Source organism: Macrobrachium nipponense, chromosome 7 (assembly GCF_015104395.2).
Source record: "Macrobrachium nipponense isolate FS-2020 chromosome 7, ASM1510439v2, whole genome shotgun sequence".
NCBI classification, from domain to species: domain Eukaryota; kingdom Metazoa; phylum Arthropoda; class Malacostraca; order Decapoda; family Palaemonidae; genus Macrobrachium; species Macrobrachium nipponense.
In genome coordinates, this window is record NC_061109.1 from 38,662,871 (window position 1) to 38,807,049 (window position 144,179).

Here is a 144,179-nt window from a genome sequence, read left to right on the forward strand (position 1 = left end):
AGGCTTACTACCTTAGAAGGACCATACGTTTTGCTTTGAGGGCCATAGAAGCTAACAAGGAGTTGACACTGAAGCAATTCTGGAAGGGCTACACATTGCTGATGCAGTGAAAAATATTGCAAGTGCTTGGGACGAGGTGAAGACGACCACTTTAAATGGGGCCTGGAAAGAAACTGTGTCCACAGTTTGTGCACAGTTTTGAAGGCTTTGACCAGGCAGAAGACGTCGAGACTGTGACGAGGAAGATCGTAGGGCTAAGCAAGAGGCTGAAACTAGATCTTGAACCTGATGATGTAAACAGAGCTGCTGGCTTCCCATGGAGAGGAATTGTCTGCAGAGGACTTACTTGAACTTGAACAACAAATGATTGAGGAAGAGGAGGCGGCACCAGAGCCAAAACCCAGGTCATTAACTGTGAAAGGCTTGTCAGAGGGTTTTACTCATCTGGAGAGAGCCTTGGCTTCTTTTGAGGCAGAGAACCCTAACGTTGCTAGGTTTGACAAAATCAAGAGAGGAATCATGGATTTGGTGACTTTCTACAAGGAGACCCTGAAGGAGAAGCAGACGAAGAGAAGTGTGCAGTCCAGGCTTGACACTTTCTTTCACAAGTCTCCAGTACCACCACCTCCCACTCCTAGTCCTGGTAAGGAATTCTGAACTGTTTTACTAATTTATGTGTTTTACATAGTGTACATATTAAAATGTGTTAATTTTTAATGTAACAACTAAATGTAAGAGTAAATTGTAACTTCATATTTTTATCATTTGTAATTTTATGCAGAAGTGGTGACAGTTCCAGATCCCCCTGTACTAACCGTGACAGTTCCAGATCTCCCTGTACTACCTGTGACAGTTCCAGATCTCCCTGTACTACCTGTGACAGTTCCATGATCCCCCCTGTACCTGGACCCTCTGTAGCAGCCCGCCCACCTGTACGTGTACAATCAGGTAAGCAATTTCATTTTCTCATTTTCATGTTGGAAATTGTTTACACCCTACATACATACGTACACTAACTTACATAGTGGTACAATGTGTTTGATGTGCATAACCTTATTATTTTTTTTTTTTCATTTCAGACCCCTTTGATAGTGACAGTGACCCAGATGACCCTGAGCCTTTCCATGGTTTTGATGCCTCGCCCTATTCATCAGGTAAGGAATCCTTAACAAATTTGTATAAAATGTTTTATAATGCTAATAGAAATTTTATTAAAAGTGTACAATATGCGACAATTACATCCACCTTATATTTATTTTTATTGTACCCTATCATTCTTTCCAGATCTAGATGTTCCCTCATCAGTTGATACGAGTAGTATCACCTCTCCAGAGCCCAAATCAGTTGATACGAGTAGTATCACCTCTCCCATTCCTTCAGGTAAAAGAATTCTTCATTTTTTATAGTTGTACATACGTATTACACACTACATATGTCAAACAGTAATAACACGTGCAGTAGTTACAGTAGTAACTCTATCATTTTATATATTTTTTATCATTCCAGACTCCCAAGCACCTGCCCATCCTACTCCATAGCCCAGCCACCCACTCATCTACCATATGCCCATCCCAGTAAGCAAGCCAACCACTAGAATTTGGTAAGGACATTTTTTTTATTAATGTTTTAATATTACATATGTAATAACCATGTTATGTATGTAACATACATACTATAATCATATGTATTACATTATCATTCCAGACTGGCATGCACCTGTGACTTACATAAACCAGACCTCTACATAGCCTACATGTCTTCATTTTGCTGAAGGTAAGGAATTCTCAGTTGTGTTTAATGTTTGCATACGAACAATAAATTTTGTACACCTAAGTGGTTACATACTGTCCTTTAATATTAATTCTTCATTCCAGACTGCCCATCATCCTAGCCTGTTATCTGTGATAAAGCACACTGAAGTTAGGTTTGGAATGCATCCTTATCATGAATGCTCTACACCTCCACTCCATCTCCCACAACCTAGGTAACAGCTTTGAGACTCACTAAAAGTTGGTAAGTTATGTAAGGAATTTCTAAATTAAGTTTTATACTAACGTACATGTTATATGTGATATTAAACCACTGTATGGTGCATATTACTGTAGTTAACTTACTCTGCATAGAGGACTTACTGACAAAATTATTTTTTGTACATTCCAGAGTCCCCTGAATGATGTAGGCTATGGGGCCACATAAGACTTTGTCCATCCAGGGTTACATTGAACGACAACTTTAAACTAAAAGTAAGGAATTAATTAACATACATTAACTCTTTTAGTACTCTTGATATATCTACAGTAATTAACATATTGCATTCACAACTTTCTGTAGTGTATATTTTGTACACTAATTTTGTTACTTTTTCCTTCCAGAACCAACATTTTTCACACAACTCCAGGTTGTTACTAACAAATTACTACAAGTGTCATCAAGGATAACTACAAGTAGAAGCACCATTTTTGGATGGAAAAAAAACCTTCAGGAAAGTATACGTTATCACATGTAACATGTAGTGTAACAAAGTATGAACAGTAAGGTTTTTACATACAGTAGTATTACATACGTACATAACTTTTTTTTACAGGAATTTCCAACCAAGTTTGATTATGTACATAAACATGTTATAAACCAACTGTACGTATGGTTACTGTATGTAACTTTTTTTTTACTAAACATACATGCATGACTTAACTTTGATACTTTTTTGGTACATTCCAGAAAACCAGGACCCCCCACCCCCTCCATGATGCAGGCTATGGGGCCACATAAAACTTTGTCCAGGGTTACTACATAACATAGCACGACAACTGTAAACTTATGTACTACGTACTAAAGGTAAGGAATTATACATATAGTAAACATACTTAAGTAAGTTTTATACGTACATACTAAAAAAAGTGACCAAGATCTCTCACATGGGAATAAGTGATCAAGGTCCCTCATGGAATTACATACTGTACACTCCCTGCTGAACAGGGGGTGTAGACCAATCATTTACAATATGCATACCAGTTGATATTAAACCACTGTATGGTGCATATTACTGTATGTAAACTTACTATGCATAGAGTACGTTACTGACAAAATTATTTTTTGTACATTCCAGAACCCCCTGAATGATGTAGGCTATGGGGCCACATAAGACTTTGTGCATCCAGGGGTTTACATAGCACGACAACTTTAAACTAAAGGTAAGGAATTAATTAACATACATTAACTAAGTTTTATACATGTTATATATGTGATATTAAACCACTGTATGGTGCATATTACTGTATGTAACTTACTATGCATAGAGTACTTACTGACATACTAATTATTTTTTGTACATTCCAGAACCCCCCTGAATGAGTAGGCTATGGGGCCACATAAGACTTTGTGCATCCAGGGTTACATAGCATGACAACTTTAAACTAAAAGTAAGGAATTAATTCACATACATTAACTTTTTTACTCTTGATATAACTCAAAGTAAGGAATTACTAAAAGTTAAGGAATTAAGGTTAACATACATTAACTCTTTTACTCTTGATATCTATAATTTACATATTGCATTCAGGACTTTGTGTAGTATTTTGTACTAATTGTGTTATACTTTTACCTTCCAGAGCTACCAGACTGGGATTTTAGTGTACTCCAGGATCTACCAAAGGATTACATACTACGTAGTGTACAGTGCATAATAGTGTTTAGTGTATAATCTAACCTAAGGATTAAGTGTAGTACATTGTGCTTTATAGTGTCACAAGAGTTTAATAAAGAATTATACCTTCAAGAACCATCCTTTGCCATTGAAATAACCACACTACACATCATGCAATACTTGCATGTCACACAGGTAAGGTCTCTCTAACTTTTTCTTAGTTTAAGGCATATTTCCAAGTGTCGTTCCGGCTTACGACGATTTTCGGCTTACGACGCGCCTCAAGAACGGAACCCCCGTCGTAACCCGGGGACTGCCTGTATTAGGCTAGTTAGGACTAGGTGCACAAGGTTAGGTAGAGATAAGTTTCAATATTTCACTTTAATGACTTATGGTGCTCTGCATCAAGCTAGGTGGGGGTGTCCTGAATGGGACCCATAGTTAGATTAGGTTTGGATGCACCCCGAATTTTATTCTGCCACTATTAGTTTTTTGCCACTATTAGTTTTAAGGGGCCCTACGTCACCTTAGGTGGGGGATCCAGGGTTGGTGATTTATGAAGCCCCCAGCAGGTAAGGACCTGGTCAGTTAAATTAGGTATGCCAGGGAAATATTAAGTTAGATTACAAGCATCCCTGTCACTATTGAAGCTATATGTTATTCAATGCCTCAAATTTTTTTGGTGGTTGTTACTAAGCTAGTGGTATGCATGAATTACTAGGGTAAACAACCGCAGACGATCCATCGTCATCACGTTGGCCAGGCCTTATTTACTCGATATTTAACTGGTGAAACAAGAATATACAATTACAACTTTAATCATACCATTCAAAAGATTGAAGTTTTGTCAACATACTAATGTGATACTATATGAAAGCCCCATACAAACTAAAATAAGCATGTGAGCTCTTTGTAAAATATGTTTTCAAGGCAGTTTTGAAATCCAATATGGCGGCAATCGCGTGGCTGGCCGTTCTAACCACAAACAATCCACCATCTTTCCCAGCCTTCCCAGCACTCATTTGAACAATGTTAGCGTATATATGTAACATTTATTGATCTTACTCAAGATTGCAGTTGTAATCAGCACAATAAAACAACATTTTGTTGCCTATAATAGTGAAAGTATGAAACTTTTTATTCCCAGGATCATGGTTTGAACTGAATTCATTTTTACCTTATAATCGGTGGTTTTATCCTTACTGCCACCACAACTTTAACTCCACAGTGCTTATTTGATTGTAATTATACACATTTTGGTCTTAATTCAATCCAAATTGCACTTGAACCAAGTTGCTGTTCCTGGTTCCTAAGCACTCACTCCAAAAACACAGTTACGAGCAGCAGACGACTACACTGTTTATGAGGTGCAAAGATTTGTTCCCTTAATTGTTTACTTTACTCATTACTTAGTTTAACTTTACTTCAAAATGTTTATTTAATTCATGTCTATTATCCCTTTTTTGCAACCAAATTAACCTAAAAAAATTACAGATATTTCTGAAGTGCGAGCAGACAACGACAAAAAGACTCATCCTTGCCAATCTAGAGGAGCTTCACACATACGCCGAGGCATTTACAAACTGTTTCCATGAATTCTAGTTGTCAAAGTAATGCAGTAATGATAAAATTGCTGTAATATGTATATATACAACAAATAGATATGCTAATTTCACTTATTTCCCCAGTTTTGTGTAAGTTTTATACCCAGTTTGGAGGGTAACCACATACCAATTGACAACACTGATAAACAATTGAAGAGCGCAAAATGCCGCAAAGAATGCCATAGTTCCCTTAGATAAGTACTGGTTAGAGGTCGGGTTTACGATCGTTGTGATAAAAGTGCCCCAGCGTCTATGGGTACAAGTGGTGTGCGGATTTATCACAGGAAATAGGAAGTTTGTTGACACAAGCGACTCCGCAAACAATGAGATGGCGTCAATCTTCTAAACTTTTATAATCGTAAGTAAAAATTTTTAAAGCGATTTGGGGTAGTGTGCACTGCGTTGGCCACACTTTTCATTACCCTCTGTCTAAATCTTAAAATATGGCCTTAATTTCTAACTTTGGAGAAAATACTTACTTTGAAAGGAGAGTAGAGGTGTTGAGGTCCTGTTATCACCACCAACAACTCATGACTGATGACCATCTCCGGTGTCAGGACATGTTAAAGTACTTTTTTGGAGGGTGGCCACAACCATGGTAGTCGGCAACTCACCGACTACTGTGGTTATGGCCACCCTCCGAAAAAGTACTTTAACACGTCCTGACACCGGAGATGGTCATCAGTCATGAGTTGTTGGTGGTAATATTAGGAGCTCAAGATCTCTACTCTCCTTTCGAAGCAAGTATTTCCTCCAAAGTTAAAAATCAAGGCCATATTTTAAGATTTAAACAGAGGGTAATGAAAAGTGTGGCTAACACAGAGCACACTACCCCAAATCGCTTTTGAAGTTTTTACTTACAACTCCAAATATTTCGAAGACTGACGCCATCTCGATGTTTGCGAAGTCACTTGTGTCAACAAACTTCCCATTTCCTGTGCTAAATCCGCACACCACTTGTACCCATAGATGCTGAAGCACTTTCATCAAAACAATCGTAAACCCTACCTCTACCCAGTACTTATCAAAGGGAACTACAGCATTCTTTGCGGCGTTTTGCGCTCTTCTATTGTTTATTAGTGTTGTCAATTGGTATGTGTTTACCCACCAAACTGGCTATAAGACTTACACAAAACTGGGGAAATAAGTGAAATTAGTGTATCTATTTGTAGTATATATATACACATTACAGCAATTTTATCATTACTGCATTACTATGACAACTAGAATTCATGGAAACAGTTTGTACATGCATCGGCGAATGTGTGAAGCTCCACTAGATTGGCAACGATGATTCTTTTTGCCGTTGTCTGCTCCTACTTCAGAAATATCTGTAATTTTTGGGGGTTAATTTAGTTGCAAAAAAGGGATAATAAACATGAATTAAATAAACATTTTGAAGTAAAGTTAAGGGTTGTCACCGCCTTTGAAGCCTGATAATTGTAAAAAAAAGTTGCCAAAAATGATCTAATCAAGACAGGCTCATGAAATTTTCAGACATTATTACTACTATAATGACACATATTCTCTGTGATTTCTATGATTCTACAGTGAAAATATATGATTTTATAAAGAAAAACGTGAAATTCAGCACCCCGAGGAATGAAGAATCTTAGGTTCAGGCAAAAAAACTATTGTTCTTAAGAGAGAATTCCGTCCATAAATGTTTTTGTATATCCACCTGAAACATGCATACAAAAAATTATCAAAATCGAACAGTAAATAAGTACGTAACCTGAAAACAACGAGCAACAACTTTTGCAGAAACTCCAAGGACAGATCGATGATTAGGAAGAAAGAAAAATTTGCCTAAATTTGATCCTTCTGTTTGGAGAAAAATCCTTCTGACATTTTGTGGATATTATGTCACTTGAAAGCCTCAAAAATCATATTATATAAGGCATAAAAGCTAAACGTGCAAATAAATGACACCCATTTTGCAAAAAAAAAAACAAAAGCGGAGAAATAGGAAGTTTTCTCTGAAGAACTAAAAAAAGAAAAATTTTATATCATAGTACCCCCAAAACCCATTCTTCCTTATGAGAGTATCATAGAAAATGACTTTGACTTATTTTTGCGAGGTAGACCATGGAAATTAGACTTTAGACGTAGAAATTATATTGGATATATAAATAATGAGAGGGTGGTGGTTGACGCCCCACGGGGGGAACGCTACAGAGGCGGCAGATGAATTCCACATGTATTATAATTTACTAAGAGATATTATTACTATTATGAGTTAGTAACATGTACCACAGCATTCTGCTAGGCCAAAGGAAGACTTTTAGCAAAAAAAAAAAAAAAAAAAAAAATCACTTCTCAAAGGAAGTGCCTACCCTTAAACTAAATAATGAGTAAAGTAAACAATTAAGGGAATAAAGCTTTGCACCTCATAAACATGTAGTCATCTGCTGCTTGAAACTGTGTTTGCAGAGTGAGTGCTTAGGAACCAGGAACAGCAACATGGTTCAAGTGCAATTTGGAGTGAATTAAGACCAAAATGTATATACGTAATTACAATAAAATAAGTTGTGATGGCAGTGAGGATAAAACCACCGATTACAAGGTAAAAATGAATTCAGTTCAAAACCATGACCCCGGGAATAAAAAGTTTCATACTTTCACTAATAGGGTAAACAATCACGGACGATCCCCATCATCACGCTGGCCGGGTCTTATTCACTCGATATTTAATTGGTGAAACAAGAATACAATTACAACTTTAAGCATACCATTCAAAAGATTGAAGTTTCGTCAACATAACGTGATAGTATATGAAAGCCCCATAAAACTAAAATAAGCATGTGACACTCTTCGTAAAATAAGTTTTCAAGGCAGTTTTGAAATCCAATATGGCGGCGATCATGTGGCTGGCCGGTCTAGTCACAGACTGTCCACCATCTTTCCCAGCCTTCCCAGCACTCATTTGAACAATGTTAGCGTATATATGTAACGTTTATTGATCTTACTAAAGATTGCAGTTGTAATCAGCACAATAAAACAACATTTTGTTGCCTATATTAGTGAAAGTATGAAACTTGTTATTCCCGGGGTCATGGTTTGAACTCAATTCATTTTTACCTTGTAATCGGTGGTTTTATCCTTACTGCCATCACAACTGAAACTCCACAGTGCTAATTTGATTGTTATTATACACATTTTGGTCTTAATTCACTCCACATAGCACTTGAACCACGTAGCTGTTCCTGGTTCCTAAGTGCTCACTCCACAAACACAGTTACGAGCAGCAGACGACGACACTGCAAAGTTTTATTCCCTTAATTGTTTACTTTACTCATTATTTAGTTCAACTTTACTTTGTTATTTCAAAATGTTTATTTAATTCATGTCTATTATCCCTTTTTTGCAACCAAATTCATCGCGGAGCAAACGACGGATAACTGGATTATAATGTTTTTTTTGTTTTTTTGTTTTTTGCTAGTACTTTTCATTGATTTATGTCTATACTTATTAGTATTTTGATTTTTTTTAATAACTATGCCAGAAATAAATGTAACCTTTAATGTTTGCATGCTAAGAATGGCAAATTCATTGTTGCCACATTAGTGGAGCTTTACACATACGCCGATGCATTAATATAAACTGTTTCCATGAATTCTAGTTGTCATAGTAATGCAATAATGATATAATTGCTTTAATATTTATGTATATATACTTTCAATACATAGGCTAATTTCACCAATTTCCACATTTTGTGTAAGTCTTATGCCCAGTTTGGAGGGTGAACACATACCAATTGGTAACACAGAGAGAGAGAAAGGAAGGTGAAGGAAGGAAGTAGGACAGGGGTGGCGGTGGAGGTGGGGGAGAGGGTAGGTGGAGCTTCTTATGCGTGTTCGTATCCATTTCTGGATAATGGAGTTTTTGTCTCTTGGTACAAGGACAAGTGTCGTTATTCTTTACAAGTGTTCTGATACGAGTGTTCGTTACAGAAATATTGCCAAAAAACATGCTTGCACTGTCTCTGAACCCATAGTAGGTATGCTGCTTAGTTGTCAATCAAGTTTTTTGCAATCAAGTATTTTTTACAAGCTAGCTATTGTATAAATTTGTATTTTTCTCAATCAAAACATATGCCCCTCAATGCTAACTTTCCTCTTTTAACAATTTCTGGTCATTGCAAATTCGGCCCCATTAATTTCTTATGGTGCTAAAACAGACAGAGGCCCAGGGACCGAAAGCGAATGCATCACACTACGGCGGTAATTACGGCACTGGGTGTAATACACTATAGCAAAATCTTGTTCTGATACGAGTGTTCGTTACAGAAATATTGCCAAAAATCATGCTTGCACTGTCTCTGAACCCATAGTAGGTATGCTGCTTAGTTGTCAATCAAGTTTTTTGCAATCAAGTATTTTTTACACGCTAGCTATTGTATAAATTTGTATTTTTCTCAATTAAAACATATGCCCCTCAATGCTAACTTTCCTCTTTTAACAAATTTCTGGTCACTGCAAATTCGGCCCCATTAATTTCTTATGGTGCTAAAACAGACAGAGGCCCAGGGACCGAAAGCGAATGTGTCGCACTACGGCGGTAATCTGGCAGCAAACATCTTCATATATCCAAAAAGTAAATAATAAAGATATGTATGCGCATTACGATTATAACAATTACATGAATAGCTGATAACAATCTGCATGAATAACTGGTAAACTGTTCTGCAAGAAAGTTGAGTATAGCAATTCATTTACAATAGGTACGAAAGTCAAGATGTCGTGACGTCATCATACAGGACTTAAAAGAAAGTTCTAATTCCGAAAAATAATTACTTAAATTTGAGTCAGAATCGAGTTACTTTTCAATAACGAATATTTTCAAATTAATCATCATAAATATGTAAAATATTGATGTTTTACTATTTATTTAAATAATTATCTAGCGAACGCTTCGTCGTCTTCTTCTACCAAAACAGTAGTTTCCTTAAAAATGTTGTGGCCAGTGACCGTGTTCCGATTGTTGGGATGAAAGTGTCCCAGCGTCTATGGGTACAAGTGGTGTGCGGATTTATCACAGGAAATGGGAAGTTTGTTGACACAAGCGACTCCACAAACATCGAGATGGCATCAATCTTCTAAGATATTTAAGCGTAAGTAAAAGTTTTGAAAGCGTTTTGGTGAAATCTGCACTGCGTTGGCCACCCTTTTCACTACCCTCTGTATAAAGCTTTAAATTTGACCTTAATTACTAACTTTGGAGAAAATACTTACTTCAAAAGGAGAGTAGAGGTCTTTAGCTCCGTCTCTCACCAATAACAAGTAGCGAATGATGCCCATCTCCGGTGTCAGGATGCGCTATAAGTACTTTTTCAGAGGGTGGCATGCCATGACTGTCGGTGTGTTGGGCCAGTCCATGCGGTTGTTTACCCTATAGGCGACAAAATGTAGTTTTATTGTGCTGATTACAACTGCAATCTTGAGTAAGATCAACAAACGTTACATAGTATATACTACGCTAACATTGTTCAAATGAGTGCTGGGAAGGCTGGGAAAGATGGTGGATTGTCTCTGGTTAGAACGGCTAGCCACGCGATTGCCGCCATATTGGATTTCAAAACTGCCTTGAAAACATATTTTACGAAGAGTTCACATGCTTATTTTAGTTCGTATGGGGCTTTCATATATTACATTATGTTGACGAAACTTCAATCTTTTGAATGGTATGCTTAAAGTTGTAATTGTATTCTTGTTTCAGCAATTAAATATCGAGTGAATAAGGCCTGGCCAGCGCAATGACGATGGATCATCTGCGGTTGTTTACCCTAGTAGGTCTCCTAGGCTAGTGCTTTACATTTGTTTTGATTGTCTCCCAATTTCCCGACTGGTGTCCTGCATAACTTCGACATGAGGGGAGAGGAACAAACAATATGTACCAAAAATATTGGTAAAGCTACAGATACAGAATTTAACATGAACGATAGCCTTGACGAACCAGTAAGAAAAATACGAATCAAAGAATTGAAGTCAGTTTTAACTACCAAATCAAAGTTATGGTTACTACTATACTCTGTTTTTTTTCATCTGTCCATCCGGCTGTGGGGTTTTTGTATGGTAACACTGCGTCTCGGGCTTTAAATAGTCACGCTACGTGTAAGTTTTTAGGTATATCAAAAGGCTATTCTGGGGTGTACATTTGCAACTGAAAAGTGTTTTAATAATTTACTGTATGCGAATTACACCATTAACTATTCGAAATAGGTTATTGTTATTATTGTTGAATGTAAGCTCCCTTTTCGGGGTGGCGAATGGAACAGCCAGGACCGCTAAGTGGCTGGGAAAATTTTAATTGCTTCTTCTCGCTGTTCGTACGGCAAGGATGTCAACGTATTACTTCATTATACGTAAGTATATCAGTATGTACTGTTAATTTTTATAAAGTGCGTTTCAGCCAGATACGATATGACGTAACTTGGTTTAGCATCTGTTTGATGGAATTTGCGTCTGGCTGTTCCATTCGCCACCCCGGAAAGGCAGCTTACATTCGACAATAATAACAATATCCTATTTCGAATATTAACGGTGTAATTCGCATACAGTAATTATTAAAACACTTTTCAGTTGCAAATGTACAACCAGATATCCTTTTATATACCTAAAACTTACACGTAGCGTGACTATTTAAAGCCCGAGACGCAGTGTTACCATACAAAAACACCACTGGCGGATGGACAGATGAAAAAAAACAGAGTATACCTAGTACCTAGCTAGCCGCTAGACTTGAGTAGCTAGGTATTGAGCTACCTAGGTATAATAACGTAAACAGTAGTAGCTACTAGCTCGAGCCTAGTAAATCTGACATATACCTATAGCTATATTATATAGCTAAGTACTCTAGTTACGTACCAGACTACTACCTAGTACCTACTTTAGCCTAACCCTCCTAGCCCTAAGTCGAAAGGCCAAATAAAAGTTAGCACCTTCTATTCTACAGATTTATCATAGTTTACTATTAGGTAGAGCCATATTAACAAGGCACGGGCCTCTTATTTCAAAACAAAAGAGCCCTGTAAAATATGGTTGTTTTAATTAAATTAATGATAGGTAAAAGCTAAAGTAGCTAAACGTAACATGGGATAGCCCTACGTTTAAGCGCAAGGCGGATTTGGCGGGTACAACCTTCCTAAGTTTACAGGCTGCCTTACTTAATACTACACATTACTTTCACAAAATTTTCAATTACACTCACAACTTCACTTATGGAAGTTATCATTCATGTGTAAGTTTACTTCTGAGAAGCTTTAGATGACTCTCCGATGAGGAAGTTTCATTTTTTCCTCTTCCAAACACGTAGTAATTCACAATGTAAACAAACCAATGCGAGTACCAAAGAACTGTTTATTTTATTTATAAACATTTATTTCAGTATTTCAAAATATTAATTTATAAAAAAACTTCCATGATAATACATAGAATTAAATATAAGAGTCTTAATATTTTAATGTTAAACAGTTCATCACACAAATACATGACACTCTACTATTTACAATACTTGAATTATGAATATCTATTGAGAAGAGTCCATAGCATCCAGCCAAAAGAAAGGTAAGCAAATACGTATGCGCTCTTTTGACAGTTTACGTATTTCATTTTCTGAAGCTCGTATTATCAAAGTGCACGGTGACAGTATTTACTAACGAAGTAAAGTAGAATTCTGTTTAAATTCCGTTGACGATGGAATAAGACAATCTAAACATGTTTTTGGTACTTCCGCATATGGATAGATGACAGCAAAAAAAAAATCAAATAAATATTTTTTAATAGTCTAAATATGAAACATTACTTACATGAACTCTTGCATCAAACCCTGGTTGGACTCATAGTCATCTGTGAAAATGCTAAATCAGCATATAGCAGACAGTAATTGTTTAGCGTTCAACTTTGTTACCACATAATGATTATGTTACTAATACCCAAGTTCCTACTAAACACCACGATACCTTACTGAGGTCTGAGGCCTAGCTTGAAGGCAAGCATGTGAACCTACAAAGAATTCTTGACAAAAAATAGTTTACATAGCGGCAGTTTGTATATGGGAGTTGTTCGAGGAACATGTAGCATATATTTATATGGCCAGCCAGTGAAAACAGTGGGTTATAAGAAAATTTTGTAATGAAATAAAGCTTGTGCAAGAATATGAAGATTGAAAAGCTTCGCTGGTGATACACTATATGGTGTAAAATATGTGATTATATGTCAGCTTTATTTTGTTGTTAAAACTGCTTGATAGCATAATTTTGCTGTTTAATAAGATATGCATTTGCATTTTATTGTTGTGCATTCATGTAAAAAAAGTTTCAGACAAAATTCTACAGTAAGTATTAGCTTTTTTATTTATTTATTTTGCATTCACGAATAGTGCAAATTCAAATCTTTCATATTATCTTCGACTCTGCAAAAAAGTAGCTTTTATGATGTGGAATGTACTATATGTACTACATGGCACAATCTTGGGGTGACTGTTGCAGAACGTTCCAGTGCGTGAGCTGTGTGGTATTATGGGGAAGAGCCGCCGAGCTGTTCGTCATAGTTGATAATTAACCACACTGCTCTAGCCAGTTCGCCCAGGGAACCGTCTAGAAAATACCGTTAACAGATGTACAAAGGTGCCCTAGTTAGACCGTTAAGTAAGATCATTTGTAAACTGTGTTATCTATGAGGTATCTGGAGCCATCTGCTTTTATATTTTGGGATTGGCAGCCAGCTGGCTATTGCTATAAAAATATATTCTGATTTCTTGGCAATATAGGTCTAAACAAGGCAACATATTACGTTGAAGATCTAATGAGCTTCTCTTTTGGAGATGTTTGTAAAAACATAAATCTGCAGATCGATTATTCAACCCAAGAGCAGTTTCATTAAGTGAACAAGTGGACTATTCCAGAAAAGATTATTTTTACAATAACAGCAAGAAAATACGAGAATACATCAAACCACAAAACGATTTGATTTATCCATTTAACAACGATATCAGCTCTTAATCAGAATTAGCATATACTGTTATACATTTCTCTGCAAAGTCGTCATTTGGTGTCAGCAAGATACTATGTCAGTTTACAAAGGAGAGAGTTTCCTTGTTCACTTTGGATCTCATTTAGCTAAGCATAGAATTCTAATAAAAATATTAAATAAGGAAAATACAAACACAGTGTAAGTCAATATTTACTAAAGTAACATAACATATATTTAAATTCTTTCTAATTAGACTCGCGGTTTTTTAGTTAACCACTAATATGGGCTAATACATAATCCAAGTATGTTTATTTTCGAAATGGATAAAAACAACGGAAGCTATGCGGCAGTGATTTCCGTAAATAACAAATCTATCGTGACATTTACATAAATTAAGCTGCTAAAAACCCTCCATCTACGGGCAGCAGATGTCCATTCACCATATCACTTTCGTCGGACAGAAGATATATGATGGCATTCACCACGTCGTCCACTTCTGCAAATCTTCCCTGAGGAATCCTGGCCAACATGGGACCAGCCTTCGCGGGATCTGACCATCCTATGCGTCCCATATCCGTCATGACTACCGTTGGCGACACCGCGTTGACACGCACTCCTTTCGGGGCTAATTCTAGAGCCATTACCTTCGTCATCATGTCTACAGCTCCCTTGGTAGAGCAATAAACGGTGTGGTCCCGAAGGGCGCGTTGCCCGGCTTGAGAGGAGACATTGACAATCGACCCACGCTGTTCGCGCACGATCAAATCTCCCGCCACTACTTGCGACACGTTCATCATGGCCTTCACGTTGATGTTAAACAGTTTGTCGAAGCTTTCCGGAGTTGCCGTGAGGAAAGGGTCCAGCACAGCAGCCGCAGCATTATTGATAAGTAGGTGGATTGGTGTTAGTTTCTTTACAGTTTCTCGTGTAGCAGTCCAGTCAGATAAATCCACACAAACGGTTGTCAAAGCAGGGCATTCTGCTTTCAAGCTCTCCAGATTGGCAGCCGTCTTGCTCAAAGCAAAAACTTCTGCTCCCATTTCCACTAACTTGATGGCAAGCGCTCGGCCGATGCCTGCTCCAGCCCCGGTCACTAAGGCCCTTTTTCCTGTGAATTTTCCCATTGTATATACAAGCAATGAAATTCTCGAAAACACGGCCAAAACAAGAGTCACACCGCCCGACGACTGACGGAGAAGGAAGCTCCCAACTCCTCAATCCGCATTGGTAACAGCTGATAGCATTCGAGCACGAACAAGTTAACGATTTTAGCGAGAGTTTTAATTTGGCGACTGGCTAGACTTTTCTAATGAACTCTTGCGACGTTTATTGAAGAAAAGTACTTTTGCCCAATTCTCTGCCAATTAATTTTTCACCATGAAAATGTTTCTCTTGTCCACCAAGGTAATTCATCTAGCAATACCATATTAATAAGCTAAACGACCTTGATGGAAACGAGTTAGAAACAGACTGACGTGAACTTGGGATAGCTAGGTACTACAGGCCCTCTCCTTGGATACAAGTCACATTCTTCGCCATATCCGCCGTAGTCAGCAGGTGCCTTTTACACTGTCCTCAAAAGGATATTTAGTATCTTAAAGTCGTCCGACTACAATTTTACAGTTTATTTACACAGTGAATCAATCCCTTGGTGTTATAGTAACGAGGTTAGGTTTCCAGAGACCTCTCGTGTGATCTCGGGCTGCCCCGTGATGCTGCATATTTTGCTTATCAACAACAGCCAAGAGTATTTTATAAGCCTTCATCTTAAATTCCACTAAAACACTGGCTTACCAAGTAAGTATAGTTCTGAGATGTAGCCACAACTAAACGAATATTTGCGTTAGGCACTATAGAAAACTTAGTTTTTTCGAGCATTATAACACCCCAAACACACGGCTTTCTCACATTTTTTTTTTTTCCTTATACTGGCACGAGGGATAATTTCTTGATAAGGTTCTACTGAATCCCCCTTTAGCTCATGTTATCGGGATTTGAAAATAGAATAATATATTAATATATATAATATATATATATATATAGATATATATATATATATATATAATATTGGAGGGGGGTTGTTAGGGAAGGGCAAATTTACATCTTTCTCTTAAGGGCACATACTGAATGGACACATTGCTGTTATCGAGAATTAGTATGGTAATAGTATGTTTTTCATAAAAAAAACAGACCTCTGGCTACCTACGGTTTTGTTTACGGCATTACTGAATAGAACGCAGTTAGTCTGGCGTCTCTCAGTTCTTGAATGAATATATTATATATGTGTGTGTGCGCGTAAGCCTTTCTGTGTGCGTGTTGTAACCTAACTGAATAGTTGTTAAAATTAAAAAAAAATATATATATTTTCTTGCAAATAAATGGTAGGTAAGACATAATAACGTCACAAGCAGAAAATGTCGCAAATTTTCCTCTGGACAGAGAGGTTCCTAAAGTGTTGTGATCGTTAATGATTAATTTTGTCATCATATGACGAAAGTTTGTTTTTATAAATCAATTTTTGGGTTGAATTTTAGAATGAACTTACGCCGGGTGTCACATGTCACATTTGCACTCCGTTGAATTTGGACTCCACAGTCATTATTATACGTATAAAAGTAACTCCCCATTCATTGCTAAACTATGATTTTCACTCCCCCAGTCCATATTATACGTGCAATAAACACTCCCTCTGTATAATAAGCACTCCCCTAGTTTCTATGTGAATTGTAAGTATACTAATGTCATTAGCTGTTGTTGCGTGTTGTTCATGCCTTTAATATTCACTCCAACGCCCAGTAGGTAGTACTCACCATGTCTCTTGAGCAAGTCAGGAGTTTCTACATCTCGAAAAAGCTTTGTTTTTGCTAGTTACTAAGGAAACTTTTTTCATCGAAAATCGGAAGAGTTTGTTAACGCGCGCGCGCGCGTATGCCATTGAACGCTGTTAAAAGAATGCATAAAGCGGGGTTAGCCTGAAAGGAGAAAGCAGACGAACAGAGGGAGAGTGGAAGAGACGCTGCAAGCTTGAAAAAATGTATGATTGCGACTTGGAAGGTATTGGTCAAATGGATTTTCTTACTTTATATTGTTCCCCGTTAGATAAGGAATAGTAAAATACATATACACTTACATCTTCGACGGTCTTTTTCGTCGATAACCATAAGTAACTACATGCATTTAAGCAGGATATAAAAAATAACAATACATAAAAAAGGATGATAAGGAGAATATATAAACAAGTATACAATTATGTCTAAACCCTACGTATGAAAGCAACTATAGAATGCAGAGTACATAATAGTGTATGAATTAACGGGTGGGAGGGGAGTGGGAATTATATGTATAGTAATGACTGGAGTGCAAATAATTCAAGGGGAGTCCATATTTTACATACAATAATGAATGGGGAGTGCATATCAAACGCTACATCGGCAGGGCTCTTGCTCAGTGAGTCGTTTTACTTTCGGAGATGTATTGATGGTGCTTTACTCAAAATTATTTCTGGCTATGAATGATGATTTCAGATGTTATAATTAATATATATATATATATATATATATATATATACATATACATATATACAAATATACATATATGTACACACACACACACACACTTATATATATATATATATATATATATATATATATATATATATATATATACATATATCAGTCAATCAATGTTTTAAAAAAAATACTTGAAATCCGCATGTGACTCTAGGAACAGTGAATCGTTTATCTAGTTTTTCCATTTTCTTCTTTTGTGTGTGTGTGGCCTAAATGATAGAGGTGTTTTATATATGTAAATATGTTTTTTTATTATTTTCTTGGACATACCAATAGAATTCCTGCGCAACTGATTATCTGTCTCAGAGTTTGAGCGAATTTATTTGGTAGTAATTTTCAACATAAATGATACAAAAAAAATTTTTTTTTTTCCATAGGAAAGGAAGAATGAAGCTGAGCATCTTCACAGTTGATGCCTTTGCACAGAAGCCTTTCACTGGGAATCCTGCTGCGGTGGTTCCTCTCTCCCAGGTCTGTCTCTCCCTCTCTTTTCTTCTTTTTCTTTTCACCAGCCATTTTGCCTCATTGCCTTTATCACTCAGTTTGAAGAGGACAAAGTGCATTTTTGCTGTGACAGTAAGCAGAGGAACGAGAAACTAACTTTATGGAATGTTTTCCTGAAGATGATCTGCCTATAATTTAGTCCTACGTTTTGATAATGTTTTGCTTTAACTTGGAGCTTATGGAAGTGTAGACCTACATGATATTTTTCCTCTTCTTTATGAAGAATGCTCATAGTTTAGCTTCTATGTTACACGTTTTTTCTTTTTTCTTTTCGAGAAGTAGCTAGAAGGAGGTTCTTTTTCCACATGGATAATACCACTCCATTTCCTAAGTTTGGGAGTAGTCCGTTGATAACCACCAGTTTCCTTTAAAGCGTTCGGGCATTTGAAGACCTATGCTGAAAATGATAATCTGTTCCATTGTTTATTAACAGTTTTGTTTTTTCGAAGGCATGGGTGTTTCTGATGCACTTTTTTTCATTTCCAGTGTTTTATAGAAATTCATAGACAGACTCGTAAGTCTTGAAGTTTCGTGTAACTGGCCTTGAATTTAATACTACTTTTGACCGTGTTAGTTACGAGATCTTTGTTTTCAAACTTAGATGGGAAGTTTGGGAATTTTGATCAACAGATTTCAAAGATTTAAGATATATTGAAGGGTTAATTTTATTCAACTTATTTACCCAAGACTACTATGAGATTCAGGGCCTCTGTAACACGGTTTTTTGGACTTTGCTCCTTATCAAAGCATCGGATGTAGCTGAAAGTTGACATATGTATATTTTACAACCACACACAAATTTTGTCAGCATTTTCAATAACCTAAACCCGATAGTTTTAATTTTTATAGAGTAAAAATGCTCTAGCCGACGCCATGGCCAATGATTACGAGCCAAGAGTCGAAAAACATTCATTACGTAAGCAAGGTAAACACCCTTTTACGAAATGTTGCCCCGCCCATCCACCAGACAGAAATTCATTCACCTTGTTCCATCGGTTCTGAAACCCATAGCATTCAAGAATGGCTAACAGGATTTGGAATTGTCCCTGTGGTTGCAAAACTGCATTTGTCTTAAGATTTGCAACTTTATACAGTCAAGAGAAAGCCCGTGGACATACATACTACAGCCTGAATAGGTAATTGTTCAGTTTCTAGTTTAATTCCGATGTTTATGGTCTGATTTGTATTTATCATAACGTGATTTTAATACTTGTAATGTCATTCAGGATTTGGAACATTTCCATTAACTATTCAATATGCCACCAAGAGAGAGAGAAAGAGAGAGATTGTATGTAAACAGTCTTTATATAACTATTTTTGTTAAAATAAGATTTTTATCCAAAGTAAATACAAGCTTATATTTGCTAAAATCTCCAGCAGACCAACGGATCATCCGATACAATTTTTTTTCTTCTTCTTTAGGCCATGTTGGATATAAAGACTTTATGAATGGCGGAACGATACATAGAAGTGGGTGGGGTATCTGTGCTAGCGTAGTAATACTACTGTAACAGTAGTGCAGCAACAGTAGTAATAGCAGTAACATACATGAATTAAACGTTTAGGCCAACTGCTGGGATCCTTGAGGATCATTTAGCACTTCTTACAACTACTCGAGAAATGAGTTTTCATAGCCAGAAGTTAAATTTTCTAATCCAACAATGCCCATGATAGCCTCCAGTGTTATCCAGAATTATAACGAGGCCAAATTGGGTGGAGCCTCATGAAGTCATCATTCTGACGATAATTATTGGTGAAGGTTTAAAGCCAAAATACGGTACCGGCTATTTTTTCAGTAAATAGGTAGATAGCTAATAAATACAAATTGCTTGACATTGGATATAGCAATTATCAAATCATGCTTGTCTACTAGTATGTTTTTGAAAATTACCAACTATTCCCTACATCTTGTCAATCTGATTGTGACCTATAAAGTAGACTGTAATTCTTTAAGACACTTATTTTGGGAGTTAGACTATTTATCGAAGTGTTTTTGTATTTATTAACATATTTTGTTGGTTTGTTCATTATGACAATTATCAGTGGAGAGGTTTCAGAGTTCATAAAGGTGCACTGCTTTGCTTGTATTTAAATTTTTATGTCATTGTTGCCAGAGGTCTAGCCTTCGTTACGTATAGCCAATCATCAATCGAGAAAGAAGAAAGAAATGCTGTCATAAGTTACGTAACGAGTGCGTTCGGAACCTTTTCTTTGAGTAAGTTGGCCCGTCTTCAAAAAAGTAACTTTTACATTATAAGTACCAAATTTATTCAACCTACGTAATGCAGAATGTGGTCAAAATTTATGTGTACATATAATGTGTATTCTGAATAAGGGTTATATTTATGAAATGCATAGATAAAAAGTTATTGCGAAAAAACCGTGTTCCAGAGGCCCTGAATCTCATAGTAAGTGGTACTAGAGTTATCGTACATAGATCCTTAGTATTGAAAATGACAAATTCACGATGGTGAATGAAAGTTTATTTTTAACGACTTGTATATTGTTTGTTAAGTCCACTCTCACTGCAATGTTCAAAATCCTTAACTCGCTTTAGTTACACATTTGTTAGATAAGTACAACAGTCTTTATATTTTGAGCTATAGCCTAATGGTTTATCTCCTTTTGTGTTTTTTGTGATTTGTAATAAAAGCTATCCCGATGTGTACCAGGAGTTCCATTCTCATAACAGTCTTATCATCTACGATTTAGTTTTAAATTGTTTACAACAAATGCTGCCATTAATTAGAAACGAAAATATGGACATCATTGATGAACCTTATTACTCCTATAACGCATCTGTCATAAAATATTAATGTTCATTTTTTTTTACCTATAACTTCTTCGGCAATAAGATATAGACAGGCACACAGGTTAATTATGGAATTTATTTTAGTTTACGTTAAAGAAAGTTGGTAATTCGGCCTTTTTAGAAAGTTCACCATGCTCAGCTACAACCGTAGATCCAAACTTCATAATTTATTTCACCTAACATTGATTACTCTTTGACCACAAGCCAAATAAAAATGAATGATTTTTCTTATATCCAATGACGGCGTGTCAAAGTTTCGTTATTATTATTTGAATGTTTGAAGTGCTTTATCTTTTGGATTCTGTTGGGAATTCCCTTATATTGTTTGTTTCCACATCAGGCTGTCCTTATGTCAGCATATAGGTTCTTGCTGAAATGCCCAACCAATAAACCCTTCTTTGATCGACAGACTCTTCAAGACTCGGTTCTCCAGAACATAGCCGGGGAACTGAACTTGTCCGAGACAGCTTACGTGATTCCTGTGAATGGATCTGCGAAAACAGATGAGAATCTGCGCTGGGCTGAAAACAGTCGATTCTCTCTGAGATGGTTCACTCCTACGAATGAAGTGCCTCTGTGTGGTCACGCCACCCTGGCCACAGCCCATGTGCTCTTCCGCCATCTTGGTAGGTGTAGACTCTCTCTCTCTCTCTCTCTCTCTCTCTCTCTCTCTCTCTCTCTCTCTCTCCAAATATTCGCATCGTGAACTAAATAAAAAGGCTAATTATTTTCGAATGGAATTAGGTAACTGAAAGAAGCTCATATTTTCAGGAAATTCTAATTCTTTGTTTCTGGACTTCGACTCTTACTTTCTGGTTTGAGTTTCTCTCTCTCTCTCTCTCTCTCTCTCTCTCTCTCTCTCTCTCTCTCTCTCTCTCTCTCTCTCTCTCTCTCTCTCTCTCTCTCTCTCTCTCTCTCTCTCTCATAAATGGCAATACCGTTTCACCATACCGCTCTTCATTTTAATGGGATACTGAGATACAGTTTTTTTCAATAATGAGTTCATTTTTGTCTATTGGATATGATATACAAACCTCGGTATTAATAAGTGAATTGCGAAAACAACATCCACAGGCAACACCAACAAGCAAATCGAATTCGAAACAAAAAGCGGAGTTCTGCTAGCAAGAAGGTCCGGAGAAAAGATCGTACTAGATTTCCCAAAAAATCCTCCATGCGAACTCCATCCTACTCTCAAGGCTGACTTGGCCGGGCTGGTGAAGGCCATAGCGAATGATAATTTGCCCTTGAAGGAACTCAAGATTTCACACGAAACGAAGAAGCTGCTGATTCGTTTGGCTGACTCTTGTACGAGGTAAGAAATGATGCTGAGCATAGATATAGAGGGGAGAGATTGGTACAACCACCAAGTATATCTTGAAGAAAATGACATTTCCCGCATCATGAGAAACTTCTCTCCTCAGGAAGGACCTAGAGAGCCTATGCCCCGACACTGGTCTCTTGATGAGCCTCCATGACGGTACCGTGATCAAGGGAGTCGTGGTGACTCTCAGAGGACGACTACCTTTGGAAGAAGAAGAAGAGAAAGCGACAACTAACGAAGAACAAGCTAACAAGGAATACCATGTTCTATCTCGCTACTTCGCTCCTTGGAATGGTATACCAGAGGATCCGGTGACAGGTAATAGTTCTTTAAACTTTGTTACATGCGACAGACTGTTATTTACAATGGACTTATATGATAACGTCTCTTGTCCCTAAGATTGTATCAGGTAAACTTGTTTGACTAAAATGCTGCAAGTTGTCAACATCATTGACGCTAATTATTATTATTATTATATATATATTAGTATTATTTGTCTAGACCAACCAACTATCGACGATAAAAACATATTGACTGCATCCAAACTTAGCTCAAAGACCACCAACCGTTAAAACTGACAAATAAACGTAAACCGTAGTCGTAACCCCTTGAAAAAATATATTTTAAGCTACAGGACTATACGTTAGTGGGTATAGTCCTATAACCATGACTTTAATTCCTCTCTTTCAGGAGGTGCTCACACTGTCTTGGCTCCCTACTGGTCTGAGGAACTTGGAATAACTACGCTTAAATGTGAGTGAATTGAACTTGATGGTAAAAATGAATAATTGAATGAAAAAAGTCTGGTAAATTCATTAAGAGGTTAGCTGTAGCAGCAATGAGAGACTTTTACATGCATCAAATGATGGTTCAGTTAGCAAAATTTCCTGGGTTTTTTCTCCTTTTCTGTAAGTAACGGAAATTAACGTAAAGAATAAATTAGCACCTAAGTTCAGAACAGATTATCTGTACTTTCCTATTCCCTTGTAGGTCGGCAGTGTTCCCCCAGAGGCGGAGACTTGGAAGTTACGACTCGGAGTGACGGTCGAGTCGACCTGGCGGGAAGAGCCACTACCGTCATTCAAGGATCCATAAATATCTGAAAGACTTCTGAAAGATACTAATGGAGGACTTTCTGCGAGTCGTTTGAAGGATGCTGACTCAGAGGTTGAAGGCACGTTTACTGGAATGGCGTTTTAAGTAAAATATCGCGTTGCTAAGCTTGTTTCAGTTGTGTTTACTTTGATAAACAATCTATGATGTAAAAATTGTCGTCACACAACTACTATGAGATTCAGGGCTTCTGTAACACGGTTTTTTGGCAATAACTTTTTATTTATGCATTCCATAGATATAACGCTTATTCAGAATACACATTATATCTACACATAAATTTTGACTGTATTCTGCATTACGTAGGTTGAATAAATTTGGTACTTATAATGTAAAAGTGACTTTTTTTTTAAGACGGGCCAACTTACTCAGAGGTAAGGTTTCGAACGTACTCGTTACGTAACTTATGACAGCATTTCTTCCCTCTCTCTCGATGGATGATTGGCTATACGTAACGAAGGCTATACCTCTGGCAACAATGACAAAAATTTAAATACAAGCAAAGCAGTACACCTTTATGAACTCTGAATCCTCTCTACTGATAATTGTCATAATGGCCAAACCAACAAAATATGTTAATAAATACAAAAACACTTTGATTATCAGCCTAACTCCCAAAATAAGTGTCCTAAGAAATTATAATCTACTTTATAGGTCACAATCAGATTGACAAGATGTAGGGAATAGTTGGTAATTTTCAAAGACATAGTAGACAAGCTTGATTTGATAACTGCTAAATCCAATGTCAAGCAATTTTTATTTATCGGCTATCTACCTATTTACTAAAAAAAGAAAAAAAATAGACGGTACCGTATTTTGGCTTTAAACCTTCACCAATAATTATCGTCAGAATGATGACTTCATGAGGCTCCACCCACTTTGGCCTCTTTATAATTCAGGATAACACTGAAGGCTATCATGGACATTGTTGTATTAGAAAATCTAACTTCTGGCTATAAAAACTTATTTCTCGAGTAGTTGTAAGAAGTGCTAAACGTTTAATTCATGTAATTGCTACTATTACTAATTTTGCGGCACTAATGCTACAGTAGTATTACTACGCTAGCACAGATACCCCACCCACATCTATGTATCGTTCCGCCATTCATAAGTCTTTATATCCAACATGGTCGTACAGACTAAAGAAGAAGAAGAAAAAATTATATCGGATGATCCGTTGGTCTGCTGGAGATTTTAGCACATATAAGCTTGTTTTTACTTTGGATAAAAATCTTATTTTAACAAAAATAGTTATATAAATACTGTTTACATACAATCTCTCTCTCTCTCTCTCTCTCTCTCTCTCTCTCTCTCTCTCTCTCTCTCTCTCTCTCTCTCTCTTGGTGGCATAGTGAATAGTTAATGGAAATGTTCAAAATCCTGAATGAGATTACAAGTATTATAATCACATTACGCTAAATACAAATCAGACCATAAACATTGGATTTAAACTAGAAACTGACTAATTACCTATTCAGGCTATAGTAAGTATGGCCACGGGCTTTTTCTTGACTGTATAAAGTTGCAAGTCGTAAGACAAATGCAGTTTTGCAACCACGGGGACAATTCCAAATCCTTTTAGCCATTCTTGATTACTATGGGTTTCAGAGCCGATGGAATAAGGTGAATGGGTTTCTGTCTGGTGGATGGGTGGGGCAACATTTCGTAAAACGATGTTTACCTTGCTTACGTAATGAATGTTTTTCGACTCTTGGCTCGCAATCATTGGCCATGGCGTCGGCTAGATCATTTTTACTTTATAAAAATTAAAACTATCGGGTTTAGGTTATTGATAATGCTGACAAAATTTGCGTGTAGTTGTAAATTAAACATATGTCAACTTTCAGCTACATCCGATGCTTTGATAAGGAGTAAAATCCAAAAAACCGTGTTACAGAGGCCCTGAATCTCATAGTAAGTATATATACTTAGACGCGCACACATTATAAATATATATATATATATATATATATATATATATATATATATATATATATATATATATATATATATATATATATACTAGGATGTATGCGATACGTTCATCAGCAGGCCATTGTAATATGTAACGGTTTGTATTTTGTGTATTAACTGTTAATATATGAAATCTCATATCTGGTTTCTATTATAATGAGAATAATTAAACTAATTTTTTGTGTTCAGTATTCATCAAAGACTATATAACAGCTTCTGTTGTCATTTAACCTGTATTTGTAAGATTATGCGTAAAAGTAAGACCAAAACTCTTACCAAAAAGCCTTAGCACAGCTTTATGGATTAAGAAATAAAAATTCTTCCCGGTTGAAATTTTCTAAGCACTATATCAACAGCCTTGCTTGTATCCTTTTATTTATGTTTTTGCGTTCCTCCCCCTGATGCTGGCACTCAACATGGGCATGGTAGTTACCGAACCAAAGGGACGCGGTTGTAGTATTTAGTTTTACCAGAGGAGATAGAGGTTTAACCATGTGCCTTCTTAGTCAAGTCTGTTTACTTTGGTTTTTAGAATTTATTTGTTCATAATTTTCCCCCTAAAAGATGAAGATGTAGACTAGTACTATATGGCTTCCATGTCAAGGCTGGTTTATACTATACTCTGTTTTTTTCCATCTGTCCATCCGGCTGTGGTGTTTGCGGATGGTAACACTGCGTCCCGGGCTTTAAATGATATCTTATTTCGAATATTAACGGTGTAATTCGCATACAGTAAATTATTAAAACACTTTTCAGTTGCAAATGTACACCCAGATATCCTTTTATTTACCTAAAACTTACACATAGCGTAACTATTTGAGGCATTGCTTTTGGGAAATGCCATTGCTTTTGGGAAATGCCAGTGGATGTGACCATCGCTCTTGAAAAGGTGCGACAGAATTTCCTCAAAACGAGTCCTTTTAATATTGTCATTTCCTTGGCAAGAGTGTTAGGCCTAAGCCTAATGGTGATTCCACCGATACGGTAGAGCCGAGTGACCACCCAGAAGCGACTTGAACGCTATTTTTGTTAGAACAAGGCAAGCAAACTCTCAACAAAGGATTTCGCTCTGTCCTAAAAAAAAAAAAAAAAAAAAAAAAAATACTTATAAATTATGTAGAGATGTTAGGTCTTTGTATCAGTGTTTTGCTGACGTCATTTCTTCTTGCACTGATTACTTCCTTCGGAGGAGGAACTGACATCATTACTATACTTTGTTTTTTTCCATCTGTCCATCCGCCTGTTGCGGTCGCGCATGGTAACACTGCGTCCCGGGCTTTAAATAGGTACGCTATGTCTAAGTTTTAGGTAAATGAAAGGATATCTGGGTGTACATTTGCAACTGAAAAGTGTTTTAATAATTTACTGTATGCGAATTACACCGTTAATATTCGAAATAGGATGTTATTTAAAGCCCGGGACGCAGTGTTACTGCGCAAACACCACAGGCGGATGGACAGAAGGAAAAAAACAGAGTATAGGCAATTCGGAAAAGCCAGGTTTGAGTATGCATATATAGCACTTACAGGCAGTGCCGTCCCTGCTCCTCACGTTTCTTTGCAGCGTCCCTCCGGCTCCTAGTTGCAATGCCGTTCATTCCCTTTACTGCACTTCCGTTCATATTCTCTTTCTTCAATCTGACTTTCCACCATTTCTTAACAGTGCACCTCTCGCGACACTAAGTAGGTCATACGAGTATATACCTAAAATAACATTAAAATAAGCGCATGTTACACAATAAGATATAATTACAAAATATGTATCACATTTTAAATTGAGGAAATATATAGCAAAATATTCGTTTGAATGAAAAGCAAAACTCAGCGGAGATAAAAACTTTATAAATCCATGTTTTAATATTCAGGACACGCATTTTAACCAAGTTTTTAAACTATGATTTCACCATTCGGCCTTCAGTGCTTTCCACGAATTCAGTATGAGATAGCATTTTTATTTGTTTATTCTTTCTGTCATTCGCATTTTCATTGACTCACGGCTTTATTCTTCTCATTATCATTCTTTCGCTTTTTCCATCTCTTTCGTCTGTGTTCGTAATCAACACAGGACAGATAAAAGAGAGCGTAAGACATAATGATTATACAAAGCCGCTCTTAATATTTCAGTCGTCAGCCTCCACTTTTTAGCGTGAGATAAGACACCTGTTCTGATAGTCTCTCTCGTCTCTTCTTCTTCTTCTTCTTCTTCTTCTTCTTCTTCTTCTTCTCGAATCTTCTTGGATGTTTGAAGACGACGTCTCCGGCTGGCTCTGACTTAGGCCTAATTGACGTTCCATTAATTTTGCCTTCTGTTAGTAGTCCTCTCGAATATTTAATTGCTCTGAGCAGAAGACTGACGTTGCTTTAAAAATGGTATAACAGTCATTCTGTTTTGTAATTAGGAAACAGAATATATAACACCTGCATATATATACTATTTACACATTTATAAGCGAATACCACAGGAAAATGACAGGCAAAGTGGTATTCACTTAAATACTAAAGTCGCGTGCGTCTACTGTGATTTTTTCAAGCACAAATATATATATATATTATATATATCTATATATATATATATATATATATATATATATGTGTGTGTGTGTGTGTGTGTGTGTAGACAGGATAATACCTCAATGGCGTTCACATTGATTCACCCCAACTTACATAACTCCATTACCAGAACTATTAACAAAACGTATACAATGTTTATTTTCCTGTCACTGTTGGAGAAACGCGGATTTCACAAGAGCCTAATTTCTCTCTCTCTCTCTCTCTCTCTCTCTCTCTCTCTCTCTCTCTCTCTCTCAATGTTTCATGACGGCCATGTACAAAGTTTATTCATACGGACATCCTTTTGCGCCTTTTCGTCGATTATATGCCTGATTTATTAAGGAACATGGGACCTTGAAGGGCAACATCGTAATCCGGTGAACGAAGGAAAAACACTAGCTGGCAACTTAGCTGTGCCGGAGCTTGATAAATGCCAGACATGGCAGATTCTACAATTGCTGTTTAATATAAAATTCAATAATTAAAGTAACACTTCATATTTCCTACCTGCATGACACTTCTATGTGACTAATAATATTGTTTTTAAAATTAGGTATGGATGCTATCTGCTCATATTTGATTTTTGGACGAAAAATGATAATGGAAATATGGATTCGATATTGCCAGCTTTGGGATCAGGCAATAATTATTTTAATACATCCATTGCACCTACTTCTCTTAATGAGGTGTGCTTATATATTTTTTCCTTTTTGTTTACACTATTGACATTTTTCCAAAAAGAAAACTAGAACTTTTCTTAATAGAACAGTGTAAGATTACGAAGAAATCCACTCAAAATGTTGTTAATGTTTTATTTATCATTATTGTTTTCTTAATTCGATACTTTACCGGTTCTATATCCCTTTGTTACTGAGGTCATTCGCGAATCTATTAACATCTAATGTTTATTTCCATTCGCACGATGTATCGGATTACGCAATCTTCACCTCGACCACAAAAAGAATGGAAATGATAATTCGTCATCAATGTAGTCTCTCAGGCAATATCATTTTCCTTTCTCTGTTAATCACTTTCAGCGAAAGTATATTTGGTGTTACAAGGCTCAATTTATGTTTATCCTGTTAGGGAGCAGTGCCGTCAGTGCATCTCACGCGGTGCACTGTAGGTGTTACGTTTTTTTTTTTTTTGAGGCGTCCCTTTTATTCTCATTGCTGTACCTCCATTCCTATTCTCGTTCTTCTATCTTCCTTTCCAACCTCTCCTAACAATATTGTTTCATAGCGTAACTGCAAGATTTTCCTCTTGTTACACCTTTTAAACCTTTGGCCTAAATCTTATATTCCATTCCAGTCCATTTTTGTTTACTCAAAAACATTGCTTAAAGACTCTAGCTGTGGTGGAATAGGATTTTGATTCGTATGGTTTTATACGAATCAAAATCTCATTCCATCACAGCTAGCGTATCAGTCTTTCCTTCAAACTTAGCCCAAGGCAATCTAGATTTGGGATAAAACCTGATTTGGTCCTGAGATAAAAGAATGCATTTCAGAAAAAAAAAAAGTTTCCCAAACTATTTTTATACACAGTGCACCAGTGGACCACTAGTTCCTACACCTAGACCAGTGGTCCACGGTGACATTTCAAGTGGTCACTATATTTGGCAAAAAACTGGAAAATGGTACATAAATTTTCAAATTTACCGAAATGCAGTAAGAAAATTTTTCATTATTCTTGTAAAAACTTACAATGACAGGGTGTAATTCTCGCATAAGAAGTATATTTAAATACAAAATATTTATTGTCTATGCTTTATTTATCTCAAAAAAGAAATGGTCCACGATAGTTTTTTTGGGGGGAGTGGGGCTAGTGGTCCATGAGCTTTAAGCTACCATTCTAGACTCAGTATGATACAGTCTATACGCAAGATGACATTCAGTGCCAAAATCAGGATTAAGGATTCAAAATATTATATACTTCTTTGCCTGTCAGGGCTTTAGTTCAAGTTCTTCATAGAAAGAATATTTGCTGGTCAAGAATTTTTCCCATATGGACGAAAACACTGATATTTTCAAGACAATCTTCCCTCTGAAACGCATAGTAGAAAACTTTCTGAAGAGATTTAAGGTAATATTTAGATTGTATTAACCGATAAGTTAATACACATCTGGTTTGGCCCAATTCCTACTGAAATATTTTCCGTAGGGGGTCAGTGCATCTCACGTGGTGCACTGTAGACATAACTGAAGGGGTTGTGCAGAGTCCCTTCGGCCCCTAGCTGCACCCACTTTTATTATTATTATTATTATTATTATTATTATTATTATCATTTATTATCAAAATAGTTTAACCAGACCACTGAGCTGACTATCAGCTCTAGGCCAGAGGCCCAGGCACTGGGACCAATTAGGTCATTCGGTGCGTTGATGAATGAACGAAAATGAAAATAAAAACTGCACAAGATTTTTTTTAGCCTTTTACTTTACCTCCGTGCCTGTTTCCTTTAGTCATCTTTACTGTCCGACCTCATTAACTCCCTTTTTTTCACCATCTCAAATTCTCAATGGTTGAAAGTGGCCAGTAGCTTGGCATGAAAGCTTGAATTTGACAAATCAATCAATCATTCACAGCTGCTGAAGTACTGGTGAAAAGAGAAAGTGGTTATTGGCCTCTCAATAGTAAGCTATAAGGTGAACACTTTCTTTCAGATGATCTCCAATTCAATGTACTCGCGTTGGGACTAAGAGTGAAAGTCAATTAATTATAATCGGCAAACGGTCACGTGACAATAGATGACGCTCATCGCAACTTTCGAAGCAGAAAGCGAATCTTGTCACTACATTTTTCTGTTGCTCAAAACGCCTGCTTTCTGAGACCCACAGAGAATAATTATAAATGTTGCTAGATTCCTATCTATTTGTGCCACCATTATTAACATTATTCATTATATACTGGGGAAAAGCTGTATTCATCATAATCATCATTGCTATCATGGTCAACTTCATAATTATCGGTTCCATTCAATATTTATTGTGAATCAGCTTCATCTACCAATATGGCCACCATCACTACTGGCATCGTCATTCAGTACTGACCAAGTATAAGCTAAGGAACCGTGTAAGGATACGCACCCCAACCACTCGAGAATGTCCTGTGAATAGTTATCACGACGAACATCCTTTGCACATTCGAAGCCACCTTTATGACTTCTCTATATTGAGAAACACTTGTTAGGAGAGGGTGCAAAGTAACATGGACGAAAGAGAATTTGAACAGAGATATAGTAAGAGGAATGAAAAGGCCAGTACACCTCATGCAGTGCATTGTAGGCAATGCTTAACGTTTTTTTACAGCGTCCCTCCGGCCCTTAAAGGCGCTGTCACACTAGCGAAATTTCCGTCGACTTTTTCTGAGTTTGTCGTAGACTTTCCAAAGAAGTCGACGTCATTCCGTACTCTGGTTGTCACACACGTTCTTCTTCATACCGTGGTTGTCGTCGTCAAAACGTAAACAAACCATCTGAGCTGTGTCTTCCCGGAATGATAAAACAACTATGCTTTGTAACACAAAGCAAGCAGTGGGTTGTGCTTGCATGTGTTTAATGATGCTGCATAGAATTAAAAAAGAAAAAAGTCTTTGGGTTCGGTCCTGGTTAAAAAGACGTCAAAAGTTTTATTTAAAAAAATAAGCTAGGCCTAACCTAGATAGGCTATTCGTAACCTTGTTTACACAACCACAGTCAGACTGTATTACAAATTGAGCTAGAGAAACACTGCCAAAATTTTAAAGATTTTTATTTATATTATTTGCTAATGCAAACAAACAAAAAAATTAGAGCAGACCTAGGCTATATAACAATCTGATATTCACGATATAGCATGCTTATCTGTATAAAGATCAGCAAGTTCAGGAAAGTTTTCCCTGAGTCGCATGGTGATCTCTTGGTAATTTTTTCATTTAAGACCCTTTTTCATAAAACTATCATGCTTACGGTCCCATAAGCATCGTCTCTCCCCCATAATCTTCGACCAAAAACTGTTCTGGCAGTCTTGTCCACTGTATCAAGAACTTCATCCTGCATCTGATGACTTGAAATGCGCGCTCTCCGAGATATAAACAAACAATAAAGTCGACGGTAGCGATGGGTTGAATTCGATCGGTACCATTTTCAAAATTCGTGACGACGACACCAGAAAGTCGTCGTCAAAACATGAAAAGTCTGCGTCAAATTCAAAAGTCAACGGAAATTTCGCTAGTGTGACAGCGCCTTAGTGGCAACCTTTTTCATTTTTTTTACTGTACCTCCGTTCAAATCCTCTTTTCCTCCTGCTACACCTTTCCAACCTCTTTGCTCTCTTTTGGTCTTTCAGCACTGAATGACTTCATAGGTTCCAGTGCAAACGGCTATTTGGGAAATTTCTACCCTCAGATGTGGCTTTTAGACATGCCTTCCCGACATGGCATTCAGACGTGGATTTAAGACTACGTGTTCAGACTTCAGACGTGGCATTGAAACATTCCTTTCAGATGTGGTTTTCAAACATGGTTTTCAGACGTGGTGATCAAACATGGCTTTCGGACGTGGCTTTCAGACATGGCTTTCAGATGTGGCTTTGAAACATGGTCTTCAGACATGACTTTAAGATGTGGCTTTCAGACATGGCTTTCAGACATTGCTTTCAGACAAGGCATTCAAACATTGTTTTCAGATGTGGCTTTCAGACATGGCATTGAAACATGGCTTTCAGATGCAGCTTTCAGACATTGCTTTCACATGCGGCTTTCAGACCTGTACATTCAAACATGGGTTTCAGATGTGGCATTCAAATATGGCTTTCAGATGTGGTTTTCAGACGTGGTATTCAAACATGGCTTTCAGACGTGGTTTACATATGTTTGGCTTTCAAACATGGCTTCTGTATGTGGCTTTCAGACATAGCTTTCAGATGTGGCTTTCAAACATGCTTCCATATGTGGCTTTCAGATGTGGCTTTCAAACATGACTTTCAGATGTGGCTTTAAGACATGGCTTTCAAACTTTATGCTTTCATGTGGCTTTAAGACTGGCTTTCAGAATGCTTTAAGATTTAAACTGGCTTTCAGACATGGCTTTTCATATGTGTTTCAGCTTTCACATGGCTTTCACATGGCTTTTAAAAAATGCTTTCGACATGGCTTTTCGATGTAGCTGTCAGCATGTGACATTTAAACATGGCTTTCAGACTTGGCTTTCATATGTGGCTTTCAGACATGGCTTTCACACATGGCTTTCAGATGTGGCATTCAAACATGGCTTTCAGATGTGTGGCTTTCAAAAAATGGCTATCAAACATAGCTTTCATATATGGCTTTCAGATGTGGCTTTCATATATGGTTTTCTGATGTGGCTTTCAAATGTGGCATTTAAACATGTGGTATTCAAACATGGTTTCAGACACAGCTTTCAGACGTGGCATTTAAACATGGCTTTCAGATGTTGCTTTCAGATTTGGCATTCATACATGGCTTTCAGATATGTGGCTTTCAAGCATGGCTTCCAGATGCAGCTTTCAGACATGGCTTTCAGATGTGGCTTTCAAGCATGGCTTCCAGACATAGGTTTCAAACATGGATTTCAAAAATGGCTTTTAGATGTGGCTTTCAAACATACTTTCAAACGAGGCATTCTGACATGGCTTTCAGACATGACTTTCTAACACGGTTTTCAGTTGTGGCTTTCAGACTTTGCATTCAGACGTGGCTTTCAGACTTAACTTTTTAAAGTTGCTTTTACACTTCAAATTCAGATGTGGCTTTCACACGAGGCTTTCAGACATAACTTGTAGACGTGGCATTTAAACATGGCTTTCAGATGTGGCTTTCTGACTTGGCATTCAGACAAGGTTTTCATATGTGTCTTTCAGACAAGGCTTTCAGACGTGGCCTTCAGATTTCCCCTCCAGACGTGGCATTCAGGAGTGGCTTTCAGACATGCCTTTCAAACATGGCTTTCAGATGTGGCACACAGATCTAGCTTTCTGATTTTGCATTCAGACGTGGTTTCCAGACATGGCTTTCAGATGTGGCATTAAAACGTAGCTTTCAAACTTGGCTTTCAGATGTGGGTTTCAGACAGGGCTTTCAGATAATATGTCATTCATACGTGGCTTTCACTTTGCTTGTTAGTCCTGAGCTAGTTTTAAACTTCTTTCTGCTCTTTTAGGATAAAGGGAACTCTGTATGAATTGTTTAGATTATTTGATCGAATTTTATATGTATATATATATATATATATATATATATATATATATATATATATATATATATATATACACACACATAAGTGTGTGTGTATGTATAGAGAGAGAGAGAGAGAGAGAGAGAGAGAGAGAGAAGTGAAAGCTCCAGATAGAAAAGGGTACGTACCCACCAGGTCAGAGTGATGCCCACAAACAGGTGCAGCACTACCAAAAATGCCTCCAGATGCTTCCTTTCGTAACGGAATGCAGTACTAATGAAATCAAAGTCCTGTGACCACCATCTTGATTGACTAAATGAACCCTATCAATAATCAAGCAGTAGTTTGAGGCAGACCATTTATGTATGGTAAGTGGTCCTAATCACCGTGGAGGTTACTACTTCTATCGAATGAACAACACAATGAAAATAATAACAACTGAGACTAAAAAAGTTCAAAGGTGCAACAGATGGAAAGCTTCGCAGGTGCACTGAACCAATTGTGATGTGAGGGTGGAAAGTAAGATGGAAGAAAGAGACTATGAACGGAGGTACAGCAAAATAAATGAATATCAATGCCAAACAAACAAACAGCTGAAGAATTTTTAGTGATGAATATCACCGCACGCATAGAAAATCCAAACAGCAGCACATAACAGTACAGTTGTTTGTCGTCAAAAAAAAAAAAATACTGCTCTGAATCACTAATACAATCAAAACAAGAAGATGATGATGAAGAAAGCCATAGCGGAATCAGACGTCACATGCCTGCTTAAAATCCATGATGCCATTTATAAGAAGCAAAACAAGACTAGGTCTAGACCAAGTGCTTGAAAACTCTACAGTACAGGACAGCAAGGAACAAACTTAAAGTCGACTGGTGACCACATGTGATGACAGAAAAAATTCTTTGTCATAAAGGAAGAAAAAACATTAAGAACTGTTTCCACATATAGAGAATGACGGTTATCATTTTGAATTCTTTTGTCCAGACAATTGATTGCTGAATAATGTTATACAATAAGATTACCATTAATATTATTACTATTATTATGACTGTAAACTCGCATTCTTAGGAAAGAAGCCTGAAAGGTAAACAACCTTGCATGTTAAGAAAAATATTAACGCTCAGAAAGTATAAAAACTAAATACTCAGAACTAACAAGGAATAAATAATAAAAAAAATAATTAATCAATATTTTCAGCCTCCAAAATTCGCTAACATGACAAGCATTGGTAAACAACGAAATCTCCACAACATAACGACTGATAGCAGGGTTTGAATCTACTTTGATTCAGAACCCTTGCATGACCTTGCTACTTAGTGGCTACCCAGAAGGATTCAATGCTTCATTAGGCTTAGCCACCGTCCTTGAATGGAGAGACCGGCTGATTTACGTATTATGTATTCACTGTATAATTGTATTCACTGGACTGGATAAAAATACCAGGCTTGTCAAAGGCGCCATTTCTTTAGATCTAGCTTGTAGTTTATGTACTATATGCCTAGATGTGAGTGTGTATATTAGTATAAGTATACATAATGTAGAATTTACTACGTATATATATTTACATAAAGGGAGAGAGAGAGAGAGAGCTATGGGCTAGGCAAATGGAGAATGAAATCCGAGGATAATTCATACCAATCTGGTTCATTCTCGCCTCAACCAGCGAGCAAAGATGTAGGCTCCCCCTGACAGCAATATTCCTGCTTCGCTTACTAATAGGTGGTCCACAGATTTCAACACAGTTCTACGTTCTCCATCCACTTTGTACACCCACGATTTTCCACCTGCATGAACGGAGTGGGTCTATTGAAATTAGGATTAAGTTTACGTCGAATTGCACAGGTTCATGATTAATTTGGTGGTGATTGGTATTCACTTGGTATACGCAAGGTGAAATGGCATTTCTCGTTATGAGGGAGGTGGGGAAATCCCTCACAATTCCGCCAATGATTCATGTGGCCTTTTCTCATTCCGTATGGTGTCTCTATTCATGATGGTTTCTACATTATAGGTCTAGTGAGTCTTGAGCAATTTAGTGATTTCCAAAGAACACACGACGATCTGTTGTTTCAGTCTCCGATGGGTTTCCTTTTACATCAGTCTTTTACCCGACTGCTGTTATTATCTCTCTCTTTTATGTGCGTGTGGTGTATCTTTCTCCTATCCTAACCAGGGTCCTGATTCTAACGACAACGCATACGTCTCCAGTCTCAACCGACTTACTTTGCGCTTCGTTCTGCTTTCTTGTTTTATTCCTTCGTAAAACCAGTAACTAAGTCCTGCGTCAAGTACGAACGGAATACCAATTGGCTGTGTCTGTAATGCTAATGGCAATTCGCAATTGTCCCCTCATCTAAATAAGTCAATAAGGAAACAGTATTCCATCTTATTATCGCTCTATAAGATGTTTTTGTTTCGGTAACCTGTATTTGATTATGTTACAAGAGTCTTCTTATTGTTTGTTTAGGGAAACTGTTTAAATTATATAAGGCAACTCTACGGTGGGATTCTATAAGACTGTCTTTTTTTTTTAAGTTAAGTTTTATTTGATACTGAGCACGACTGACTGACTAACCTGGCTTATCTAGCTAGATAACGAAAGAAGGACGGAAGATATCAACACAATGAGACGGCTCTTTAAAAAACAGCGACCCCGACTTGTTATCATGCTGAGGAAGAAGACCAAGAAGAATAAGACGTACTACAACGAAGGATCTTTTGTTTATTAGATGTTTACTGAACTTAAGTATATTCCAAAGTGTAACGCCAGTTTTAACGACCATAAATCAGTCAAGCACAGGAATTTGTGGTTTTTTGATGATTTGTATTCAATGTCTTTCCTTCTCATCCGTTGATAATGCATGAAATAATTCTCCTCCAATTGTTAACTGAATGTGTAGCACACCATCTAACGAATAACGTCAAGTGTGCCATATAAAGATAAATAAATAAAACTCTTCAGTAGAGCGAGTCTCATATTAATAATGATGATGGATAATTACGATGATAATGAATGATTGCATTGTCATTGGCAATTTGCTTAGTCATGGTAATTCGCCACGGTCACGTTTAGTTCGTTTATTCTCCACAAGGAGAAGTAAATAGTATTTATGGTATTCCGCTGACGAGCACAACGCAGAGACGGTTCAGAATTACGAATGACTTCGCCCTCTCTCACAAGCACCTAAGCGCTGATGCGCATGCGCACTCACACAGTATCCACACACGCTCACAATATATATATATATATTATATATATATATATATATATATATATATAATATATATCATATATATATATATTATATATAATATATATATATATATATTCTAACACACACACACAACACACCACACACACACCCATATTATATAAATATATATATATATATATATATATATATATATTAACACACAAACACACACACACACAACACACACACACACACACACAACATATATATATATAAATATATATATACTATCTATATATATATATATATATATTATATCCAGACTGACGATTATTGAGATACACGTCTTTAGTATTCATCACAGCTTCACTGAGTCAGGAGCATCAAAGTGCACCTAGATTCAGTGTACAAAGAACGGTTGCCCTCCTTTCCACTGGCATCAAAACTTAGACAATGTGACTCATTTCAGTTGGATTTGGGTATTTTCTGAGTATTTTGTTATTAACAGGTATTTGGAAATAGACATTTGAAAGACGAAAGAGAGCTCTGCACTCGTTTGGATGAATACTTAACTTGTAAGACATAGGCCTATATATATGACGGGTATTGATAAAATGAAGAATTTGCGTTTTCATTATGATACTTCCTGGAGAGCCTCAGCGCTCATTCTGACGGAAGTACTAGATCAGAAGCGCAGTCATTCCGCCGCTAGTCCTGAGAAATAACAAAATAACGGACGTCCCAGAGGCCACAGTGAACAAAACGTGTACCTGCATCCGAAGAAGCATTAGCCACTGACGCTGCCTGACATGACAAAGGCAGCTCGCTGCTGGTGACGTGCCTTGAATAAATGACTCAGATACAAGAGTATGCAATTGCAGTGGGCCCTCTCTTTCCTTCTCAAGCACTGAAAGTCTTTTCCTTCTCAAGCACTGAAAGTCTTTTCCTTCTCAAGCACTGAAAGTCTCTTTCCTTCTCAAGCACTGAAAGTCTGCAGAGGAGAGACCAGAGGGTGCTACTTTGGATTGTTATCCAAGCGTCACCTACTCCGAGGTGTTAGTTTTAAACATGGCGAAAGCTCCTTGGGTCTTGGGACGCCGTCTTTAGTACTAGCCCCTCGAGGATCAAAGTATGACATACACCCATTTCTATATTGTGTGGTCGATGAATTATATTGATAAACGATATCTTCGCGCGGCCGTCTATTTTACACTCAACATACGGTGTTTAGTACTAGCACCTTGGAGTAGGTAACGCGTAGATAACAAGTCAAGAGTGGCACCGACCAGACCCCTTATAAGCGTTTAGTTTGGCAGTTGGTATTACAGCTAATTTTAAGTTAAGATGCTGGGATTTGTTGAGACAGAATAACTGAATTTGTATTCTGTGATGCAGAGGTTTGATTTCTCAAGTTTTTTGCTGTCAGGCCAAGCACTGTGACTAGGCCAATTTTGGCTGTTCAGCGCTTGAGACAGAGAAAAGAGGGCGACGGAATGGTTGAACAACAAGATAAAGAGAACCTGAAAAGACAGATGATGTGCAAAGACTTTATTATTATTATCATTATTATTACTGTGTGATAAAAGTCCTCAATTATACAGTAATGAGGATCGGAAGTCTTTACTTTGTCTCTTAAATAGCATTACAGCTTACTATATAATTGTGGGTTTTTATTACACAAACTGTTTTTCACAATTGTGATTTTCTTAACCATTATTATTATTATTATTATTATTATTATTATTATTATTATTATTATTATTATTATTATTATTATTATTATTATTATTATTTCTTTAGAAGATGAAACCTATTCATATGGAACAAGCTCACAGAGTCCATTGACGTGAAATTCAAGCTTCCAAAGAATATCAAGGTGCTCATTTGAATGAAGTAACAGAAGTTAATAAATACCGGGAGGACATATCAGTTATCAGGAAAGAAAAAATAAACTTACAAATTTATCAATAAACAGATAAACTTGTAAGTAACACGAAAGGTTGCATGAGTAATACTTAGAAAGGTTGAAAAACAAGACTGACGAAGAAAGGAAGAGGGGGATTGGAGATAGGTTAAAAAAAAAGTCCATGAAATCCAGCGTTCTTTTCAAGGAAAAAATGAATCTAGAAAGTGATAAATGAAGCGAAGTTCACGCATTTACTGCAACAAGCATCGAGTCAACGCACTCCACTGGCCTTTTCAAGGAAAGAATGAGACTAGAGAGTGACTGCGCCTTTGTCATAAAACCAGGAATCCCTGGGGAATCGAGACGCAAGAATCTCTTAGTCCTAATTCGTCATACCATTATGACAAGCGATCCTCGATGAATCACCTCGAAACAGGTTTATTGAGTGAACTGGTATCTCCTTCTTCCCAACCAATAAAAGGTGACTAATGATCATTTTCTTTCTCTAAACTCTTTATCCTCCATTCATCTGTGATAAATGCCACTCGTTTCGTGGGACACGGCGCCTTGTCCATTTCGTTCTCTTTAAAAAAGAAATGAAAGGCCTAAATGTCTGACAAACTAGACTATAAAATCCTCGAGAAGATGAATTTCGTTGATTTTGGTTCATTTTGATAAGCAGATGATTAATCAAGTATTTTTATTAAGGAAACGAAAACGCGCGAATGAAACATTCCGATAATCTGGTAAGAAGAGGAAAAAAAAGGAATATTTCTGTTTTTCATAATTATGTGTTCTGCTCTAGGAAGCTTCTTTGTAAGTAGGGCTCTTCACTTGTTCTTTTAGTCAATCGTAACACTATCATTATTAATAATTAGCAGCAGCAGCAGCAGCAATACCAGTAGCAGAAGTTGAAAAAACAGAATGCTACAAACCCAAGCACCATTACAATGAAAGCAGTCCGATACGGAAAAAGAATAATTTTTTTTAATACTAAAAAAAATAAATAAAACAAAGCTAATAAGACAAATGACGAAGAAAAGCAACTCAACCAAGATAAAAACAACAACCAGTGGAACAAGCTCCATGTGAACATCTCAAAAAAAAAAAAAAAAAAAAAAAAAAATAAAAAGTAGAAGAAGACGCACCCACACAGAGTTGAACTTCCGAAGTTCCCACGAACCAATTGCGCCACCGGGGAGATCATTCCACAATTCGCTCGCAAGCAGGAAAACGGTGATTATTAAACATCACAAAAGGGAAGATTTGGTGGAATTAACGGAATTAACTGCGTTTTATAGTCTGGGAAGACTTTTATTGAAGAGTAATAGGATGACGGCGACAGAGAGAATCACGATTACATCCGGGATAAGAAATTTCCTAGAATTCAATAGAATTCGATTTGTAAAGCAAGTCAGCTGCTGAAGACAAAACCGGAGAACAGTCATGAAAACAAGGAAGAATTTTTTAATGAAAATATTCCCGGATCTCCACACCACACGCCCGTACACACACACACACACACACACACACACACACACACACACACGTGCAATCAGGGGCGATTCATTTCGTAATTTCAAAACACTTCCGCGTTTCTTTTAACCATAGCATATATTATCTATTCACTCTTAATGTTTTAGGCATAGATATATTTTAGTTCGTCAACTACTTTATTTTAGTGATACTCAGTCGTAAACAATATACTACTATATATATGTATAGATATATATATATATATATATATATATATATATATATATATATATATATATATAAAGATAAATGCCATTTATCTTTATTTATGGATTTATCACGTTCCTAACTTTCGTGATTCAGTTATACATACACACACACACACACACACACACACACACACATATATATATATATATATATATGATATATATATATATATATATAAACTTGCCACAATAGCTGCTTTATACACCTACGAAGAAGGCTCATTCTCATTAGCAGTTCGTCAAATGCCAATACATATTCTGCGCCCTTCAATTCTATCATGCACTCATTACCTGGATGTTAGGCCTTTATATTTCCAATACCCATCTATCTTATCTATCTATCACATATTTAAGTCTTTCTCTCTTTCTGCCTCCGAGCACTCTTGAATTATACTTGCTTCTCAGAAGCCAATCATCTTCATTTTCTCCACATGACCAAACCATCTAAAATCACTGATTCGTCTATTCACATTTGCACTAATACTTTTACCACTTACCTCTGTATCTCCAAAATTCTCACCCCTTTTTGTAATTCGTTTTTAGCCACACATACTAGATGAACAGTTGATCACAGATGCACTAACCTTTTTTCATTTAATCTGCATTCAACATTTTCACTTCACTTCCATAAAGGAGCGTTGTTTAAACAATCCTCTCATACATTCCATCCTTTGATTCAAAGTCCGAGACTTCAAGTCTCTTCCCAGTCTTTTGCAACACCCCCTGTTGCCTTCCATCCTTCTTTCCTTCACATGCTCTAGGACTTATCTTGTTCCTCAGCCTACCATTACTCATTATATTTATTCCCAGATCTGGTTAACGCTTACCATCATAACCTCAATCTTGCCCAAATTTCAGCTTCATCCTCTTTTAGGCATCTTCAGACTCTTTCCCTGGTTTCTGCAGATTTTCTTTATTCTCAACAATTAGCAATGTCGCAGCTGGCAACGTCAGTCTTCATACGACCGGTTTTCTTATCCACACATCTGCACTTACATAAGCTGTCTTCTTTTTGACTTTGCGTATCAGTAAATCCACAGCAATACAAACAGAAAGTTAAGCTACCTAACAACCAGTCGGTTTATATCTATATTTCTGGCACACGGTTCTCCTCGTCATACAAACCTTCATTTGCTCTCAACGATTTATCTTCCCTACCATATAATCATCAGCACCATTTATATACTATTTGCCCCTCCGTCAGTTATCGTCAGCTCTTCCTAGACCTATAAAAGTAATTTACAACATATTCCATTTACTTTTGAACTGTTACATAACATACACTTAGAATCTACTGGTCACTTTTTACCAGATTACGTATCAAGTATTTATTGAACACAATGCTACGTTGACTACTCGATTTCTTCATATTTTGCAAATGCTTGTCACTAGTGACTAAGCCTAGATCAAAATGAAGTTGTCAAGAAGAAAGGTATCAGCCTATTCTTGCCCATTCGTACTGATATCTGTCGAATTCAGATATATTTACTAGAGCTGGAATAGATCCAATTTCACCATCATAGCCGAATATTTAATCGTGTATTGCTTTTCAGGCTGAATCACATATTTATAATTTACTGGTAACTTTTTAGGCAGATACGTATGTAGTATTTGTTAACCACATTGTCCATAAAAAACACTTATCTACCTCTGTCTAAGCTAAGATTATTCTGAACATGTATCTTTCCATGGATTCTCGAAATCACCTCAGTGACCTTCCCTCTCGTGTAGAGAAACATTCATTCTTCTTCTGCAGTAACTTTGACCGGAACCTTTCCCTGGCGAAGACGTACTTTACATGCAATGAGTAGTTATGTCAACACATCTCTCCACCACATCGCAGCATTGCATTTGCAATCCCATCAACTCTCACTGTCTGACTTTCCATTCTTCGAATGTTCGGTTCCACTATCTACATCTTTAATGTCTCGTCCGGAGCAAATTCTACCCCCATTTATAATTAGCATTCCTTGGGAATGCTCTTTTTTTTGTCTTAGTCTCAATTTATATTATTCAGTCTGAGACGATATGTTTCTTCTCTATATTAAAATTTCTCTTTTCGTTTGCTTTCTTCCAGAACTTCTCCTCCTCTGAATTCTTGTCCACAGGAGCCGTGAACGTGATAATTGTCATTATTTCTCTGACTTTTTTTATCCTCTGAAAGGTTGGCAATTTTAGACGATATTTCTGTTGTCACTGTCATTGTTATTAATCAAAGCAAGCGTTCATAATAACTGGACAAACTAATGAACCCTGAACTTGTGTAGTACACTATATATATATATATATATATATATAGATATTATTTATTATAATAATATATTTTATATAATATATATATATATTATATGTGCATAGTACTAATGCACACAAGTTTACGAACACAAATACCGTACCTTTTCATCATACGAAAATCTGAGTCACGGCGATTGTTATTTGACTTGCACGGAACCCATAACCACGAGCAACAACGAGAATAACGTACAAGTTAACAAACTCATCGTACTACGAAAAAAAAAAAGAAATACAGTTATTTTGGCAGCTTAGGAATATTAAGTGATCAACAAAAAAGAAAAAGTACACCAAGATGTTCAGAAAGTACATATCGAGAAAGCCAGTGAATGACTACAAATCTCCATCCTGGTGTTTTTCGAAGTGCCTGACTCATTAGTAGTCTCCGGAAGTTTCTCTGCGACGTAACGTCCGGAAGGTGGTCCTTCCATTTGCCCCTCCCCCTACTCCTACCACCCTAAGGGGCACCACGTAACCTCCCCCTACACTCCCGGCAAAACCGAAACTTGTTATGACCGGTACCTGGCACGAGATTCGAGCCACGGAGATGAAGGCGATACAGACGTATATATATAAGGTCCTGCAGGACGCGGCAGGTGCTGCAGTCCTCCGGAGACAAGCGCAAAGGTAACCACGGTCAGTGAGGTCAAGTGAAATATAAAAAACGAAAGAGAGAGGAGAGGAAAGCCAAAATGGCGTCGGTACTTCTTCAGTGGTTGGTGTCGTCGATTTTAGTTGCTTTTGCTACGGCTGCACCTCAGTTGGTTAGTAGGCCTATTGTTTTTATCTTTAAGTGTTTTTGTTCTATTCAAGTTGCAGACACTCGAGTTCGATACCTGAATTCGACACTTGAGCTCACAAGAAGATGGTTTTCATTTCCTTTGCGAGTTCAATGTTATACGCAGTATCATAATGCTTTTTGGGAGCTCTCCATATCCTGAATAAATCTGAATGCGCAGGAGTGCTTGGAATCGGCATATATATTATATATATATAATATCTATATATATCTATTTTATATATTTGAAATTTTGTAATAGCCACAATGCCCTCTTAACTTCTCCAATTCTTTGCTCTTTTTTGGATACGCTTGTCACTACAAAGCCTTGTGCTCCATCTTCAAGGATTTTTTTTTTTTTAAGAAATAAAGATTGTCTGGTAGCGGGAAACCGGAAAATCATGATTCCTTTAAAAAAAAAGAAAGAAAAAAAAAATCTTTGAAGATGGAGCACAAGACTTTGTAGTGACAAGCGTAACCAAAAAAGAGCAAAGAATTTGAGAAGTTAAGAGGGCATTGTGGCTATTACAATTCAAATTATATATATATATATATATATATATATATATATATATATATATATATATATATATATATATATATATATATATACTGTATATGAAACCATTTTAACAGTTTTTCCTTACTGCAGTCTACAAGAACACTTGTTGCAGATCTCCGTCAGATTTGGATATTATCCTAAACACCACTTACCTCTGGCGCCGAGGGTTACGGAGTCCCAGTACTTGATATTTCAGCAGCCAGTGACGACGACAAACGAATTTCTAGTTCTGTATCCTCATGGAATTCTATAAGTTCGAGCAGTGTCTGTATTCAGATGCTCATTTCAGAAGTGTTTATGAAGCGCGAACTTGAGAAATGAAAAAGAAAAGATACCTCTTTTGCTGGATGACTGATTAACGGAAAAAAAATAATTTCTGTGCACAGTTATAAAGCCTCTTCGTATCTTTTACGGAATTTCGAGGAATGCACCTGTCTACAAATAAAAGTTACTTAAAAAAGGCTAAATTTTCATTTAATCTAAAGCAGCTTCGAGAATTGCAATTAGTTACGAATGCAACACAAACACACACACACACATATACCTTTATAATAAGCCTATATATATATATATATAGGCTTATTATAAAGGTATTGTAAAAATCACCTCAGAGTTTCGTACATAAAATACTCGTATACCGTACTATGTAACTACATCCCAGAAGTACTTTCCGGCAATGCGAAATAATCCCTTGAAACGAAATTTCTATTTCTTTCTTTCTGAAGCACAGCTTCCAAAACACGTCTGAAATATGGCTAAATGGAGTCGGTCACGGATCAAACACGAAGAATTCCGTTGAGTACAAACGGCGCATTTGAGGTACTCTTAGAAAGTCTCCTGTTGCACTTGTTAGATTGGATCCGGAAGTTATTTCTTTAAACCTGCAGACGGTGTTCTTGTAGACGACAGTGGCAAAACACTGCTAAATTTTATTTTTTCTCCAAAACATGTATCCCTCAAGTGTTGTTTCGCACACCCCAAAAAATAGGTAGTTTCATTAATGCATGGAATATTGGGGTAGGGAGGGAATTCCACATTCTGTAATGAATGAGTTTGTGACTTCCATTTAGTAGTTTGTCTGCAGATTTGCTTTTTTTTTTAATCTTTCCTAGATAGTGACCCCCAAGGGTTTTTGGAGGTCGTTGTCTAGGACTAATATTTCCTGAGGGTCATTATGTTTTTACGGTCATCCCCAAAGGCCTTGTACTAAACACGCCGCCAAGGTGGATCCATACCGGGTTGAAATCCTCAGGGGTCACTATCTACAGAAGATCCAATTTTTTTTCAAGACTACTATGACTTTTTTTTTTTTCTGCTACTGTTGGTTATCTTTAAGACATTATTCCACTAACTGAATTGGTGATTCATGATTGATTTTTTTGTTTGCATTGAACACTCGTCTCATAATTCAAAGTCCTCAGCCAGTCTGGGTTGATCCTCCAGAGGCAGATATGACCAGAGACGCTCATTTGGGGTCTCAGCTCAGGTGAGGTAGAATAAGTGAATTTAACAACAATATAGAATAATTATATCTAGCATTCTAAAAGCAAACATTAATTTCATTCCATCCCACACTCAGCTCGACTTCTTCAGCGACCCTACCTTCGGTACATTAAGCACCAGCAGCACCAACCCCCCTTTCCCCTCCGTCAGCACCGTCGGCAGTAGCAACCCGCCCTTCGGCACATTCAGCACCAACCGGCCCTTCGGCGGCTTCAACGCCGCCAGCAGCAGCAACCCGCCCTTCGGTACCTTCAGCACTGCCAGTAGCAACACCCCTCCCTTTGGGGCCTTCAGCACCACTAGCAACACCCCGCCCTTCGGAGGCTTCAGCACCGTCGGTGGCAACCCTCCCTTCGGCGGCGCCTTCAGCACCGTCAGCAGCAACCCTCGAACCGGCACGTTCGGCTTGACCGATCCTATCCCTACGGACACGACCTTCCCGTTTGAGTTTTCCACCCTGTCTCCTACCTTCGCGCCCACGGACTTCAGTGACGTCGGTTTCAACACGCCCTTCGGCACCTTCAGAAATTCCTCCTTCAGGAGTGCTTGCAGGATTCATTTCGTCACCGACGACGTGGTCCAGTGGTCCTCGCCTAACTTCGGAAGGGGGGAGTACCCAAACAACGCCCGCTGCAAGCTATCTCTGTCCTCCGTAAGTATTCGCGCCCTTCTATGTGGTCACAGGTTGTGAACAATTGAAACATAGGCCTACTCTAAATGAAACTATAGCCTTAGTATAACTCACCAAACCAAAGTAATAATCTTACATTTCTATCAAGATTTATATTTCATTTCTTCGGAGTCTCATAATCTCGATCAATGTCTTCTCAGAGAGCACCAGGATACGCTACGTTCGAATTCAGTAATCAAGGCTATGACATCAAGTCCGGCGACTTCATTGACTTCAATCAGCCTATTCGCATGGCCAAGCTTGGCAAAGTGTAAGTGAACTTTATAAGTAATTGAACATGAGTACATTTGCCTGTATGTGTGTAAGCAAGAGTGTTTGTAAATCACTACGAAGCAAATAAGATATTTAAACTTACTTTTAGCAAATTTCTTAGCGAGATTTAAAATGTATATACTTTTACGAGGTCTGCACAGATAATTTGCCAAATCATACGGTTATATCCATAGGAAAACCAATTTTGTTCAGATTTCGATTGCACATCAAGATCGAGAGATAAAGATTATTGAATAACTGGATCTTTTATGAAACTATCAAGGAGAGAATAATATTTCCTCTGCAGATAGTCAGGCTTTGGATATAGGATTTATTGTTCAATATAAAAAGCGTTTTTCTTTTGTTTTCAATAACTTCTCTAAGGATAGGCATTAATTTCGTAAAGCTGCTCTCACGTGAAACCAACATTCTTCCCAGGAACAAATGGGACACTTGAATAACTAAAAATTAATATTATTTTATGAGAAATTTTAGGAAATGATGTTTATTCATTTAATTTTTTAAGTCCTCTCAAGAACCGTTCTTTGAAAATATAGGAACCAGGATTTAGTATTATCTCCTATCTGCATATTAAAGAAAAGTTACAACTTTACATAAAAGCGTGACAGGATAAAAGGAAATAATACATTGATAAGGGAGCAGTTTAACATAAAGTTCTGCCAAGGTTTTGCCTGTTCAGAGTCATATTTCCTAGGTTAGTTACACCTCACTATGAAAATAATGTAAAGAATTTTGCAAGTTAAATACTTGTAATGGCGTCATGTATTCCTGAGTTACAATGACCCTTCGGTAATCAACGCTCTTGGCCTAAAATAACGGTGGACAAAGGAAGGAGATAACTGCAAAGCAAATATGAAATTAATTTTGTGGCGTTCCTTTGCCTAGTAGCTAGGCCCTAGCTGGTCTTATATTGCTTCATCGTACCCTAACGTTCAGTTATCGTTTACAGAAGAAAATTTATCTGTGTGCTTTCTTTAAGTCGTGTTCTTACTGCTTCATCGTACCATCACGCACACTATTATCGTTTACAGCTGGGATGGATTTGCCGCGCCCAACACCATCGTCCGTGGGGATCTGCCAACCTTCAACTTTGACGTCGAATTCAGGAGTGACAGCACAGCTACTGGTGCTGGGTTCAATGTCACCATTAGCAGAAAGACTACTGACTGCCATCTGGTAAGAACTCTCTCTCTCTCACTTGCATATGATGCAAGCATATTTAATTTTTTTATTTTTCTGTTTGCTTCGTTCCATTTCCTTAGCCCATTTTCGATCTAGCGCTGGACTAATTCGGTATTGGAGGTGGGGTGGGGGGCGGGGACTATTGTTCAAGAGAAGTATTATTAGAAAATACGATTGATGTTACTTAATCTTGAAAATTCTAACTTCGGCAAGTCTGTTTTATTAGGTCTATGTTGTCGAGTTCGAAAGACAAATTTTCGTAATTGATTTAGTCAAAATGACAGTAGAGCCATCGCAATAATGACCTCAAACATTAGCATCAGCCGCGATATGAAATAGTAGCACAATTTCAGTAGTACTAGTAGTAGCAGTAATTAAGACCTAATTCTCCAAAGGAATTATTTCATTATTCCCCTCAATAAATTCTTCCAGATCGTCAACAGAGACGGGGCCCAAACAGTCGGCACTCTGGAGGCGCCCCAAGAACCAAACTATGGCACCGGTGTCCCAAATAAGCGGTCCTGCGAATGGTGGATTAGGGTGAGTCCTATTCATGATTTCTCCATCTCTTATTCAATGGGAACATGGATTTATCCACGATATATCAGTATTGTATTACTAAATATAATATGTTTTTAGCGAAGTGGATGGCTATGATGTCTTTTATCGTGATACCTGCTTCCGTTTTTAGGCTCCCGAGGGAAAACGCATCAAGCTTGAGATCCTGAACATGAGAATCACGTCATCGGTCAACAGCGAGTACGAGGAGAATGGAGTCGTCATCGTCGACAGACTGGGTGACAAGTACTATCCCGAGTTGACCAGCATGGACTTCGTCGGCTCAACCCTCCCACAACCAGTCAGATCCATTGGGAATCGCATGAACGTCATCTTTTACTCCGGTACACTGACCGATGCGTTCAGAGCTCGTTGGTCCGTAATCGATGCGTAAATAACCCTTTCAAATGTTCATGTACCGAGGTTTCTAACCTCATTCCTGACCGTGAGAGGATGAGAGTAAACGTTCTAGCTCAAGGAATTATTGTAAGGAATAAATAGTACTACCTTTCAGGACATTTATCGAGGGCAAAAGGAGATTTACTCCTAAGAAGCAGGGAGCTTCTTCTGTACAAGGTAATTTCTCTGAACAGGTGTGTGGAGACTAATCACCTTCGTTCTGAATTTCTTGGTAGCTACGTGTCTTACTGTCTGTAATCCTAATAGTCAGAATTCTTCAAAGTCAGTCAAAAGCTTTGCAATAGAATCTCAATTCATTCTTAACGGAGGTAGTAAGCAATCAGTGTCTAGATTATTTTCAACATCTTAGGGCTTATTTTCCATGAAAATCGTCACCAAAGAATGCAGATTTCAATTCAACAAGCAACAACATCTACCAAGATAAATTTACTGATCAGACATAACTGACAATTTTCTGTTTGTCATTCTGTCTTCCATGAACAATTTTTTTTTTTCACAATTTAGAACACGTTATTGTTTAACGTTGTATTTTGATACTAATGTTTAGTAATTTAATTAAACAACTAACCTATTTTCTCAAATTAATTAGTTTCTGTTTCCTTTCTGTATTGAATATTCTATTGCCTCTCAAACTCGAGTTTATTTTTAAAAACCGCAGTTGTTTTTCCTACCTAGCAGAAGACATATGACCACATAAATATGTGGTATTTGAAAAATAAAATCAGAAATAGACAGTGTTCCTCACCCTTAGTTTGGTCAAAGCTATTAACAGTATTTAGATCTCTGATATGAAATTTCTGTAAATGAGTCTTTCTTGTTATTATTTTTGTTTACTTTGCTCAATAAAGTGTCATATTTCAACACTTGTTTAAAGGCGAGTAAGCCTTCTTGATCTCGTAGCTCGAATTTTTCATGCAGACTAGGTGGACAGTGAAAGTGTAATAAAAAAAATCCATATCTTATGAGAACGAAGGATATTTACTTATTTATAAATCACTGGAGGAAGAAAAGAGCACGCACATAGTATAACATTTCGGGTTACCATTTCACCAAACCACAGATTGACATATAATCCCATGAGGTGAGAAATAATGGCGAAAAGTAATTGGCACAAACTGACCATAAATTCTAATTGCAACTTTTCACTGAGCCGACTTCTCTAAGTATTCAACTCAAGAACTAAGTGTTTACCGAACTCAACCTGTATTGTCCCAGAAAGTGAGGTTTAAAAACCCATCAGGAGGACTGAATAAAATACTGGCTTGACAAAACGAGTAGGCTATATACAACTGAAGCTCAGATCTGGTGAGCTGAGTTCTTGAAGTTGAGGGCATTGCAAAGGATCCCATCTGTCCTGCGTCCTTTTCTGTTTGCTATAAATAGTAGCGCCCTAGACAACCTTGACGATAACGCATGGGTCAAGAATTGCTAAAATTGACTTGAGCTCTGACTGATTTGGTTAATCAGAGGGTGTTATAAATAAACTTTATAATTTAAGTATCAGAATCCATTTGCATGTGTCTTAAGCCTAGCAAGTAGAGAGCTGCGCCAGCAAGAGGGTTACTTCCAGTGGCATGAGGCTGAACTACAGAAAAATAACCACAACCCTATTGATCCCAGTCATGAGTCACTCTTCATGGGGAAGCCTTACGCGATGATTCTGAATCTTTAAGCATCGCTTGATGTTGCCATAGATTCTTAGCTTTCTTTGATGCAGTGATAAAAAAACATACCAGGTAATGTACCAGAAAACTAGACATCAGAGGCGTAAATAGGGTTACTGGCGCCCAGGGCAAGCACAGAAAATGGCGCCCTTTGTCATGGAATAAATCTTAAGGATTCTGGATCTGTACCACAATGATTCAGTTGATGATATGAAGAACAAGCTATCATTATTTACTGCCAGAAGGTATATTGAGTTTACTAGTACAAGTTAACATTATTTATTACAAGAAGTTATAAACATGAAGTTTAGTGGTACCAACATTATTCAGGGAGATACAACACTATTCTGAAAAAAAATTATGTATTTGAAAAAAGAAAAAAAAAAACAATCAAAATGCAATACAAAATCTGAACTGAAAAACTTAAAATTCGCATTGATAAAAACAGTTTTAGATCAAATTTTTATATGCACTCAATCTTCACAGTGATGCAAACTCCTTAGTTAAAGTTTTGGAGTTTAGTAATACCAACATTATTGAGAGAGATACAAATATTTTAACAACACTATTCTGCACAAAAATAGATAAATGAAATAAGGATTTATTATTTATAAAAAATGAAAAGCAATACTCAAGTTCTGAACTAAAAAGTTGTGTAAATTAGCATTGATAAAAACAGTTTTAACGAGAATTTTTAAATGCACTCAAGCTTTACAGTGTTACAAACTTGTTAGTTAGAGTAATGACTTGAGTGCTCATTCTCTAATAGCCTCTACCAGTCAAAGAACTTTCATTAAAACTGAATAGAAAAAATGAAAACTAATTTGTCAGCTTCTGTAACTGCTAAGATTTATCATTTAAAATGCAACATTGATTGTAAAGAGATTAGAAAAAATAAAAGTTGATGGCAATTATATTTGGACTCGGGGAGACTTTGCTGAAGCAAAATTATCAATAACATCATCAAAGTTAATGAGTTTTACCTCTTCACGCCCAATACTAAGAAATGACAGGCGTTAATTAAGTCTATCCTGTCCCATCGAGGCTCTGAGATAAGCCATAATCAATTTCAGTTGACTGAACGAACGTTCACAGCTTGCAATTGAAAGTGCTACTTTGAGCAAAAGTTGGATTTCTACTCTTAAGTTGGGTAAAAAATTTTCATCGCCATATTGTATAACGAATTGGATGAGTTTCTCTGGAGTGGAAGTCTGAACATCCGTTCTACTTGCCAAGAGCATTCATTCTGCAGTCTAAGATTTCCTCATAAAGTTCATTACCATCCAAATCACTACTGTAGAATTCGCCAACATGTAAACAGTTTTCCTTCATTCTCTCGTCATCCAGTAATCCTGAACTTTTACCTTTTTTTAAGAATTTGTCCTACATCTAGCAAAAGCCCAAACTAGTTGTCTAGATCTTCAAGTCTTGTGCTACGTTGTTTAATTCCAGTTCGCAGTCTATCTATTGTACCTTTCATTAGACGCACAATCTCTTGTTTTGTACTGAGGCCTACATCAGTAGCTGTTTCTCCTGGCATCATTTTCTTTATTCTGCTCTCCTTTTATTTGGCATACACTCGAAAGCTGTTCACATGGTATAGCATATGAACGTTAAATTTAGAGGAGAAACTAGAGTTACTAAGAAGACGACCCGACTGTAATCACTCTACCAAGAAAATGAGTTTGATTCGGCGGGTCAACCCGGCACACCCATCCTTCAAAATTCAAATTCCACATTACGTCGATTTAAGAACCATCACTCTCTCTCTCATTTCAGTTATTTCAATATACTAATGTTTCCTATTTTAGCACAGTATATCACGCTTATATATATATATATATATATATATATATATATATATATATATATATATATATATATATATATATATATATATATATATATATATATATATATATATATATATATATATACACACACACACACACACACAAATGTTTGTTTGTGTGTGTGTGTGTGTGAGGACTACAAGTACTAGCAACTCTTTATGATATATATATATATATATATATATATATATATATATATATATATATATATATATCTATATATATCTATATATATCCAATAAGAGGTCGAGGCTAGTCCCCATCATGTAGTAGGTGAAAAGGCAAAACAGCTCAATATTGAGCTGTTTTGCCTTGTCATCCTACCTATCTATCTATCTATCTATCTATCTGAGATATATATATATATTATATATATATCTATATATATAATATATTATATATATATATATATGATAGTGATACAAAATAATTTTTTGTCTCTCACAGCTCCCAGTAAGCCACATAAATTGTCCCCCAGGTTCATTTTGGCCCCCCCTAAGGTCGGCTCCCAGTGGACGTGGCCCCCATTCCCCCCCCCCCCACCTCCAACCCCTAGTGACGCCTCTGCTAGACATTGCTTATAGCGATTCTCATATCTACCAGAAATGCTATAAATGCCACTTGTAGATCTTATGTTCCTTTTACTGGAGTACCTACTGTTCACCTGTTTGGAAACCATCACTTCCATGAAATCTTTATCTCTAATGCAAGATTCTGGAAAAGAAGTGATTTGCCATTTTCACAAAAGGGGTAATTTGACCATCATCAGGAGATACCCTGTGGATCTTTTTTATTCTGTTTTAATAAGGAAATTTATCATTATCATCGCCATCCTAATGCACATTGCAAGTATAAAAGGTCTTTCAATTCCTTGACTCTGAAACTGCAACAGCAACAAAACCTCCTCAGTGATGTTAAAACAGAGCTTTCGTTCCGCCTTCTATCCTTATATATTGAATTAACTTGAGAAATCCCTCCATGATTGACATATTACAATATTTTCTGCCGATGTCTAGTTGTCGCACATTTTTACTTCCTATTGTTATTTTGAGGGGAGGCATTACGTAATTTAAAAAATTACTCACTGATTTGATCGGTTTGAGTAACTTTCACATCACAAGGAAATAATTCGACTGAAGATTACTTTCTGCCGACGGCGGTCAAGCAAGTTATTTTACAGTTTACAGTGTTTATTTCAAGACAACTGTTCAAGAATTCACAGTGTTGGAAATCTTTGTTAGTCCTCTTCGCTACGATTATTTCAATCAATGTACCTCAATAATATTCCAGTTTCCTAAAACGGTATGGCTAGTCATGACACTTCTAAATATATTTGTGTTATAGTATCACTATCATTTTCTTTTATTAAAAAGTTATTTTCTTTTATTTTATTATGGCATACTAAAGTATTTCTTGGCGTTAACATTGTTCCTTATTTCAATGCGTTCTTCAGTCCCGTATCAGCATTTGACTTAATTTACTTACTCGAGTACATTTAAAAACAAGGTAATATGGTAGCATGCAGAGCAATGGGTCAAGAATTACTTAGGGGATTGGTGGGGGAACCTCCAGGTCAGGTTTGGGCACGGCACTCGAAATTATATGAGTATACCTACCAAATAAAGGTAGGTATGGTTAGGTCATATTCCCTTCTTGAAATGCCTGCCATAGAAATGCTAACTAAGCCTACAATAGCCGTTACTCCTCTCTCTGCATTCACTCCATATTAATAGGCCATATTAATTTTCGCTCGCATAGTAGGCCCTGCTGGACTGTTCAGCAATACTAGCAAAAGAAAAGTCTAAACTAGTTGCATATTGTAAAATATTAGACGCTGACGGAGTGTCAGCATAGGTACGCAATATCATCAATTAATGAAGAAATCGCCATTCTTTGGAATTATCTAAGACTGAAAAAAGCATAAGCAGTAGATGTCTCATTAACCCTTTATGCAAGAAACAGTCGACATCAAGAGTTGTTGAAACCATAAAGGTAAAAACCTTAGGTTCTCCTACAGAGAAGAGAAAGGAAGCAGTCATAGAGGCGATGTCAGAGGAAACAATAATGTTCAAACTAAATGCTTTTACACCAGTTAAAGGGACAACAAATAAACATTTTGAACCTAGGCAAGTTATAAAGAAAAGCCTTTTAGACGGTTTTACAGGTATATGGAGAACGTACACGTTAGAACGCTGTATAAGAAAATATGTGCTAAAATGAAACTAATACTTGTCCAAGGTATATGCGAAGCTTTTAAGTAGTGGCGTGGATCTAACAGAAACAAATTTCCTAAATGCGGACACAGAGATCCTGTTAAAAATCATATCTTTTTGACCTGGTTACAGAAGTACTGTTGCCTCCATTGTACTATACAGCACCAGTGGAAAAAAAATGATAAGAAATTAGGAAAGTAGAAAAATGCTGTGGTGGAAGAATGTACGGAGTAAGGTAACGCTTTTGTATATAATGTTAGAATCGAAATAACAACTCAAATGGCCTTTTCTGCATACTTTAAAAACCTCAAAATGCTAATTTGGAGAGGAGGGGGGCGGGTGAATTACAAGCATCTAAACTCTCTGATTTGGTGAATGAACTACTTTCATTAATCAGTTCTGGATTGCGAAGTGATTTGAAGCCATCTAGCAAGAAAGCTATGGGGAAAAGGACCAATCTCATATTTTTCAACAAAATAAATCTGCAAATATTTGACCAAAAGTATAAATTGTAAATGATAACTTACAGAATATCTTCAACTTTAAAAACCTTGAATTGTGTTTGATGTTGATAAACGCTTATTAAAATCAATATTGATTCATTTATGAGCGAAATAGAGAATAGACTCAATCCAGACTTCTTACAGTCCAGTTGATTACCTTAACACAACACCTTATCATATCGCTTTTTAAAATCAATACTTACATCAAGTTTTCCTCTCTAGATTTCCAGTAACTTGAGTATTAAAAATTCTAAGTCTGAATGTGGCTTCTTTGTCGTAATCATCGATATGAGTGTTATGAATTGATTTACATATAACATTTTAAGATAGGCCTATTCGGACAATGCACAAAGACTCTCTATAAAATTCCAAATTTAATAGTGTTTTAATTGTACAATGAAAGCTTGGCGATATTCGTGAAAAAGCTCTTATATACAAGTGACATAGGCTATAATATTTGCAATGTTCTAAATTTAGCCCATCATTAAACTTCAAAGCTCGAGTTTCAGTTTTAAATAAACAGGCATATATGAAATCAGTTAAGAGGGGTAACATTACAGAGTATTAGAAATAAAAAGCTCTTAATCTTTAAGGGATTTTCACTTGTAAGAAATAAAAGCAAAAACTGATATAATACTTTAAAAGAGACTAAGAAATGTTGTGCAACGTTTGGTGGCCATGGTACCAAAGAAAACGAATCTTTATTCTATAATAGAAAACAATAAGCAGTAACTACGTTATTTTGACAAGACAGGTCATTGCGCGTAGTTTTCAGGCCAAGCGATTACCTTCAGCAAGGAAGATTTATAATGTAAATGTATTAATATCTTTAATGATGATATTCTTATCATTATTCATGTGTTTACTATACTGCATATGTAAACAGTACTGATGTGTCAATTGCCCTGACTTAAACATTCGGAGGCTACCATACTAAATTTTAGGACAATTACCTAACTCGGACAAGCCTATACATAACAATTCAAACCATAGGCTAATATAAAGGTACCTCATAGGCCTAGGCTACTATACTTCTTGGCCTATCCTTAGTTGGAACAGGTACTTGACGTCGGAGACGGTCGAATCTTCATTATACATATCGATAAGAATTAATCAAAATCAATCAAAAGTATATCAATGATCACTGAGAATGGATAAATTACCATTAACGTTTAGCCCAACTATACCAAATGCATTTGATATTGAAATGTCATGCTTCCGTCTGAGCAGTTACAGTGTTAGAAAACTAGAAAACTAGAAAACTAGAAAAACCGATAGGCCTATTATGGAAGATCAATTTATCTGCTATGGTACACCTCGAGTGGATATAATATTAAGCCCTTAAGTCAGCAAAATCACTGGAGAGACAGGGAACTCAGGAATTCAATTTGAAAAGTTCCTTCCAGCATAAGCAAAGTTATTACCAACACAAGAATGCAATATAAATACAATGTGTGTGTGTATGTGTGTGTGAGTGTGTGTGTGTTTTAGCATTCCAATGTGCCTGATCACTCTTTTTTTAAGGTTTATGAAAAGCCCTGATTTCATGAATAGTATTACCATTGTAACTATTTCATCAGGAAAAAGGGCAAATAACGTAAGCTATCATAACATAGGCTACGGCCTTGAATGGTTAAATGTAGCAGAAGGCACCAGGATATATATTATATATATAATATATATACAATATATCACTATATAAGACTACATGTTAGGATCTATATATATATATATTAATACACACACACTATAATGCCTGACACATTTGACGAAGTGTTTTTATTAGTTGTACAGTTCTGTATGATACGCAGAGCAAATGAAAGTATGAACAGTCACAATGACAAAATGAACTTGCATATAAGTAGATAATGACAAAAATTTGAACGATTTCAGATATCATCCGTTTTTCCATTTTACAAAAGATTCAACAAAGTTTGCATTATATCAGGTCGCTTCTTACTTTACCAATTTACTTCTTACCATGTGACTCTTTCCAAATTCAAGGAATGTCAGGCCCGTACCCTGAGTTTTTTTATGGGGTGTAGTCGTTTTTCGCAAAACTGGACCATTTCTTCTATAAATGTCATTGCATATATTGGTATATACAAGATGAAATATTTAATATGTTATTTTAGTTATATTAAGAAGAAAAATTGGGTATGTGGTCTATGCACTTCTACCCGATTAGATGTTATTCAAAGTACTGACTTTGGTTAACAGAAAATATGAGCTTCCAGAAATTGGGGGGAGAGGGGGGAGGGTCGTTCGACCCCCCGACCGACCCCTCCCCCCTCGGTACAGGCCTGGAATGTACAGAAACTCACTCAAATGTTCACTGAAGAACTCTGTAACCGAACCACTGTCAGCCATGATGAATCATATAAGGGCGAAATTGTATTCCTTTTATCTCTGTCATCAGCTGAGTTTTCCTCCAGATCAAGATGACGGCAGGAGGTGGTAAAAACGTAGATGGCCATCGGGGGGGACATTGGGAAACTTGTATGAAATAATAATCCCAGGCTGAATGACAGTCTCTTTTTGAACGTTTAGTGCGACTGAGGCGGAATTGCAAAACACGGACATATTACACCGCGAGAGCTTTTGGAAGGAACCTCTACATAAGTATATCTTGTGAATTCTATACCTGCTCCCAATTCCCGCCAAGTCATCATCACTCCCTCGAACTTCGGCCATTATCTCAAATGACAAGCAAATCGCCCATTTTATTATGTATTTTAATATCCACAACGATCTTATGGTAATTTCGTTGATTGATTTTATTGCCTGGTTCAGAATAGCTGTTCATTAAGTTCAAGCTTAGATCCATTTACTGCTTAGCGGGGAAAGATCAAATTGTTCTAATGACGATAAAGCTACATCAAAGAATTTTTCTTAATCATTCTAAATAACATTAAAATAAAGCAAGTTTTTCTTACAGGCGAGTTCCTTTGGGTGCACTCCTGTATTACTTCCTGGAACGTCTATAAAATTCATAAGATAATTATTAGGAACCACAACTCTTAAATAACTGAATTAGATATCAACACATTATTAACTTTTCGAAATATCCTGTACAAATTATCTATAATTCGCATATTCAATGCATGCGTGCACAAGCAATCTGAATGAGGGAAAATCTGTATGAGTTTTGGGCATTGCGTTTAGGTTGACATGCAGGCGTACGAGACAATATAAATATTCATAAAAACCAAAAATGTCTCGTTACAAGTGGCTGTTATATCTAGTGCATATTATATTTCATGTTTTTCAGAAGTCGCTCGACAGCAAAGAAAACCAATGAATAATCTACATCATGCTCTTTGAAAGTACATTGCGAGTAGCGAGGCATAATCGTAACATTAACAAATTATCATCAGAATCAGAGGGCCTCTTAAAAAGCTGACTGGCCAGCTTTGACACGCTGTTGCTAGTGCTTCAGGTTGGCACTGAGAAAATCGCTCTTCTTGAGCACCCTTGCCCATTTGTGCTCAAGGTTTCCTGCCCATCACGAAAGCCTTTTTTAGGTGCTCTCTTCCCCAAAGACAGCTCTGGGATTTCTGCCAGGCCGGATGACCTTTCCTGTGGGCTGCCTGTCCCTTGAAATCCCTAGGCTTTAGCCTGACTAGTTTGCCTTACTTATGGCCCACCTTCTGCAAGAGAGTCTGGGTTTCCCATCCACTTGGAAGCCTCTGATCAATGGCTGCTTTCAAGGGAAAGGCTGTGGATAGTCACCATCCAGGTGCCAAGTCCTCCTCTTGGGCTAGTTTTTCTCAGGAGACCCTTATATGGCACCTGCAAGGGGCAGAGACCCACCTGAAGAAATACCTTCCATAGGAAGCCTTGGCACTCACTTCTAGAGACGATTTTTCTCGCTCCAGGGAAGGTAGAACTAGAGAAGTGCCTTCCTAGTAACAGTGACCCAACTTCCCCTGGGAAGGTATCCCTGGGCGAAGGATGGATTCCCTCCTAAGGGATACCTTGGAAATCAACCTTTGGTGAGGCTTACTTCTGGGGATGCTTTCTGGCATGGTGAAAGCCGCGCCCCCCTCCAGGGAAGGCAGCCCTATAGAAGGACCTTCCTGGCTCCCCCTGGAGTGGCAACCCCAGGAGAGGGGGCTGGAAACCCCGCTACAGGAATGCCTTTCATAAGAAGCCTGGGCTCCCGCGCCCATTGTAAGGCCCTCCTATAGAGATGCTTCACGGCCTGGCAGGAGTGTTGCCACTCTCATGGGAAGGTAGTCCCAGTGGAGGACCTCCCTGCTGGGGTGCCCTAGCAGTGAAAAAGAAAAAAAAAAAAGAAAAAAAAAAAATGAAATTTTGGTCGTGACTCGAGAGTTTTTTCTACGTAGTTGTTTGTAGAGTATGTTTTCAATGTGTTTTTAGTATCCCATCATTCTCTCTCTCTCTCTTCTCATTTTAGTGTCGCGAAGTTTGTCCTAATGACTTTTGACGTCTCTCAGTCTTCCTCACTTCTCACTCCACTTATATCTATCATTTCTTTTCAACTATTATCTCTCTTACTCTCATTAACAGCTTTCAAATTCCCATCCTCGTCCTTAAAATTTTATTTCTCTCCTGAACAATAAAAAAAATCTGTAATAGTTCTTTGTTGGTTTCGCTAGTACCTGATCCCGAAATGTATCTATTTACTCTCTCTCTCTCTCTCTCTCTCTCTCTCCAATACCTCGTCGGTTTCGTTTGTAATCGATCTCAAAATGTATTCATTTCTTCTCTCTCTCCTGTTTACAAATTGATCTTATTCTTAGTTTCCTACTTGTACACCTCTCCTACTATTTCTTTTATCTCTTTTAAGCCGCCATTAGTAATTCCATCGCTCTTTCTCAATCCCGTTCGCTGCTGTTATTAGCATTCCTGCACTTCTGGTTACAGCTCCCAAAACCAAATATTTCCCCGTTTGCTTCTTACTCCAGACCCCACCCCACCCCCAGATCCCTAACCGCCAACATAACTTAAACCCCCCATTCCCCCCCCCCCCCCCGCGCAGGCAACAGACCCCCATCTCTCAAACTCTGTCGGAACTTTCATAATTTTTTCCTTCGTTTTGTTTCTCCTATTTTTAATACATTCTTATCTCTCTCTCTCTCTCTCTCTCTCATACACGCAAAACATTATTCCAAGGCCTTGGTTGTTTGCTGCTGCTGCTGCTGCTCTCTCTCTCTCTCTCTCTCTCTCTCTCTCTCTCTCAAGCGGTAAAGCTAAAAAGCAAACAATGCATAATAAAGTTTTTTCGCTATTGTCTTTATTCTTGTAATTTGAATACAATCAGACTAAACATGGTGCGCGCGCATTGCCTTGTCCATTTGTCTTGTGCAACACATCAGTAGTATGTGCACATATGCTGGGAATATTATACGTAGGTACACCGTGTGTGTATTCATCAATACCAATAGGCTTCCGTGTATCAAGTGCTATTTTTATTAACATCCATGCACTTACCTCTGAAGTGCAAGTGCGTGTGTGTATAAGATAGATAGATAGATAGACAGAGAGAGAGAGAGAGAGAGAGAGAAGACGTTGCATTCGTCAGACGGAATTCAACGAGTGCAAAAAAGATGAGAGAGAGAGAGAGAGAGAGAGAGAGAGAGAGAGAGAGAGAGAGAGAGAGAGAGAGAGAATCCGTTCTTGTTCGTATGGACGGACACACTACGATGTTTTGTCCGTCTCGCCAAGTAAATCCACTAAAAGTGCGAGAGTGCCTGAGGCCCTTTGAAGCAATGGTGTGCTTCTTGCGTCACGGACTACCGAGGAATTTTTTTGCTCTCTCCATTACACAATCTTTCAAGGATCTGTTCCTCGTTTAGCTCTTTTTATCTGCCGTTTCATTCGTTCAAAGTTCCTCGTGCCTCTTTCCTAACAGATACTCGTTCAGTAAATCCTAATCGTCATTCTAGAACGAAGAGGCCGCCGTCGTTAACGCCGTAGAAGATAATCTGTTGGTGTTAAATAAAAACAAAACCAAAGTACATTAATGATAGAAAGGGAAAGGGGAACACGGGTGCGGCCTGCCAGACGCACGAGACTTTTCCACCATTGCCTAATGTAATTCCGCAGAGGAAGTGCGATGACTAAATCCTTATTGGTATTTCTACACGAGCTTGTGTTTTTTGCATCGTCTCGTATTTCGACCAAGATGGCAAAGTGTAACAGGTTGGCAGTGTTGTGAGGTACGACAACTTTTGTGTTCAGCGTTAAAGTCCTTTTGGGATGAGGTGTGTGTGTGTAAAAGTTTTAAGTGGATCTTTTTATTTGATTTTAAGGATTTCGGGACTGTAATATGTAGGCAGCTTTGGCAAAGGACATCCCCAACATACCGTTCTTGAAAGGTGAGTTTCCCTGTTCTTTATGAAGCGTTCACGAGTGACGCAATTAAATGACAAATGGCTGTTGTTGAGTGTAGTCTAAAATCGGGGGACACCCAAGACCCGACCCGCGATAAATGGAACCAATATGATGATGATGATGATGTTGGTAGCTGCTCGAACAGGGCAGGCAATACGGTCCTACCATTGGCATTGCCAGCCATTTGACTTACGCCGAATGTAAAGTTTGATTTGACCTGCTCGCATGCCCAGTCACATAGTCAGGCCTTTGCCTAATAGGGCGTCCCAAGCGCCAGGAGTTCCTTCCACTGAGGCCGACGGACGGACTTTCTGTAGTGTTGACTGTTAGGGCAGCCTCCCCTGGGTGGCTGGGTGCCTGCCTGGGGGAAGGCATCAGGTTTACTAGACGTAATTAATTTTTTTGAGCCTCGTCTGACACTGCTGATTTTCCGCGTGTGTATTTGGTGCCCCTGTTGTTGATCACTTAATTTCAGCAGAGCTCTCTGTCTGGGGGTATTCTGGTTAGGTGGGGCTATGAATGGCCCTTCAGTATTAGGGAGAGAGAGAGAGAGGAATGGACAAATGAAGGCACTCACTAAGGCATTCACAGGTGGCCGGAGAGGTTTCACATGCCCGGGTAGTCTAGTGGTGGTGGGAGGGGGTGTCGGGTGGCTGGGTGACAGGGCATATGAAATTCCTTTTCGCTGATGACCTCACCAACGTCTCCCCAACTCGCCCCCCTCCCCCCTTCGAGCAGTCTCTCTCTCTCTCTCTCTCTCTCTCTCTCTCTCTCTCTCTCTCTCTCTGTTAACTCCATTATGACACCAATAATTAAGTCCCCCAGAGATAGGAGCCGCGATCTATATTTTTATTTTTGTCCAACTTTCTGTTAAATGGAGCTTTCGTTTTCGACGCGCGATGCTATCTGTCAGTTTACTACATATTTATCTGCCATTTTTCCTGTCTCGTTTGATGTGTCTGTGTCCATCTTGTGTTTCAAACTCCCAGCAGTGTTTAGGCGTGAATGTCTTAGGCATGAACAAGCATAAACTGTGTAGACAAACATACACTGTTTTTGTGCGTCTTCTGTTGTTTTTGTCTTCTGTCGTATGTCTCTCAATTGTGTTCGTCCTGACTTATCCGCGAACACTTGTGCAGAAAGCGAGAGTGAATCTACCCGAACACTTGTGTACATACATTATCAGCAGCTGTACACTTCCGTAACATATGTAAGTTTAACTTAACGGTATTTTTAGTACTAACATTCCAATGAATGAGTAATGTTCACCATAAAAATAGATCTTTCTCTGTACTTGCAAATTATAACGTGAGAATAGGTTTGTATGCTGTTAAAAGTTCTTAATATTAGAACTGATATATTATTAAAAGTTCTTAATATTAGAACTGATATATTATTAAAAGTTCTTAATATTAGAACTGATATATTATCGTGGAGGTGAAATCGATATGTATCTTTGTATTTTCTGTTTTATGCCTTCGGTGAATAAGGGTGAATCGAGGTAGATGTTTGTTTCGTGCCAGTCGAGTATATCAACCTGTGTAATAGTAATAAGCTTATTGGGTAATCGTTTACACCATTTGAATGATAAACTAATTACAAGCTGTTGAACGAAGAGATGACAGAGTAAGTGCATCAGCAGTAATGAGTTTTTGTTAATTTTCTCATTTTTTTTTAATTAGTCGTTCTGATAGTAACGCCTACAGGCCTAAGTTAATTTTTCTGCGGTCTGTTTTTTCTACCATCGCTATATTGGTATTTCTATCTTTTCTATTTTTATTTTTATTTTTTTTTACGATGAGCGATTTATAAATGATCTCAATCACCGCTAAGCTTTTTTTATGGTGTGACGCCAGTTCGATAACCCAGTGGATCTTTCGTTTATGTAGTTGCGAAGTACGTAAGTTATAGTACTTTTTTTTCGTGCAAGAAGGATGGTTTGATTACAAATGAAAATTATTATTCATATATGAAAATAGGAATTTCATAATAATCACTCCAAAGATTAATTTGTATTACTTTGATTAGTTATCATTATTAAGGTTATCATATCGTCCATTTGGATGATTGGCTCAAGTTCTATAGGCTTAGTAATATAAATACGATTTAGGGTTAGGGGTTCATCCTCGTCCTTTTTGAATGTGTGTGTGTGTGTGTGTGTGTCCTCCAGCTCTGTTCCTTGTGAAAATACCATTTCAAGAGAAACAACGAATTATGACTTTCCTGAGCCACACCTTCGAAGAGTAAATGTTTGATAGCTAGATAGATTGTGCCATTTATATAAGAGGCGAATGTATGATTTTCCTGCCTCAACACGTGGCAGGTTTCGTTGTTTATTTATCCATATTGGATCTCTCCTAGAGAGTGACCCCCCAATGGTTTTAACCCGGTATGCATCCACCTTTGCGTCGTGTTTAGTATACCCCCGTTGGGGTGTGACCGTAAAAACAGAAGCAAAAGACTAAATATCATAAAGATGATGACCCCAAAAACCCAACTAATAATGGTCCTAGATATATATATATATATATATATATATATATATATATATATATAATATCTATATATATATATTAATAATATATGTAATATAATAGATATATATATATATATATATATATATATATATATATAGTATATATGGCGAAAGTCTTTAAGAGAATCTTCAGTGTATACTGAGGTATTACAGGGTATTGTTTTGTCACCTTAGCTGTTTACCACTCAAATTAATTTTATAAAGAGAAAAAGAAAAATGTGGTTGGAGATGTAAAAGAAGGTTTAGATCTGAGTAAACAGGAGATGACTGTCTTAGAATGCTCAAACACCACAAGATTTATAACCTTGTTTAACAGAATATACCAAACATTTAGAGAGATAGGACTGGAGGTGAGTCTAAGAAAAACAGAAGTAATAAGGACAGATTATGCATATTAGGATGAAATGACAGTAGATAGGGAAAAGATTAATGAAGTTCAATTTTTCAAATATTTAGGAACGAAAAAATCCAGTACTTATCATTTCTCTTGCATTTGAAGTTAGTGAAAGAATGAAAAAAAGGCAAATCAGATAATTGGCAAACTGAATAACGTAGAAAATAACATACGAAAGTAAGTCTACATCACTGTAGTACAAATGTATTGCTATACAGGCATGATGAATGGTGGTATGACAATGAAACTATGTCTAATACTTTTTCACACTTTAGATAAATCTTCAAGATGAATACTGGAAGTAGTACCTATGGTAGGCTAGAAAGAGAAATGGTGTCATGAAGAAACTTTGAGCTTTATAGGTAGATGAAATAAGGTTGGAGGGGAAATGGTAGTGACTAGGACATGTCTTTTGATATATCTATGTATATCTAGTATATTGTCACAACTTCAGCTTTCCACTTGAACTATTCATGAATTCCTAGTGATGAGGGCAACACATATTATCCGGTGGCTTTTGATTCATTTGTTCTTTGCAGTTAAGTGGTTATTTGCTATTGTTGTTGTTAGATATCCTGATGTGATTTGAAATAAGTAATGTTTTTGTTTAATTTAAACTTTGGTTTGATAATTCACCTCGTATATCTAATCTATTTTACCTGCATGAAGTGTTGCCCTCATCACTGGCAATTAATGAATAGTTCAAGTGGAAAGCTGAAGTTGTGACTATATATACATATATATAGATATATAATAATATAATAATATATATCATATATAGATATTAATATATTATATATATATATAAATTCTTGTATAGATAATAATAATAATAAGTAATATGATAATATATATATTAATTGCTAATAATAATAATAATAATAATAATAATAATAATAAATAATAATAATAATAATAAATGCTAATAAAAAAAGAAGCCCATAAAAACGCTAAAATATTGAAAGAAAGTACTATATTTCAGAGACTTGCTGTCTCTCTCTTCATCTACCTGAAGAGAGAGACAGCACGAGTCTGAAATATAGTACTTTCTTTCAATATTTTGCCGTTTTTTAAGGGCTTCTTTTTTTTAAATGGAATTCTGTTGTAACAGAACATTTTTACCAGTCATATATATATATATATATATATATATATATATATATACGTATATATATATTATATATACACACGTATATATACATACACAAACTATATATATATATATATATATATATATAATATATATATATATACACACACACACACACACACACACACACATATATATATATATATATATATATATATATATGTATATATATATATATATATAATTTTTATTTTATTGCCAGGCGTTTTACTCATTTTCTCTTTTTTCCAATTACCAGTACATACTGTATTTTAATAATTATATTTTTAACTATTTCTTTATGAAATGTATTACAGTATATATATGTATATATTTTTTTGCTTTTTTAATAACTGACCTCTTCTTTCTATATTTCCATTTGCCTTCAGTTAATTCTTTCTAATGACCACCATTGTTTGCAAGCTTAAATTTCAAATCGTTGGCCTCTGGGGGCTTGTTCCATATGAATAGGGTTCATCTTCTGAAAATAATAATAATAATAATAATAATAATAATAATAATAATAATAATAATAATAATAATAATAATAACTAATAATAATAATAATAACCTAATAATAATAATGATAATAATAATAATAATATTGCCCCTGAAGCTTTCGATGATAACAAGCAACAGTTGCTTGCTCAAAACAACGACGGTAATAATAAATAGCTAATTTATCCATTTATTGATGAAGAGTTTAGATTTTCGTCTCGGAAGCAATCTTAAGCAGGAGCTAAAGTGAGACTTGCTTGGTTAATGTGGCTCTGGAAATGATTTGTCTGTTATGCGCTTCTAAAAGGGCGATTTAAATCGTTACAAATCAAGGATCTGTATCGCTGTGATAGTCGTTAATGATAACCGTATCAACTCGTGCGTAAATTCGATAAAATGTCGGTAATTCAGATACAATGCTTTCCGGAAAGGAATTGTGGCATGGAAGATTCCGAATCGCCTTTTTTAATTTATTAATTTTTTTGTTTGTTTGTTAACAGGTAAATCGTACTGAAGTTGCTATCTCTCTCTCTCTCTCTCAGGTCTTCTCTCTCTCCTCCTCTCTCACTTTGTCCCTCAGTCTCTCTCCTCCTCCCTCTTCCTCTCAAGACTTTGTATCTCATAGAAAACTCTCTCAAGACTTGGTATCTCAGAAAAATTTCTCTCTCTCAAAACTTTGTATCTCATAGGAAACTCCCTCTCTCTCATCTCTCCTCCTCCTCTCTTCTCTCTCTCTCCTCTCTCTTCTCTCTCTCTCTCTCTAGGAAACTTTGAACTAATAATAGAAAACTCTCTCTCTCCCCCCCCCCCCCCTTTTTTTTTTTCTCCCTCTCTCTCCTCTCTCAAGACAATTTGTATCATGGAAACTCTCTCCCCCTCTCTCTCCTCTCCTCTCTCTCTCTCTCTCTTCTCTCTCTCTAGACTTTGTATATCATAGAAACTCTCTCTCTCCTTCTCTCTCTCTCTCTCCGAAACTGGTACTCTAGGGAAATCTCTCTCGCTCTCTCTCTCTTCTCTCTCTCTCCTCCTCTTCTCTCTCCTCTCTCTCTTCTCAAGACTTTGTTATCTCATAGAAGCTCTCTCTCTTTCTCCTCTCTCTCAAAGACTTTTTGGATCACATGGGAAACTCTCTCTTTTTTTTCTTCTCTCTTCAAAAGACTTTGTATTCATAGGGAAGCTCTCTCTCTCTCTCTCTCTCTCCCTCTCCTCCTCTCTCTCTCTCCTCTCTCTCTCTCTCAAGGACTTTGTAATCCATAGGAAACTCTCCTCCTCTCTTCAAGGACTTGTATCTCATAGGAAACTCTCCTCCCTCTCTCTCTCAAGAACTTTGTATCTCATGGGAAACTCTCTCTCTCTCCTCTCTCCTCTTCTCTCTCCTCTCCTCTCTCTCTCCTCTCACTGCCTCTTCTCTCTCCTTCTCTCTCAAGAACTTTGTATCTCAATTAGGAAAACTTTCCTATTCTCTTCTCTCTCCTTCAAGGAACATTGTATCTCATTGGGAAACTCTCTCTCCTCATCTCAAGACTTTGTATTCATAGGAAACTTTCTCTCCTTCCTTCTTCTCCAAGACTTTGTATCTCATAGGGAAACTCTTCTCCTCTCTTTCTCTCTCAAGAATGGTGATTTATCAAGGAAACCTTTCTCTCCTCTCTCTTTCCTCTCTCTCTTGCTTTTCTCTCTCTCTCTCTTCTTTCTCTAGGAAACTCTCTCTCTCTCTCGCTTTCTCTCTCTCTCCTCTCTCTAGACGTTGAAATATAGTAAACATAGAAAACTCCTCTCCTCCTCTCTCTCTCTCTCTCAAGACTTTGTATCTCATAGAAAACTCTCATCTCTCTCTCTCTCTCTCTCTCTCTCTCTCTCTCTCTAAGACTTTTGTATCTCATGGAAAACTCTCTCTCTCTCTCTCTCTCTCTAATTTATCTCTCAAAAGACTTTGTATCTCATAGGAAACTCTCTTCTCTCTCTCCCTCGTCTCTCTAAGAAACTGTATATCATAAGGCAAAAAACTCTCTCTCTCTCTCTCTCTCAAGACTTTGTGGTTATCTCCATGAGAAAAACTCTCTCTCCTCTCTCTCTCTCTCTCTATCTCTCTCTTCTTAATACTTTCTCAATCTCAGGAACTTTGTATCCTCATAGGAAACTCTCTCTCTCTCTCTCTCTCTCTCTAAAAGAAACTTTGTATCTCATAGAAACTCTCTCTCTCTCTCTCTCTCTCTCTCTCTCTCTCTCTAATTTCTCAAAAGACTTTGTATCTCATAGGAAACTCTCTCTCTCTCTCTCTCTCTCTCTCAGACTTTCTAGGTATCTCATAGGAAAACTCTCTCTCTCTCTCTCTCTCTCTCTCTCTTTCAAGACTTTTGTATATACTCATAGAAAACTCTCTATTCTCTCAATCTCTCTCGCTCTACGCTCTCTTCTCTCTCTCTCTCTCTCTCTCAGACTTTTTATTTCAATAGGAAACTCTCTATCTCCTCTCTCTCTCCAAGACTTTCTGTATACCTCATAGGAAAACTCTCTCTCTCCTCTCTCTCCTCCTCTCTCTACCTTTGTTCTCATAGGCCTCTCCCTCTCTCTCTCTTCTTTCGTCTCTCTCCTCTCTCTCCTGCTTCTCGGAAAGACTTTTGTATCTATAGGAAACTCTCCCTCTCTCTCTCTCTCTCTCTCTCCTTCGCTTTGTATCTCTGGTTCTCTCTCTCTTCGTCTCTCTTCTCCTCCTCTTCTCAAGACTTTTTGGTATATCCATTTAGGAAACTCTCTCTCTCTCTCCTCTCTCCTCGTCTTGCTCTCTCTACTCTCTCTTTCCCCTTTCAAGACTTTGTTGGTATCTTAATAGGAAACTCTTGCTCTCCTTCCCCTTCCCCTCTCCTCCTCCTTCAAGAAACTTTTTTGGTAAATCTCAATAGGAAACTTCTCTCCTCCTTCCCTTCTCTCTTCCTTCCTTTTTCAAGACTTTTTTTGTAAAATCTCATAGGAAAAAAACTCCTCTCTTCCCTTCCTCTTTCTTCTTCCCTCTTTTCCAAAAAAAAGACGTTTTTTTTTTTGTTCTCATAGAAACTCTCCTCTCTCTTCTTCCTCTCCGTCTTGTCCTTTCAAAGACTTTGTTATTCTTAATAGGAAAAACTCTCCTCTCCTTTTTTCCGCCTCCTCTCTTCCTTTTCAGACTTTTTGTAATCTCATTAGAAAACTCCCCCCCCTTTTTCGTTCTTCCTTTCTCTCCTCCTCTCTTCTCAAGGACCCCTTTTTTTTGGTAAATCTTCCCATAGGAAACTCCCCTTTCCTCCCCCTCTCTCCTTCTTTAGACTTTGTACCTCATAGGAAAAAAAGACTTCTTCCCTCCTTCCTCTTCTCTCCCTTCTCTCTCTCCTCTCTCTCTCTCTCTCAAGACTTTGTATCTTTCATAGAACTCTCTCCTCTCTCTCTCTCTCTCTCCTCTCTAAACAAGAACTTTTGTATCTCAATAGGAAAAACTCTCTCTCTCTCGTCCTCCTCTCCTCTCTCTCGCAAGACTTTGTATCCCCCTCATAGAAACTCCTCTCTCTCCTCTCTCGTCTCCCTCCTCCCCTCTCTCTCTCCTCTCTCTCTCTCATCTCTCAAGACGTTTTTTATTTCATAGGAAACTCTCCCCTCTCTCTCTCTCTCTCTCAAAAAGACTTTGTATCTTCCCCCCCATAGGAAACCTTCCCTCTCTCTTTCTCCTCCTCTCTCTCTCTCTCTCTCTCTCAAGACCTTTGTATCCTTCAATAGGAAACTCCTCTCTCTCTCTCTTCTCTCTCTCCAACTTTGTATCTCATAGGAAAAAACCTCCCTTTTCCCCTCTCCTTCTCCTCTCTCTCCTCAATCTCTCTCTCTCTCCACTCTCATCTCCCCCCCCCCCCCCTTTTTTTCTTCTCTCTCTCAAGAACTTTTTTATCTCATGTAAACTCTTCCTCTCTCTCTCTCTCTCTCTCTCTCTCTCTCTAGACTTTGTATATCATAGGACACTCTCTCTCTCCTCTCTTCTTTCCCTTCCTCCCCCTTTCCTCGTTCTCTCTTCTCCCCTCTCTCTTCTCTCCTCCTCTCCCTCTCTCTATCCAAGACTTTTGTGTAATCTCACCATAGGGAAAAACCTCTCCTCTCAACTTTGGGGTAAAATGCTCCAAATAGGAAACTCCCTCCTCTCTCTCCTCTTCTTCCCTCCTTCTCTCTCTCTCCTTCTCCTCCCTCTCCTCATCCCTCTCCCTCCCTCCCTCTCACTCAAGAAACTTTTTTTTTGTAATCTCCCAAATAAGTAAAGCCATTCCTTGCTTTGGTGAAAACGTAAACCCGCCCGTGAAGGTGAAAAAACAACAATAAAGTCAAACAGATCATCGGTGATAAGAAATTTAGTAGGGTGGAAAAATTAGTAAAGGATAAAGCGTCTCTAAGGTTAGTTTTATCAAGTGTAATACTAATAAATCAGAACAAGATGGCAGTAAGTTCCAACTGCGGGAAAAGGTGGCGTAATTTGGCGTGTTTAGCAGATTCGCAATACGATGAGGTAGCAGGAAGGGAACTGGCATTTCTCATCTATGAAATCAGCAACAGTCCTAACCAAAAAGATACAAAAGCATTCATAGATATATTAGAAGGATATAATCCTTCAAACTGGAACAAATCTAATGAAAACATCTTGAAAATAATTGAAGAAGTTCCAAATAAAATCCAAGTGGTCAAGAGACTCATAAAGAAAATATACATAAACCAACATATTCCGACAAAGAAAATGAATAAGGTGAATCTTGTGAATATCCTAATGATGCATTAGGAAAAAGAATGCCAAAAGCATGCAAACTGTGTAAGGTTTGGTATAGCATAGTCAATCCACAAAACCTAATCAGAAAATGTGCTGCATGCAACATTCCGACCCATCCACAGTGTGCTGAGGTAATACAAGATTTGAGAAAAGATACAAAGAATTTTTTTTTGTTTCACATGTCTAATCATGGATAGACAATGTTATTAAATCAAGATTGAATGTACAAATAGTTGAGGATGAAGAAGAAGAGGAAGGAAGAAGAAGAAGAAAAAGAAGAAGAGGAAAACGGAAGAAGTAAACAAAAATGAAATGACAGAAAAAAATAAGGAAAAACAAAGAACAAGATAAAAGTATGGATGCAGAGATACTCATTGATACTACATATGAGGGCAATAAAGCAGCATACCTTACGAAGAAATAAATTACGATATGACAACAGAAAAGCAAATCCCGAAGAGGCTCTACCCAGATCTATACAATGACGGGAAAGAGGAAAAAATAGACAAGAAAGACAAAATCTGCAACCTTTTGAAAAGAGGGAATTGCAGATTTGGAGAAAGATGTTACTACAAACATCCTAAGAGATATGTCAAAAACTATGAAATATATGGTAAATGTGCATACTTAGATGGATATGGGGACATGATTGCAGAGATCTGCATCCAAAATATGTAAAAAAACCTAAAAGAAGGAAAAGGATGTAAGTTCGACAAAAAATGCAAATATATGCACCCTGTAGCCATGAATCATAATCAAATAAATAACCAACCAAGTAATAAAATCCAAAATAAGAAAGAAACAAATAAAGAGAGAAATCAAGAATATCAGGTAAAAGAGAAAAGCAAACCACCAATGGATATGCAGATGTCAGCAAAAAATTTCAAAGCATCAGCTCCGAAATTCTACTCAAGAGATAATAACTGTATTTATTATTATGCAACGAGGTATCTTGCTAGAAACGGGAGGAAAATTGCAATATTCCAGTACACAAAATGAATAATTATGATGAAGGAAGACACAAATTAATAATTATGAATAAGGAAGATCAAATATTATGGAAAAGTTGGATTTTTTAATGTCAGAATTTCTGGTGGTGAAATGAAAAAAAGAACAACATACCAGAACAGGAAAGAGACATGGGAAAATCCTTATTACTATCAGTATTAAATGAAGGAGAAAACACGCAAACCATCATAGTGATGAATGCACAGGGTTTAGTTACGAGTAACTCAAAAAGAAAAATAGAGTACTTAGAAGAACTAACCCAAAACTGAAAAGAAAATAGATATAATGAATATAAGTGAAACCTGGTATTCCCAAGAGACTGGGAATGATGATCAAATAAAAGGGTTCCAAACTTATAGATCATAGAAAAAAAAATAGGAATCAAGGGGGAACCGCAATATATGGGAAAGACAAAAAACAAGGAAAAATATATGAGAAATATAGTAACTCAGAATGTGAACTAATAGCGGTAGAATTTGAATCAGAAAAATTGATGAAACATAGTAATATATAGACTCCTAATACTTAAAGAGTTTGACTTAATAATTGAAAAATTGGATGATATATGTAGAAATCACAAGGACTGGACTATTCTCCTATCTGGTGACTTCAACTTTCCTTTCGTAGAATGGAAAGAACGAATAGGAGATTGTGTTGTACTTATACATATAAAAAAGAGAGAATAGTAGTGCAGAAGATAAGAGGCAATTTGAAAAGCTATTAGATATGCTATTAGAATACAACATTCAACAAATAAATCACCTGCCAACAAGAAAGGAAAATACTTTAGACCTAGTATTTGTGAACGAGATGAATTATGTTAAAGAAATAATAGTTTATAATGCGAGTATTTCAGACCATAATGTCATAGAATTAACAGTCCATTCAAAGCAAGTGAAAATAGAGATAAGCAAGAAACGAAAAAGTGGGAAGGATATGGAAATACAACTTCTACAGTAAAAATATAAAAATGGTCAGAAATTAATGAAGAATTAAACAAAGATTGGGATAACATTTTCGTAAGTGATGACATAAGGGTAAATACGGAGATATTATATAAAATATTGGAGAAAATATAGTGGAAAAATACTATACCGAAGAAGAAAAGTAAACATCATTTCATGCATACCAAGAGACAGAAGGATCTTGTTCCAGAAAATCAGAAAGTGGAAAAAAGGTCTTGCAAAAGAAAAAATGCATGGAAAGTTATAGAACTAAAAAGTAAGATAGAAATGCCAGAACAAAAAGATTATACAATCAAAAGAAAATGAAACGGGACTTGGAAGAAAAAACCCTATTAAATATCAAGCAAAACCCCAAACTATTATACTCATATCGAAGAAGATGAATAAAAAGAAGAATAGAAATAGGCCCTCTGAGAATTGAAGGGAGATTAACGAATGAAAAAAAAAAAAAAAAAAAAAAAAAAAAAAGGAAATTTGCAACATACTGGCAGAACGATATAAGAGAGAATTCACCCTAGAATAGATAATGAAGATAATGATATAGAAGTAAGGGAATGGAAAATAGTGAATATTTAGCTGACATAGAAATTAATGAAGCTGATATTGTGCAGGCAATTAATGAAATTAAAAATGGAGCTGCTGCAGGGCCGGATGGAGTCCCCTGCTATTTTGTTAAAGAAAGTAGTTCATTCTATCGCAAAGCCACTTGCAATATTATTAAGACAAAGTGTAGATCAGGCAAGATTTATGATGAGCACAATTAGCATATATCACCCCTACTTTCAAAAGTGGATCAAGACTAGAGGCAAGTAATTATAGGCCTGTGAGTCTAACATCACATATTATGAAAGTGTAAGAAACCGGGTAATGAGAAAAATATTATGAAACATTTAATAAAAAATAATTTTTTGTTTAATAAAGGACAACATGGTTTCGTACCCGGAAAAAGTACACAAACCCAACTGTTAGTCCACCGTGAGAACATATTCAAAAATATGAAAAGCGGAAATGAAACAGATGTGGTTTATCTAGACTTTGCAAAAGAAGCTTTTGACAAAGTAGACCATAATATATTAGCAAAGAAAATTAGAAAACACAATATCGTGGATAAAGTAGGAAGATGGTTAAAAGAATTTTTACACAACAGAAAACAGATAGTTATTGCAAACGATGAGAAATCGGATGAAACCAAGGTAATATCCGGTGTGCCACAAGGTACGGTGCTAGCTGCAATATTGTTTGTTATTATGATTGAAGACATAGACAGTAATGTTAAGGATTCGGTAGTGAGTAGTTTCGCAGATGACACAAGAATAAGTAGAGAAATTACTTGTGATGAAGATAGGAACGCTCTACAAAGAGACCTTAACAAAGTATATGATTGGGCAGAGGCAAATAGGATGGTATTTAACTCTGATAAATTTGAATCAATAAATTATGGAGACAGAGAAGGAAAGCTATATGCATATAGGGGACCTAATAATGAGACCATCACAAATAAGGAAGCAGTTAAAGACCTTGGTGTGATGATGAATAGGAACATGTTATGCAATGATCAAATAGCAACTCTGTTGGCAAAATGTAAAGCAAAAATGGGAATGTTGTTACGGCACTTCAAAACAAGAAAAGCTGAACACATGATTATGCTTTATAAAACATATGTTCGTAGTCCACTTGAATATTGCAATATGATATGGTACCCACACTATCAAAAGGATATTGCACAAATAGAGAGTAGGTACAAGGTCCTTTACAGCTAGAATACAAGAAGTTAAGGACCTAGACTACTGGGAAAGACTACAATTCTTAAATTAATTAGATAGTCTAGAAAGAGAAAGAGAACGCTACATGATAATTCAGGCATGGAAACAGATAGAAGAATAACAGAAAATATCATGGCAACTAAAAATATCAGAAAGAGCAAGCAGAGGTAGATTAATAGTGCCCAAAACTATACAGGAAAAATAAGGAAAGCACACAGGACATTAATCCACTACGCACCAGCATCGATAATGCAGCGTCTATTCAATGCGTTGCCAGCTCATCTGATGAATATATCAGGAGTGAGCGTAGATGTGTTTAAGAATAAGCTCGACAAATATCTAAACTGCATCCCAGACCATCCAAGATTGGAAGATGCAAATATACCGGAAGATGTACTAGCAACTCTCTGGTAGACTTATAGCGCCTCACACTGAGGGACCTGGGCAACCCGAACGAACTAAGTAAGTAAGGTAAGGTCTCTCTCTCGGTCTCTCTCAAACTTTGGTATCTCATAGGAAAACTTTCTCTCTCTCTCTCTCTCTATCTCTCTCTCTCTAGACTTTGTATATCATAGAAAAACTCCTATCGCCCTCTCTCTCTCTCCTCTCTCTCTCTCAAGACTTTGTATCTCATAGGAAACTCTCTCTCTCCTCTCTCTCTCTCTCTCAAGACTTTGTATCTCATAGGAAACTCTCTCTCTCTCTCTCTCTCTCTCTCAAGACTTTGTATCTCATAGGAAACTCTCTCTCTTCTCTCTCTCAAGACTTTGTATCTCATAGGAAAATCTCTCTCTCTCCTCTCTCTCTCTCTCTCTCAAGACTTTGTATCTCATAGGAAACTCTCTCTCTCTTCTCTCTCTCTCAAGACTTTGTATCTCATAGGAAACTCTCTCTCTCTCTCTCTCTCTCTCTCTCTCAAGACTTTGTATCTCATAGGAAACTCTCTCTTCTCTCTCTCTCTCTACTCTTCTCTCTCTAGACTTTGTATCTCATAGGAAAACTCTCTCTCCTCCCTCTCTCTCTCTCCTCCAAGACTGTATGTCAATAGGAAACTCTCTCTCCTCTCTCTCTCTCTCTTCTCTCTCTCTTCTCTCTAATCCTCTCTCTCCCTCGCTCTACTCTCTCAAAAAACTGTATCCTAAGGAAACTTTCTCTCTCTCTCTCTCTCTCTCTCTCTCTCTCTTCGACTTTGTATATCATAGAAACAATCTCTCTCTCTCCCTCTCTCTTTTCTTTTTACTCTCTCCTCTCTCAAGACTTTGTTATCATAGGAAACTCTCTCTCTCTCTCTCTCTCTCTAAGACTTTGTATCTCATAGACTCTCTCTATTCAATTTAGGAAAATCTCTCTCTCTCTCTCTCTCCTCTCTCAAGACTTTGTATCTCATGGAAACTCTCTCGCTCTCTCTCTCATCTCTCTCCTTGTCTCTCCATCTCCCTCTTCTCTTCTCCTCCTCAGACTTTGTATCTCATAGGGAACACTTCTCTCTCATTCTTTGTCTCTCAAGACTTTATATCTCCATCAGGAAACTCTCTACCTTCCTTCTACTCTCTCTCTGAAGACTTTGTATCTCATAGGAAAACTCTCCTCTCTCCTTCTCTGATCTCTCTCTCTAAGACTTTGTGTTCTCATAGGAAACTCCCTCCTTCCTTCTCTCTCTCTTCTGAAGACTTTGGTATCGTCCATAGGAAACGCTCCTCTCTCCTTCTTCTTTCCTCTCTCCAATAACTTTGTCTCTCATAGGCAAACTCCCTCTCTCTCAGCCTGTTATCCTCATAGGAAACTCCTCTCCTTCTCTTTCTCTCTGCAAGATTTGGTCTCTCATTAGGAACCTCCTCTCATCTCTCTCTCTCTCTCCTCTCTCTCTCAATCTCTCCGTCCTCTCCTCTCTCTCTCTTTAAGACTTGGTAATCTCATAGGAAACTCACTCTCTCCTTCTTCTACTCTCTCAAGACTTTGTATCTCATAGGAAACTCTCTTCTCTCTCTCTCATTCCTCTCGCTCTCTCTCTCTCTCTCTCTCTCGTCTCAATACTTGTATCTCATAGGAAACTCTCTCTCTCCTTCTCTCTCTCAAGACTTTGTATCTCATAGGAAACTCTCTCTCTCCTTCTCTCTTTCAAGACTTTGTATCTCATAGGAAACTCTCTCTCTCAAGACTTTTTATCTCATAGGAAACTCTCTCTCTCTCAAGACTTTGTGTATCCTCAATAGGTAACTCTCTTCTTCTCAAGAACTTTGTATCTCATGAGGAAACTCTCATCTCTCCTCAAGAACTTTGTATCATCAAAGGAAACTCTCATCTCTCTCTTCAATAGACTGTATCTCATAGGAAACTCTCTCCTCTCAATCTCTTTTGTATCAACATAGGAAAATCTCTCTCTCCTTCTCTCTCTCTCTCTCTCAAGACTGTATCTCATAGGAAACTCTATCTCTCCTTCTCTCTCTCTCTCAAGACTTTGTATCTCATAGGAAACTCTCTCTCCTTCTCTCTCTCTCTTTCAAGACTTTGTATCTCATAGGAAACTCTCTCTCTCTCTCAAGACTTTGCATCTCATAGGAAACTCACTCTCTCCTTCTCTCTCTCTCTCTCTCTCAAGACTGTATCTCATAGGAAACTCTATCTCTCCTTCTCTCTCTCTCTCAAAGACTTTGTATCTCCATTAGGAAACTCTCTCCTCCTTCTCTCTCTCTTCTTTCAAGAACTTTGTGTGTCTCATAGGAAACTCTCTCTTCTCCACTCTCTCTCAAGACTTTTGTATCTTTTGATGGAAACTCTCTCTCTCTCCTTCTCTCTCTCAGAGTCACTTTTGGTTAATCCTTCATAGGGGGAAAAAAAAACTCCCCCCCCCCTCCTCTCTCTCTTGTTAAAAGACATTGTATCTCATAGGTAAACTCTCTCTCTCCTCCTCTTTAAGACTTTTTGTACCCTCATTGGAAAATCCTCAAATCACTCTCATCCCAAGACTTTGTATCTCATATGGCAAACTCTCCTCCTTCCTTCTTTCTTTCCTCTCAGAAATTTGTATCTCATTGGCGTAACTCTCTCTCTCTCTCTCCTCTCTCTTCAGTTCTCTTCTCGTCTCTCTCATCGGGTCGCCGCTCTCTCAAACGTCTCCCTCCTCCTCTCTCTCTCCTCTCTCTCGTAAGACTTTTGTATCTCATAGGAAACCTCACTCATCTCCTTCTTCTCTCTTCTTCAAGACTTTGTATCTCATAGGAAACTCCTCGTCTCTCTCTCTCTCTCATCCCATCTCTCTCTCTCATCTCTCCTCTCTCTTCTTCGTGTCTCGTCTCTCCTCTCTCCTCGTCAACTTTTGTGTATCTCATAGGAAACTCTCTCTCTCTCAAGACTTTGTATATCAAAGGAAACTCTCTCTCTCTCTCAAGACTTTGTATCTCATAGGAAACTCTCTCTCTCAAGACTTTGTATCACATAGGAAAATCTCTCTCTCTCTTAAGACTTTGTATCTCATAGGAAACTCTCTCTCTCTCTCAAGACTTTGTATCTCATAGGAAAATCGTTCTTCTCATCTCCATCTCCAAAAGACCTTTGTATCACATAGGAAAATCTCCTCTCTCTCGTCAAGACTTGTATTCCATAAGGTAAACATCTCTCTCTCTCTCAATACGTTGTATCACTAGGAATCGGAAAATCTCTCTCTCTCTCAAGACTTTGCCATTCATCATGGAAACTCACCTCTCTCCTTCTCTCTCATCTCTCTCTCTCTCAAGACTGTATCTCATAGGAAACTCTATCTCTCCTTCTCTCTCTCTCTTTCAAGACTTTGTATCTCATAGGAAACTCTCTCTCCTTCTCTCTCTCTCTTTCAAGACTTTGTATCTTGTATAGGCAACGTCTTGTCTCCTTCTCCCTCTCTCTCTCAAGAACTTTGTGTTTCTCCCATAGGAAACTCTCTCTCCTTCTCTCTCTCTCTTTCAAGACTTTGTATCTTCATAGAAAACTCTCTCTCCTTCTCTCTCCTTCTCTTTCCAAGACTTTGTATCTCATAGGAAACTCTCTTCTCCTTCCCTTCTCTCTCTCTCTTCTTTTCAATACTTTGGTAATCTTTATCAGGAAACTCTCTCTCCTTCTCTCTCTCTCTTTCAAAAGACTTTGTCTCTCATAGGAAAACCACTCTCTCTGTCCTTCTCTCTCTCTCTCCCTCTCAAGACTTTGTATCCTTCATTAGGAAACTCTCTCTCGTCTCTCTTAAGACTTGTACCTCGATAGGAAAATCTCTCCTCACTCTCTCTCAAAGACTTTGTATCTCATAGGAAATTCTCTTCTCTCTTCTCCTCTCTTCTCTCCTCCTCCTCTCAAGACTGCATCCTCATAGGAAACTCCTCTCTCTCCTCTCAAGGAGCTTTGTATCTCATAGGAAAACTCTCCTCTCTCTTCTCTCTCTCTCTCTCTCTCTCTTCTCTCATCTCGTCTCTCTCTCGTCTCTATCAAGACTTTGTATCTCTTTCTAGGAAATACTCATCTCTTCAACTTTGTATCTCATAGGAAACCTCTCGTCTCTCTCGTTCTCTTCCTCTTTCCACCCGGTTCTCAATTCTCTCATCTTCTCTCTCCTCATCTCTCTTCCTCCTCTCTCTCTCTCAAGACTTTGTATCATCATTAGGAAACTCTCCTTCCTCTCTCTCTCTCTTCAATGACTTTTTGGTTTCTCATAAGGAAACTCTTCCTTCTCTCTCTCTCCTCCTCTCAAGACTTTGTATCTCATGGGAAACTCTCTCTCTCTCTCGTCGCTCGATCGTCTTCCTCTTCTTCGCCTCTCATCTCTCTTCTCTCTCATCTCAAGAACATTGTATCTTCATAGGGAACTCTTCTCCTCATTCTCTCTCTCAAGACTTTATATCTCATGGAAACGTTCTCTCTCTCTCTCTCTTCTTTAAGGACTACTGTACTGTAAGACTGTGTATCCTCATAGAAAACTCTCTCTCTCTCTCTCTCTCAAGACCCTTTGGTTCTCATAGGAACTCCTCCCTCTCTCTCTCTCCTCATCTCTCTCTTAACGACTTTGTATCCCGCGCTTAGGAAACCTTCTCTTTCTTCAAAGCTTTGTATCTCATAGGAAACTCTCCTCTCCTCCTTCCTTCTCCTCTCTCTCAAGATTTTTGTATCTCATCGGAAACTCCTCTCTCCTTCTCTCTCTCAAGACTTTGTCATAGGAAACTCTCTCTCTCCTTCTCTCTCTCAAGACTTTGTATCTCATAGGAAACTCTCTCTCTCTCTCTCTCTCTCTTGAGAGAGAGAGAGAGAGAGAGAGAGAGAGAGAGAGAGAGAGACCTTACAAACTGTAAGGTCTGTAAGGTCTCTCTCTCTCTCTCTCTCTCTCTCTCTCTCTCTCTCTCTCTCTCTAGACTTTGTATATCATAGGAAACTCTCTCTCTCTCTCAAAACTTAGTATCTCATAGGAAACTCTCTCTCTCTGAAGACTTTGTATATTATAGGAAAGTCTCTCTCTCTCTCTCTTAAGACTTTGTATCTCATAGGAAACTCTCTTTTTCTCTCAAGACTTTGTATCTCATAGGAAACCCTCTCTCTCTCTCAAGACTTCGTATCTCATATGAAACTCGCTCTCTCTCAAGACTTTGTATCTCATAGGAAACTCTCTCTCTCCTTCTCTCTCTCTCAAGAATTTGTATCTCTTAGGAAACCTTCTCTCTCTCTCTCTCTCAAGACTGTATATCATAGAAAACTCTCTCTCTCAAGACTTTTTATCTCATAGGAAATTCTCTTTCTCCTTCTCTCTCTCTCTCAAGACTTTGTATCTCATAGGAAACTCTCTCTCTCTCTCTCTCTCTCTCTCTCTCTCTCTCTCTCTCTCTCTCTCTCTATCGTTTGACCTTCATAGAAGCAGTGCCATGGTGCATATTATATGCAGATGACATTGTGTTGTAATCAGAGAGGGGGGAGGAGTTGGAGGGGAGGTTGGAGAGGTGGAGAGCAGCATTTGAGGAGAGAGGAATGAGAATAAGCAGATAAAAAACCGAATATATGTGTTCCAGTGTTACTGAGAGTGGTGGAAATTGCATAAGATTGGATGGTGAAGAAATAAAGCGAGTACAGAAGTTAAAGTACTTGGGGTCCATATTAGAGGTTAGTGGCAGCATGGACCAAGAGGTGAGACACCGAATTCAGGCAGGATGGAATAACTGGAGGTCTGCATCAGGGGTCCTCTGAGACAAGAATGTTCCTCTGAAATTGAAGGGAAAGTTTCATAGGACGGTGATCAGACCAGCTATGTTATATGGAATAGAAACAGCAAGTAAGAGGAAAACAGAGGAGAAGATGGATGTCGCAGAAATGAGATGTTGAGATGGATGTCGGGAGTAGCAAGGGAAGATGTGATTAGAAATGAGTTTATGAGGCGATCGACAAAGATAGTTGAAATATCAAAGAAATTACAGGAGGGAAGGCTTCGATGGTATGGACACCTGTTACGAAGTGAGGAACATCACGTTGGAAGACATACGATGGAAAAGGAAGTGCGGGATAGAAGGAAGACAGACGGGAAGACTAAGAAAGAGATGGCGTGGAAAAGTATTGATGAGAACGATGCACAGACAGAAATCGATGGAGACGAATCATTCATAACGGCGACCCCATAAAAAATGGGTTAAAGCTGGGAAGAAGAAGAAAAAGATATCAAACGGAAGATGGCAGAGGAAAACCTCAGTAATTCGTCATTGGTAATGAAAACAATTTGTGAAAAATTGATTACGATTTCTCTGGCATCACGACGTGTGTGGTCACGGATGCTGGAACGGTGTTCATGACTGGAGGAAAATTGTCGAGGAACCTCCGATAGATCCGATTATGAACTTATTATTTTTCAAAACGATGAAGTAAGTTTATTTGTGGACGTTTTGCCAATTTATTTATTACTTTTTAAAACGGATCAAATAAGTTTATTTGTGGACGTTTTTGCCAATTTAGTATTATTTTTTTAAAAAACGATGAAATAAGTTTTATTTTTGGAGCGTTTTGCCAATTTATTATTATTTTTTCAAACGATGAAATAAGTTTATTTGTGACGTTTTTTGCCAAATTTATTTATTTTTATTTTTCAAAAACGATGAAATAAGTTTATTTATGGACATTTTGCCAATTTATTATTATTTTTCAAAACCATGAAGTAAGTTTATTTGTGGACTTTTTGCCAATTTATGAATTATTTTTCAAAACGATGAATAAGTTTTATTTGTGGACGTTTTGCCAATTTATTATTATTTTTTCAAAACTATGGAATAAGTTTATTTTGTGGACGTTTTTGCCATTTATTATTATTTTTCAAAACGATGAAATAAGTTTATTTGTGGATGTTTTGCCAATTTATTATTATTTTTCAAACGCTATGGAATAAGTTTGTTATTTGGATGGAAACGTTTTGCCAATTTATTATTATTTTTTCAAAACGATTGAAATAAAAAATTGTTTATTTTGTGGAAGTTGTTTTGCCCAAGTTTATTATTATTTTTTCAAAAGCGATGAAATAAGTTTATTTTGTGGACGGTTTTCAATTTATTATTCAAAACGGAATGAAAATAAGTTAATTTGTCGGACACGTTTTGGCCAATTTTTATTAATTATTTTTTCCAAAACGATGAAATAAGTTTTTATTTGTGGACGTTTTGTACCAATTTATTATTGATTTTTGCAAAACTGATTGAAATAAGTTTATTTTGGGTGGAACGTTTTGCCAATTTATTATTTTTCAAAAACGGATGAAAATAAGTTTATTTGGTGGACGTTTTGCCAATTTATTATTAATTTTTCCAAAACGCTGAAAATAAGTTTATTTGTTGGCGCGTTTTGCCAATTTTATTCATGATTTTTCAAAACGATGCAAATAAGTTTATTTGAGGACGTTTTGCCAATTTATTATTATTTTTCAAAACGATCAAATAAGTTTATTTTGTAAAGATGTTTTGCCAATTTATTAAATCTTTTTCCCAAACGATGAAATAAGGTTATTTTTGGGACGTTTTGCCAATTTATTATTATTTTACCAAAAACGATGAAGTAAGTTTATTTGTGGATGGTTTTTCCCAATTTATTATTATTTTTTCAAACGATGAAGTAAGTGTTTAATTTGGTGGACGTTTTGTGCCAATTTTATTATTATTTTTCAAAACTCCGATGATAAAAGTTTATTTATGGGACGTTTTGCCAATTTATTATTGTTTTTCAAAACGATTGGAAAATAAGTTTATTTGTTGGACGTTTTGCCAATTTTATTATTATTTTTCAAAACGATGAAATAAGTTTAATTTATGGACGTTTTGGCCAATTATTTATTATTTTTCAAACCATGAAGTAAGTTTATTTGTGGACGCCCCCCCCCACCCCTTTTTGGCCATTTTATTATTTTATTTTTCAAACGATGGAATAAGGTTTTATTTTGATGGGGGGGGGAACGTTTTGCCAATTTAATTAATTAATTTTTTCAAAATGATGGAATAAGGTTTTTATTTGTGGCACGTTTTTGCCAATTTTTATTATTTTTATTTTACAAAAACGATGTGAAACTAATGTTTATTGTGGACGTTTTGACAATTTATTATTAATTTTTCAAACTATGAAATACGTTTATTTTGTGACTTTTGCCGAATTTATTATTATTTTTCAAAACGATGAAATAAGTTTATTTGTGGACGTTTTGCCAATTTATTATTATTTTTCAAAACGATGAAATAAGTTTATTTGTGGACGTTTTGCCAATTTATTATTATTTTTCAAAACGATGAATAAGTTTTTTATTTGTGGACGTTTTGCCAATTTATTATTAATTTTTTCCAACGATGGAATAATTTTTATTTGTAGACGTTTTATTTATTTTTATTTTTCAAAACGATGGAATAAGTTTATTTGTGGACGTTTTGCCAATTTATTATTATTTTTCAAAATGATGGAATAAGTTTATTTGTGGACGTTTTGCCAATTTGTTATTATTTTTCAAAGCGATGGAATAAGTTTATTTGTGGATGTTTTGCCAATTTATTATTATTTTTCAAAACGATCAAATAAGTTTATTTGTTGACGTTTTGCCAATTTATTATAATTTTTCAAAATGATGGAATAAGTTTATTTGTGGACGTTTGGCCAATTTATTATTATTTTTCAAAATGATGGAATAAGTTTATTTGTGGACGTTTTGCCAATTTATTATTATTTTTCAAAACGATGAAATAAGTTTATTTGTGGACGTTTTGCCAATATATTATTATTTTTAAATAACGATGAAATAAGTTTATTTGTGGACGTTTTGCCAATATATTATTATTTTTAAAAAACGATGAAATAAGTTTATTTGTGGACGTTTTGCCAATTTATTATTATTTTTCAAAACGACGATGAAGTAAGTTTATTTGTGGACGTTTTGCCAATTTATTATTATTTTTCAAAACGATGAAATAAGTTTATTTGTGGACGTTTTGCCAATTTATTATTATTTTTCAAAACGATGAAATAAGTTTATTTGTGGACGTTTTGCCAATTTATTATTATTTTTCAAAACGATGGAATAAGTTTATTTGTGGACGTTTTGCCAATTTATTATTATTTTTCAAAACGATGGAATAAGTTTATTTGTGGACGTTTTGCCAATATATTATTATTTTTCAAAACGACGAAATAAGTTTATTTGTGGACGTTTTGCCAATTTATTATCATTTTTCAAAAGGACGATGCAGTAAGTTTATTTGTGGACGTTTTGCCAATTTATTATTATTTTTCAAAACAACGAAATAAGTTTATTTGTGGACGTTTTGCCAATTTATTATTATTTTTCAAAACGATGGAATAAGTTTATTTGTGGACGTTTTGCCAATTTATTATTATTTTTCAAAACGATGAAATAAGTTTATTTGTGGACGTTTTGCCAATTTATTATTATTTTTCAAAACGATGATAAAAGTTTATTTGTGGACGTTTTGCCAATTTATTATTATTTTTCAAAACGATGGAATAAGTTTATTTGTGGACGTTTTGCCAATTTATTATTATTTTTCAAAACGATGGAATAAGTTTATTTGTGGACGTTTTGCCAATTTATTATTATTTTTCAAAACGATGAAATAAGTTTATTTGTGGACGTTTTGCCAATTTATTATTATTTTTCAAAACGACGATGAAGTAAGTTTATTTGTGGACGTTTTGCCAATTTATTATTATTTTTCAAAACGATGGAATAAGATTATTTGTGGACGTATTCCCAATTTATTATTATTTTTCAAAACGATGGAATATAGTTGAATTTGTTTTGGACATTTTTGCAATTTATTATTATTTTTCAAAACGGACGATGAAGTGTGAAGTTTATTTGTGGGAAAAACGTTTTGGTGCCATTTATTATTATTTTTCAAAACGATGGAATAGATTTATTTGTGGACGTTTTGCCACATTTATATTATTTTTTCAAAACGAAGGATTAGTTTTATTTGTCGAAAATGTTGCCAATTTATATATTTTCAAAACCGATGAAATAAGTTTAATTTGTGGACGTTTCTTTGCCAATTATATTATTTTCAAAACGACGATGAGTAAGTTTATTTGTGGACGTTTTGGCAATATTATTATTTCCAAAACGATGAAAAAGTTTATTTGTGGAACGTTTGCCAATTTTAATGATTATTTTTCAACGGAGGGAATACGTTTATTTGTGGGGACGTTTTGCCATTTATATTATTTTCAAAAACGACGATGAAGTACGTCTATTTTTGTGGACGTTTGCCAATTTATTATTATTTTTCAAACGAGGAATAATTTATTGTGGACGTTTGGCAATTTATTATTATTTTCAAAACGATGAATAAGTTATGTGGACGTTTGCCAATTATATATTTTTCAAACGATGGAATAAGATTATTTGTGGGACGTATTCCAATTTATTATTATTTTTCAAAAAAAAAAAACGATGGAATAAAGTTTATTTGTGGACATTTTGTTCCAATTATTATTATTTTCAAAACGACGATGAAGTAAGTTTATTTGTGGACGTTTTGCCCAATTTATTATTTATTTTTCAAAACGATGGATAAGTTTATTTGTGGACGTTTTGCCAATTTATTATTACTTTTCAAAAACGACGATGCAGTAAAGTTTATTTGTGGACGTTTTGCCATTTATTATTATTTTTCAAAAAGGATGGAATAAGTTTATTTGTGGACGTTTTGCCAATTTATTGGTGTTTTCAAAACGATGGAATAAGTTTATTTATGGACGTTTTGCCAATTTATTATTATTTTTCAAAACGATGGAATAAGTTTTATTTGTGGATGTTTTGCCAATTTATTATTATTTTTCAAAACTATCAAATAAGTTTATTTGTGGATTTTTTGCCAATTTATTATTATTTTCAAAACGATGGAATAAGTTTTTTGTGGACGTTTTTGCCAATTTATATTATTTTTCAAAACGATGGAATAAGTTCATTTGTGGACGTGTTTGCAATTTATTATTTATTTTTCAAACGAGATGAAAGTAAGTTCTATTTTGTGACGTTTTTGCAAATTTATTATTATTTTCAAAAGACGATGGACAAAGTTTATTTGTGGACGTTTTGCCAATTTATATTATTCTTCAAACGATGAATAATTTATTTGTGGACGTTTTTGCATTTTATTATTATTTTTCAAAAACGATGAAATAAGTTTAATTTGTGGACGTTTTTCCAATTTATTATTATTTTTCAAACCGACGATGAATTAAGTTTATTTGTGAACGTTTTGCCAATTATTATTATTTTAAACCACGCACGATGCAGTAAAGTTTATTTGTGAACGTTTTGTCAATTGTTATTATTTTTCAAACGATGGAAATAAGTTTATTTAGTGGATGTTTTGCCAATTTATTATTATTTTTCAAAAACGATCAAATAAGTTTTAAATTTGTGGAACGTTTGTAAATTTATATTATTTTTCAAAACGATGGAAATCGTTTTATTTGTGGTACGTTGCCAATTTATTATTATTTATAATTATATATGTATTTATATATATAGTTTAATTTGTGGAACGTTTTGCCAATTTAATATAATATATTTCAAAACTGATGAAATATACGTCTTATTTGTGGAGTTTACTGCAATTTAATTAATTTATTCTTTTCCAAACGATGAATCAAGTCTTTATTTTTGGACGTTTTTGGCCCAATTTATTAATTATTTTTGAAAACGATGGCAGTATTAGTTTATTTGTGGACGTTTGCGCCAATTTATTATTTTTTTCTGAAAAAACGATGGATTAAGTTTAATTTGTGGTACTTTTTGCCATCTTGTTATTATTTTCAAAACGATGAAATAAGTTTATTTGTGGCGTTTGCCAATTTCTTATTTATTTTTCAAAACTATCAATAAGTTTATTTGTGGACTTATTGACCAATTTATTATTATTTTATCAAAACGATGAAATAAGTTTTTATTCTGTGGCCGTTTTGCAATTTTTATTATTTTTTCAAACGATGCAAATAAGCTTTATTTTGTGGAGTTTTGCCACAATTTATTATTATTATTTCAACACGATGAAATAAGTTTATTTGCGGACGTTTTGGCAAATTTATTATTATTTTTCAAAACGATGGAATAACAGTTTTATTTGTGACGTTTTGCCAATTTATTCATTATTTTTTTCCAACGACGATGAGACGATAGATTTTATTTGTGGACGTTTTTGCCATTTATTATTAGTTTTCAAACGATGGAATAAGTTTATTTGTGGACGTTTTGCCATTAATAATTTATTTATTTTCAAAACCGAATGAAATAAGTTTATTTGTGGACGTTTGCAATTTATTATTATTTTTCAAACGCGACAAAATAAGTTTATTTGGTGGACGTGTTGCCAAGTTATTGATTATTTTTTCAAACAAAGACGAAAATAAAAGTTTATTTTGTTGAGTTTTGCAATTATTATTATTTTTCCAAAACTATGGGGAACTTTTTAATTTATTTGTGGGACCGTTTTTGCCCAACTTTATTTATTATTTTTTTCAAAACAATGGGAATAAGGGTGTAATTGTTGGACGTTTTGCCAATTAATATTATTTTTCAAAGTTTTTGAATTTGGAAAATAAGGTTATTGTGGACGTTTTGCCAATTTATTTTATTTTTATTTTTCAAAAACGAATGGTGTGGAATAGTTTAATTTGTGGACGTTTTTGCCAATTATATATTTTAGCAAAAACGATGAATAAGTTGATTTGTGGACGTTTTGTCCAATTTATTAATTATTATTTTGCAAAACGAGGGAAATTAAGTTTATTTTTATTTGTGGACGTTTTTTCCAAAATTTATTATTATTTTTTCATAACGATGGAATAATTTATTTGTGAACGTTTTGCCAATTTATTATTATTTTTCAAAACGATTTGAAATTTAGTTTATTTGGTAGACGTTTTTGCCAATTTATTATTATTTTTCAAAACGATGGAATAAGTTTTATTTGTGGACGTTTTGGACCAATTTTATTTATTATTTTTGACAAACGATGAATTTAGTTTATTTGTGGACGTTTTGTTGCCAATTATTATTATTTTTGAAAACCGAATTGGATTAAGTTTATTTGTTAGGACGTTTTGCCAAAATTTGTTATTATTTTTTCAAAACGATGAAATGAAGTTTTTTGTGGACGTTTTGGCCATTTATTATTATTTTTCAAAACATCAAAATAAGGGTTTATTTGTGGACGTTTTTGGCCAAAATTTAATTATTATTTTTCAAAAAACGATGAAATAAGTTTTATTTGTGGACGTTTTGCCAATTTATTATTAGTTTTCAAAACGATCAATATAAGTTTATTGTGGACGTTTTGGCCAATTTATTATTAAAAAATTTTTCAAAACGATGAAATAAGTTTATTTGCGGACGTTTTTGGCAATTTATGATTATTTTCAGAAACGATGGAATAATGTTTATTTGTGGATACGTTTTGCCAATTTAATTATTATTTTTCAAAACGACGATGCGAGTAGTTTATTATTTGTGGACGTTTTTGCAGTTTATTATTATTTTTCAAAACGATGGAATAAGTTTATTTGTGGACGTTTTTGGGGGGGGGCCAATTTTATTATTATTTTTCAAACGTGGAATAAGTTTATTTGTGGACGTTTTGCAATTTATTATTATTTTTGTCAAAAACGACGAAATAAGTTTTTTGTGGACGGTTTGCCAGTTATTATTATCTATTTCACACGACGAATATAGTTTAATTTTGTTGACTTTTGGCCATTTATTCTTATTTTTCAAAAACTATGGAATAATTTTTATTTGTGGACGTTTTGCCATTTATTATTTTTTTCAAACAAGAATAAGTGTAATGTGGACGTTTTTTGGTGCCAATTAATATTATTTTTTCAAATTGATGGAATAAGTTTATTTGTAGGACGTTTGCCAATTTATTATTATTTTTCACACGATGGAATAAGTTATATTTGGGTGGACGTTTTGCCAATTTAATTATTATTTTTCAAACGATGGAATAAGTTTAATTTGTGGACGTTTTGTCCACTTTATTATTACTTTTTCAAACGATGATGAAGTAAGTTTATTTGTGGACATTTTGCCAATTTATTATTATTTTTTCAAAATGATGAAATAGTTTATTTGTTGGACGTTTTGCCAATTTTATTATATTTTTCAAACGACGATGATTAAGTTTTATTAGTGGACGTTTTGCATTTATTTGTTATTTTTCAAACGCTTGAAATCAGTTATTCGTGGACGTTTGCCATTTAATTATTATTTTCAAACGATGGAATAAATTTATCTTGTGGACGTTTTGCCAATTTATTATTATTTCTCAAAGCGATGGATAAGTTTATTTGTGGTCGTTTTTGCCAATTTATTATTTTTTTCAAAACGACGATGAAGTAAGTTTCTTAGTGGACGTTTTTGCCAATTTTATTATTATTTTTTTCAAAACGATGTGAAATAAGTTTTATTTGGTGGGACGTTTTGCCTCAATTTTATTATTATTTTTCAAAACGACGATGAAGTAAAGTTTTATTTGTGGACGTTTTGTCCAATTTATTATTATGTTTTCAAAACCCGATGAAATAAGTTTTATTTTGGTGGACGTTTTGGTGCAATTTTATTTTATTTTTATTTTTCAAAACGATGAAAAAATAAGTTTAATTTGTGGACATTTTGTCAATTTGTTATTATTTTTCAAAACGTATGGAATAAGTTTATTTGTGGACGTTTTGTCAATTTATTATTATTTTTCAAAACGATGAAATAAGTTTATTTGTGGACGTTTTACCAATTTATTATTATTTTTCAAAACGATGGAATAAGTTTATTTGTGGACGTTTTTGTCAAAATTTATTATTTTTTCAAAACGATGAAATAGAAGTTTATTTGTGGAACGTTTTTGCAATTTATTATTAAAGTTTTTCAAACAACCATGATGGAATAAGTTTATTTGTGGACGTTTTGCCAATTTATTATTATTTTTCAAACGATGAATAAGTTTATTTGTGGACGTTTTGCCAATTTATTATTTTTTTCAAAACGATGGAATAGTTTTATTGTGGACGTTTTGCCAATTTATTATATTTTTCAAACGATGGATAAGTTTATTTGTGGACGTTTTTTGCCATTTATTGTTTCTTTTTCAAAAAAACGCTGGAAAAGTTAATTTGTGGACGTTTTTGACAATTTATTTATATTTTTCAAAACGACGATGAAGTAAGTTTTATTTGTGGACGTTTTGCCCAATTTATTATTATTTTTCAAAACGATGAAATAAGGTTTATTTGTGGACGTTTTTGCCAATTAATTATTATTTTTCAAAAAACGATGATTGAAGTAATATTAGTGGACTTTTTGCCATTTTATTATTTATTTTTCAAAACGATGAAATGGAAGTTTGTGGACGTTTTGCCAATTTATTATTATTTTTGTCAAAACTATCGATAAGTTTATTTTTGTAGACGTGGTTTATTATAATTTTTCAAAAGACGATGAATAAGTTTATTGTGGACGTTTTGCCAATTTATTATTTTTTTTTTTTTTCAAAACGATGAAATAAGTTTTATTTTGTGGACGTGCCATTTATTATTTTTTTCAAAACGAGGAATAAGGGGGGTTTATTAGTGGACGTTTTGCCCTTATTTTTTATTATTTTTTTTCAAAACGAAAATGAAATAAGTTTATTTGTGGACGTTTTGGTTGGCAATTATTTATTATTTTCAAAAACGACCGAATGAAGTAAAGTTTATTTGTGGCGTTTTGCCAATTTATTATTATTTTTCAAAACGATTGAAATGAGGTTTATTTGTTGGCCGTTTTTGCCAATTTATTATTATTTTTCAAAAAACGTGATAAGTTTATTTGTGGACGTTTTTTCAATTTTTATTTTATTTTCAAAAACCGATGGAAATAAGTTTATTGTGGATGTTTTGTCATTTATTATTTATTGTTCAAAACGATTTGGAATAAGTTATTTGTGGAAACGTTTTTGCCAATTTAATTATTGAATTTTTCAAAACGATGAATAAGTTTATTTGTGGACGTTTTTTGTTTCAAATTTGGGTTATTTTTCAAAAACGATGAAATAAGTTTTTTTATTTGTGGCCGTTTTTTGCCAATTTATTATTATTTTTCAAAAAAAAATGATGGAAAAGTGTATTTGTGGACGTTTTGCCAATTTATTAATTTTTTTCAAAAACGATGGAATAAGTTTAATTTGTACGTTTGTCAATTTATTATTTTTCAAAACCGTTGGAATAAGTTTATTTTTGGTGGGACGTTTTTGCCATTTATTATTATTTTTTCAAACGATGGAATAAGTTTTTTTGTGGACGGTTTTTGCCAAAATTTTAATTATTATTTTTCAAACGATGAAATAAGTTTAATTTGTTTGAGTTTTTTGCCAATTTATTATTATTTTCAAAAACGATGAAATAAGTTTATTTGTGGCATTTTGCCATTTATTATTATTTTTCCAAAAATATGAAAATAAGTTTATTTGTGGTACGTTTTGCCAATTTAATTTATTATTATTTTTTCAAAACGATCAAATAAATTTATTTTGTAGACTATTGCCAATTTATTATTTTTTTTTCAAAACGATGAAATAAGTTTATTTTTTGGACGTTTTGCCATTTATTATTATTTTTCAAACGATAAAGAAATAAGTTTATTTTTGTGGACGTTTTTTTGCCAATTTAATTATTATTTTTCAAAACGATGGAATATATAAGTTTATTTGTGGACGTTTTGCCAATTTATTAATATTTTTCAAAACGAGAAATAAAGTTATTTGTGGAAACGTTTTGCCAATTTATTATTTTTCAAAACGAGAAAGAAATAAGTTTATTTTGTGGACGTTTTGCAATTTAAATTATTATTTTTCAAAATGATGGAATAAGTTTATTTGTAGACGTTTTGTCAATTTATTATTATTTTTCAAAACGATGAAATAAGTTTATTTGTGGACGTTTTTGCTAATTTATTATTATTTTCAAAAATGATGAAATAAGTTTATTTTTTTTTTTTTTTTTTTTTTTTTTTTTTTTTTGTGGAGTTTTGCCAATTTATTATTATTTTTCAAAACGATGAAATAAGTTTATTTGTGGCGTTTTGTCAATTATTATTATTTTTCAAAAACGATGAAATAAGTTTTTTATTTTGTGGACGTTTTGTCAATTTATTATTATTTTCAAAACAAATGAAATAAGTTTATTTGTGGACGGTTTTTGCCAATTATTATTATTTTTTTTTCAAAACGATGGAATAAGTTTATTTGTGGACGTTTTGCCAATTTATTATTATTTTTCAAAACGATGAAATAAGTTTATTTGTGGACGTTTTGCCAATTTATTATTATTTTTCAAAACGATGGAATAAGTTTATTTGTGGACGTTTTGCCAATTTGTTATTATTTTTATTTTTTCAAAAACGATGGGAATAAGTTTATTTGTGGACGTTTTGTCAATTTATTATTATTTTTTCAAAACGATGAAAAATAAGTTGTTTTATTTGTGGACATTTTGCCAAATTTATTATTATTTTTCAAAAACGATGGAAAAGTTTTTATTTGTGGACGTTTTTGCCAATTTATTATTTTATTTTTCAAAACGAATGAAATAAGTTTAGTTGGGACGTTTTTGCCAATTTATTATTATTTTCAAAACGATGAAAAATTTAAGTTATTTGTGGACGTTTTTGCCAATTTATTATTATTTTTCAAACGATGAAATAAGTTTATGTTTGTGGACGTTTTGCCATTTATTATTATTTTTCAAACGATGAAATAAGTTTATTTGTGGACGTTTTGCCAATTTATTATTATTGTTTTTTCAAAACGATGAAATAAGTTTATTTGTGGACGTTTTGCCAATTTATTATTATTTTTCAAAACGATGAAATAAGTTTATTTGTGGACGTTTTGCCAATTTATTATTATTTTTCAAAACGATGAAGTAAGTTTATTTGTGAACGTTTTGTCAATTTATTATTACTTTTCAAAACGAAGAAGTAAGTTTATTTGTGGACGTTTTGCCAGTGTAACTTTAAAGCAGTTGATTATTTCTTGCGTTTTTGGCATTATTGTTTTAAATATTAATGCTATCTGTTAATTAATATAGATTATTTTGGGCTATAATCCCGTTTAACTTGAAGTTTGAGCGGAAAGTGGTTTTAACAGAACGCATGTTACAAATTTATTAGATATTCCGACCATGCATCTTTTTAAGTATTGTCCTTCCTGAAGTACCAGTCAGAATAATATGTACAGTTTACAAGTAATGTCCACTTTTCTCAGTTTACAACGAATGTCCACTTTTTTATGTTACAAGTAATGTCCACTTTTTTTTTAGTATACAAGTAATGCCCACTTTTTAAAAATTACAAGTAATGTCCGCTTTTTTTTAGTTTTCCTTTAATGTTCATTTTTTTTTGTTTACAAGAAATGTCCACTTTTTTATTTACAAGCAATGTCCACATTTTTCTAGTGTGCAACTAATGTCCACTTTTTCAGTTTGTAAGAAATGTCAACTTTTTTAGTTTAAAGTAATGTCCATTTTTTAGTTTAAAAGTAATGCCCATTTACTTTCTTTAGTTTGTAAACAATGTCCTCTTTTTAGAGTTTATAAGTAATGTCCATTATTTGAGTTTACAAGTAATGTCCACTTCTTTTGGTTTACAAATTATGTCCTCTTTTCAGAGTTTACAAGTAATGTCGCATATATTTGAGTTTACAAGTAATGTCGCATTTATTTGAGTTTACAAGTAATATCCATATATATCTTTATTACGAAATCATGAAGACGAGAGAGTCAAAATATTAATAATAGTAATAGCAGTAGTAGGGCTACGAAATAAGCCTAAAACTAGACTTAGCCCTATCAACTTGCAAAGCAATCTTCTCTAACAGAATTCGCAATTCTGAAAGATGATTTGGAAAACTTAAACAGTAAAGAGAAATCAGAGTGAATTATTGCAGACAGAGACCATAAGAATACCGCAAACAAACACGGCAAACATTCACAAACGGTTAATAAATGTTGACCAACGCCGCGCCGGGAACGTCAAGGCACTGGTGCATAGTGACTGGAAGTTTTGTTACAGTACGGCCTCTATCGTAACAGCCGAACAAAGTGTCACGTGCCGTGTATTACGCCAGAATCTCGAATCCCTCGGGATCGCATCGGTCATAATGGCCATTCACATACTAGTTCTGTTGATTGTCAAAATAAAATGAAATGTCTACGTCATTGTTGGAATCTGTTGAATGTGAGCCGTATTCGACAAATGTTTATTGTCTTCCAAAAGCGTGTATTTTCCATGGGAAGACTGAGTTCGCTCGTCAATTGTTATTGCACGTTCGCTCAGATGTGACGTTTTCAGTGATATGACAGTCTGATGTATGTACTTTGGCTTAGAGTTGCATTACAAAGGGGGAAACGTGCCGAGTCTAAAGAACTCATTGTCCCGCTATGAAGTTCTGTGACATCTTGTATGCATGCGAGGGAATGTTAGGCTTTGACGAGAGATCCGATCACCCATATAATTCTCTCTTAATAGTCGTAAGTTCCAGGTTTGAAGAGATGTGTCGAGTGGCTTATTTTCTATGCTAGGAATATGGTTTTGAAACTTCCACTGTATCGTCAAACATTTTTTCGTTTCTGGTTTGAATGTAGAATCAACCTCTAGCTTAAAGTATGCATATGTTGATTGAATGCTGTTCTGTTGTCGCGAATTGTTCGACGACAGACTACTGGTTCTTGCCAGATGGAGGGTGGCTGATAGCCCTACCTTAAGGGATAGGTTCCAGCCCGTACACAAGGACAGCTCGAATGGAAACACTGATGATTTTAATAATTTTATTACAAAAATAAGGTATCTGATTGAATATTTTCAATTTTACAGCCTGACTTAAACAGATTAGGGTCGGATTACCCTTACTTTACACAGAATCTGGAGTGGCCATGCGATTACGAGAATTTAATAAAAAAGAATTCACTAAAACACAACAATTCTTCATAAATGTAAGATGTACGTGGTCTCGAATCACCACAACGCTACTGAAGACATTATACTGCACGATAAAGCCAACGATGTCAAAGATACAAAGAGATTACTGACATAAGTCACTCACAGTCACTCACAGCCGCCTCGTGGAAATTCAACTCCGTTATTACTGGAGCGCCCCTCTCTGCCCGACTTTTCGATATGAGATTACCGGATTAAAGGAGGGCGATTGAGGCGTGCAGAGCCTTTTTGTACCCATACGAGTTAGTCAATTTCGATTGGATTTAGCTTTACAGAAAGGACTTGTTGTCTTCTTGTAAGCTGAAATTAATGCAGGCTTCAAGCAAACTGGCGTGGCAAGCGAGCATGGTCTAGGAGGGTCGAGGCCTAGAGGTGTACGCAGCGCTACGATACGCGTCTAACTCTCAACGGCCTCAGTGGCGTGGTCGGTATGGTGTTGGAGTGCCACCTCGTTGGCCACATGTTTGATTCTCCGGCGTTCCACTGAGGGGTGAGAGATGTGTATTTCTGGTGATAGAAGTTCACTTTCGACGTGGTTTGGAAGTCAGTAAAGCCGTTGGTCCCATTGCTGAATAACCACTGGTTCCATGCAACGTAAAAACACCATACAAAAAAATCAACGGCAAACAGTTACAGTATTGAGTGGTCACTCGACAAATGGCAAAGGCATGAAATATCAATACATAAGGCAATCAACATCAAGGCAATGTACAAAATGTAACTCAATTAATGGTAACAAAAATGGGTACAACTCAAGCAATGGTAAAACATGATGAAAAGCAACATAGCAACATCAAATAGCAATGCAATAAGTAACACAGGCCACATCGTGGCAACAGCAATGCATTACAAAGGCATTCAGATCAATATCAAGAGCAATCAAGCAATGGCAATAACACGTAGAACATAATTCAATCAATTAACGTTAATGCAACAAGGCTACACATAAATGTATTCAAAATTCCTCTCAAGGAATTAGCAATCGACTCAGTGCTCGTTACAGGGCATGCTACTATCGGTACCAACATTAATGGTAGTAATCAGGGTAACACAAATGATTCAGCTTTGTAAACAGATCATGCAGTAATCATAAAAAGATGAAATATGTTACGAAACCAACCAGTTAAGGTAAGAATAGCAACATAGGGATTACATGCATATAGCAATAATTACGATCGAATAGTGTCCAAGCGTTCCACTCATCACTCAGTCATGTGGTTGCTTACCAATAGGAATCAGTTACCCAACACTCCGGTGGGAGTTTTAATGAGGGAGCTCGTCCCGTGCGAGGTATGAGTTACATAATGGACATAGAGTTTACAATGGCAATGAACACAGTTTGCACAGTTGAAGCCGTATGCGGACTGCTTAGTTCGTTCTCATGAGATGCAACAACAGAATATGTTAACAACCATAATTCCTTCAAACCTCTTCCCAACTTGTACTCTTTCATAGTTCTCCTCTCAACTGTTAACAACACACACTACACTAAATCGTCTTTAACCCAATCCAACATTCTTTTTCTCTGTTCAACAGCAGCTTTCCTTTTCAGTCTGATAACTGCTTCATTCACTGTCTCACTCATTTTATCCCTATCACTATCTGCATCACGATCACTTACATTGAGTCTCTCAGTCTCGATTTAATTCTTCATTACTAATTTCACCCTGACTCACGTCTACCTACTGTTTCATAACTGTCGTCGTTTTGGGTCCCTTCTTCTTCTCGCTCGTTGTCGTGGGCATTGATCTCAAGTGGGACGAAGTGTTGTACTGCTCGCAGGTGCTCCTCACTTTTGAAGAGTACCTTCAGCAACTTGACAACCCCTTTACTGTCAGGGTAGAGTTCAGTGATCTTACCGAGGGGCCCCTGACTGCGTTTCCGCTGCTCTTTCTTGACCAACACGATGTCGCCTTCACGCAGTGCAGTTGGGTACCCTTCCCTCCAGTAACGTTTGAAGTGGCCGAGGGTCTTGGTCAACCTGAAATACTGTTGACATAGTTGGCGATTGGTCAACGTTTGATGCATGTCTTCGTTAGGAACCATGGGCGGTAGCAGAAGAACTACATCTCCACGGATGAGGGCTTCATCCTCCCGCATGTCCCCAGTGTACATCAAGGGACGGTTGTTACCAACAGCCTCAGCCTCCTTAATGAGGGTTCGAAGCTGTTCTTTGAAGATGTTACGGCGGAGGGGGTTAGCCAACGTTCTTTTGACTACCCCAATCAACCTCTCAAAAAATCCCCCTTTTCAGGGAGACCTGGGAATCTGGAAGATCCACCTTATTCTTGTCCTATGCAGGAACTGTTTCGTGACGGCCTCATCATAGTTGCTTAATGAAATTCTCAATATGAGTGGGGACTTGTACACCACTCTCTAATCTACTAGACACCGTAGGAAGATGGCGTCTCAGTTCTAAATAGACTAGCTTGGAAAATGGATCTGCCTGACAGTTCCCAAATTTGAGCATAACAGTGATGACTTTCATAAGTTACACAAAATCAACATTACTTCCCTGAAACTTCCGAAGTTCTGCTGGCGGAGTCGGAGTTCCTTCTTCAATGAGCTCTCTCAGGGCGGCTATGATTTACATTTCGTAGTCAGATGGGAGTTTCTCCTTCCTCAACATACGGCTCAGCTGTCCCCTCTTGGCATAGAAAGGCAAGTCCTTTATACCATAAGCTTTTCGTTTTCAGGTCATGCAATGTAGAACCTCAGGTCAGGATGTCAGCTGGATTTTGTTCGATGCCACACTCCTGCTGGATTGAAACAATCTCCCCCACTTGTTAGAAATGAAAGTGTTTTTATTTCCTACTTTGCTGCCCACCCAAGCCATAGCTACCTTGCTATCAGTCCAGATCACAATGGTTGAAATACTCGGCAACTTAACCAAATCCTTTCCTACCCTAAACCCTAGCATTAAGGCTAGAAGTTCTAGTTTAGGAATAGTTAATTTTGCCTGTTTTCTGGGCGTAACCCTCATTTTAGATGTTGAGAGATCTACCTGCTCTGCTCCCTGCCTGACATAGGCTACAGTGCCGTAGGTCGTACTGGATGCATCGGTTAATAAATGTAACTGGCTATTTCTCTGAATAATCCCTCGCTTGAATTGGTATGCGTGGACATCTTCAAATTCTCTAAGCACTCTATTGGATTCTAACTGATGTTCTTCTGACAGTACGTCGCCCCAGCCCACCCCGGCTTTCCACAATTCTTGGAGGAGAATTTTTCCCGTCAAAAATGGGACTGACTAGCCCTAAGGGGTCAAAGTTTGCTACTAGGAGAGATAACAACTTATGTTTAGTGCGGTTGTTATTATTAAGATCCATTTTCTTTTCTTTGCAAGACTAAACTTAAACTATCTTCCCTTCTGTTCCAAATCATTCCCAACACTGTGACTGCTAATGGTTCCCTGCAACCTATCTGCTGATCAAATAGCTCAACTGTTTCTTGCCCACCCTGTCAATGGCATGGAAGCTTCATCCAGTAAGGATTTGACTTCACAATAATCTCCCTCCATTTGATTTATAGTTGCTTACGTCTGCAGATAAATGTCCACATAGAAGGATTTAGTAAGATCTTCCCTTCCCCTCTCTTGCAGATGGGTTCACAGTACTTGTTGCAAGAGATCCGGACTGCTAGTGATGCCAAAAACAACTACATTGAAGGTGTACATGGCCATTCATTTCAGCCACTGTTGCCACAAGAATCGAGCCTATTTTGCGTCATCTGCATGTGACAAACTCTATGGAATGCTTTTGGAATGTCAGAGATTAAGCCATATGGGTCATGGTGGAACTTAATGAGCAACTCGTACAGTAGTTCTACTAAATTAATATCAGGATACAAGCAGTCGTTGAGCGAAAGTTCCCCTTTGACTTTTGAAGATGCATTAAAAACAATGTGTAAAGGTGTTGTGGGACTGTTTCTTTTCACCAAAAGTGAGGCAACTAATACCCTTCAATTTCGGGATTTGTGACTTCCCAAATGAATCCTGCTGACAAATAAGTTTGAAGGACATTCTCGTAATTGTTACGGTAGCTAGGATCTTTGAGGAGCTGGGTTCCTAGCGCAATTCAATTGCACAAGCGCATTGCGATAATTGCTTTTGGGGCATTCAGACCCGCGAAACGGTAGGCTACCTTGGTACCCTTGTTTGGCACTGACAATACTGTTCTGGGCTTTTCGCATGGCAGCGTGTTCTGATGTAGTGAATTGTTCATGCGGTGCAATTCCAATGGTGTCTAACTTCCCCCCACATATCAATATCGATCTCTTCGTGACATATCCTTAAAGTGAGTACTACTGAGACATCTACCCCTTCCAGGGCCCACTGTGGGACTCGCCTACATGGTGTTATGCGATTGTGTGAAGAACAGGCTCACTCCAATTTTATCCATCCCCAACACAATTAAGTTGAAATAGTCAGCCCCAGTGAGAATTTTAACATTTTTAAGATCTCTGTGAATCTCCTCATAAGCCATCATACATCCCTTGTTCTGTAAATGTCTTTTTACGTTAGAAATGCCAACATTATGGATAGGTGTATCGACGTCGTCGTGAACGACAAGTTTAGAGTGAATTACTCTAGGGCCTACATGAATATGACATGATACTACATCAAAATTACCATGTACAATCTGAGAACCAAAGGGAACAATATTTAAAGATAGACATTTGATTACAGGAAGTCACAACTTTTTAGCTACCATCTTGAAAGAACACTTGTGTACGAAAAGAATGATCGCAAATTTATACAGTAGCTGTAGCTGTGGGTAATAAAGTAGCTGTGGGTAGCAAAGTAGCTGGCATTCAGTCGAAGTCTCATCCTTGACCATTTTAGCAGTTACACTTGACTTTTAATTTTTTTTATTTTGGCTGAACTTTCAGTTAGATCCGTGGTTTTTCACAGGTTGCGAAACTACATGGGAAGGTTTAGAGGAGGATTGATAACTTGAACGGTTGGTAGTAGGCACAACAGACCTGGGTTGTTGACTGTCTCTATAAAAAATTAAGCTGTGATGGCATCCATCACACAATTTACAATTTCTCTTATTACTACATTGTTTACTGCTGTGACTGGAGGAAGCAAAACAATTAAAGCACTTTTTAGCTAGGATTAATTGGCATTTCTTAGCCACTACAATTGGATGTTTTGAACAATTAAAGGCGGTGTGGTTACCATTACAGAACGGACACGCCATCATATGCAGTACATTGGTTTCCGACCCCTTTTTACGTGCTGTTAGCGACAATTCTTCTCTCTGCAAGGAATCGTCTTCCATGCTTCGGAGGAGGAAATCCAATGCCTCAAACAGTTCATCAAAGGAAAAGTCGCATTTATGAAGGTACTCTATTACTTTCTGATAAACTTGACCCTGAGATAGTTTCTGATTAATGAGGCTCAATAGGGATGCCTTGATCCAATGGAGATCCACTGAGGTGTTTGATCTGTTCAATAACAGTGAGTTCGATACAAAAGTTTTCAAGTTCAGTATAGTTACAATTGGGCACAAAGATGTTGGCCAGTCACCGATGCAAAATAACTAACGTTTGTTGCTGATTCCCATAGTACTCCCGTAGTACTTATCTAATAAGTCTAGGGCAATGCGATAATTAGCAGCAGTTATGCTCAGAGACTTAATTACTTTGAGCAACTCCCCTTCCAGAGATCCCAGCAGATACGTGTGTGTTTTTCGCTACATCATTGAAATCACTACATTGATGAACATGTGCATTAAACAGTTCTTTGAAAGTGGCGAACTCACTTTTTTTGCCTTTGAACATGGGTAGTGGTAATTATTTTAATCGCAACAGACGAGTTTTTGGCTGCGATACGCAGGTCAAAGTGCCGAATGGCTTAGCAACAAGGTAATAGTCTGACCCGCTTTTTTTAATGCTGTCACTACTTTACTTTCAACGGAGGGCTCCAATTTGACTGTGAGAGAGATATAGAGACCTTAGCTGCTGTTCGTCAGCTTGGATTTGGTCTAACAAATTCTGGTACACTTTTTCATTTAATGAATCGAGGAGATTCGTTCGTGCTTGACTCAGAGTTGTGGTCAGGAGAACTATAAGTAACCCAATTTAAGTTTCTGTGGTGGTCGCCATTTTGAGGTTGTTAACAGTTGATTCCAAAAGCTACAGTGGAAATGATGCTGCCCTTAATTAACATTACATTAACTATTGAATCTTCCTGATCACCTTTTTGCCCGCTCATGGCAGATTAATCTTACAGTACAATTTATAAATACACCTCGCTCATGAGGGTCAAAACAATGGTTAAGCTAGCCTTGACTCTCATAGGCTCTTGCTTCATAACAGACCCTAACATGGGCAACAAAACGAACTAGGCTCCGTTTCAGAGCACCTAGCCTACTGTAACTTTTTGACTTCCACTCCCCTCGTTTCACAGCTGTGAGTGACCTAACAACAGTATGTTAAGTACCTTAATCAAGCTGCTGTTGTTCAGGGACTGGATCCATTGAACGGATTGGGGTTGGGTTACCCTTACTTTACACAGAATCTGGGTGGCCACGCGACCACAAGAATCTAAGAAAAAAGAATTCACTAAAACAACAATTCTTCATAAATGTAAGATGAACGTAGGCTTGAATCACCACAACGCTACTGAGACATTATACTGCATGATAAAGCCAATGATGGCAAAGATACAAAGAGATTACTTGCATAAGTCACTCACAGCCCCCTCGTGGAAATTCAACTCACGTTATTACTGGAGCGCCCCTCTCTGCCCGACTTTTCTATATGAGATTACCGGATTAAAGGCGTGCTGGGCCTTTTTATACCCATATAGGCTAGTCAATTTTGATTGGATTTAGTACAGAAAGGACTTATTGTCTTCTCGTAAGCTGAAATTAATTCAATATAATGGATATGAGTGAATTCCATGAGAAGCTAGAATCACGAAACAATAAAAGCACAAAACAACTCAATTTATTTTGAGTACTTTACACATTCATTTGGCAGCAGAAGTTATTTGCTTACATAAATTTGAATTAAGTGAGGTTGTGAAGTTTTTGAAGCAAGACCAATATAGGCCTAGATCAGTTTTATTTCTGTGTGAGATGACTGAAGATATTTCAAGTAACGCTAGCTCTTAGTTACGGAAAATGGGCCTTGAGTTGTGGTTAATCATTCAAATAGAAGTTTCATATATTGAAGGGAGCATGAATGAACATGGTCATGGTTGAATGAAACAACAGAGTTAAGACAAATAGCCACAAGATTTCATAAAGAAGAACCATTTTTTATTGTAGATCATCATTAGAGGCTATTGTGGGATTTTCTTTAAAAGCTTTAGTGAACACTTGTAGATAGGGCAACAGCCACCGAAGAAGAGTATTTTGTGTTTCTTGCCGAAAGACTGTCCTTGAGGGCAATTGCAGAGCTATTAGTAGAAATATTAAAACCAAATTCCTTTTATTTCTCAAAAGCTGCTGAAAGTCAGAAAGCATTTTACAGAAAGCTTTTGTGGTACAGAAACCAATATGACAGCAACCTAATGTCATTGTCTAGTCCAGCCTCTTGAAAGATGGAACCTTGTGAGTGCTGTTGAAAACCCAAGGCAAATGAAGACAGTGACAAAGATGAGGACTCTTGATTTTCACAAGTAAATGGGTTGGGGCAGGAGGTCGGTGAGTTTGTGGTTATCATGCAACCATCTGGAAAAGAAGTGAAGACTGTTTCTACTAGTTCAGTGGAACAGTGACAAAAATTATATAGAAAACCGAGGTGAAGTTGCAATGCAGAAGAAAACGGAATAGAAGAGGAATGCCAGCTTGTCCATAATTTGTTCCTGTCTTGAAGTGAGTCAAAGGCACAACAAATATCACAACAATTTCCCAAAGAACACTTAAGGACAGTGACACTGTCATGCTTGGGGATTCACAGTCGGCTCAAATCCAACCTGGTGCATAACTTGGGATAGGATAAAAACTGTGTACATAATTGGTTTTTGATGATAGAGGTCTTATGCTTGATAGTTTTTTGTATAACATTTTTTTTTGCATTCATTTCTTGAAAAAAATTGAGGCATAATGCACATTATCAGTAGGGAATCATATGAGGTACCTAGTAATACCAGAAATTAATTTCAAGATTTTTACTGGAATGAAAATATTTAAATGTTGCTTTGTCAGGATGCTCACCATTTGGTAATTTGGGATGATTCAAAATTTTTAAAAATTTAGGTCTGTGACCGCAAAATCATTTTGTAACCCTTTCAGTTGCAACTCATCAGTAGGGGACCCTGGTTCTAGAAAAGATTAGCAATTTATTAGTTATTACATAATAAAATTAATCAAGATTCCAATTATTTCCATGGGCAGAGTGTGGTCAGGGTATTCGACAATGGAATGAAAGTGGTCATTGGAAAACCACTTTGTACAATAGTTGCATTAGGGGGGTAGAATACCGTGGATGAATTCACAAGTTCATGAGATTATTTCATGAAATGAACCACAAATTGCCTTTCTTTCTAGATTTACGAAGATGATAACCTTCTAATATCATTCCATATTTGATTCCAGAATTATATTCGTAGCTAATAATATACAGTACTAAGTTATAATGTTTGTTTTAGTCTTAAGTAACTAGTTGGTCAAAACCTTTTGCATCATAATCTCATACATGCTTTTTTTTTCTTTTTCCAGGAGATGCCCCGACGTTTTCGCCATGAACAACCCATCATCCCCTACACCCCCTCCATCTCCTGAATCACTCCCATCATCCTCTGATGATTGCCATGATATCCCAAGAGAAAATATATCTGACTTCTCTGAAGTCTCTCCTTCTGTGCCTGGGACTTCACCCTTCTCTTCAGCAATGTCCTCTATATCATCATCAATGGCTAATGCTTCTATGGAACCTACTTCCTCCACCAGTTCTTTTTCAGTTCCACTGATGTCTTCGCAGGATGGGTTGGGACCTGCTAATGGTGAAGCAATGGTTGAAGAGTCAAGTAATCACAGTATTGATTGCTTTCCAGTGGCATTTCCAGCTTCACTAGACCAGTGCCCAAGCTCTTCAAAAAGCAAGTTAGATTCTGCAGCTACTTTCCAGTCTTCATGCTCACCAAACCCTTTTTCCTCAGAAGTCTCAAGCTCTAACATGGATGTTGATATGCCACCTTTTTCATCCAGTAACCATGTCAATTCTGTAGATAATGAAGCAGGATGTGAGTGGCCAGCAGATTCATCTGAGGGTGCTGCAGTACCATCTTTTTTTCATGCTACTCAAGATATTCCTCCCAGTGCTGTGGGTGAAACCATGGTGTCACGCTCAACATGGCAGGTCAACTGTTCCAAAAACAATACCAAATCAGAAAGTTCTTCATCCCACTGGACTTCAGAGGTGTATCATGGTAGTGCTGGAACTAATGATGTAAGTTCCACGGGCTCTCCTGAGTCCCACAAGCATAACGATAGAAGCAGCTGTAGATCCAGGTGGTCCTCAGAGGAGTCAGACATTCATGTAGGAGAGCCTACTGCTTCAACGTCATCCTGCCCACAGGATCCAGTCAATTCCTCCTTAGATGTTGAATCTTCATCCACATCTTGGTGTCAGGAATCTTCTGAGGGTGCTGTTGGATTATCTTGGCAATGTGATTCACCTAATTCAGCTGCTATGGGTCCTAGCATTTCACCATCATCTTCTTCCACTGCTATTGGTGCCAGCTTGTCTCTGTCTCCATGGCCACCACCTTTATCTTCAAATGGACATTCTGGAGCATCAGCAGGTATATCATCTTCTACACAGCATTATCCTAATAATCCAAATATTAACTCTACCTCTGTTCCTCATGGGGACATACCTCCCCAGGTGCTGTCTTGGCGGACTCGTGCCTCATCAAGTCCCATAAGTTTAACTCGTGTGGCACCCACTGCTCCACCACCTAGACCACCAACACCTCCGTGCCCAGCAACACCTTCCAGTCGTCATAGAGCAGCTCACAACCAATATCCCCCATCGCCAAGGCGCTCTGTATCTCCACAAGATCGGCTCCACTCTCCTTCAACAGTAAGACGCTCTGTATCTCCCCCCTTACGCCACCATTCCAGATCTACGCCACCAACACCAAGCCGAAGATCTGTTTCACCGCCACTGCGCAGTCGAGGTCTTACACAGAGACTGGCATCCCCAAGGAGATCGGTATCACCAATATCTTTAAACCAGCCACTGGCACAACCACCATCTCCCTCAGGGAGGCACAGATTAAGTCCAAGGCCAAGGTAGCAGAAGAGTTTTCCGTAGCAACAGCGGTATTTCTTTTTCTACGTAGTACTATACTTTCTTTCACATCAACATATTCCACTAAACACCTTTTCCATGATTAACGTCAGCTGCTACTGAAGTATCAATAACTGATTTTAGACTTCTTTGTTAATTCATTTTCAGTAAGGGTTGTGATGTCATGAATAATCTTCAGTGGAACAATGCAACTGAGTTAAAACATTCGCCATCATGAACCATATACGTCAAGTGATGTATCTCTTGTTTCCAGGTCCGCAAGAACTCCTAGTCCTCGCCCACCAAGACCACCAAATTCTACTCCAGAGCCGAGCCCCAGTCCTTCCCAGCATTCGCCCCGCCCGCACCATGCGAAAATGAGAGGGAGGTAACGCCTGCTGCAAGATGTCCATCCTCCTCCTCCTCCTCCTCCTCCTCCTCCTCCTCCTCCCACAGGGACAAGTTGTGATGATTCCTCTCTGTATTTCCAAATAATGTGTCACCCCTTGTTGGGGCTCACCTAGCCTAGTTCCTGAAATAGCCCTTTCGATGTATTTGTAATGTAATCACGAGGCAGTGGTAAAAAAGCTTGTCATAAAATGAGTGAATTTTATTTTTGTTGTATGTATATTTTTCTACTTTTATTGAAACTGGCATCTCCAGCCCGGTGACAACGTACGTAGTAGTCGGTGTTTAGCAAGTCCAGTGAGTTCACCCAAAAATGTGATGGTAATTAAAAAGATTCCTTGCTCAGTTTTTCAGTAATAGAAAACTGCAAGTGACCCGAAGAGCAAACAGAATGATTAAATACACTTGTGGTATAGTTTAAAATGGAAAGTATTCTCTGTCAATTATAAATCATAGTATATTCAACCCTGTTATAATATTGTTTCATATTGAATTGAGATGCTTGTGAGTTATTAAATTTTGATTCAAAGAAACTTTAATGTAATTTGAAGTAATACAAAATATGTATATGTCGCAATTTCTCAAAACATGCTATAGTAATTTTTTTTACATATTTTGTCAACAGATGTGATTTTGACTTCTTTCTTTAACATATGTTTTGGTTTTGGTAAGATTGGATATGTGGTTCTTGTAAGCCCTTTTTAATGAGTTATTTTAGTGTCTTTGGCATATTTGACCTGTTCATTAATCTTGAAATTCCCCACTTCCTTTTATCCTTTTTTTCAATTTACATTTTCAATGATAAATCATTTTAATTGCCATCATGAAATATGTAATTTTATAGGTAATGTTGCTCAGATTTGTAATTACGATATTTCCTTCACCTTTAATGATAAGATGGATGCCAGATTTGATCTTGATAGTACTGACGGACTGAATGTACTTAAAAAAAAAAGAAAGTTTCATCCTAAGTTAGACGATAGTTTCCCTCTGCCAGCTTGCATTTATTTTCTGTCAACTGCATTTCATACTTTGGGATTGATTCTTGTCATAAATGTCGTCTGTTCAGCGATTCTGAGTCTCTCCAGTCACAGTGAACTTAGAAAGGTTAATTAATATATTTTCCCTCCCTCCCCCTTCTTTCAGAAAGAATTTTATTTTTCTTGTGATGTAGCTATAGTGGTGTTTGGCTTTTACACTTGTATATTTTTTTGTCTGTGTGATATATATAAAGTATATAAGAAGGCAGTCTTATATATATATTATTCAGTATTAAAGTTTAAAAGTAATATACACCTGCGTTATCCTTTTCATCTGTATTGTTATACTGACAGTTGGAAATAGTAGTTCAGTGAGTGTATTGTAAATTGTACCGTGTTGTTATATATTACCATTGTATTTCGTGTGTCACCTTTTAGAAAAGATGGTGAATGGAATAATGCAGGTAGGAATCTATGAAAAAAATTATTCTTTTTAGTAAGATATTCTTGGAATGACATCAGCCAAGCTCATGATTTTCAAACTGGGTTATGTTAGTACCTTCCATTATGCCTATGACTGAAGATCAGTAAATAATCCATTCAGGGGAGCTTTTGGTTTTACTTTGTTTTAAAATAGTCAATTCTTGCCTTATTATTTTGAAGGTCTAAATTCTTTATGCTTAATTTAGTATGATGTTAGGTTGAAAAAATGTAGAAGAGGCTAAATGTGACCTGTATTATGACTATTTTTGATTGGGGTTTTAAGTTTTTTTCTGAGTGAAATTTCACTCATGAAGCCAATAGGTTTACCAAACCATGAGCAGTTCTCTGCACAAAAAATATTGAAACTTTATGGCATTAGAACAATTTACAAAATTTCTTTGTCCATATAATGCAAAATATCTCTCTTTTTTTTTATGATGAGTTGCTCTTTTACTGGAAAAATTTAATATGTAACAGTTTGTGGTTTTAAATGAGATATTTCCGTTGTTAAGTTGATTCCCAAGTTGTCTTTGCGGATTGACATCAGTTGCATCACAGAAAACTTCTCAAGGGAACCATCTATAAGGAACTGGGAACCATTTTGCATTACTATGAACAACTTGAAAAGTGGAAATGATTTCACTCTTGAGGTTTATAATGTAGTTTGATTCGTCAGAGCAGACTGACTTTGTGTTTTAAGTGTTATATTTAGAATATTCATAACTTAAACTAAAAGGGGATTTGGAATGAGATGCTGTTAGATCAGAGCCAAATCATCTCACTGTATGATTGTACACGGTGTGTATGTAACACCTGATGTTCATTTTGTTATGATTTAAGACATTTCAAAACTTTTGGGGGTGTATCGCAATAGCGAAAACTTTATTAGTAGTAGATAGATACACCTCACAGTTAAGATATCAGGTTTGAATTATAAATCCAGGCTGTTATCTGTTTGATAATACTTAGTCTGCCCAGTACTGCTTGTGGTCAGACTGGTTTTGTTTCGTTGTTACTCATTCGCCCTCTTTATGTTGCCCTTGAATAGACCTAGCGTCCTTCACTTCAGTTATACCTATGAGGGTCCGCAGTCATTTTCCTCATGATTTTCATAAAGGAGTATAGGCATCACTAAATTCTTCCTTGCTCCTTGAAGGCTTCAACCAGCGGTTCTCAAGCCTTTTCGGCCCAAAAACCCTTTCACCATATATCATAATGTTGTCTCCCTCCCTTTCCAAAATTGTCTGCCTCAAAAGGTGCATTCCAAATGATATGCACATAATTTTAAAAATCCTTGATCACAATTCCAACCCCCGGAAACTGAAATTCTCCCTTGGGGAGAATTCCCCACTGGTTGAAAACCACTGGCCTAAACTTTCATTAAGGATGTCTATAGGTCCGAAGGATGGCTTCCCACGTGCCCAGGATGGCTTGGTATTCGTTTCCTTCATTACTGCCTTCGGTGGAGACTAAAGGAGACCAGCTTTACCCTGTGTCATTTTTTCCTACACGAAAACTTCATCTTCATTGTCGTCATGATTGGCCTTTAAGGTGTTCATGGGTGTTTAGAAAGTATTATTTGCCTCGTTTCCAAAGGGTCCAACATTCATTGTTTCAGTGATCATCCTCTGAGGAGGCCATAGGTTTTCCAAAGTGGGTTCACCTTGCTTTCAAGGGATTCATCGTTCATTGTTTCAATGATTGTCCTATGAGGAATTCGTGGAGTTTTTAAAGTATCTCCTTGTTTTCAAAGAGTTCAAAATTCATTCTTTCAATGGTTGTATTTTAAGGTGATCTAGGGACTCTCAAGTCTGTTCCCCGTGTACTAATAAGGACACAACGCTTATCAAACCTTTAAGGTTAAGGAGGTTTATAGTTCTAACTCCAGGCCCACTTGTGCAAACGAGGACCCAAGATGATTGGTCTTTGAGAGTTAAGGCTTCTTGGACCTGATAGATTTAGGAATCGGTTCCATTTTTACTGAAAAGGATCAACATTCATCCTTCCGGTTAGCTTTAAGGAAGTTTTGTGGTCATCAAATTGTTCCCCTGTACCTTAAAAAGCTCCGTCTTTATTTGCTTAATAATTATGCTTTAAGGTTGTCTGTGAGTAGTCAAGCTTGTTTTCCATTTACTTGGAAGGACTGAACATTTTTCTCATTCTTTACCAGTCAGTCTGCTTCCGTTGTTTCATGATTTCCTGTGAAGGCGATCTTTTGTGGTCATCAAGGTTTTCATTGCTTTACCTGTGAAGCTTTAGTTTTCAATTTTTTTTTATATTTTGTCATCAAAGCTGTCTTAATGGTTCCAATAGAGCTCAACAATTAGTATCTCCCAATGTGTCTTGATATGTAGATTATTTAAAGGCTATCTTATTTTTACCCCGAAGAACTCAGCGTTCAGTCTCTTTAGTGCTTTATAAATCGTCTAGTGGTCGTGCAGGCTTAATCCTTTTTTCCCATACGACAGCAATTATTTGTTTGGTGGTTGCCTTGGTATACCCAAAAGGGTATAAAGGTGCATACCCAAAAGGGTATACTGGTAATAATCATTTAACCTCTAAAGCTCTGAAATTAAATGTTCCTGCACACTTCCACAAGAGCCAGGGACCAAAACTGGCCAAAGGCAGTTATGCTGATGTGTTTCTACACAGGCCAGAGAGATGGGACTGTGAGATAGCAAAATCCAGCTATGTCTGGGAGTTTTCACAAGACCAAGATCTAAAATTGTCTGTCTGGGTGGAGCTAACTTGGAAGAGAGGGGGGAGTGGGGGACCATGCTGTGGTAGAAGGGCAGCTCTAGGAGAGATAAAATGCTTATCTTGTGCCCCACTGCTTTTTGAAACAGGTGTTGAGAGGGCGGTAGGAAATGGGTAGCCAAAGACTATAAGTTCACACTCAAATGAATGGTAACAAGAAGATAATACAAAGCCAGTTTATTCCTAGGTACGGTTATCTGCTGCCATCTCTTACTTCTGGTCATTCCAACCGATGTGAGCTCACATTCTTAACCTCCCCTCTATCTTTTGATGCTTAAGTCAATCATATCATCTTCTGAAGCCAACTAAATTGGGAAACATGTTCTCTTGTGATTTATTGTTTTATTACTTAGAGTAGTATAATTCTCAATCTTGCCAGTTCCTTGACCCATCGGTATTTGCATGGCCTACTCCAATGACCTTATAGGTCCCAGCACTTGACCTATGGCCTAAATTCTATATTCTATTCTCTGTTCTGTTCCAAGACCTGCCTCCAGAGGTCCTGTTTCTTCATTGAGAGTGAAATATATCCTGCTAATTACTGCTCACTCAAACCGTTACCGAGTTTCTGTGTACATTGCAGGGTGGCAGTGGCACTTTCGAGAGAAGAATATTGCTTAAATACAAAACAGCCGCCACATCTCAGTCTAATACTAGCCACCTTACTGTTGCACTTCTTGAGATGAACAAGAATGAGTTCACCTCTGGTACCATAAGTTAAGTTGATCTTAAATCTCCTAAAATGGGGCCTTTAATGCAAACACCAACCGTACACGAGTGTCTGCTTTCACTTTCCCACACTTTTTTTTATGTCTCTAAACATGAAAATATGTACCTTTATAAAAAAAGTAAATCTATTAAAAATTCAGTCTTTATTAAACTTGGGAAAAAGCAAATCAATCTTTGCATCTGTTCCTCAAGAATGAGTAATAATTTTCATTTAAGAGCAGAATATTCTAATTACTTCAGGTTTGTCCACTTTTTGTCGTTTTCTGTTGCTGGGAATTCCCAATTCTCCTTTGATAAATATAGCTCCTTGATTTAACCCAAATTTAAGAAACTTATTTTATTAATCTATGCTGGTAGCATTTTCTCCCAAATCGAGTTTGAATCCGCCACACTACGATTTTGATGTTGGGATTTTAAAACCTGGGTAATCCGAGCCATTTTGCTATGACTTCTTGGTCCTTTTAATTGCGTTGAATTTGTAGGTCGAGTGTCCCAGTCTTGGGATTCTCGAAGTACTGATCTGTCTAAGTGCCAATTGCCTCCTGTCCAGGGTTCTCGGACCCCCCCCCCCCCCTCCAGAAAATAACTTTTTAAGAAGATATTTTTTTCAGATTTTTTTTTTATTTTAGAATTTAAATCACACAACTGTTTTTATGTTTTTATGCAATCATTTTCAATATATATCTGTCATTTCAAAGGATGATAACATCTAAAGGTATGTAGAAGCTTCATATCTGCCATTAAGTGAAACATTTATATCCGTTCAACATAGTTTGTTGCAAGTAATATCAATAACTAAAGCATTTTGACACAACTGACCTTGATTGTTCCAGTGACAATTTAGAATTCAGATCAGTCAGCCATTCATTGAAAATTATCCTCAGGGGCATGACAATTTTTCATGCCCACTCAAACTTTCATACCTGGGACTGGGTATGTATGTGCAATTGCATGATTATGTATGTGTAAATCTTTTTACCAGTATATCTCACGCAGCTTTCACTGAATGCCAATGAAGATGAGGCACCTCTTACTAAAAGACAACATTTTTTCTACTTTCTTATAACAAAATTTTTTTTCTAATTTTCTATACCACCCTTTTCTTCTTCAGAGGTAAAATTTTGGATGAAAAGATGACATTTATTGCTAGGTTGTTCCATTTCTTCAAAGCCGACAGCTGTGTCAGCCATTAACTAAGGTCTACCCTCAAGGATATGCTAGTTTTACAATGGAACTGAACTTCAATATTTAAGTGAGCACTGTCAAAAATTAAATGTAACAAAAACGAATCCAAAAAACGAAAATGCTATAGGAAATTTCGCAGATCACGATGATACTCCGTCAAGCTTCACAAGGCCGGATTCTCCAGCCCTGGACAGAGTGCCTATGACCTGAAACGCTTTTTTTTTCTTTTGTATGAGAGAACATCTGGACATACAGAGTAGGCTGCTACAATTCAATGCAACAACTTCAGCAATCACAAGCTACTATAGCCATCCTCCTCATGAACAAGTTCAGTGTCCCTGTTCAAGCCATTAAGATGTGGTTCCTCATCAAGCAGATTCACAAAATGCTGATATTTGGCCTGTTGTTTCTATAAGATTGCAGTCGTGTCTTCAAGGTATATACTTATCATTTGCCCAACTCAGCTTATATCCAGAGGCTTACACAGCTCAACAAAAAGTTCAAATATGTAAACAGACTGGTCCTGGATTCCTGGGATCCCCTATGACCAGTAATGTTGCTCATCACAAATGCAGCTACCAGTTTGGCACCACTGAAGACTAGGTGATCCTGTCTCAAAGGCAATGTTTGGTGGTACTCCAGTGGTAATACGCCTCCACAAGGTGTCTGACTCTTCCATTTCATCCTTATCACCTTCTCTATCATTTCACGGAGGTATCCAGTTTTTATCAACATCTCCCTCGCATGTTCCAGTTCTGCATGTGTAGATTTCCAGGTACTGCAGTGAATGACGGCCTATTTCCTGTAGGCCCGTACAAGTTTGTACCGTAAGTGTAGATCACGTGGTTCACTGTAGGCATTACTTAAGGCTCTTGACAGTTTCCCTTTAATCCCTTTTAACTGTACTTCCGTTCATATTTCTTTTTCATCTTACTTTCCACTCTTAACAATTGATTCATAGTGAAACTGCTTTGAGGTTTTCCTCCAGTTACACCTTTCAAACCTTTTTGCCAACAGTTTCCCCTCCAGCGCTGACATAGAGACAGACATATATACACACGCACGCGCACGAAATGGAAAACCAGACTGCTACGAAAACACTGAAGGGCTTGGGGTGTGTGAATTCACGCTCGACCAAATACGGAAGTGTGGCTGTCTGCCTCACTGAATTGAAATACTGGAATGGATGACAGAACTGTCATGGTAATCCAGTGCTGCTTGATTGACCGATTGGAAAACAGCGGAAGACTATAGGAGGGACTGCCATTGTCACATACCTATAAACAGAAAGCTCTCTTAAGAACGTACACTTGTGCATTTAGTCTCTCTCTCTCTCTCTCTCTCTCTCTCTCTCTCTCTCTCTCTCTCTATCTCTCTCTCTTCAATTATATATGTCATAATATATATATAGATATAACTAAGATTATTATATAATATATTATATTCTATATATATATAATATATATATTATCAAATATAGATATATACATATATATAATAGATATATATATACCTTATATATATATATATTTAAAGTTGCAAAAATCAGTTAATTTTGTGGTGACATTGAGAAGTCAAGTCGTAGCATTTGAAATTGCCTGTCAATGTGTCAATGGCGTAGGTTGTGTATGAAAAGAAATTTGTCAGCATACACACACCAATAGACATTATAGAAGGTACGACGTCACCGGTATTTCCATTAACTAACTAAAGCTGTCTATAAAAAGGAGATGAAAAGTGAGTGTGCAGGATTTTTGTGGAGTCAATTCTTAGAAAAAGTGGATGGAGACGGAATTGAAGGGTTAAATTGGGGTAACTCCAGAAACCTGACGAACATACAATACTCAGACGATTGTGTTTTAATCAGCAAAATACCAGAAGACTGACAAACCTGTCTTAACCCTCTCAGTCCGGCCTAAAATATATATTTTACACACATCCCTAGACCGTGCTAAATTTAATAGAATGCGTGTGGAAAGATGGCCCTCAAGGTAAATCAAAGAAAAGCAAATGTAAGGACAGAATATGCACAAATTGATGAAATTACATTAGAATAAGAAATGATTAATGATGAGGTTGAGTCTTTTCAAAAAGTTTGGAAAAATGACCTCCAGTACGAGTTCTGTCCCGTTGCTGAATAACCGCTGGTTACATGCAACGTAAAAACACCATATAAACAAACAGACAAGTCCGAGTTCTGTTAAAGACAATCGGAGGTCGACAGACCTGTAGTCATTGGAATACTTTTCACTTCGATGAAACTTACAGCTCGTTCTCGGAGACCGTATTAATATTATTAATATTTATTATTGATATTATTCAGATGAAACTTGTTCCTATGGAACAAGCCCACCAAAGGGGCCAATGAATTGAAATTCAAGCTTCCAAAGTTATGGTGCTCATTAGGAAAAAGTAAGAGGAGTTAAAGGGAAATGCATAAAAAGAGATCCCACTTATTAAAAGAGGAAAAAATAAATTATTAGATAAAACTGTATTAAAATTCAAAGATAATATTATTAGGGTAGTAATGCAATGCATCTTCGCTTGGTCTTCCGAAGGTCCCGATGCACGACATCCTCTGGGAGGATGTTAATATATTTAACTTTGATCCTAATCAAGGCTGAACTTTTCCATGGATTTGCCTCTGATGAAGCAGCAAGAGGTAATAATTTTAGACGTGGGGAAGAACAACATTTTCCTGTAGAAAAATATAAACTTTACCCGTAGGGTGTTAATGCCGTAAGTATGCCTCATGCGGTGCACTGTAGGCATTACTTAAGGTTCTTTGCACCGTGCCTTCGGCCCCCAGCTGCAATCCTTTTCTTCCCTTTTACTGTACCTCCTTTCCTATTTTCTTTCTTCCATCTTACTTACACCCTCTCCTAACATTTGATTTCATGGCGCAACTGCGAGGTTTTCCTCCAGTTACACCTTTCAAACCTTTTACTGTCAATTTCCGTTACAGCGCTGAATGACCTAAATTCCATATTCAAATATACAGACATTGGAAAAAGTGTTGGAAAAGTAGGAGCAGACGCTCGTCTTCTGTTGACGTCTGTATTTAAAAGCATCTTGCTGGGGTCTTTTTGGCAAATTCACTTCTTGTATCAAAACGAGTCACGCCTTAGAAAGGCTTCCATTTGGCATGTCGTGACAGAAGAGGACTTGGAAATCATATACGGTGACAGTCCTTTTACTTTCCATGAAGAACAATGGAGTCTCATTAAAAAAAAAAAAGTGATGTCCGAGATTTCCATCGGAGAGGAATTCTATTTTCTGTGACCTCGAATGCTGGAGAAAAATAAACTATAGAGACAAAAAAATGCTCAGATTTTTCTCTGGATTTCCTAGGTGAGTCATATGTGGGCAAGTGTTGGTGTTCTTTGGTATTAAGCCGACATGTATCCTTAAGCGTCACCTACTCCGAGGTGCTATAGTGGATTCACATCAACCGTGCATCTGATGTCTAGGCCAGTCCCTTACGACGTTCCTGATTGGCTGTTGATAAGCCAATCACAGGGCTGGAAACTCTCAGTCTCTCGAGAGAATTCACTTATGCTCCACTTCTGCTGAGGGATACCTATTTCAAAAGTGTCCCTCAGGAGAAGTGGAACATGCATCCTACCTATGTGAACTCTCGAGAGAGACTGAGAATTTCCAGTCCTGTGATTGGCTCATCAACAGCCAATCAGCAGCGTCGCAAGGGACTGGCCTAGACATCAGATGCACAGATGATGTGAATCTTCTATAGTACTATACTTGGCGGAAGCTCTTTGGGACGCCGTGCTTAGTATTAGTCCCTCGGAGATTAAAGTATTATATATAATATAATTCACCAACTTCTATAGTGTGCCGACAAATTATATTAATAACCGATATCTTCGTGTGGCCGTCTGCTGTACTTAGCATCATGAGTTTACCCTGGGCGTTGACAAAGGTGGACACATACCGGGAGATGAAAATCATATATAAAGGTTTGGCAACACGAAGGAAGAAAAACGCATTCAGATGTACTGAACATGTCTTGTTCTTTGTTTCAAGAAAATTATTCTTTGTCCTTATCCTTTCTTGAAATATTGACATGGATTTATTTTAGAATTTTTCCGAGATTTTGAGCGTTATTTAGAGGTTTGTGAACAAATTTCTCCTTCTCTCTATTCCTGTTTGGTGGAAATGGTCTTATCTAATCCAAGACAGAAAATAAGACAAGCTTGAAATGAATAGTGAAGAAATCATATGTGAATTCAGTTTGAGCGAAGCGTTGTAACTATTTCTTGAAAGATGGAAGGCTACAAGATTCAGGATATCAGTCATTTCTACCCGTTTCTACAATAATATTCCTTGAAAACTGCTTCTAAACGATGAAGTCATTATCATCAATAAAATAAAACGTTTCCGTAATTTTTACCTTAACCTCGAGCCGAGGAGAACTTGCACCAGACCTGCTAGACACGCTGCCAGTTTGACACATCTTTGACTACTCTGGCTACAAAAGGTGATACTCGAGGGTGATTAGCACTGCTGCCATATTTTCTTAAACTCGTTCAAACTTTTCAGGAAAAAGGGTGACAATTTGGTAGATTTGGCAAAGTTTTTGAGCGGCGCTGCCATTTCCTCGTGTATGGACGATTAAGGGAAGTGACTACGGGTCACACCGTGGTCACAGTAATAAGAGGATTGTCTCGATTGTCTGTCACCTCCCTCCATTCGTCGGTACAAAAGCAAAACTCGGAGATCAAAACATTATACTATTGAGCCTTCCTATACATTCTTCGAGTTGCTTGATGTAAAATTTAATTAGGGCTATATATACACACTTATATAAATACATTATACATATATATAATATATATAACCAAATTAAAATTTGTATGTGTATGTGTGCATACATTTGTGTACATATATATACCTTTTATATATATATAATATATAATATATATATATATATATATATATATCTATATATATCTATCTATATATATATAGATAGATATATAGATATATATATATGTATTATATATATATATATAATATATATATACATATATATATATATGTTATATTATTATATATAAATACGTTAAAACGTGAGCATACATACACATGGCATATATTACTTTAAAAACGAAGTCACTGTGAATAAAAGCAAATAGCTGGACAGTATATGTCCATCCTCCGGATTAACCTTAACCTCAAGGAGGTTAATCCTGAAAATGTGCCTTTTAGGATTAGGATTAAATACTTCCTTTGGCAAGATGGGAGACGTGTCAACGCTGCTAATTGTAGGAAAGTTTCAATCTAAGAAGAGAGTTTCCCTTTCGCAGAGGGTTCGGTTTATGAAATTGAAGCTCTGACTATGTCAACCTTATTTGAAAATTTATCAAATGACCAAGTAAAATCTGGGATTTATATGCCTTGAGGGAAGCTTTATATTAGAAAAGAGGAGATTTTACCACATTTGATAACGACCTTTCATCCGCTTGGAGTGCATAATCACACTTTGGAAATGATTAACTAGCCATCCACTCCTAATGTCTGACAATACTTGTCTAACCTCTGGCCCAGAACCATTCACTTTTTTGCAGTACTTGAGGATCTAATTATATCTTTGTCGCCTGAAGAACAGGTACAGACTCCTGTTTGAGCGGATATAGCAGTATCACCTTTGCTGGACTATTGTTCTTTTGTCTAGGGTCAGCACCCTTCTAGATTTTTGGTTTTCTAGACATATTTGCTGAGAGTGGGGATTTCCTTTCTGACCAAGAATGTTAATTATAGTTTATATCACTTTTTGGAAATCATACTGACTGGCTAACCCCCCAAAATATGAACACATTTGGGAATTTCCAGTGTCGACTCTAGTCTGAACAGCCTCAGTTAAAGTGCGATACTTGCTGGAAGAATAGCAGCGCCTTTGTGCTATCTACGCTCTGCAGTGTTCCACTGCACAAAATAAAATACCTTTCATTATTCCTAGTGCTAAATTGTTGATTGATTGAATATAGAATTTAGGTCAAAGGCCAAACACTAGGACCTATGAGGTCATTCAGCGCTGAAACGGAAATTGACAGTAAAAGGTTTGAAAAGTGTAAACGTGAGGAAAACGTCTCAGTTACACTATGAATCAACTGTTAGGAGAGGGTGGAAAGTAAGATGAAATCAAGAGAATAAGAAGGGAGGTACAGTATAGGGAACGAAAGGGGTTGCAGCTAAGGGCCAAAGGGAAGCTGCAAGGAACCCTAAGTAATGCCTACACTGCAACGCATGAGGTGGACTGACGGCACCACCTCCCTATGTGGTATTGCTAAATTGTAGAGCATCCATCTTTGCACCATGTATAATGATAAAAAATGGAAATTTAGCAAAGCAAATCTGCCCTTTTTTCTTGCCGAAGTGTATGAGAAGATTTTTTTTTTTTTTTTTTTTTTTTTTTTTTCGGGGCAGACATCCGCATTTCCTTCCATTCATCTCTCAACTTTTCTTTCATTTCTATTGTTCTTTTTCGCGTGCCGTGAGAAAGCCCGCGAAGACAAAGATGGGCCCCGTTCATTAACCTTGCCCTACAATGCTTGTCATTGAAGGCTAATGATTCCGCGATTGAGAAAACTCTCTCTCTCTCTCTCTCTCTCTCTCTCTCTCTCTCTCACTTCAGATCTAATGTCTTCAGTTGAAATATTATTTCCATTGGAGATAATTGATCTGGAAAAATGAGAAATTATACAGCACTCGCATCAATGAATATGCACGCTCTCTCTCTCTCTCTCTCTCTCTCTCTCTCTCTCTCTCTCTCTCTCTCTCTCTCTCTCTTCTAAATAAGAAATATTGACTTGAACTATTTCGCACTTATATTTTTGACTCATATTTTTTCTGTATTTTAAATTTTCTTGATTTTTCAAAGTTCAGATTTTTAACATTCTTGTTTCTTGAGTTTTGGACATGGATCAAAATGTCAATCGAAAGAGTTATCTACTATACTTTCTTTAATCAGCAGTTTTTATATAAAAAAAGAAATAATAGAAATAACATACAAATTCATGAAATTTAGATTTTTTATTTTTATGGAGACAGATGTAATTGAAGTTTCAAACTTAATTCCTAGTTTGCCTCTGTTAAGTGTTTGTTTGTTTGTGTGTGTGTGTGTGTGTATGTGTGAACATGTGCGCATGCGCATTTGCATAAGGCACAAGTGTTTGGACTCATCTCTATCTTACTTTTTCTTACCGGGGGCCATTAATTCTTGAGTGAAAAAAAGAAAATGCCTATTTTTATCGTAAACTCAAAATTGTTTCATTAGTTCTGGAACTCGAGAACGTATGTGTTATTTTCGTAGAGTTTGTAACGCTGTAACTCTTGCATTACATATATTGCATTTGATTCAAATCTCGTTTTCTTTAGCATCGCTACAATTGATGGCATACTCCTCTGGTCTGTCCGTTTCTTTGCGTCTTATCTGCATTATCAAGTTATCTTTTAACGAAATTTTTATTTCATTTTTCTATTTCCTTCCGATGCACATGTCCATTTATCATTTATATTGCCCCACGCAATCAGCCTTCTCTCGTAAGAAACGAAATGGATTGCCTCATCTAACTTTTTTTTCTGTAATCTGTAACAGTTGACCATCTCTTTCATTCCCTCTCCTTTCCTCCTCCCCCTCCTCCTTCCTCTCACATCCCTCCCTCCCTCAATCCTCCCACCCCACCTCGCTTCCCATGACTCTAGAAGACTACTTTTTGTTTGCGCCCTAAACGGAGCAGATAGCCAAAAACACTTAGTCAATTTTACTTTCCCTCGGCGTTCCTTGATAGATGCCCACGAATTTCTCGCTCATGTGAGCGAGTTAACAGCGATGGAACATTAGGTTTTTATTTACTCTGAGAGACTTAATTGCTCAAACGAAACTGATAACAATGGCTAATAAATATATATGATTTAATATATATGAAGATATATGTAGGAATAAACGTTCTTAAGTAGTCTTTACGCGTCTTCGATTTCGTACATAATTCGGTGTTCGTATGATCGTCTTTGGCCTGAGAATCTCTCTCTCTCTCTCTCTCTCTCTCTCTCTCTCTCTCTCTCTCTCTCTACATGCATTATCAGTCCTCTTCGCTTGGCTCTGCCATTAATCCCGCAGATTTTTTTTTTTTGTGTCATTTAAATAAAATAATAATACTCTCCGCTACGTCTGAGCTACCAAGGAATGCCTTACGGTATTGTATCTAACATAATGACCACTCGTAAAGTGGAGAAACAATACTCGTACTCTCGATAAGAGTGAAGGGGCGTTTCTGCAGCTACTCGTTCTTCTTCTTCTTTCATTTATTTCGTTAAATTGCACTTCTGGATTCCACAGCGACCGGAACGAATTGTTATGATTGAAACTTCATAAAATATACTGCGTCAGTTTGAAGGAAGTAACGGACGGTAATAAGAAATACGGAAATAAGGTATCAGTCGTTGAAAAAGAGAACAATAATCCATCGAAAGGTTGAGGGGGAAGTGTTTCCGTGTCATAAAATGGGACGAACTATACAAAATGCAGTTTACATTTTTTGTGTCCAGATGGTGTTGACGCGAAGTTAACAAAAAATTATTTGCAAGATTGTTTGTTTTTTTCCTTCATTTATTTTTTTTATTTAGTTTTGTCGAATTCCTCCGTTTGACAGACGACAAACAATTCGACATTGTCAAAACTCAGAGATGTAGGTTTGATGAGTCTTGGTATGGAAGAGTCGACAAAATTACAGAAACTGACAGGATAGGAGAACTGACAAAATACGAGAATCGACAGAATGGGAGAATTAAAAAGATAGAATAAGTGAATTGACAATACAATTGACAAAACAGGAAAATTGACTATATAGGTGAATCGACAAAATAGCAGAATCGGCAAAATAGGAAAACTGCCAAAATATTAGAAATAGTTAGCAAAATATTCCTTTAAAAATTCGTCAGAATAAAATAATTACATAAAAAATTGCGGTCACTTTATTTCCAAGTTCGCTTAGTAAAATATAAATGAATATTATTTTATAACATTTCATATTATTCTTTATCATATTACTGGATAATCATGAGCATGTGTCACTGGATAGTTCTCTCTCTCTCTCTCCTCCATATGTTGTTACAACACCCCCCCCCCCCTCTCTCTCTCTCTCCTAATTCCTTCAAAGAAATATTCTATTCATATGTTGTTACAACACTCTCTCTGTCTCTCTCTCTCTGTCAATACCGTTTTATATACACAACAGCGTCTAACAAAGGCAATAATCTTGTCCATAACTGAGAAAGCTTCTAAAAACCGCCGCTCCTCAACCTAGGCCTACCTTTGAATACGAGCGGAAGAGTGAATCAAGTGAAATGAATCACAGCAATATCCTAACTCTTTACATATAAGTTATAAGAACTGATTTCCAGGAACAAAAATAATTTGCAATATTCCATAAAATGAAACAGTTCCGGAGCCGTTTGAACATCCAAGAGTCCAAGAGCTTCCTGACACTGTTTGGCTTTTGTTTTAAGTCTAAGTCTAGCCTAAGAGGTTCCGGTGCACTCGTAAAAGGCCATAGTGCGTCAGTGAAGGTAGAAAGGCATATTAGAAAAGTATATTGAGGAGTTACAGCGGATGGACCAATAGCCGTTATCACTCAGAAAGAGATATATGAAAAAACTCACTACCCACACCTGACGATGTAGTACTTATGACGTCTGCTTGTGGCTGTTGTCAGTGAAACAAACGTTTAGTCTCATAAAGTTTATTTCCAGATAGATGAAGTGTGATGGAATTCCGACCTTCAGGCGCTTTACTTTCCAGCGAGGTTGTGAGATTCAGTGAGATATATATATATATATATATATATATATATATATATATATAGAGAGAGAGAGAGAGAGAGAGAGAGAGAGAGAGAGAGAGAGAGAGAGAGAGAGAGTTTCATTTTCCAGCGAGTTTGTGGGATTTAACCACGGAGAGAGAGAGAGAGAGAGAGAGGAGAGAGAGAGAGAGAGAGAGAGAGAGAGAGACCCTGCTTATCTCAAGAACGCATATTTATGATCTCCTTCAACTGCTATCAACAGCATCACCCTCGCTTCCTTACGAGATCAACGTCAATTCATCGACATAATCTGAATACCCAGTTCAGCCTGGATCTCCGTCTTGACCATCTGCTTTCGCTCCCAGTGAGAAAAAAAAGGCCCCAGAATCGGTAAATAAAATGAAATAAAATAGAGAAGGTGACGAAACTCGATATCCTGAACTATTCAGATTCGATATGGTTTGTTGTGACTTGAATAAAAAAAATGTGGTCTTCTTTCTTTTAATTTTTTATCCATTTTACCTTTTGATTAGATTTGGTGAATAGTTTTAGTAATGCGGTGAGTTGCGCCAACGGTTTCTAAATAATAAAAGACACAATGGTGGCTGCTGAGTGTTCTCCATCGCGTAAACATTCACGTTTAATATGTATCTAAAGTTAAAAACACTATGTTTGGCGTTACGCTATAACTTCTCGAAGATTGATACGGAATTTTTCTTTTTATAAGAAAATGGACACTACAGCCAAAGCACTCCTCAGATACAGCTAGACTTAGTTCTCAATTACCGATAGTTAATTAGATCAGATATGTTAGGCCTAGATATTATAATGGTTACTGCATTCTGGATAATGATGTTTTTATCTAGAACGGCCTGACGGGTAAAGGAAGAAAGGCATGGAAAATGTATCTCATGAAAAAGGTTGGGGAAAAACATGAATGATTTTATTATTGTTTTATGAAAACTCCAATCTGAATAATGTCCTTGACTGCATCAAACTGTTCACTCTATTCTTTTTTATCGGTATTACAGCATTCATCAATGCAATTTAAAAGAAACTACCTATTCAAAAGCCTTCTTTCAAAAGGGACACGAGTAAAGTATGATTGTCCTATAGACCACCAGCTGAGGTTCTGACGAGCTAACGACCAAATTCACTGAAATAACCTGGCGTTTCAGGTCACTGTGATTTCCGGGCAGGTGTTTCAGAGCAGTGCCACTAACATGCCAATATGTGTGTTTGTGTGTGTGTGTGGTGTGTGTGTGTGTGTGTGTGTAGGCGGGGGTGGAAGTGAACTTTTACCCTAATTCTTACACGAGTCGCCCGAAGTACGACGCATACTCGTATCGATGTTATTGCCCTGCACTGCAGATGCTTGCGTGGGTGAAAGTTCAGGCTAGACCCACGCTGGTCAGCAGCCGCCTGGTGCGGACGCGCTGACCTGAACCTGAAGTTTATATTTCAAGATGACTTGGAAATTCGCCTCTCCAAAGCTCGTCTCAGGTTGCGACTAGTCGCTTCTCGCCAACGTAAGCCCGTGCCTTTCCTTCCTTAATTCTTATGATTGTATTGATTAAAATGTAATCCTGAGATCCAATGGCGTCATCGAAATCTGAAGGGGATAACAGCTGACGGGAACCTGGAGTTTAAAAAGACGCGTTTTCATTTCACCGCTGCACAGGTCAGTGCGTTTTATCCGAAGAAAACAAATCATTATCTCGATCGCATTATGTAAATCTAATATATAAATCAGACAAAGCATTGCAATGGCAAAGATAGATAAGAAATTCGACGGCCGATTTACAACTGTTGAGAGAAAGTTCGCCGTTGCTCAACGATTCGGTCATCTGTTACGTAATGTACTTAGCCATTCGGCATTGCTCCTCATTGCCCATCAACAAAAAAAGAGGCTCATAAAACTTACTCCACGAGCATTTACTCGGCGATGACGTAAACTTCATTTGAACACAGATACGTAACGTACGATTCAAACATTCTTGTAATAAGGTGGCTGAAAGATAAAATGCTTTATTTCTGTAACTGGAAAAGAGAGATACATTATTTTGAACGTTGCTCGAATTCTTAGCGGCGGGTGGTCGGCTAAACATGCAGTGGTTGACGACGGGAGTTCCATTTACCTTCCAGACAATTTATCTCGTCAGGATTCGCCTTCAGTGAAAGAAAAAGGTTACGGGTATGATGTAGGTGAAAGGGACCAGCGTGGAAAATAAATGGACGATTCTGGATAGTTTTGTCGCTGTCAGCTACGAAAGGGTAAACAACTTTTACACGAATGTGTGTATGTATGTACGTGTATATATATATATATATATATATAGATATATATATATATATATATATATATATATATGTAATATATGTTTATAATCTTAAACACAGCAGATGCACGTGACTTCATTAATAAGCGAATACCACAGGACAATGATAGTCAGAAATCCTTGACAATGTCCTTAGTAAAGACGAAAGTGGTTGGATTTCTGACTATCATTTTCCTGTGGTATTCGTTTATATATAATATATATATATATATATATATATATATATATACACACATATATATGTATATATATTTATTATTATATACACTCATATATATATATTATGAGATGAAGATAAATTCAAATATTCCGTACCGTTATTTCTCAATTAACTCTAGTCACTTAATACTGAACTCGATCATGCTTTACGTAAATGCAGAGCAAGGCTGACCCACCAATTAATGTGGTGGAACTTTCGCTTACGATTAAAAAAAATCCCTTTAAGCGTAGGAAATTCCGGGATTGTTACGTCAGATTCTTTTTCCTCTCTGATTTTCTGAAGTCGTATCGAAAGAGATATGAATTTTGTCACATACGTTTGAGAGACTTTCTAGGCACAAAATATGCTTTATTTCTATTGAACTCGAGCCACACTTCACTCAGGGAGAACTGCATAACACATTAATTAGCCTTTCATGTAAACTTTTGCAGTCAGCAGAAAATTAAATAAAAGGCGGTACAAATACTTGAATATCACCGGAAGGGTAAGAAACGAGCTGGAAAACTTAGGCCTATGTCTAGAGCTACTGTTTGTTGAAGCAGAACTCCAAGCTCCAGTTATGTCATTGTTGCCTATTTCTGTCAAAAATGACAAAACCCCTTAGAAGCTACAATATCTATATTATTACTATTATTATTTGCTGGAAGAACACCTTCATTAATACAGGTTTAATTAAAAATAATGGCTATTTCAGCCGCGTTTATTTTGTATAGAAGTTTCTCTATTCTTCTTATTACTGATTTGGAGTACAGAGGAAAAGTCAGTAATAAGAGGAATAGAGAAACTTCTATACAAAATAATCGCAGCTGAAATAGCCATTATTTAAATAAAACCTGTATCGTTATTATTATTCAAAACATGAACCCTATTCATATAGAACAAGCCCACAATGGCTATAGACTTGAAAGGCAAGTTTCCAGAGAGTCCGGTGTTCATTAGACGGAAATAAGAGAGATATAAGAACATTTCTATGATATAAGGTTTATATTTGACCTTTGGATAGCTTTGTAATTAATGTTTTTAGGTGAGGTCTAAGGTCTTAATTCTAATAGTCCGGATTTTATTCCAGTTTTTATAAGTTTACTTCCTGTTTGCGACCATATTGTGGTATCGTTGGTACTTAAAAAGTTCAAAATTGGTGCAAATACTTTTTTTTCTGTTTTTTTCTGAGCAGACACATATGACTGTCACTTCATAGTTTATCTATTAAACATGTTATTTATGTTTCTATGTTGATTCGTCTTACTTCTTTTTTATTTCATAGTTTGCTCTTTCTTCCTTTTTTCATAATCCGGTCTGGGCTACTTACTTTCCCATCAGCTTGCAGCATTTTCCTTTCCCATCTAAGGGTTGCAGCACGGCTTGTAATAATAATAATATAATGATAATGATAAGTATTATTGAAAGATATCACTGCATCAACTGCATTCAATTTGCAAATAGCCTTCTCTAATTTTCTAATAATTGCTTTCTCTCTGCTATTACAACTGGGGAGTATTGCAGCGATGTGATTCATCAGGAGAGAGAAAACAATTATTAGAAAAATAGAGAAGACTATTTACAAATCAAATACATCTGATGCAGCAATATCTTTCAATAATACTTATTTGAAAGAGGATCTCTTTACAAAATAATTATAATAATAATAATATTTATAATGTTGTTCTAATGGGTTTCACAATAATATAATTATTAAAAGCTCGTGTAAAACTTTATAAAAAGCTTTCGAACCCTTCTGGACTGAAGATGACTCCAGAGAAGGGTTCGAAAGCTTTTTATAAAGCTTGGCACGAGCTTTTAACAATTACATTATTGTAGACCCTTAGAACATTTTATGAACTCTCGTGATAGAGAGCTTTTCTCAAATAACAATAATTATAATGTTACAGGCTTCAGCTCCTTTTATGCTAAACATGTCTGGCTGACGAAATGTTAAAAGTCTTCAGAAAACTTTAGAATTTAAACAAAATGTCTCCAGGTGGTGCATTTCATCTCTGTCGTTTCAGGGCACCCTAAAAAATGTATTCCCTGACAACCTGTATAGCTGAAACAAATTATCAGGCTGCTGTGATCACCTTTATAACATGTTATTTTAGATTGGTGGCTGGTATAGTGGTTAATGTCTTGTATGCCACACAGATATCACGAGTTCAAGCCTCCCCCAGCGAGATGAGAGAAAAAAAAAAACACTGGTTACACTGGTTCTACATCATGATCAGTTACTGCTGCAGTGTGGGAGGTTGAAACCAACATACTCTTTGGAAGCTAGCTTTTCAAGTCAATGGTTCCTGTGGGGTTGTTCCATATGAATAGGTTTCATCTACTGAAATGATAATAATTAAAAAACTTTAGTAAAAGAAACCTCGATAGAAGTTGAGTCTAGACCTACGCAAATTGACTTGAGTGTTGCCCTAGTTACAATGAACAACAAAGCTCTCAAGATAAAATGAATAAAGTAGGTGTTAGACGTTGCACTCCTGATCTCACGTAGATTTTCCATCATTGGATATGAGAGAGATGTAGTTAAGCACTCTTCCCTCGATGCAAAACTAAATTACTGTAATCCTTAGCAAAGACTGGAACAAACAAGGGGTTAAGGTTAATCTAACAAAGTATTATTAACAGATTCAGAAACTGCAAATAAAATATTCAGTAAATTTCATCTCTCTAAATAACAGACTTCGAAAACACTTCCTTTGGTATTACTCTGATTATCTGAAATGTTTATTGATGATCACCTAATAATCTAATTCTAATATTACGAGCCATTTACTTAGTAGGCCTATTGCTACTTATGACAAACCGTTAATTAACGTAAGTGAACATACACACGTAATTCATTACCTAACCATAACGTTTTATTCATACGTAATGCATCTGTCCACTGGAAAGCAACTGACCTTGCAGAAAATATAAAGAAGAACTTTTATCAAAACTGAAATTCATTGTTATGTTCTGACCTCAGTTTTTATTTCTTTAAAATCTTCTAATAACGTATGACGAATAAAGAGAATTCCACGGGCTATTTATGGCCTCTTCAAGGGGACTTTTTTGCGCCTCTCATTCGAGTCTCCTTTATCTTGTGAAGTATATTGTCACGGGATGGTGGTTCCTTTGTTCACCAGCCTCCATAAAGACGCTACATTTGCATTTAGCCAGTCCTTGTATTTCTATTAAGGGAGAGAAAGAGAGAGAAATGCAGCTGCTTGATCTTTTTATCCTGAGTCCTGACATATGAGATATGTCTTTAAAAAAAGTTATATATATATATATATATATAGATATAGTATATATATATATATTATATATATATAATTATATATACACAGACACCTGAATAAATGGAAGAGCATGATTCAGCCCGCATTTATTCAAAGCAAGTGTTACTTTCAACAGGACAATATATGCTTTGATAGCATAAAAGGGAAACTTATGGATATGACTCTTTGAACAGCAAAAAAGAAGATATTTTTTTTTCTACATTAACCAATATGCTGCCGCAAGAGCCTTAGATATTTCGAGATATATCTTAACTTTTATCTTTGAACAATTAATTACGATTTGTGCATATGCAATGGGGGACACACGAGTGACAAATTCCGTAAAGGGGGTCATTAGTACGTCCCCCGAAGCTAGTGACTTTTTGGGGGAAAGAGATTCGAAACGGGGGACTGCAAGAGACATCTGGCCACCCCAACTAGGACCTATGAGGTCATTCGGCGCTGAACCGGAAATTGGCAATATAAGGAGTTTTAATGCATAACAGGAGGAAAACCTCGCAGTTGCACTATGAAAGCAAGATGGAAGAGACTATGAACGGAGTTACAATAAAAGGAATGAAAGGGATTGTAGCTATGGGCCGAAAGGAAGTTGCAAAGAACCTTAAGTTGCACTGATGGCAATAACCCTCCCTTACGGGATCTATGGCATTAAATTGGTACCTCATATCCCCTGAAGAGTCTGACCCAAACTTAAACTGGGCCTATTTAATCACCGCACTGGTATTATTCTTGCTACTATTGAGCAGGATGTGGTGGGCCTAGATGACACTTTCTTTTGTGACATATAACAGCAATGCTTGAATATCGGTGGACCAACCCTTGTGGGTGAGGCAGGGAATTGTTGAATGGCCATCATGCCATGGAAAGTTACAGAAACAAAAAATACTCAATTTTCATCACTGCCTATAAAGGTTCACATCCCCGATTTAGAAGTCTGCAGTCAATTCAGATGCAAAGAAATAGAATTTTCCATTGACAAATTGGATGTGCATTAAAACCTAGCTACGGCTAAGTTCGCTATTCAGCACAACAAATTGCAACACGTTCTTGAAATGAACTGAAGCTTATGAAAGCTAAATGTGAACAAATAAAGGCGATAATGTTATGATATTGATATGATAAATATCGGTCATCGTTTCACAATCCTACAAGCAATAACGTGTAAAGCACTGGAACGTCAACTGTGTCATTATTTATTATTATTTTTATAATATTCTGAGGCCATTTTACCGAAAGCGGAGATGGCAGAAGAACTAGAATTTAAAAGGTTGGCCTCTGATTCATCACGTACTTCCTTGTTTATCTCTTCGTTTCGTTTGAGTTACAAAAGCCCGTTCTTTTTCGGCTGCTCTAACTCTTTTTAGAGGCCACAGCAGGGATCGTGAGGGCTTTGTGGAGAGAGAGAGAGAGAGAGAGAGAGAGAGAGAGAGAGAGAGAGAGAGCCCACAAGATTTGTTCTAGCTGCTCTCCCAGACGATGGATACGGAAGAAGAGTCTCTTTTGATTTAACGGTCACCTGTTTGGCGGCTAAATCACCGCGAATTAAGTCTCGAAATGTGTTATATCTGGACTAGCCTTTTGATTTTGTTATAGTTACCTTTTTATTAAAGCAATACATAATCAGTCTTCAATGGAATCTTCAAAATATAGGAAGTAAATAAGGAAAAGAATATTAACGGAAGGTCAGACTCGCTACTCAATACGGTGAGCAGACTCAGCGGTTTGTTTTCTTGTTTTCTTTATGAAATCAAGTGGTGACTCAAAGCATGAATTCCCATTTTCGTCTTCCGACCCGCTCTCAAGATCAACAATTAAAACAATTAGGGTGGAAGAGGCAAAGGTCTTTCCTTATCTCCGCCTGTTCCTTTCTTCATGATTCGTGAGAATTTTAAAAAGTTAGCGTTGTTCGAAAAATACTTGATTGAAAAAAAAAAGAATGCCTGAACAGAATATGTTTTGTGTACGAGTGATGGAGAACAGATTCCCACTCTCTCTTTCTCTCTATAACGTACGCGCACACACAAAGCGCACGCATGATTACTAAAAGGGGCTCCAAATAAACTCATCCTTAACCTTGCCCTCGTTTTCAAACTGCATAGTGTGGCCACAGCCTAAGCAGCTCCGAAAAGTTGAAATGAAGAAGACAACGAAGATTTCATGCTTCGAAATCAGGCCATCGTGTGATTCAAGTACGTGCATTCTTCAGACGGGCCAAAAGTTCTCGGTCACCTCAGGTCCTAAGGGGCCCGAGACGGGTCTAAGAGGGTCCAGGGTATACTCAGAAGGACTGGGGTCCTTGTGGTACTGGTTTCTGGAGGTGGGGACCTAAGGCGTGGATCACGCATCCATAACACGATTTTCCCGCCAACATGCGGAGCACCAGCAAGAGATCGATATCAATCATCGGAGTCAGGTGCGTCTAATCAAATTTCGGAATCGTTTTCCACTGAAGTTCTCATGTCATCCTGAAAAGCAGCTTGATGATGGAAAATCCACTTCTTTAAAAAGTATAGCAAATGTTGTGCCTGTGTATGTGTGTGAGAGAGAGAGAGAGAGAGAGAGAGAGAGAGAGAGAGAGAGAGAGAGAGAGAGAGAGCAGCCTCAGGCCGCCTAACGAACTTGCAACAAGTATGCCACCTGCGTCACGACGTCGCTTATGCCTTTGTTACCTGGTACTGCAACATCACTTCGAACCTCGATAATGATCAAACTATGGTAATCAAGGGGACGTCTTTGATCAATTCGGCGTTTGGTTCCAGATTGTCAATTAAACCCCGAAAGTTTGGCCTTTCACAGACACCCCCAGAAAAAGTGGCACATAAAAAGTATATATAGAAGTTACACCATACCTGCCTCAAGCCTCAAGAAAGGAGTGGAATTAGCGGATGGGGAGTTTTATGTAAGGAGCAGTTTCGTACAATTCTGACAGACCGATGTGACTGAAATAGGAGAAATGAAGGGTCGTCATGGGAGGACGGGAGGCCTGTAGTATCGAGTGACATTTACAGATGACCAGAACTCAGATTTTTTTGCCTTTCTTTTTTTTAACTCTGCTCTTATACTCTTCCGAGTAAATGACCGTTCTATTACATTGTCATTATATTACTATTTTCATTATATTACTGACCCCTCAGGGTCGTGGTGCCATCAGTGGACCTCAGTAGTGCACTTTAGGCATTACTTAAGGGTCTTTGACGCGTCCCTTCGGCCCCTAGCTGCATCTTCTTTCATTCCTTTTACTGTGCCTACGTTCTTATTCTCTTTCTTCAATCTGACTTTCCATCCTCATTAACAATTTGTTCACCTTATGTTACACATTTTAAACCTTACTGTCAATTTCCCTTTCAGCGCTGAATGACCTCAAGAGGTCCCAGCACTTGTCCTTTGGCCTAAAATCTGTATGCTATTCTATTCCATATTACTGAAAACAACATTCTGTTCTAAGAGCCATTCTTTATAAGATAGTTAAAGCACCAGCAACCGCTGCATTCATTAAGCAAGGCTTTAACTTCTTCATGAAGGAAGTTTTTTTACTTCTGCACGAAGTAGAGCTCTGACGTCACGAAGCAAAGCAAATGGATCATGCCCAAAGGATAACTAATTAACATATATATTTTCTATCTAACTCTATTTCTAATTTTTTCCTAATTTGCGTGGCACCAAAATGTCGAATTGGAAAAAGACTGAAAGATCATCCAGAGCAATGGCCCGAGTTCCCAATTTCCCTCCTAACCCACACATAAAAAAAGAAAAGAAAAAAGTTCATGTATATGTGAGTCGCCAACCGCCTCGTCGTGACTTTTGATAGCTGAATAGATGAGATGACAGTATACCCTTGTGATGGATTTTTTTTTAAATGATAAAAAGAAATCCTTCTCCCACTAAGAATTATTGTCACGCCAGATCTTGCAGAACTGGAAGGCATAAGGATATATATATATATATATATATATATATATATATATATATATATATATATATATATATATATATATATATATATATATATATATATATATATATCAGCAATAAGTCACCAAACAGCACGTGACAAATATGTACGTAAATAACCACATGAAAGGTGAAAATCAAAGACCAGGTACCAAGCGCTTTCGTGTACTGCGTACACTTCGGGGTACAAAGTAAAATAAATAAATAAATACATAAACAAGAAAATTTCACAGAACAAAGATCAAAGCCATTAACAAGGAAATTATCATTACAAATTGTCACTACCAAACAAGTAAGAATACTTTAAAAGTGCTTAAGAACTGAAACTGCAGTTAGCATATCAGGCTGTTGCTAAAAGGTGACATTGTATTTCCCTACAATTTTATAAACAAGGTAACTATCTAATTTAAAAAGACCTGAACTCAGTTTCATAAGTTGATCGTTAAAATGCTTAATAAAGGCAAATTCAATTACTTTTCTTTTCACAATATGGTTACAAAATATTACCTCAGATGCATTTTTCCAGTCTATACTATGGTTAAAATCATTCATGTGTACAAATAAAGCACTTGTCGATTGACCTGTTCTAACAGCGTAACGGTGTTGTTTTAGACGGTAATCTAGTTCTTTACCAGTTTGACCAAGGTATTTGTAATTACAGCCAGCACAAGGAATCGTGTAAATACAGCCACTAGTTTGTTTTTTTGGGGGAATTACGCACAATGATATTTTGAAGTGTTCCTGAATGTATGGTCTTATTAAAACGCACAAGTTTGGTAATCATGTCCCCCCAATAATCAGTTCGGTTGGTAGTGTTTCATATAAACTGTCTAAATGGTTAGTTAGGATTCTTATGCCTATTGTCGGAAACATTTCTCAATCACATATAAAGAATAATACAGATTTTGTTGAAAAAAGCAGTAATGCTCGTGTAAATTACGACTTTAAAATGATCAGTTTTGATGTTACCTCTTTATTTACCAATGTTCCAGTTGATGATATATTAAACTTTTTAGCTGACGAATTAACAAAGCATATTTTACCTTTGGCTTCTAACAAAATCTTAGAATTGATAAAATTATGCGTTAAAGATTGTAAGTTTGCTTTTAACGGAAATTATTACTATCAAAAGTTTGGAATGTCTATGGGAAATCTCCTTTCCCCAGTACTTAGCAACTATATATGGAATTTTTTTAAGTAAAAATATTACCGGGTATTTTGCCTAAGGGGGTTCTTTGGTTTCGATATGTTGATGACAGATTCTGTGTTTGGCCCATGTGCGAAAATTTGAACATATTTTTAGACAAGTTAAATAATTTGGTATCTTCTATTAAATTCACCGTTGAAGAAGAAAATAATTATTCATTACCGTTTTTAGATGTTTTGGTTCATAAGAAGGGATAGAAGCTTTGTGTTTGATGTTTACAGGAAACCTACCAATGTCTGTTCTTATATCCACTATTATTCAGACCACCCTGTTAATGTAAAACTCTCAAAATATAGGAAGTAAATATTATTCAGACCACCCATGTTAATGTAAAAGTTTTTTTATAGCATGTTTTTAAGGGCACTACGGATATGCAGTCCGGAATTTCTAGACTCCGAGAATTGTAAAATTTATGACGTAGGAAATAGGTTAAAATACCCAAAGTATTTAATTGACAAATCTTTGCAGAAAGCTAGAAATATTTTTTTTTATTCCAGTAACAATAGGGAGCCTTTTGTGAGAGAAAATATCTTAACACTGCCATGTAATGTAAATTTTTCTCTTATTCAGAAATTACTGAAAATTTTCAAGATAAATGTAGTATACAAAAATTCAGGAACACTTCAAAATATCATTGTGCGTAATTCCCCAAAACAAACTAGAGGCTGTATTTACACGATTCCTTGTGCTGGCTGTAATTACAAATACCTTGGTCAAACTGGTAAAGAACTAGATTACCGTCTAAAACAACACCGTTACGCAGTTAGAACAGGTCAATCGACAAGTGCTTTATTTGTACACATGAATGATTTTAACCATAGTATAGACTGGAAAAATGCATCTGAGGTAATATTTTGTAACCATATTGCAAAAAGAAACATAATTGAATCTGTCTTTATTAAGCATTTTAACGATCAACTTATGAATCTGAGTTCAGGTCTTTTTAAATTAGATAGTTACCTTGTTTATAAAATTGTAGGGAAATACAATGTCACCTTTTAGCAACAGCCTGTTATACTAACTGCAGTTTCAGTTCTTAAGCACTTTTAAAGTATTCTTACTTGTTTGGTAGTGACAATTTGTAATGATAATTTCCTTGTTAATGGCTTTGATCTTTGTTCTGTGAAATTTTCTTGTTTATGATTCTATTTATTTATTTTACTTTGTACCCCGAAGAAGTGTACTCAATACACGAAAGCGCTTGGTACCTGGTCTTTGATTTTTCACCTTTCATGTGGCTATTTACGTGTATATATATATATATATATATATATATATATATAATATATATTTATATATATGTATATATATGTAATATATATATATATATATATATATAATTATAATTCACCTCAACCTATAAGAGTAGAACCCTACTTTCTCTCTCTCTCTCTCCGTGCTCTCTTCTCTCTCATCTCTCTCCTCTCTTTTTCATCTTCTCTCTCTCAAACCGAAAAAACCTGATATGTAACACCTGTATTCGTTTCTCCTGCGTAGGGGACAAACGGAAACTAACGCATATGTATATGTATAAGCTTGTGAAACTAAGCATGCGCAGTTAAAGTAATAAAAAAATCACAGGTTACTTTAATTACAATTATGAATGTTTGCTCACACACGTACATGCGTACACATAGACACACTATAAATAAATAAATATATATATGTGCGTGTGTATAAACCTGTGTGAGCAATAAAAAATGCTATACTTAATTTCAATAATATCATTGCTACTTCTACTAAACGATTATATACTTATATATAAATACAACGGGCATATCTCTCACTCTTTCATCATCATCATCAGTGTATTTGTCTTTCACCAATCTCCACTCCCAGCCACCCCCAACCCCCTTACATCATGGTTTCCCCCAGCATATGGAAATTACGTAATTCCTTCTACGGCATCATTTCTAACTCTATCCTGCCATCTGACCACTGATATTCTTCTAAAAGTTTTTATTTACAAATCGACAAAAACTTTTAAATGCAATTTCATTCCCACATTATGTTCATGTCCTAATAACCTCACGTACAATCTCATTTTCGTCGGCAGTGTCTATTTTATTTCCAAATCTTATTCAGCCTGCCCACTTTTTCCTTAACATATTTGATTTATGCCGCATACCAACTCAAAGGAACCTGTAATGGATATTATTATTTCTGAATATATTAAAGTTTCAACCTTGATCCGTTCTCTGCCCCCATTATTTAAGTTTTTCTTACATTTATTTTGAGTAGGAGCTGAAAATCTTATTATCGACCGTCCTCTCTCTCCTTATTTAATCATGAAAAATAAAAGCATTTATAAGAATCTGTCACTAAATTCAGGTTAAACCGTTAGCAGAAAGATATAGCAAACGTTCTTAGTCAATATACTGAGACAATAAGCTATATATAATTCTAATCTATAATAATTTCAATTTCATTGACGCTCGAAAGCCGCCTCAGACGATGCAAATCCATAATTGGCAAGAGCTGGCTTCTTGCATAGTAAAAAACAGAAGTATTGGCATTCATGAAATATTTGCGTGAGTGTGCACGTGCATTTTATGCGCACAGTTTCGAAGACCACCCTAAAGAGACCACCAGATACATAGAGAATTGATGACAAGAGAGTGGAATCGCAGAAAGACGGGGTCACTGCTAAATATTTTGAGTCAGACTAGAGGAGAAAGTTATGCTTCTGTTACCAACGAAATCGAGAACTTACGATGAAATCCTTAACAATATAACCACAAAAAGCAGCAAAGCGTCCCTACCATCATTTCTGAGGTAGTTAGTGGATCATCATCTAATAACGCAAATAGATAGATAGATATATAGATATTTATTTGAAAAGTTTTCAGAATCGCATTGCTGTCTTCCATCCAAGTCTTCGTTTTCTTAGTTCTCGTGCTTTCTGATGTTTGATGTTCCTGAAGCCAGATAAGAAAAGCAAAGCTGGTAATTATGATGAAAAGAGAGCGAAGCGAGAAAAGAATGCAGTTGAAAGGAAGAAGGTACCAAGAGTATAATGCCCATATAATCATCCACTACAATGGCAATGACAGGGTATCATTAATGTCTATAAATAGAGCGTCTCCACCTTTGGTGGTGCGTCAGTCGTTGCCATGAACTCACTCTCTCTCTCTCTCTCTCTCTCTCTCTCTCTCTCTCTCTCTCTCTCTCTCTCTTGGGTAATCGCACAGTTGATATAGGAGTTTGTTTAACAGTCTCTCTGGAGTTCTCCTGTATAAATGACGGTTTATATCAACTGTTAATTACAGCGTTTCTCCGTCTTCGGCATACAATTACCAACAATGTTAATGATGCGTCTTACACTGTTTCTCGCACCTGAACGGTAGCAGGTCACGTCGCATTTCGGGTCAGTGACCTTTCGATGTACCCCGAGGAAGGATGCCTCTTGCGAGGGTATTATTCGCCGCACTGGAATAAGTTTGTGCCCCAAAAAGAAAAAGATGCCTTTCATTGGGTGAAAGGGAAGGAATTGCATGCAGATATGGAAATGCTGCTGATCTCATGCAAAAACGCTGACGAGAAGGGTCAGGTCAACTGGCTGACGTTAATGGACACACACACACACACACACACACACACACACACACACACACATATATATATATATATATATATATATATATATATATATATATATGTGTGTGTGTGTGTGTGTGTGTGTGTGTGTCTGTGTGTGTGTGTGTGTGTACATACAAAAACTAAAAAGTAATACGATGGTCACGAACGCATTACTACCATAACTCCTTATACAGAAAGCTTCGCCATCAACAGAGACTTCACATATAGTACTATACGGAAGGTTCATCCGGAACTATCACTCAAGTAAAACTGACTAGACTTGGCAATACCAGCTTGCATTTGTAACACCGCATCTAAGAAGCTAGTTTTTTTCTTTTTTTCCTCAGGTTATATGACAAAAACAACAGAGGCGTGTTTTTTTTTTTTATATAGATTTTACCTTCGGTTTTTGTTAGCTGGTGCATCACAGCTTGACGTGAAGGAAGCCACTTGAAAGATTAAGTTTTGGATCGAGTACCGATGGGAAAGGCTACCTCAGGTGACCTGTAAAATAAATACATTGGGATTATCATCTTGATTTAGCCCCACTGAAGGATTATGGAAAATAGCTCTGACACAGATAGATAGATAAATAGATAGACGGATAGATACATAGATAGATTTATTGACCAAAAAATGACACCATTTTCATAATTACAAAAGATTCAAAATTTCAACATTTTCATAATTACAAAAGATTCAAAATTACAACTTTTTCATATCTGACAAAAGGTAATTTTTTGGTTAAATCAATAAAAAAAAGTTCAGTAAAAAACATATTTGTAGAACTAGGAAGCACTCCATAAAGAAATTTTAAAGATGAAAAGTTATTTAAAGAAAAACAAGGCATGACCATCGATCCGACAAACTTATCAATAAACTGTCTGTCATCAGTGTGACCTACCTACTCAAGAGGTCTCCAACAATAGAACCTGACTTTATAGATAACGAAATCATTTTCCACAATTCTGATGAAAGCAAAAACGGGACTTCTCATACACCGTTTTGCCTTCTTCAGAGCCATGTGACCACTAAGTAGAAAAGAAAGTGACTGGATATTGCGAAGAATTGCAAATCTAAGAATAGCTTACAACTTTCTCATTCTGCAAACCATTTTAAATTCTTTTGCTAGTTTCTGCCACTTCTGTTCCTACCACCGTCGCTGTACCATATATATATATATATATTTATATATATAGATATATATATGATATATATATATATATATATATATATATATATATAGCTAAAAATGATGAAGATTCAGTCCATCTCTCCCTTTCTTGTGTCTCACCACTCAGTCAATCCTACACATGTAATTCCCCAACCATAAAATGAGCAGAGCCACAATTAAGGGTCGGAATCCTAGGGCGCGCTAGACCGAGCCACCGAAGGATATATCAACCATAGGAGTGAAAGTATAGGATCCCTCATCAGCCAGTTATCATTGCCCAGGTCGGAGAAATGAATCGTACGTTAGAACACAAGAAAAAGGAATTTTAGCCAAAGGAAACCTTGGTTACGAAATGTAAATAATGGCGTTAATAACAGTAGAAAATTGTAACTTTGCAATTCTAATTAAATAGTCATAGTTTATACATTTAATAAGCACTATTTCAAAGACATTTCATTCTGGTGACCTCATCTTAATTAGCATTCACGGATTGTCTGTCTACACCGCTTACATAAACAAAATGTCATAGAGAAACGCCTTCATTTCGAAAGGATACAGAAATATAATCAATAAACAATACAAATTTAAATATAAACAATACAAAAGCATTAGTTACAGTCCTGTAACAGAAATAAGTATGGATTGCTAACTTTTTGGATGTTTTTTTAGTCATTCTTTATTACTTCTTTCGTGAAAAAACAATGATATCACTGTAATATTCTCAAGGTCCAATGTTTTATCTTTATCTTTCCTAATTACTTCTTTAATGATAAACAATTGCAGCCGCTTATCTATTGAAGTCCCGCGATGTCAAGGGCAACATAGACTGTGGGACGAAGAAAAAGAAACCCCTAATTAAGCAGCCTCGGTAACTTGACCCCAGAATACATATCATGATATTCATGAAGTGCGAAATTATTCCTCCAGAACGAGACCTGATTCAGTAAAACTTATTTTGCCCCGTTTTCTCCACCACGTCCTCACGGATCCCCCAGAGTCACGCCTACTTGAAATATGAGCGGTCTCCTCTGCCTTATGAAGGGAAAAAGGACGGGGGAGGGCGGGTGGGGGTTGGGGGGTGAATGAGGTACAAAAAACTGAGAACCAATACCTTTATCGACGGATGAATCGAGGTCGTCTGTCAAGCATATACCTTCCTTCAAGTTCGAGTGGTTCACGCAAGGTAGGCAGCTGTCTCTCATGCTGGTGTGATCTTCATTCTCTCTCTCTCTCTCTCTCTTTAGCAAGGCTTTATTCCAAATCATTCCCATCCCTTTTCCTTCTATTGGATCTACGACTTCATCCTAATCCAGGCTATATACTACTTCAATCTCAAGGTCACTTTTTAGTTCGCTCCAGATGTTGTGGCCAAGAAGTTGAGACTCGATTCTTTTGCCTTTCTCCCGGAACCTTTTCATACTTTTCAACGTTACAATATCTCTCTTCGTTTACATTTATTCATATTCATACGCCGTCTTAATTAAGAATTATTGATATGGGTACGCAACTGCAACAGAATAGATTATTATGCTAATAATTACTGCATTTGTTTCTCTTTAATATTTATCTTCTCTTTCACAAGATTATACGAATGAAGGTCAGTAGTAAAAAGTCAGTAATATATATATATATATATATATATATATATATATATATATATATATATATATATATATATAGTATATATATATATATACATATACATATACATTATATATATATATATATATCTATATATATATATATATATATATATATCATATATACACATACATATATATATTTGTGATTACACGTGTCATTAATATCAAGAACATTTATCTGCCCCAAAAAGTAGTTAAGTAAATTCGGTTTCATGAAGTTGTTCCATAAGTGCAGCGTGCATCTTCAAATTACAGGCATTAGGGGAAAAAAATCACAGGGTACATTTAAGGTACAATTTGTTACTGGCTGAAAAACTAGTTTAGTAAAACTACTTGCCTAGCCCAGCCTCCTCTCTCTCTCTCTCTCTCTCTATCTCCTTCTCTCTCTCTCTCTCTCTCTCTCTCTCTCTCTCTCTGATCTCGTAGAATAAAAGAGAATCTGAGACACCTTGAAAGCTACCAGATTGCGATAAGGAATAATGAATCTGCTTCATTGGGGATTTGCTTTTGATAACAAAAGCAAATCCCCAACATGAGACTGTAAAAAAAAAAAAAAATGAATAATGAGCAAACTCCATAAGTAGCAGCACGGAGAAAACCGCGCATGCGCCTGAGCGAGACACTAACTAATATGAATTCCAGACGCCAACTTTTAAAAACACAGCAATAAACTCCGCTTGAGACTATTCTTGCAAAGCCGAATCGACTCTCGGCTTCAGCCTGAAAATGCCTATTTTGTGAAATGGCGGACATTCGAAAGTTCTAGCCGAGCGCCAAAAGGAATGGAACCTGGAGCCCATTTTCCAGACCTGGCCTGGATCCCTGGGTGACCTCGGTCCCGTCATCTAGCGTTCATTATCCGCGTGTCACCGTTTTTAATGCGCTGTGCTGATAAGGATCGCCCGCTGCCATCGACAATTTTATGCGGTGCTGCCTGGCCTCGATGCTTCGGCTGCTGATTGGTTGGTGTGGGAGGGGGAGGTCTTCTTTTCTCATGAAATATGCAGCTCGTTTCTCTAGGATTTTGTTTACATCATTAGGGAACTCGTAGTCCTCTTGATTTGTTATGTATCAAAACAACCTTGAAAACTGACATTCCTTTTGTCATTTCTGCACCAAAAACAACCTTGAAAACTATAGTAGATTCACATTAACAGTGCATCTGAGGTCTAGGCCAGTCCCTTATGACGCTCCTGATTGCCTGTTGATGAGCCAGTCACACGGCTGGAAACTTTCAGTCACTCGAGAGAGTTCACATAGGCAGGATGTATGCCCCACCTCTCGTGAGGAATACTTTTGAAAGATGTATCCCCCAGGAGAGATGGAACATGCATCCTGCCTATGTGAACTCTCGAAAGAGACTGAGAGTTTCCAGCTGTGTGATTGACTTATCAACAGCCAATCAGGAGCGTCGTAAGAGACTGGCCGAGACATCAGATGCACGGTTGATGTGAATCCACTATAGTATTCCCTTTGTCTTCTGCATCAAAGGCAACTTTGAAAACTTGTCTTTTCTGTATCAAAGAAAACCCTTGAAAATTAACGTTTCTCTTGTCTCGTTCTGCATCAAAAACACCAGGACACTTTTCTTGAGTATCGAGTTTGGCAGACAGTTTCATTCACTCTGATAATGACGGCAGTAGCCTTCACAAAGCTTTAAGTGGGTTTAACTGTATTGCCACAAGCCATATCAAAATTCATCACAAATGACAAAATGTTACCTTTACTTATCTTTAAAGAACATGGCTGTTCTTCATAGCCTTTAAGAACAACGAGAAAAGTAGATCTTATTGAAAAGTTCTTATGGTACACTTCTCTTTTGAGTCTAAGAGAGGTCATTTAACTGCGAACAATATTTGGACAGAAGAGTTTGAAATGAGGTCATTATATTTTCCCCCTGGGTTACCTGAAACCTTCCACCCTTTCTAATAATGAAGATACTTTAATTCTATCATTCCTTTTCTTTTCATGAACGTTGAATTAGACTTTAAAAGAATATAAACGTTTGTCCTCTGATGAAATGCAATGTTTTATATTTCATGTCAGTTAAGTGTATTTGTATTTGCAAATGGATGAAGTTCAGCAGCAACAAAAATCTTAATGTGTCCATCACTTGTTAAAACCTCCATTGCTCTACTGAGCAATTTCCCTAGACCAAACGAAACATTTAAAATTCAGCCTTGTTGGGTATATTCATTTCAATAAAGTAAGATCAGCAAAGTGGTCTGGTTAAACTGTTTTAATAATGATAATATAATGACAATAAAAGCAAGGAATCTCGGAATTTCTCTGTTCACTGAAGACTATAGCATTCAGTCGTCAACTCGTTTTGATTGCCACAATGACATTAAGAGTAAAGGCTAAAGTTGCTTTCCTTCAAACACAATATTGCAAAGGACTTAACGGGACACTTTTTGGAGGTAGTGCCGTCAGTACACCTCACACGGACCTTGAAAGACATTGCTTAACGTTTTCCGCAGCGTCCCTTCGGCCCCTAGCTGCAACACCTTTCATTCCGTTTGCTGTACCTCCGTTCATATTCTCTTTCTACCTTCCTACTTTCAATCCTCTCCTAAAGATTGTTTCATAGTGCAGCTGCTTTGAGGTTTTCCTCCTGTTGCCCCTTTCAAACCTTTCAACTCTCAATTTCCCCTTCAGCGCTGGATGACCTAATAGGACCCAGCACTCGGTCCTTGGCCTCATTTTTATATTCCAATTCCAAATCCAATTCCAGTGACTTTGGTAGGAACACCATAACTAAGAGTATATTCGCAGCATTAAGTGTATTCTACGCTTATTTCTTTCGTATTTATCAGTTGTTCGACTAATTATTTCAAAGAGAGTTATGAGGTATTTGTCTTATTTATTTTTCTAATAGTTGTTAGTGCGTAGTTTTATATAGTATTGATAACTGAATTCAAATTAATAATTATAGACGTTGAACCGGCAACTATTTTTATATGAGAAACGAGATTTTAATGATGAGAAATACAATTTTAATTAGTTAAAATTCTAATGAATACAAATAGAATATAAAATTTTCCTGGTATTTTCGATAGATGAATTATAACTAGCTTCGTGTCAACATCGACATTGCTCTACGAGAAAGAAGAACTGACAGAACTTTCACCTTTTTATTTTTTTTTTCTTTAATCAATCCTTCCATCGATCCAGCGCCATTTCCCTTTCCCGATCTCAATTCGATCATGATTTTTTTATATAATTTTTTTTTTCAAGGTTTCTGTCACAAAGGAGAGACCTCTGACCCTGAAGATGTCATTTCCTCTGTGTTCAGTTCTTTACTGGAGTCATTTCCCTTAGATCTTTGTTTTTCCTTTGATTGTGCTGCATTCCTAGATCATTCCCCGTTTCATCTGCCTTAATTGACTTGTCCTCTCTCTCTCTCTCTCTCTCTCTCTCTCTCTCTCTCTCTCTCTCTCCTCCCACTGTATCACTATACACTGCATCTCTTAGCAAATAAGTAAATTTAAAGAAAAGAAAGAAAGATGAACTTGAGAGAGAGAGAGAGAGAGAGAGAGGAGAGAGAGAGAGAGAGAGAGAGAGAGAGAATCCAAGAAACTGTTTTAGAACTGAATATTTTTACTTAGAACTGAATATTTATACTAACACTTAGAGACTTAGCGAGACATTACATTGATAATTGTACAATTCATATATATTCATACTTTAAATAACGGAACAAAAATGGAACTGTTAATGAACCTACAACTTTGGATTGATTGATTTTGTGAAACTGAGGCTGTCGAGCCAAGCACTGGGACACTTCCGGTCATTCAGCGGTTAAGCCAATGAAATGATGGAGTTGGAGGAGTTGAACAGCAAGATAAAGATCCAGAAAATAAAAGAGAAGTACAAAGATCGAAAGGTGAAATTCGGAGAAACCCTTCTTTGCATTATGAAGAAATAGTTAGAGGTGCTGGACAATAATTGAAGAATGGAAGCGAGAATGGAAGTAAAATAGAAGGCTGAAATACAGGTGTAGCTGGGGGTCGAAGGGGAACTGCAAGGGTGCTTACAGTGCACCACGTGAAGCGTACTGACGGCTCTACCCCCTTTTAGGACATACAATCATGGAAGCAGATTTAAAGACAGGGTGGAGAGTGACACTTGTTTGCTAAACTATCCAACGTCTTCTTGCTTACATCAATACTCTAGGACACAAAGCAAGATATGGTAAACGCTAGCATACCCTACTCCATAGCAGAGGGATGCTCTTCAACGCAAAAAGTAGGGAGCACTTTAACTTACTATATTCCATAATGGAGGGGTTAATACAATACTCCATTAGGGAATGATACTCTGAAAACATACAACATAGGGAAAACTACGGCACGTGATATTACATAGCTGAAATGTCATTCTAAGACACAGATTCAGGAACGCTTTTGAATATTACATTCACAAATGGAATGGTATTCTGAGATACCCAGGAACTGGGATGATGCTCTGAAACAGCCGCTCATTAGGGAATGCTTCGGCAAATATTCCATAGTGGGCTGTTTCTCTGACATATAAAATATGGAATGTGTATGTTCCCTAACAGAAAGGTAATCCGAGACGTATTAAGTAATGAGCAATTGAGCATTGCGTGCAGCATGTCTGGTAAAAGTGGTACGGTCTCCACAGTGATTACGCGAATA

The 144,179-nt window shown here is 36.6% G+C and overlaps 5 protein-coding genes and 1 long non-coding RNA gene across 15 annotated transcripts in view; 4 read left to right on the forward strand and 2 right to left on the reverse strand.

Annotated features, from left to right (window-relative positions):
- LOC135217297 (uncharacterized) overlaps window positions 1-13,208 on the reverse strand; it is an 83,497-nt gene extending 70,289 nt beyond the window's left edge. Inside the window, exon 1 of one of the 3 annotated variants that reach the window (XM_064253055.1) lies at window positions 13,055-13,208. The gene's annotated coding sequence lies outside the window, so the exon portion shown is untranslated. Of the gene's footprint in view, window positions 1-12,456; window positions 12,612-13,054 lie in introns of those variants that run through there. The other 2 variants (XM_064253053.1, XM_064253052.1) reach the window with 2 other exon arrangements.
- LOC135217775 (uncharacterized) lies at window positions 1,101-2,008 on the forward strand. Its single transcript, XR_010315190.1, has 4 exons — window positions 1,101-1,154; window positions 1,285-1,380; window positions 1,507-1,600; window positions 1,705-2,008. It is a non-coding gene; the product is annotated as an uncharacterized LOC135217775 (long non-coding RNA).
- A 1,208-nt stretch (window positions 13,209-14,416) lies between the features above and the next one.
- LOC135217333 (D-erythrulose reductase-like) lies at window positions 14,417-15,343 on the reverse strand. The gene has a single exon (XM_064253139.1). It carries the CDS (start codon window positions 15,341-15,343, stop codon window positions 14,612-14,614), a length of 732 nt encoding a protein of 243 aa, XP_064109209.1. The 3' UTR covers window positions 14,417-14,611.
- On the forward strand, window positions 14,981-25,504 carry LOC135217332 (phenazine biosynthesis-like domain-containing protein). 4 transcript variants are annotated; one of them, XM_064253136.1, is made up of 7 exons: window positions 14,981-15,108; window positions 18,166-18,259; window positions 21,514-21,730; window positions 22,179-22,419; window positions 22,529-22,746; window positions 23,119-23,181; window positions 23,419-25,504. In XM_064253136.1, the coding sequence occupies exons 2-7, from the start codon at window positions 18,176-18,178 to the stop codon at window positions 23,529-23,531; spliced, it is 936 nt and encodes a 311-aa protein (XP_064109206.1). In that variant the 5' UTR covers window positions 14,981-15,108; window positions 18,166-18,175; the 3' UTR covers window positions 23,532-25,504. The 4 variants fall into 4 exon arrangements, with proteins under 4 accessions (XP_064109206.1, XP_064109205.1, XP_064109208.1 ...); XM_064253135.1 differs by lacking the exon at window positions 14,981-15,108 and adding an exon at window positions 15,338-15,446; XM_064253138.1 differs by lacking the exon at window positions 14,981-15,108 and adding an exon at window positions 15,679-15,776.
- An 18,465-nt stretch (window positions 25,505-43,969) lies between these two features.
- On the forward strand, window positions 43,970-49,931 carry LOC135217410 (cubilin-like). The gene is made up of 6 exons (XM_064253251.1): window positions 43,970-44,147; window positions 46,303-46,878; window positions 47,058-47,167; window positions 48,222-48,366; window positions 48,805-48,912; window positions 49,064-49,931. The coding sequence occupies exons 1-6, from the start codon at window positions 44,076-44,078 to the stop codon at window positions 49,322-49,324; spliced, it is 1,272 nt and encodes a 423-aa protein (XP_064109321.1). The 5' UTR covers window positions 43,970-44,075; the 3' UTR covers window positions 49,325-49,931.
- An 11,332-nt stretch (window positions 49,932-61,263) lies between these two features.
- On the forward strand, window positions 61,264-107,465 carry LOC135217322 (mucin-2-like). Of its 5 annotated transcripts, XM_064253114.1 has the most exons (4): window positions 61,776-61,927; window positions 100,704-100,861; window positions 104,189-105,766; window positions 106,039-107,465. In XM_064253114.1, the coding sequence occupies exons 3-4, from the start codon at window positions 104,211-104,213 to the stop codon at window positions 106,154-106,156; spliced, it is 1,674 nt and encodes a 557-aa protein (XP_064109184.1). In that variant the 5' UTR covers window positions 61,776-61,927; window positions 100,704-100,861; window positions 104,189-104,210; the 3' UTR covers window positions 106,157-107,465. The 5 variants fall into 5 exon arrangements, with proteins under 5 accessions (XP_064109185.1, XP_064109183.1, XP_064109184.1 ...); XM_064253115.1 differs by lacking the exons at window positions 61,776-61,927; window positions 100,704-100,861 and adding an exon at window positions 61,264-61,768; XM_064253113.1 differs by lacking the exon at window positions 100,704-100,861 and having other exon boundaries at window positions 61,775-61,927.
- Window positions 107,466-144,179: the final 36,714 nt, after the last annotated feature.

What these genes read in the sequence shown, in the direction of transcription:
- LOC135217333 (XM_064253139.1), bottom strand. Translation starts at nt 15,343, where the DNA reads ATGGGAAAATTCACAGGAAAAAGGGCCTTAGTGACCGGGGCTGGAGCA.
- LOC135217332 (XM_064253135.1), top strand. Translation starts at nt 15,358, where the DNA reads ATGAAATTCTCGAAAACACGGCCAAAACAAGAGTCACACCGCCCGACG. An exon ending in CAACTCCTCAATCCGCATTG is followed by an intron (nt 15,447 to 18,165) that starts GTAACAGCTGAT and finishes TTTTTTCCATAG; the next exon opens with GAAAGGAAGAATGAAGCTGA. An exon ending in TTGGCTGACTCTTGTACGAG is followed by an intron (nt 22,420 to 22,528) that starts GTAAGAAATGAT and finishes TTCTCTCCTCAG; the next exon opens with GAAGGACCTAGAGAGCCTAT.
- LOC135217410 (XM_064253251.1), top strand. Translation starts at nt 44,076, where the DNA reads ATGGCGTCGGTACTTCTTCAGTGGTTGGTGTCGTCGATTTTAGTTGCT. An exon ending in CTACGGCTGCACCTCAGTTG is followed by an intron (nt 44,148 to 46,302) that starts GTTAGTAGGCCT and finishes TCCCACACTCAG; the next exon opens with CTCGACTTCTTCAGCGACCC. An exon ending in ATGGCCAAGCTTGGCAAAGT is followed by an intron (nt 47,168 to 48,221) that starts GTAAGTGAACTT and finishes TATCGTTTACAG; the next exon opens with CTGGGATGGATTTGCCGCGC.
- LOC135217322 (XM_064253112.1), top strand. An exon ending in AGATTAAGTCCAAGGCCAAG is followed by an intron (nt 105,767 to 106,038) that starts GTAGCAGAAGAG and finishes TCTTGTTTCCAG; the next exon opens with GTCCGCAAGAACTCCTAGTC.